Genomic DNA, 144179 nt, shown 5'->3' with positions numbered 1-144179 from the left:
ATTGTTTCATCAGGAGTTCAATGATAATAGTAATATATTCAACTTTCTATAAATTCAGTGGTTCAAGGACTACTATTTAATAGTAGTTCAAGTGTGACGTTTTGAATACATTTTTGGCCAAGGAGACTTAAAACTTAAAACAAATAAAGAGACTAATGACTTTAATGGTGTTTCTTCAGAAGTTCTAACATGACTTTTGAACTACTTTTTCTGACCCTGGAATCTATGAACATGCATTTTTATGCATACCAATAGACTCCTAATGTTTCATCAGTAGTTCAAGGATAATAATAATATATTCAACTTTCTATACATAGGAATAGATTAATCAGTAGTTCAAGAGTGAAATTTATAAACAGACTTATGACTTTATGGTGTTTCTTCAGAAGTTCAAACATAACTTTTGAAACTATTATTTCTGACCGTGGAATATATGAACTTGAACTTTATATGCATACCAATTGACTCCTAACAATCAGTAGATCAAGGATGACTTTTTTTGAAAAATACAATTTCTGACCCTGGATCCTATGAACTTGAACTTTCTATAAATAGGGATAGAATCATCAGTAGTTTTTTTTTATTTTTTTTTATTTTTTTTTTTATCATCAGTAGTTCAAGTGTGAAATTTTGGATACATTTTTTTGGCCAAGGAGTCTTCAAACTTAAAAGGTATAAACAGACTTTTGACATTATGGTGTTTCTTCAGAAGTTCAAAATTACTTTTGAACTATTTTTTCTGACCCTGGAATTAATGAATTTTGTCTTTCTATGCATACCAATAGACTCCTAATGTTTCATCTGTAGTTCAAGGATAATAATAATATATTCAACTTTCTATACATAGGAATAGATTCATCAGTAGTTCAAGAGTGAAATTTTGAATATATTGTTGGCAAAAGAGTCTTCAAACTTAAAATGTATAAACAGACTTATGACTTTATGGTGTTTCTTCAGAAGTTCAAACATGACCTTTTTTAACTATTTTTTTCTGACCCTGGAATATATGAACTTGAACTTTAGATGCATACCAATCGACTCCTAATGTTTCATCAGTAGTTAAAGGATGACTTTTTTTGGAAAATAAAATGTCTGACCCTGGATCCTATGAACTTGAACTTTCTATACATAGTAATAGATTAATCAGTAGTTCAATTGTGACATTTTGAATACATTTTTTGGCCAAGGAGTATTCAAACTTAAAATGTAAAACAGACTTATAACTTTATGCTATTTCTTCAGAAGTTCAAACATGACTTTTTGAACAATTTTTTCTGACCCTGGAATCTATGAACTTGGACTCTCTATGCATACCAATAGACTCCTAATGTTTCATCAGTATTTCAATGATAATAGTGATATATTCAACTTTCTATAATTTCAGTGCTTCCAGGACTACTATTCATCAGTAGTTCAAGTGTGACATTTTGAATAAACTTGACTTTATCGTGTTTCTTCAAAATTTCAAACATGACCTTTTTGAACTATTTTTTTCTGACCCTGAAATATATGAACTTGAATTTTAGATGCATACCAATTGACACCTAATGTTTCATCAGTTGTTCAAGGATAATAGTAATATATTTAACTTTCTATACATAGGAATATATTCATCAGTAGTTCAAGTGTGACATTTTGAATACATTTTTTGGCCAAGGATTCTTCGAACTTAAAATAAATAGACAGATTAATGACTTTATGGTGTTTCTTCAGAAGTTAAAACATGACTTTTGAACTATTTTTTCTGACCCTGGATCCTATGAACTTGAACGTTCCATATATATATATACGAATCTGTTAATTCATCAGTAGTTCAAGAATGACTTTTTTGAAAAATAAAAAGCCTGACCCTTTATCCTATGAACTTGAACTTTCTATACATAGGAATAGATTCATCAGTAGTTCAAGAGTGAAATTTTGAAGTTTTTTTTTCAAAGTGTCTATGAACTTGATCTTCTATACATAGTAATAGATTCATCAGTACTTCAAGGATGAACTTTTGAACTTATTTTTTGCCAAGGAGTCTTCAGACTTATGACTTTATGGTGTTTCTTCTTAAGTTCAAACATGACCTTTTTAGAACAGTCAAGTTATGAACTTGAACTTTAGATGCATACCAATCGACTCCTAATGTTTCATCAGTAGTTAAAGGATGACTTTTTTTTGGAAAATAAAATGTCTGACCCTGGATCCTATGAACTTGAATTTTCTATACATAGTAGTAGATTAATCAGTAGTTCAATTGTGACATTTTGAATACATTTTTTGGCCAAGGAGTATTCAAACTTAAAATGTATAAACAGACTTATAACTTTATGCGATTTCTTCAGAAGTTCAAACATGACTTTTTGAACTATTTTTTTTTCTGACCCTGGAATATATGAACTTGAACTTTTAATTTATACTAATTGACTCCTAATGTTTCATCAGTAGTTCAAGAATGACTTTTTTTGGAAAATAAAATTTCTGACCCTGGATCCTATGAACTTGAACGTTCTATATATACAAATCTGTTAATTAATCAGTAGTTCAAGGATGACTTTTTTTGAAAAATAAAAAGCCTGACCCTGGATCCTATGAAGTTGAACTTTTTATATGAAAGTTCATCTTAATAGACTCCTTAATAGATTCATCACTAGTTCAAATGTGAAATTTTGAATACATTTTTGGCCAAGTAGTCTTCAAACTTAAAATGTATAAATACACTTATGATTTTTATGGTGTTTCGTCAGAAGTTCAAACATGACTTTTTGAAGTATTTTTTCTGACCCTGGAATCTATGAACTTGAACTCTCTATGCATACGAATAGACTCCTAATGTTTCATCCGTAGTTCAATGATAATAGTAATATATTCAACTTTCTATGAATTCAGTGGTTCAAGGACTACTATTCAAAAGTAGTTCAAGTGTGACGTTTTGAATACATTTTTGGCCAAGGAGACTTAAAACTTAAAACAAATAAACAGACTAATGACGTTAATGGTGTTTCTTCAGAAGTTCAAACATGACTTCTGAACTATTTTTTCTGACCCTGGAATCTATGAACATGAATTTCTATGTATACCAATAGACTCCTAATGTTTCATCAGTAGTTCAAGGATAATAATAATATATTCAGCTTTCTATACATAGGAATAGATTCATCAGTAGTTCAAGAGTGAAATTTGGAATACATTGTTGGCAAAGTAGTCTTCAAACTTAAAATGTATAAACAGACTTATGACTTTATGGTGTTTCTTCAGAAGTTCAAACATGACCTTTTTGAACTATTTTTTTCTGACCCTGGAATATATGAACTTGAACTTTAGATGCATACCAATCTAATGTTTCATCAGTAGTTAAAGGATGACTTTTTTTGGAAAATAAAATGTCTGACCCTGGATCCTATGAACTTGAACTTTCTTTCCCTTTCAGTCGGTCACATTCGACGTACGTCAGAACTGAACCGACGAATGGGATCTTACTTTAGAGACCAATCCTACTTCGAGTGTTTAAAAACGAGCCAATGAAATTTGGCATGCGATCCACGCATTCCACGCTCCTTCCCGCAGCGCGGGTATAAAACGGGAAGTGGAATGGTAGATCAGTGCTTTCTACTTCGGAGCCGAACAGTTATTGCTGTTTCTACGAAGAGTGTTGACTACGAGTCTTCTAATAGTGATCTGAGAACTGCCAGTGCGGGTGATACGGCGCTTCAGCGAGAGACCGAGCAAAAGTGAAACTAAAAGAGCTTGTTGGTTCGGTGGGCAGTTTCCATTCACAAAAGAGCAACACGGTTTGACCCTGCGTCTTTTTCAAGATGTCATTCAAACCGTGTATTCCTGGTATGCAACGGTTTCCTGTCCTCTTTGACGGCCACGAGCGCATGTGAGATTGCGATCGTGGGTGATTCATGTTCTCGAAAAAGAACATGGTCACGTCGGCGCGTTGTTCGTCTCCCCCTTCTCATAAAGGGCTTGAGTGTTCAGCGCGCCGTGTGCCGTCGAGCGGCCGGCTGACAGCGGTGGTTGTCACAACAACCGGCGCGCGTCAGTCGGCGCTCTAGATGCGCGGTCGAGACTATGAAACCTCAGATGGGGTCGAGTGCCTTCGCCTATCCCCCGATCTAGTTCATTTCTAGTGTTACTGGAAAAGGGCTACTTTGGCTGATAAGCGCTGGTGGCCTAAGGATTACAGTGGGGATTCCCCGCCGGGTAAATCCCCTCGGGCCCCCACTCCTCTATCGCATCAAAAGCATGCTGAGACTCTGTTCGTGGGTGGTACGGATTCTCTCATGAGAACACGACCACGTCAGGGCATTGTTCGCCTTGCCTTCTTCATAGAGGCTTGAGCGTTCAGTGCGCTGTGTGCCGTTCTGACGGCCACGTTCACTGTCTCGCATGCCTGCTGGTCGTTGAAGATGGAATCGCTGGTCCTAAGAGAAAAGGTCTTAACGTTTCATTTTTGGCTCTGGCAGAGGACAGATGTCAATTGCTGCATCGGAGAGAGGGGAATATGGAGCGCCATAAGGGCCAAAAAAAAAAAAAAAATTGAATTGAATTGAATTTTGTTTTCCCTCTCTCACTGCCCTCTGTCCTGCACGCACGGGGGTAGTCCCAGCCCAGGGGTTGTGCAATAACTGCGTGCGGTGTTGGACCTCGCCCTATGGGCGACGAAAATCACTGCACGCTCCCTGGGTCAGGCGATGTCCACACTAGTGGTCCAGGAACAGGGGGCTAACCTGGCAGATATGCGCAAGAAAAGCCTGTCTGTCAGGCTGGCCTCCTCGGCGACGCCATCGAGAACTTTGCCCAGCAGTTCTTGGTGGCCCAGAAGCAGACGGAGGCGTTGCACCAGGGTGCCGACGACCAGCTGCTCAGTTGTCGGTCGCGGCGCCTCTGTCGGCTTGTCGCCAAGGGCATCCCCTCCTGCGTCCTCCACCCTGCTAGAGCCGAGCAGCAGCCTCCACTGGAGGAGCAGGGTTCCGGACGCGTGCGAGGCGCCCAACCCGTCCAGGGCCCGCTAACCGGCAGGCAAGCGCAAGGGGACGCGGTCCTGAGACGGGCCGGCTAGGGAGAACAGGAGCTGCTCGGGGGAGACGATGTTCGCATCCCTCCCCCACCCCCCCGGAGGAGGACCGGGGGGCCCTGACTGGTTACGGTTCTGCCACTGGCTCTCCGGAGTCCAGCGGTACCCACATTTTTAAGAGCAGTTTCCTCTCTCTCTGGGCCCCAAGAGGGTCAGGTTGGCAGTGTGCGATGCCCACGGGCCTTGTCACTCCTTTCCTACCCTCCCATCGCCAGGGGGCAGTTGTGTGGACCTCGAGGACGCCCCCGGGCCTTCTCACCCACACGCTGCCTCTCTCGTGAGCACTCAGTCAACACTCCGGGCCGCCCACGGGCCTCCCGGGTCGGGGCTGGGTGCTTCACTTCCCTGCCTCCGGGCAGTGGGCAGCAGAGTGGGCTCCGAGGACGCCTCCGGGCCTTCTCACCCACTCTCTGTCCAAACCAGGAGTGCTCAGGCAACACTTCGGCCGCCTCCGGGCCTCCCGAGTCGGGCCAGAGTACTCTGCTTCGCTGCCCCACCCCGGGCACGTCTGTGGTGCCGTTGGTCCCGCTTGCACGGTCTCTGGGGGCCTGGCTAGGTCATCCGTACCATCAGACTCAGCTACGCGATTCAGTTCGCGCGCCGGCCGCCCAAGTACAGGGGCATCCTCTTCACCTCCGTGCGAAGCAGCGATGCTCATGTCTTGAGGTCGGAGATCGAGGTCCTACTAGCGAAGGACGCGATCGAGCCGGTTCCTCCAGCCGATATGAAGACGGGGTTCTACAGCCCCTACTTCATTGTGCCCAAGAAAGGGGGTGGGTTACGACCAATCCTGGACCTGCGAGTTCTGAATCGGGCCCTGCACAAGCTCCCGTTCAGAATGTTGACGCAGAAACGCATTTTTCAATGCATCCGTCCCCAGGATTGGTTTGCAGCGATCGACCTGAAGGACGCATACTCCATGTGTCTATTCTCCCTCGACACAGACCGTTCCTGTGCTTTGTGTTCGAGGGGAAAGCATATCAGTACAAGGTCCTGCCCTTCGGGCTGTCTCTGTCGCCCCGCGTCTTTGCGAAGGTCGCGGAGGCAGCCATTGTTCCACTCAGAGAACGCGGCGTTCGGATGCTCAACTACCTCGACGATTGGCTGATTCTAGCCCAGTCGAAGGACCAGTTGTGCGAACACAGGGACCTGGTGCTCAGTCACCTCAGCCAGTTGGGCCTTCGGGTCAACCGAGAGAAGAGCAAACTCTGTCCTACACAGAGGATCTCTTATCTCGGTATGGAGTTGGAATCGGTCAACCGGACTGCGCGCCTCATCGAGGAGCGAGTCCAGTCGGTGTTGAACTGCTTGAATATGTTCAAGAGCAGGACAGCGGTCCCACTGAAATTCTTTCAGAGGCTCCTGGGGCATATGGCATCTGCAGCCGCGGTCACGCCGCTCGGATTGCTTCATATGAGACCGCTTCAACGCTGGCTCAATGGCTGAGTCCCGAGGTGGGCATGGCAGAGCGGTCAGTACCGGGTCCCAGTGACTCCTTACAAGTGTCCAGGCATGCTGTGCTATTCACGGATGCCTCCGCTACCGGCTGGGGGGCCACGTACAACGGGCATGCAGTTGCTGGTCTTTGGACGGGGCCGCAATTGCATTGGCACATCAATTGCCTCGAGTTACTGGCAGTACACTTGGCACTCCGCCGCCTCAAGGGGCCGCTGCGTGGCAAGCATGCACTGGTCCGTACGGACAGCACCACGGCCGTTGTGTACATCAACCGTCAGGGTGGTCTACGCTCCCGTCGTCTGCTCCAACTCGCCTGCCACCTCCTTCTGTGGAGTCAGAAGCAGCTGAGGTCGCTTCGGGCCATTCATGTCCCTGGTGCGCTGAACCAGACAGCCGACGAGCTCTCTCGTCAGCCGACACCTCCAGGAGAGTGGCGACTCCACCCCCAGGCGGTCCAGCTGATATGGGACCAGTTCGGAGCCGCACAGGTAGACCTGTTTGCCTCTCCGGACTCGACCCATTGCCAGTGGTACTATTCCCTGACCGGGGGTACCCTCGGCACAGATGCACTGGCGCACAGCTTGCCCCGGGACCTACGCAAGTATGCGTTCCCCCAGTGAGCCTTCTTGCACAGACTCTGTGCAAGGTCAGGGAGGACGAGGAGCAGGTCTTGTTAGTTGAGCCGTATTGGCCCAACCGGACCTGGTTCCCAGAACTTACACTCCTCGCGACAGCCCCTCCTTGGCCGATTCCCCTGAGGAAGGACCTTCTTTCTCAGGGACGGGGCACCCTATGGCACCCGCGTCCAGACCTCTGGAATCTTCATGTCTGGTCCCTGGACGGGACGCGGAGGTTCTAGATGGACTACCACAAGCTGTCGTAGAAAAAGTACCATCGCTTCAGCTAGAGCCCCCTCTACGAGGCGCCTCTATGCTCTGAAGTGGAACCTGTTCGTTGAGTGGTGCGCTTCCCGCCAGGAAGACCCCCGAAGGTGTTCGATTAGTGTCGTGCTTTCCTTCCTGCAAGACGGGTTGGAGCGAAAGCTGTCTCCCTCCACCCTCAAGCTATATGCTGTGGCGATAGCAGCGTACCATGATGTAGTAGAAGGTAAGTCCGTGGGGAAGCACGACCTAATCCTCAGGTTCCTCAGAGGTGCGAGGAGACTAAATCCTCCTCGTCCTACCCTGATACCCTCTTGGGACTTGACTCTAGTGCTCAGAGAAAACACTTCAGAGCCCCCCGTTCGAGCCTTTGGCGTCCTGTGAGCTTAAAATCTTGTCAATGAAGACAGTGCTCCTGACGGCATTGGCCTCGATCAAGAGGGTAGGGGACCTGCATGCACTTTCGGTCAACGAATCGTGCCTAGAGTTCGGGCCCGGTAACTCTCACGTTGTCCTGAGACCCCGGCCCGGATATGTGCCCAAGGTTCCTACCACTCCCTTCCGGGATCAGGTAGTGAACCTGCAAGCGCTGCCTTCGGAGGAGGCAGACCCAGCCATGGCTCTGTTGTGTCCGGTCCGCGCTCTTCGCGCTTACGTTTACCGGACCCAGAGCCTTCGGACCTCAGAGCAACTCTTCGTCTGTTACAGAGGCCAGCAGAAGGGAAAGGCTGTCTCCAAGCAGAGGTTAGCCCACTGGATAGTGGATGCTATAGTCTTGGCTTACCAGTCCCAAGACGTGCCTTGCCCGTTCGGTGTAATAGCACACTCCACTAGGAGTGTTGCTTCTTCCTGGGCGCTGGCTCAAGGCGCCTCGCTGACAGACATATGTAGAGCTGCGGGCTGGGCGACACCTAACACGTTTGCTAGATTCTATAGCTTACGGTATCTTCCCGCATCCTCGCCCCCAGTGGCCAGGAGCGTTAAGTGCCCGTTCTAAGTGTCGGCTTGCAAAACGCCACTCCCGCCCTCTGGGCCGGATACGTGCGTCTATTGTCTCCAGTTGTGTTCCCCGGGAAACCGGCTAACCCTGTCGAGCTCCTCCGTCACCCCTCGGTTGCGGACCGTCTGACGCCAGGCCTGCACCCGTATACTTGTGAAACGTGGCTGTAGGCTGGATTCCATATGTAGCGGTTCCCTCACGGCAACCCCATATGTGTATTCTTCCACGGTACCAGCTACCCTTCGGGCTAGCCCCGTGTCTTTCCCTCGACAGAGCCCGCTCTGTCGTCTCTGGGCGTGTTCTTTCCCCCCTTCAATCAGGCTGGAACCACCCCAGAGACTGCCATATGTTGCACTACCCTGCCAGGTTAGTCCTTATGTGTACTCTGCCACCTCTCCTTCCCTGAAGGACGTGGCCCCGCAGCATACCCCCTCTCGGAGGTAGGCACGCTTTCCCAGCGTTATAAGCAATAGTCATTCTGAGTGGGTCTTGCAGAAACAGCAGTGACTGTACTCCCTGCTTGGAGCCCTGACTTCCGTACCATACTAGACGGGACAGTGTGCTCAAGCAGGACGCTGGAAGGGCCAGCATCCTGGCGTTTTCCATAGGGATCCCATTCATCGGTTCAGTTCTGACGTACGTCGAACGTGACCGACTGAAAGGGAACGTCTCGGTTACGTATGTAACCCTCGTTCCCTGATGGAGGGAACGGAGACGTACGTCCCGTCGCCAGGTGCTGTGCTTCCGCTGGGAGTCTGGTCACCAGTCGGCTCCTCAGCAGGAAAAGCGCTGATCTACCATTCCACTTCCCGTTTTATACCCGCGCTGCGGGGCGGAGCGTGGAATGCGTGGATCGCATGCCAAATTTCATTGGCTCGTTTTTAAACACTTGAAGTAGGATTGGTCTCTAAAGTAAGATCCCATTCGCCGGTTCAGTTCTGACGTACGTCTCCGTTCCCTCCATCAGGGAACGAGGGTTACATACGGAACCGAGACGATACATAGTGATAGATTAATCAGTAGTTCAATTGTGACATTTTGAATACATTTTTTGGCCAAGGAGTATTCAAACTTAAAATGTATAAACAGACTTATAACTTTATGGTATTTCTTCAGAAGTTCAAACATGACTTTTGGAACTATTTTTTCTGACCCTGGAATCTATGAACTTGGACTCTCTATGCATACCAATAGACTCCTAATGTTTCATCAGTAGTTCAATGATAATAGTAATATATTCAACTTTCAATAAATTCAGTGGTTCCAGGACTACTATTCATCAGTAGTTCAAGTGTGACATTTTGAATACATTTTTGGCCAAGGAGACTTAAAACTTAAAACAAATAAACAGACGAATGACTTTATGGTGTTTCTTCAGAAGTTCAAACATGACCTTTTTGAACTCTTTTTTTCTGACCCTGGAATATATGAACTTGAACTTTAGATGCATACCAATTGACTCCTAATGTTTCATCAGTAGTTCAAGAATGACTTTTTTTGGAAAATAAAATTTCTGACCCTGGATCCTATGCACTTGAACGTTCTATATATACGAATCTGTTAATTTATCAGTAGTTCAAGGATGACTTTTTTTGAAAAATAAAAAGCCTGACCCTGGATCCTATGAAGTTGAACTTTTTATATGAAAGTTCATCTTAATAGACTCCTTAATAGATTCATCACTAGTTCAAATGTGAAATGTTGAATACATTTTTGGCCAAGTAGTCTTCAAACTTAAAATGTATAAACAGACATGATTTTAATGGTGTTTCTTCAGAAGTTCAAACATGACTTTTTGAACTATTTTTTCTGACCCTGGAATCTATGAACTTGGACTCTCTATGCATACCAATAGACTCCTAATGTTTCATCAGTAGTTCAATGATAATAGTAATATATTCAACTTTCTATAAATTCAGTGGTTCAAGGACTACTATTCAAAAGTTGCTCAAGTGTGACGTTTTGAATACATTTTTGGCCAAGGAGACTTTAAACTTAAAACAAATAAACAGACTAATGACGTTAATGGTGTTTCTTCAGAAGTTCAAACATGGCTTTTGAACTATTTTTTCTGACCATGGAATCTATGAACATGAATTTCTATGCATACCAATAAACTCCTAATGTTTCATCAGTAGTTCAAGGTTAATAATAATATATTCAACTTTCTATACATAGGAATAGATTCATCAGTAGTTCAAGAGTGAAATTTTGAATACATTGTTGGCAAAAGAGTCTTCAAACTTAAAATGTATAAACAGACTTATGACTTTATGGTGTTTCTTCAGAAGTTCAAACATGCATCCCCTCCTGCGTCCCCCACCCTGCTAGAGCCGAGCAGCAGCCTCCACTGGAGGAGCAGGGTTCCGGACGCGTGCGAGGCGCCCAACCCGTCCAGGGCCCGCTAACCGGCAGGCAAGCGCAAGGGGACGCGGTCCTGAGACGGGCCGGCTAGGGAGAACAGGAGCTGCTCGGGGGAGACGATGTTCGCATCCCTCCCCCACCCCCCCGGAGGAGGACCGGGGGGCCCTGACTGGTTACGGTTCTGCCACTGGCTCTCCGGAGTCCAGCGGTACCCACATTTTTAAGAGCAGTTTCCTCTCTCTCTGGGCCCCAAGAGGGTCAGGTTGGCAGTGTGCGATGCCCACGGGCCTTGTCACTCCTTTCCTACCCTCCCATCGCCAGGGGGCAGTTGTGTGGACCTCGAGGACGCCCCCGGGCCTTCTCACCCACACGCTGCCTCTCTCGTGAGCACTCAGTCAACACTCCGGGCCGCCCACGGGCCTCCCGGGTCGGGGCTGGGTGCTTCACTTCCCTGCCTCCGGGCAGTGGGCAGCAGAGTGGGCTCCGAGGACGCCTCCGGGCCTTCTCACCCACTCTCTGTCCAAACCAGGAGTGCTCAGGCAACACTTCGGCCGCCTCCGGGCCTCCCGAGTCGGGCCAGAGTACTCTGCTTCGCTGCCCCACCCCGGGCACGTCTGTGGTGCCGTTGGTCCCGCTTGCACGGTCTCTGGGGGCCTGGCTAGGTCATCCGTACCATCAGACTCAGCTACGCGATTCAGTTCGCGCGCCGGCCGCCCAAGTACAGGGGCATCCTCTTCACCTCCGTGCGAAGCAGCGATGCTCATGTCTTGAGGTCGGAGATCGAGGTCCTACTAGCGAAGGACGCGATCGAGCCGGTTCCTCCAGCCGATATGAAGACGGGGTTCTACAGCCCCTACTTCATTGTGCCCAAGAAAGGGGGTGGGTTACGACCAATCCTGGACCTGCGAGTTCTGAATCGGGCCCTGCACAAGCTCCCGTTCAGAATGTTGACGCAGAAACGCATTTTTCAATGCATCCGTCCCCAGGATTGGTTTGCAGCGATCGACCTGAAGGACGCATACTCCATGTGTCTATTCTCCCTCGACACAGACCGTTCCTGTGCTTTGTGTTCGAGGGGAAAGCATATCAGTACAAGGTCCTGCCCTTCGGGCTGTCTCTGTCGCCCCGCGTCTTTGCGAAGGTCGCGGAGGCAGCCATTGTTCCACTCAGAGAACGCGGCGTTCGGATGCTCAACTACCTCGACGATTGGCTGATTCTAGCCCAGTCGAAGGACCAGTTGTGCGAACACAGGGACCTGGTGCTCAGTCACCTCAGCCAGTTGGGCCTTCGGGTCAACCGAGAGAAGAGCAAACTCTGTCCTACACAGAGGATCTCTTATCTCGGTATGGAGTTGGAATCGGTCAACCGGACTGCGCGCCTCATCGAGGAGCGAGTCCAGTCGGTGTTGAACTGCTTGAATATGTTCAAGAGCAGGACAGCGGTCCCACTGAAATTCTTTCAGAGGCTCCTGGGGCATATGGCATCTGCAGCCGCGGTCACGCCGCTCGGATTGCTTCATATGAGACCGCTTCAACGCTGGCTCAATGGCTGAGTCCCGAGGTGGGCATGGCAGAGCGGTCAGTACCGGGTCCCAGTGACTCCTTACAAGTGTCCAGGCATGCTGTGCTATTCACGGATGCCTCCGCTACCGGCTGGGGGGCCACGTACAACGGGCATGCAGTTGCTGGTCTTTGGACGGGGCCGCAATTGCATTGGCACATCAATTGCCTCGAGTTACTGGCAGTACACTTGGCACTCCGCCGCCTCAAGGGGCCGCTGCGTGGCAAGCATGCACTGGTCCGTACGGACAGCACCACGGCCGTTGTGTACATCAACCGTCAGGGTGGTCTACGCTCCCGTCGTCTGCTCCAACTCGCCTGCCACCTCCTTCTGTGGAGTCAGAAGCAGCTGAGGTCGCTTCGGGCCATTCATGTCCCTGGTGCGCTGAACCAGACAGCCGACGAGCTCTCTCGTCAGCCGACACCTCCAGGAGAGTGGCGACTCCACCCCCAGGCGGTCCAGCTGATATGGGACCAGTTCGGAGCCGCACAGGTAGACCTGTTTGCCTCTCCGGACTCGACCCATTGCCAGTGGTACTATTCCCTGACCGGGGGTACCCTCGGCACAGATGCACTGGCGCACAGCTTGCCCCGGGACCTACGCAAGTATGCGTTCCCCCAGTGAGCCTTCTTGCACAGACTCTGTGCAAGGTCAGGGAGGACGAGGAGCAGGTCTTGTTAGTTGAGCCGTATTGGCCCAACCGGACCTGGTTCCCAGAACTTACACTCCTCGCGACAGCCCCTCCTTGGCCGATTCCCCTGAGGAAGGACCTTCTTTCTCAGGGACGGGGCACCCTATGGCACCCGCGTCCAGACCTCTGGAATCTTCATGTCTGGTCCCTGGACGGGACGCGGAGGTTCTAGATGGACTACCACAAGCTGTCGTAGAAAAAGTACCATCGCTTCAGCTAGAGCCCCCTCTACGAGGCGCCTCTATGCTCTGAAGTGGAACCTGTTCGTTGAGTGGTGCGCTTCCCGCCAGGAAGACCCCCGAAGGTGTTCGATTAGTGTCGTGCTTTCCTTCCTGCAAGACGGGTTGGAGCGAAAGCTGTCTCCCTCCACCCTCAAGCTATATGCTGTGGCGATAGCAGCGTACCATGATGTAGTAGAAGGTAAGTCCGTGGGGAAGCACGACCTAATCCTCAAGGTTCCTCAGAGGTGCGAGGAGACTAAATCCTCCTCATCCTACCCTGATACCCTCTTGGGACTTGACTCTAGTGCTCAGAGAAAACACTTCAGAGCCCCCCGTTCGAGCCTTTGGCGTCCTGTGAGCTTAAAATCTTGTCAATGAAGACAGTGCTCCTGACGGCATTGGCCTCGATCAAGAGGGTAGGGGACCTGCATGCACTTTCGGTCAACGAATCGTGCCTAGAGTTCGGGCCCGGTAACTCTCACGTTGTCCTGAGACCCCGGCCCGGATATGTGCCCAAGGTTCCTACCACTCCCTTCCGGGATCAGGTAGTGAACCTGCAAGCGCTGCCTTCGGAGGAGGCAGACCCAGCCATGGCTCTGTTGTGTCCGGTCCGCGCTCTTTGCGCTTACGTTTACCGGACCCAGAGCCTTCGGACCTCAGAGCAACTCTTCGTCTGTTACAGAGGCCAGCAGAAGGGAAAGGCTGTCTCCAAGCAGAGGTTAGCCCACTGGATAGTGGATGCTATAGTCTTGGCTTACCAGTCCCAAGACGTGCCTTGCCCGTTCGGTGTAATAGCACACTCCACTAGGAGTGTTGCTTCTTCCTGGGCGCTGGCTCAAGGCGCCTCGCTGACAGACATATGTAGAGCTGCGGGCTGGGCGACACCTAACACGTTTGCTAGATTCTATAGCTTACGGTATCTTCCCGCATCCTCGCCCCCAGTGGCCAGGAGCGTTAAGTGCCCGTTCTAAGTGTCGGCTTGCAAAACGCCACTCCCGCCCTCTGGGCCGGATACGTGCGTCTATTGTCTCCAGTTGTGTTCCCCGGGAAACCGGCTAACCCTGTCGAGCTCCTCCGTCACCCCTCGGTTGCGGACCGTCTGACGCCAGGCCTGCACCCGTATACTTGTGAAACGTGGCTGTAGGCTGGATTCCATATGTAGCGGTTCCCTCACGGCAACCCCATATGTGTATTCTTCCACGGTACCAGCTACCCTTCGGGCTAGCCCCGTGTCTTTCCCTCGACAGAGCCCGCTCTGTCGTCTCTGGGCGTGTTCTTTCCCCCCTTCAATCAGGCTGGAACCACCCCAGAGACTGCCATATGTTGCACTACCCTGCCAGGTTAGTCCTTATGTGTACTCTGCCACCTCTCCTTCCCTGAAGGACGTGGCCCCGCAGCGTACCCCCTCTCGGAGGTAGGCACGCTTTCCCAGCGTTATAAGCAATAGTCATTCTGAGTGGGTCTTGCAGAAACAGCAGTGACTGTACTCCCTGCTTGGAGCCCTGACTTCCGTACCATACTAGACGGTACAGTGTGCTCAAGCAGGACGCTGGAAGGGCCAGCATCCTGGCGTTTTCCATAGGGATCCCATTCATCGGTTCAGTTCTGACGTACGTCGAACGTGACCGACTGAAAGGGAACGTCTCGGTTACGTATGTAACCCTCGTTCCCTGATGGAGGGAACGGAGACGTACATCCCGTCGCCAGGTGCTGTGCTTCCGCTGGGAGTCTGGTCACCAGTCGGCTCCTCAGCAGGAAAAGCGCTGATCTACCATTCCACTTCCCGTTTTATACCCGCGCTGCGGGGCGGAGCGTGGAATGCGTGGATCGCATGCCAAATTTCATTGGCTCGTTTTTAAACACTTGAAGTAGGATTGGTCTCTAAAGTAAGATCCCATTCGCCGGTTCAGTTCTGACGTACGTCTCCGTTCCCTCCATCAGGGAACGAGGGTTACATACGGAACCGAGACGATACATAGTGATAGATTAATCAGTAGTTCAATTGTGACATTTTGAATACATTTTTTGGCCAAGGAGTATTCAAACTTAAAATGTATAAACAGACTTATAACTTTATGGTATTTCTTCAGAAGTTCAAACATGACTTTTGGAACTATTTTTTCTGACCCTGGAATCTATGAACTTGGACTCTCTATGCATACCAATAGACTCCTAATGTTTCATCAGTAGTTCAATGATAATAGTAATATATTCAACTTTCAATAAATTCAGTGGTTCCAGGACTACTATTCATCAGTAGTTCAAGTGTGACATTTTGAATACATTTTTGGCCAAGGAGACTTAAAACTTAAAACAAATAAACAGACGAATGACTTTATGGTGTTTCTTCAGAAGTTCAAACATGACCTTTTTGAACTCTTTTTTTCTGACCCTGGAATATATGAACTTGAACTTTAGATGCATACCAATTGACTCCTAATGTTTCATCAGTAGTTCAAGAATGACTTTTTTTGGAAAATAAAATTTCTGACCCTGGATCCTATGCACTTGAACGTTCTATATACACGAATCTGTTAATTTATCAGTAGTTCAAGGATGACTTTTTTTGAAAAATAAAAAGCCTGACCCTGGATCCTATGAAGTTGAACTTTTTATATGAAAGTTCATCTTAATAGACTCCTTAATAGATTCATCACTAGTTCAAATGTGAAATGTTGAATACATTTTTGGCCAAGTAGTCTTCAAACTTAAAATGTATAAACAGACTTATGATTTTAATGGTGTCTCTTTAGAAGTTCAAACATGACTTTTTGAACTATTTTTTCTGACCCTGGAATCTATGAACTTGGACTCTCTATGCATACCAATAGACTCCTAATGTTTCATCAGTAGTTCAATGATAATAGTAATATATTCAACTTTCTATAAATTCAGTGGTTCAAGGACTACTATTCAAAAGTTGCTCAAGCGTGACGTTTTGAATACATTTTTGGCCAAGGAGACTTTAAACTTAAAACAAATAAACAGACTAATGACGTTAATGGTGTTTCTTCAGAAGTTCAAACATGGCTTTTGAACTATTTTTTCTGACCATGGAATCTATGAACATGAATTTCTATGCATACCAATAAACTCCTAATGTTTCATCAGTAGTTCAAGGTTAATAATAATATATTCAACTTTCTATACATAGGAATAGATTCATCAGTAGTTCAAGAGTGAAATTTTGAATACATTGTTGGCAAAAGAGTCTTCAAACTTAAAATGTATAAACAGACTTATGACTTTATGGTGTTTCTTCAGAAGTTCAAACATGACCTTTTTGAACTATTTTTTTCTGACCCTGGAATATATGAACTTGAACTTTAGATGCATACCAATCGACTCCTAATGTTTCATCAGTAGTTAAAGGATGACTTTTTTTGGAAAATAAAATGTCTGACCCTGGATCCTATGAACTTGAAATTTCTATACATAGTAATAGATTAATCAGTAGTTCAATTGTGACATTTTGAATACATTATTTGGCGAACTTTATGCTATTTCTTCAGAAGTTCAAACATGACTTTTTGAAGTATTTTTTCTGACCCCTGGAATCTATGAACTTGGACTTTCTATTCATACCAATTGACTCCTAATGTTTCATCAGTAGTTCAAGGATAATAATAATAATATATTCAACTTTCTATACATAGGAATAGATTCATCAGTAGTTCAAGAGTGAAATTTTGTTTAAATTTGATGTAGACCCTTGTGTCGCGTCAGTCGGCGCTCTAGATGCGCGGTCGAGACTATGAAACCTCAGATGGGGTCGAGTGCCTTCGCCTATCCCCCGATCTAGTTCATTTCTAGTGTTACTGGAAAAGGGCTACTTTGGCTGATAAGCGCTGGTGGCCTAAGGATTACAGTGGGGATTCCCCGCCGGTTAAATCCCCTCGGGCCCCCACTCCTCTATCGCATCAAAAGCATGCTGAGACTCTGTTCGTGGGTGGTACGGATTCTCTCATGAGAACACGACCACGTCAGGGCATTGTTCGCCTTGCCTTCTTCATAGAGGCTTGAGCGTTCAGTGCGCTGTGTGCCGTTCTGACGGCCACGTTCACTGTCTCGCATGCCTGCTGGTCGTTGAAGATGGAATCGCTGGTCCTAAGAGAAAAGGTCTTAACGTTTCATTTTTGGCTCTGGCAGAGGACAGATGTCAATTGCTGCATCGGAGAGAGGGGAATATGGAGCGCCATAAGGGCCAAAAAAAAAAAAAAAAAAATTGAATTGAATTGAATTTTGTTTTCCCTCTCTCACTGCCCTCTGTCCTGCACGCACGGGGGTAGTCCCAGCCCAGGGGTTGTGCAATAACTGCGTGCGGTGTTGGACCTCGCCCTATGGGCGACGAAAATCACTGCACGCTCCCTGGGTCAGGCGATGTCCACACTAGTGGTCCAGGAACAGGGGGCTAACCTGGCAGATATGCGCAAGAAAAGCCTGTCTGTCAGGCTGGCCTCCTCGGCGACGCCATCGAGAACTTTGCCCAGCAGTTCTTGGTGGCCCAGAAGCAGACGGAGGCGTTGCACCAGGGTGCCGACGACCAGCTGCTCAGTTGTCGGTCGCGGCGCCTCTGTCGGCTTGTCGCCAAGGGCATCCCCTCCTGCGTCCTCCACCCTGCTAGAGCCGAGCAGCAGCCTCCACTGGAGGAGCAGGGTTCCGGAAGCGTGCGAGGCGCCCAACCCGTCCAGGGCCCGCTAACCGGCAGGCAAGCGCAAGGGGACGCGGTCCTGAGACGGGCCGGCTAGGGAGAACAGGAGCTGCTCGGGGGAGACGATGTTCGCATCCCTCCCCCACCCCCCCGGAGGAGGACCGGGGGGCCCTGACTGGTTACGGTTCTGCCACTGGCTCTCCGGAGTCCAGCGGTACCCACATTTTTAAGAGCAGTTTCCTCTCTCTCTGGGCCCCAAGAGGGTCAGGTTGGCAGTGTGCGATGCCCACGGGCCTTGTCACTCCTTTCCTACCCTCCCATCGCCAGGGGGCAGTTGTGTGGACCTCGAGGACGCCCCCGGGCCTTCTCACCCACACGCTGCCTCTCTCGTGAGCACTCAGTCAACACTCCGGGCCGCCCACGGGCCTCCCGGGTCGGGGCTGGGTGCTTCACTTCCCTGCCTCCGGGCAGTGGGCAGCAGAGTGGGCTCCGAGGACGCCTCCGGGCCTTCTCACCCACTCTCTGTCCAAACCAGGAGTGCTCAGGCAACACTTCGGCCGCCTCCGGGCCTCCCGAGTCGGGCCAGAGTACTCTGCTTCGCTGCCCCACCCCGGGCACGTCTGTGGTGCCGTTGGTCCCGCTTGCACGGTCTCTGGGGGCCTGGCTAGGTCATTCGTACCATCAGACTCAGCTACGCGATTCAGTTCGCGCGCCGGCCGCCCAAGTACAGGGGCATCCTCTTCACCTCCGTGCGAAGCAGCGATGCTCATGTCTTGAGGTCGGAGATCGAGGTCCTACTAGCGAAGGACGCGATCGAGCCGGTTCCTCCAGCCGATATGAAGACGGGGTTCTACAGCCCCTACTTCATTGTGCCCAAGAAAGGGGGTGGGTTACGACCAATCCTGGACCTGCGAGTTCTGAATCGGGCCCTGCACAAGCTCCCGTTCAGAATGTTGACGCAGAAACGCATTTTTCAATGCATCCGTCCCCAGGATTGGTTTGCAGCGATCGACCTGAAGGACGCATACTCCATGTGTCTATTCTCCCTCGACACAGACCGTTCCTGTGCTTTGTGTTCGAGGGGAAAGCATATCAGTACAAGGTCCTGCCCTTCGGGCTGTCTCTGTCGCCCCGCGTCTTTGCGAAGGTCGCGGAGGCAGCCATTGTTCCACTCAGAGAACGCGGCGTTCGGATGCTCAACTACCTCGACGATTGGCTGATTCTAGCCCAGTCGAAGGACCAGTTGTGCGAACACAGGGACCTGGTGCTCAGTCACCTCAGCCAGTTGGGCCTTCGGGTCAACCGAGAGAAGAGCAAACTCTGTCCTACACAGAGGATCTCTTATCTCGGTATGGAGTTGGAATCGGTCAACCGGACTGCGCGCCTCATCGAGGAGCGAGTCCAGTCGGTGTTGAACTGCTTGAATATGTTCAAGAGCAGGACAGCGGTCCCACTGAAATTCTTTCAGAGGCTCCTGGGGCATATGGCATCTGCAGCCGCGGTCACGCCGCTCGGATTGCTTCATATGAGACCGCTTCAACGCTGGCTCAATGGCTGAGTCCCGAGGTGGGCATGGCAGAGCGGTCAGTACCGGGTCCCAGTGACTCCTTACAAGTGTCCAGGCATGCTGTGCTATTCACGGATGCCTCCGCTACCGGCTGGGGGGCCACGTACAACGGGCATGCAGTTGCTGGTCTTTGGACGGGGCCGCAATTGCATTGGCACATCAATTGCCTCGAGTTACTGGCAGTACACTTGGCACTCCGCCGCCTCAAGGGGCCGCTGCGTGGCAAGCATGCACTGGTCCGTACGGACAGCACCACGGCCTTTGTGTACATCAACCGTCAGGGTGGTCTACGCTCCCGTCGTCTGCTCCAACTCGCCTGCCACCTCCTTCTGTGGAGTCAGAAGCAGCTGAGGTCGCTTCGGGCCATTCATGTCCCTGGTGCGCTGAACCAGACAGCCGACGAGCTCTCTCGTCAGCCGACACCTCCAGGAGAGTGGCGACTCCACCCCCAGGCGGTCCAGCTGATATGGGACCAGTTCGGAGCCGCACAGGTAGACCTGTTTGCCTCTCCGGACTCGACCCATTGCCAGTGGTACTATTCCCTGACCGGGGGTACCCTCGGCACAGATGCACTGGCGCACAGCTTGCCCCGGGACCTACGCAAGTATGCGTTCCCCCAGTGAGCCTTCTTGCACAGACTCTGTGCAAGGTCAGGGAGGACGAGGAGCAGGTCTTGTTAGTTGAGCCGTATTGGCCCAACCGGACCTGGTTCCCAGAACTTACACTCCTCGCGACAGCCCCTCCTTGGCCGATTCCCCTGAGGAAGGACCTTCTTTCTCAGGGACGGGGCACCCTATGGCACCCGCGTCCAGACCTCTGGAATCTTCATGTCTGGTCCCTGGACGGGACGCGGAGGTTCTAGATGGACTACCACAAGCTGTCGTAGAAAAAGTACCATCGCTTCAGCTAGAGCCCCCTCTACGAGGCGCCTCTATGCTCTGAAGTGGAACCTGTTCGTTGAGTGGTGCGCTTCCCGCCAGGAAGACCCCAGAAGGTGTTCGATTAGTGTCGTGCTTTCCTTCCTGCAAGACGGGTTGGAGCGAAAGCTGTCTCCCTCCACCCTCAAGCTATATGCTGTGGCGATAGCAGCGTACCATGATGTAGTAGAAGGTAAGTCCGTGGGGAAGCACGACCTAATCCTCAGGTTCCTCAGAGGTGCGAGGAGACTAAATCCTCCTCGTCCTACCCTGATACCCTCTTGGGACTTGACTCTAGTGCTCAGAGAAAACACTTCAGAGCCCCCCGTTCGAGCCTTTGGCGTCCTGTGAGCTTAAAATCTTGTCAATGAAGACAGTGCTCCTGACGGCATTGGCCTCGATCAAGAGGGTAGGGGACCTGCATGCACTTTCGGTCAACGAATCGTGCCTAGAGTTCGGGCCCGGTAACTCTCACGTTGTCCTGAGACCCCGGCCCGGATATGTGCCCAAGGTTCCTACCACTCCCTTCCGGGATCAGGTCCGCGCTCTTCGCGCTTACGTTTACCGGACCCAGAGCCTTCGGACCTCAGAGCAACTCTTCGTCTGTTACAGAGGCCAGCAGAAGGGAAAGGCTGTCTCCAAGCAGAGGTTAGCCCACTGGATAGTGGATGCTATAGTCTTGGCTTACCAGTCCCAAGACGTGCCTTGCCCGTTCGGTGTAATAGCACACTCCACTAGGAGTGTTGCTTCTTCCTGGGCGCTGGCTCAAGGCGCCTCGCTGACAGACATATGTAGAGCTGCGGGCTGGGCGACACCTAACACGTTTGCTAGATTCTATAGCTTACGGTATCTTCCCGCATCCTCGCCCCCAGTGGCCAGGAGCGTTAAGTGCCCGTTCTAAGTGTCGGCTTGCAAAACGCCACTCCCGCCCTCTGGGCCGGATACGTGCGTCTATTGTCTCCAGTTGTGTTCCCCGGGAAACCGGCTAACCCTGTCGAGCTCCTCCGTCACCCCTCGGTTGCGGACCGTCTGACGCCAGGCCTGCACCCGTATACTTGTGAAACGTGGCTGTAGGCTGGATTCCATATGTAGCGGTTCCCTCACGGCAACCCCATATGTGTATTCTTCCACGGTACCAGCTACCCTTCGGGCTAGCCCCGTGTCTTTCCCTCGACAGAGCCCGCTCTGTCGTCTCTGGGCGTGTTCTTTCCCCCCTTCAATCAGGCTGGAACCACCCCAGAGACTGCCATATGTTGCACTACCCTGCCAGGTTAGTCCTTATGTGTACTCTGCCACCTCTCCTTCCCTGAAGGACGTGGCCCCGCAGCGTACCCCCTCTCGGAGGTAGGCACGCTTTCCCAGCGTTATAAGCAATAGTCATTCTGAGTGGGTCTTGCAGAAACAGCAGTGACTGTACTCCCTGCTTGGAGCCCTGACTTCCGTACCATACTAGACGGTACAGTGTGCTCAAGCAGGACGCTGGAAGGGCCAGCATCCTGGCGTTTTCCATAGGGATCCCATTCATCGGTTCAGTTCTGACGTACGTCGAACGTGACCGACTGAAAGGGAACGTCTCGGTTACGTATGTAACCCTCGTTCCCTGATGGAGGGAACGGAGACGTACGTCCCGTCGCCAGGTGCTGTGCTTCCGCTGGGAGTCTGGTCACCAGTCGGCTCCTCAGCAGGAAAAGCGCTGATCTACCATTCCACTTCCCGTTTTATACCCGCGCTGCGGGGCGGAGCGTGGAATGCGTGGATCGCATGCCAAATTTCATTGGCTCGTTTTTAAACACTTGAAGTAGGATTGGTCTCTAAAGTAAGATCCCATTCGCCGGTTCAGTTCTGACGTACGTCTCCGTTCCCTCCATCAGGGAACGAGGGTTACATACGGAACCGAGACGATACATAGTGATAGATTAATCAGTAGTTCAATTGTGACATTTTGAATACATTTTTTGGCCAAGGAGTATTCAAACTTAAAATGTATAAACAGACTTATAACTTTATGGTATTTCTTCAGAAGTTCAAACATGACTTTTGGAACTATTTTTTCTGACCCTGGAATCTATGAACTTGGACTCTCTATGCATACCAATAGACTCCTAATGTTTCATCAGTAGTTCAATGATAATAGTAATATATTCAACTTTCAATAAATTCAGTGGTTCCAGGACTACTATTCATCAGTAGTTCAAGTGTGACATTTTGAATACATTTTTGGCCAAGGAGACTTAAAACTTAAAACAAATAAACAGACGAATGACTTTATGGTGTTTCTTCAGAAGTTCAAACATGACCTTTTTGAACTCTTTTTTTCTGACCCTGGAATATATGAACTTGAACTTTAGATGCATACCAATTGACTCCTAATGTTTCATCAGTAGTTCAAGAATGACTTTTTTTGGAAAATAAAATTTCTGACCCTGGATCCTATGCACTTGAACGTTCTATATATACGAATCTGTTAATTTATCAGTAGTTCAAGGATGACTTTTTTTGAAAAATAAAAAGCCTGACCCTGGATCCTATGAAGTTGAACTTTTTATATGAAAGTTCATCTTAATAGACTCCTTAATAGATTCATCACTAGTTCAAATGTGAAATGTTGAATACATTTTTGGCCAAGTAGTCTTCAAACTTAAAATGTATAAACAGACTTATGATTTTAATGGTGTTTCTTCAGAAGTTCAAACATGACTTTTTGAACTATTTTTTCTGACCCTGGAATCTATGAACTTGGACTCTCTATGCATACCAATAGACTCCTAATGTTTCATCAGTAGTTCAATGATAATAGTAATATATTCAACTTTCTATAAATTCAGTGGTTCAAGGACTACTATTCAAAAGTTGCTCAAGTGTGACGTTTTGAATACATTTTTGGCCAAGGAGACTTTAAACTTAAAACAAATAAACAGACTAATGACGTTAATGGTGTTTCTTCAGAAGTTCAAACATGACTTTTGAACTATTTTTTCTGACCATGGAATCTATGAACATGAATTTCTATGCATACCAATAAACTCCTAATGTTTCATCAGTAGTTCAAGGTTAATAATAATATATTCAACTTTCTATACATAGGAATAGATTCATCAGTAGTTCAAGAGTGAAATTTTGAATACATTGTTGGCAAAAGAGTCTTCAAACTTAAAATGTATAAACAGACTTATGACTTTATGGTGTTTCTTCAGAAGTTCAAACATGACCTTTTTGAACTATTTTTTTCTGACCCTGGAATATATGAACTTGAACTTTAGATGCATACCAATCGACTCCTAATGTTTCATCAGTAGTTAAAGGATGACTTTTTTTGGAAAATAAAATGTCTGACCCTGGATCCTATGAACTTGAAATTTCTATACATAGTAATAGATTAATCAGTAGTTCAATTGTGACATTTTGAATACATTATTTGGCGAACTTTATGCTATTTCTTCAGAAGTTCAAACATGACTTTTTGAAGTATTTTTTCTGACCCCTGGAATCTATGAACTTGGACTTTCTATTCATACCAATTGACTCCTAATGTTTCATCAGTAGTTCAAGGATAATAATAATAATATATTCAACTTTCTATACATAGGAATAGATTCATCAGTAGTTCAAGAGTGAAATTTTGTTTAAATTTGATGTAGACCCTTGTGTCGCGTCAGTCGGCGCTCTAGATGCGCGGTCGAGACTATGAAACCTCAGATGGGGTCGAGTGCCTTCGCCTATCCCCCGATCTAGTTCATTTCTAGTGTTACTGGAAAAGGGCTACTTTGGCTGATAAGCGCTGGTGGCCTAAGGATTACAGTGGGGATTCCCCGCCGGGTAAATCCCCTCGGGCCCCCACTCCTCTATCGCATCAAAAGCATGCTGAGACTCTGTTCGTGGGTGGTACGGATTCTCTCATGAGAACACGACCACGTCAGGGCATTGTTCGCCTTGCCTTCTTCATAGAGGCTTGAGCGTTCAGTGCGCTGTGTGCCGTTCTGACGGCCACGTTCACTGTCTCGCATGCCTGCTGGTCGTTGAAGATGGAATCGCTGGTCCTAAGAGAAAAGGTCTTAACGTTTCATTTTTGGCTCTGGCAGAGGACAGATGTCAATTGCTGCATCGGAGAGAGGGGAATATGGAGCGCCATAAGGGCCAAAAAAAAAAAAAAAATTGAATTGAATTGAATTTTGTTTTCCCTCTCTCACTGCCCTCTGTCCTGCACGCACGGGGGTAGTCCCAGCCCAGGGGTTGTGCAATAACTGCGTGCGGTGTTGGACCTCGTCCTATGGGCGACGAAAATCACTGCACGCTCCCTGGGTCAGGCGATATCCACACTAGTGGTCCAGGAACAGGGGGCTAACCTGGCAGATATGCGCAAGAAAAGCCTGTCTGTCAGGCTGGCCTCCTCGGCGACGCCATCGAGAACTTTGCCCAGCAGTTCTTGGTGGCCCAGAAGCAGACGGAGGCGTTGCACCAGGGTGCCGACGACCAGCTGCTCAGTTGTCGGTCGCGGCGCCTCTGTCGGCTTGTCGCCAAGGGCATCCCCTCCTGCGTCCTCCACCCTGCTAGAGCCGAGCAGCAGCCTCCACTGGAGGAGCAGGGTTCCGGACGCGTGCGAGGCGCCCAACCCGTCCAGGGCCCGCTAACCGGCAGGCAAGCGCAAGGGGACGCGGTCCTGAGACGGGCCGGCTAGGGAGAACAGGAGCTGCTCGGGGGAGACGATGTTCGCATCCCTCCCCCACCCCCCCGGAGGAGGACCGGGGGGCCCTGACTGGTTACGGTTCTGCCACTGGCTCTCCGGAGTCCAGCGGTACCCACATTTTTAAGAGCAGTTTCCTCTCTCTCTGGGCCCCAAGAGGGTCAGGTTGGCAGTGTGCGATGCCCACGGGCCTTGTCACTCCTTTCCTACCCTCCCATCGCCAGGGGGCAGTTGTGTGGACCTCGAGGACGCCCCCGGGCCTTCTCACCCACACGCTGCCTCTCTCGTGAGCACTCAGTCAACACTCCGGGCCGCCCACGGGCCTCCCGGGTCGGGGCTGGGTGCTTCACTTCCCTGCCTCCGGGCAGTGGGCAGCAGAGTGGGCTCCGTGGACGCCTCCGGGCCTTCTCACCCACTCTCTGTCCAAACCAGGAGTGCTCAGGCAACACTTCGGCCGCCTCCGGGCCTCCCGAGTCGGGCCAGAGTACTCTGCTTCGCTGCCCCACCCCGGGCACGTCTGTGGTGCCGTTGGTCCCGCTTGCACGGTCTCTGGGGGCCTGGCTAGGTCATCCGTACCATCAGACTCAGCTACGCGATTCAGTTCGCGCGCCGGCCGCCCAAGTACAGGGGCATCCTCTTCACCTCCGTGCGAAGCAGCGATGCTCATGTCTTGAGGTCGGAGATCGAGGTCCTACTAGCGAAGGACGCGATCGAGCCGGTTCCTCCAGCCGATATGAAGACGGGGTTCTACAGCCCCTACTTCATTGTGCCCAAGAAAGGGGGTGGGTTACGACCAATCCTGGACCTGCGAGTTCTGAATCGGGCCCTGCACAAGCTCCCGTTCAGAATGTTGACGCAGAAACGCATTTTTCAATGCATCCGTCCCCAGGATTGGTTTGCAGCGATCGACCTGAAGGACGCATACTCCATGTGTCTATTCTCCCTCGACACAGACCGTTCCTGTGCTTTGTGTTCGAGGGGAAAGCATATCAGTACAAGGTCCTGCCCTTCGGGCTGTCTCTGTCGCCCCGCGTCTTTGCGAAGGTCGCGGAGGCAGCCATTGTTCCACTCAGAGAACGCGGCGTTCGGATGCTCAACTACCTCGACGATTGGCTGATTCTAGCCCAGTCGAAGGACCAGTTGTGCGAACACAGGGACCTGGTGCTCAGTCACCTCAGCCAGTTGGGCCTTCGGGTCAACCGAGAGAAGAGCAAACTCTGTCCTACACAGAGGATCTCTTATCTCGGTATGGAGTTGGAATCGGTCAACCGGACTGCGCGCCTCATCGAGGAGCGAGTCCAGTCGGTGTTGAACTGCTTGAATATGTTCAAGAGCAGGACAGCGGTCCCACTGAAATTCTTTCAGAGGCTCCTGGGGCATATGGCATCTGCAGCCGCGGTCACGCCGCTCGGATTGCTTCATATGAGACCGCTTCAACGCTGGCTCAATGGCTGAGTCCCGAGGTGGGCATGGCAGAGCGGTCAGTACCGGGTCCCAGTGACTCCTTACAAGTGTCCAGGCATGCTGTGCTATTCACGGATGCCTCCGCTACCGGCTGGGGGGCCACGTACAACGGGCATGCAGTTGCTGGTCTTTGGACGGGGCCGCAATTGCATTGGCACATCAATTGCCTCGAGTTACTGGCAGTACACTTGGCACTCCGCCGCCTCAAGGGGCCGCTGCGTGGCAAGCATGCACTGGTCCGTACGGACAGCACCACGGCCGTTGTGTACATCAACCGTCAGGGTGGTCTACACTCCCGTCGTCTGCTCCAACTCGCCTGCCACCTCCTTCTGTGGAGTCAGAAGCAGCTGAGGTCGCTTCGGGCCATTCATGTCCCTGGTGCGCTGAACCAGACAGCCGACGAGCTCTCTCGTCAGCCGACACCTCCAGGAGAGTGGCGACTCCACCCCCAGGCGGTCCAGCTGATATGGGACCAGTTCGGAGCCGCACAGGTAGACCTGTTTGCCTCTCCGGACTCGACCCATTGCCAGTGGTACTATTCCCTGACCGGGGGTACCCTCGGCACAGATGCACTGGCGCACAGCTTGCCCCGGGACCTACGCAAGTATGCGTTCCCCCAGTGAGCCTTCTTGCACAGACTCTGTGCAAGGTCAGGGAGGACGAGGAGCAGGTCTTGTTAGTTGAGCCGTATTGGCCCAACCGGACCTGGTTCCCAGAACTTACACTCCTCGCGACAGCCCCTCCTTGGCCGATTCCCTTGAGGAAGGACCTTCTTTCTCAGGGACGGGGCACCCTATGGCACCCGCGTCCAGACCTCTGGAATCTTCATGTCTGGTCCCTGGACGGGACGCGGAGGTTCTAGATGGACTACCACAAGCTGTCGTAGAAAAAGTACCATCGCTTCAGCTAGAGCCCCCTCTACGAGGCGCCTCTATGCTCTGAAGTGGAACCTGTTCGTTGAGTGGTGCGCTTCCCGCCAGGAAGACCCCCGAAGGTGTTCGATTAGTGTCGTGCTTTCCTTCCTGCAAGACGGGTTGGAGCGAAAGCTGTCTCCCTCCACCCTCAAGCTATATGCTGTGGCGATAGCAGCGTACCATGATGTAGTAGAAGGTAAGTCCGTGGGGAAGCACGACCTAATCCTCAGGTTCCTCAGAGGTGCGAGGAGACTAAATCCTCCTCGTCCTACCCTGATACCCTCTTGGGACTTGACTCTAGTGCTCAGAGAAAACACTTCAGAGCCCCCCGTTCGAGCCTTTGGCGTCCTGTGAGCTTAAAATCTTGTCAATGAAGACAGTGCTCCTGACGGCATTGGCCTCGATCAAGAGGGTAGGGGACCTGCATGCACTTTCGGTCAACGAATCGTGCCTAGAGTTCGGGCCCGGTAACTCTCACGTTGTCCTGAGACCCCGGCCCGGATATGTGCCCAAGGTTCCTACCACTCCCTTCCGGGATCAGGTAGTGAACCTGCAAGCGCTGCCTTCGGAGGAGGCAGACCCAGCCATGGCTCTGTTGTGTCCGGTCCGCGCTCTTCGCGCTTACGTTTACCGGACCCAGAGCCTTCGGACCTCAGAGCAACTCTTCGTCTGTTACAGAGGCCAGCAGAAGGGAAAGGCTGTCTCCAAGCAGAGGTTAGCCCACTGGATAGTGGATGCTATAGTCTTGGCTTACCAGTCCCAAGACGTGCCTTGCCCGTTCGGTGTAATAGCACACTCCACTAGGAGTGTTGCTTCTTCCTGGGCGCTGGCTCAAGGCGCCTCGCTGACAGACATATGTAGAGCTGCGGGCTGGGCGACACCTAACACGTTTGCTAGATTCTATAGCTTACGGTATCTTCCCGCATCCTCGCCCCCAGTGGCCAGGAGCGTTAAGTGCCCGTTCTAAGTGTCGGCTTGCAAAACGCCACTCCCGCCCTCTGGGCCAGATACGTGCGTCTATTGTCTCCAGTTGTGTTCCCCGGGAAACCGGCTAACCCTGTCGAGCTCCTCCGTCACCCCTCGGTTGCGGACCGTCTGACGCCAGGCCTGCACCCGTATACTTGTGAAACGTGGCTGTAGGCTGGATTCCATATGTAGCGGTTCCCTCACGGCAACCCCATATGTGTATTCTTCCACGGTACCAGCTACCCTTCGGGCTAGCCCCGTGTCTTTCCCTCGACAGAGCCCGCTCTGTCGTCTCTGGGCGTGTTCTTTCCCCCCTTCAATCAGGCTGGAACCACCCCAGAGACTGCCATATGTTGCACTACCCTGCCAGGTTAGTCCTTATGTGTACTCTGCCACCTCTCCTTTCCTGAAGGACGTGGCCCCGCAGCGTACCCCCTCTCGGAGGTAGGCACGCTTTCCCAGCGTTATAAGCAATAGTCATTCTGAGTGGGTCTTGCAGAAACAGCAGTGACTGTACTCCCTGCTTGGAGCCCTGACTTCCGTACCATACTAGACGGTACAGTGTGCTCAAGCAGGACGCTGGAAGGGCCAGCATCCTGGCGTTTTCCATAGGGATCCCATTCATCGGTTCAGTTCTGACGTACGTCGAACGTGACCGACTGAAAGGGAACGTCTCGGTTACGTATGTAACCCTCGTTCCCTGATGGAGGGAACGGAGACGTACGTCCCGTCGCCAGGTGCTGTGCTTCCGCTGGGAGTCTGGTCACCAGTCGGCTCCTCAGCAGGAAAAGCGCTGATCTACCATTCCACTTCCCGTTTTATACCCGCGCTGCGGGGCGGAGCGTGGAATGCGTGGATCGCATGCCAAATTTCATTGGCTCGTTTTTAAACACTTGAAGTAGGATTGGTCTCTAAAGTAAGATCCCATTCGCCGGTTCAGTTCTGACGTACGTCTCCGTTCCCTCCATCAGGGAACGAGGGTTACATACGGAACCGAGACGATACATAGTGATAGATTAATCAGTAGTTCAATTGTGACATTTTGAATACATTTTTTGGCCAAGGAGTATTCAAACTTAAAATGTATAAACAGACTTATAACTTTATGGTATTTCTTCAGAAGTTCAAACATGACTTTTGGAACTATTTTTTCTGACCCTGGAATCTATGAACTTGGACTCTCTATGCATACCAATAGACTCCTAATGTTTCATCAGTAGTTCAATGATAATAGTAATATATTCAACTTTCAATAAATTCAGTGGTTCCAGGACTACTATTCATCAGTAGTTCAAGTGTGACATTTTGAATACATTTTTGGCCAAGGAGACTTCAAACTTAAAATGTATAAACAGACTTATGACTTTAATGGTGTTTCTTCAGAAGTTCAAACATGACTTTTTGAACAATTTTTTCTGACCCTGGAATATATGAACTTGAACTTAATATGCATACCAGTTGAATCCTAATGTTTCATCAGTAGATCAAGAATGGCTTTTTTTTGAAAAATACAACTTCTGATCCTTGATCCTATGAACTTGAACTTTCTATACATAGGGATAGAATCATCAGTAGTTCAAGTGTGAAATTTTGAATATATTTTTTTTTGCCAAGGAGTATTCAAACTTAAAAGGTATAAACAGACTTATGACTTTAATGGTGTTTCTTCAGAAGTTCAAACATGACTTCTGAACTATTTTTTCTGACCCTGGAATATAAGAACTTGAACTTTATATGCATACCAATTGACTCCTAATGTTTTAGCAGTAGTTAAAGGGTGACTTTTTTTTGGAAAATAAAACTCTGAACCTGGATCATATGAACTTGAATGTTCTATATATACGAATATATTCCTTCTGTTATTTCATCAGTAGTTCAAGGGTGACTTTTTTTGAAAAGTCTGACTCTGGATCCTATGAACTTGAACTTTCTATATGAAACTTCATCTTAATAGTCTGCTTAATAGATTCATCACTAGTTCAAGTGTGAAATGTTGAATACATTTATGGCCAAGGAGTCTTCAAACTTAAAATTTATAAACAGACTTATGACTTTAATGGTGTTTCTTCAGAAGTTCAAACATGACTTTTTGAACTATTTTTTCTGACCCTGGAATATATGAACCTGAACACTATATGCATACCAATTGACTCCTAGCGTTTCATAAGTAGATCAAGGATGACTTTTTTTGAAAAATACAATTTCTGACCCTGGATCCTATGAACTTGAACTTTCTATACCTATGAATAGATTCATCAGTATTTCAAGAGTGAAATTTTGAACGTTTTTTTTTTTTTGCCAAAGTGTCTATGAACTTGAACTTCTATACATAGTTATAGATTCATCAGTAGTTCAAGGATGAACTTTTGAACTTATTTTTTGCCAAGGAGTCTTCAAACTTAAAATGTATAAACAGACTAATGATTTTAATGGTGTTTCTTCAGAAGTTCAAACATTACTTTTTGAACTATTTTTTTCTGACCCTGGAATCTATGAACATGAATTTCTATGCATACCAATAGACTCCTAATGTTTCATCAGTAGTTCAAGGATAATAATAATATATTCAACTTCCTATAAATTCAGTGGTTCAAGGACTACTATTCAAAAGTAGTTCAAGTGTGACATTTTGAATACATTTTTGGCCAAGGAGACTTAAAACTTAAAACAAATAAACAGACGTATGACTTTATGGTGTTTCTTCAGAAGTTCAAACATGACCTTTTTGATAAATTTTTTTCTGACCCTGGAATATATGAACTTGTACTTTAGATGCATACCAATTGACTCCTAATGTTTCATCAGTAGTTAAAGGATGACTTTTTTTGGAAAATAAAATGTCTGACCCTGGATCCTATGAATTCAAACTTTCTATACATAGGAATAGATTCATCAGTAGTTCAAGAGTGAAATTTTGAATACATTGTTGGCTAAAAGTCTTCAAACTTAAAATGTATAAACAGACTTATAACTTATGCGATTTCTTCAGAAGTTCATACATGACTTTTTGAACTATTTTTTTTCTGACCCTGGAATATATGAACTTGAACTTTTAATTTATACTAATTGACTCCTAATGTTTCATCAGTAGTTAAAGGATGACTTTTTTTGAAAAATAAAATGTCTGACCCTGGATCCTATGAACTTGAACTTTCTATACATAGTAATAGATTAATCAGTAGTTCAATTGTGACATTTTGAATACATTTTTTAGCCAAGCAGTATTCAAACTTTAAATGTATAAACAGACTTATAACTTTATGCTATTTCTTCAGAAGTTCAAACATGACTTTTTGAACTATTTTTTCTGACCCTGGAATCTATGAACTTGGACTTTCTATGCATACCAATTGACTCCTAATGTTTCATCAGTAGCTCAAGGTTAATAATAATATATTCAACCTTCTATACATAGGAATAGATTCATCAGTAGTTCAAGAGTGAAATTTTGAATACATTGTTGGCAAAAGTCTTCAAACTTAAAATGTATAAACAGACTTATAATTTTATGCGATTTCTTCAGAAGTTCAAACATGACTTTTTGATCTATTTTTTTTCTGACCCTGGAATATATGAACTTGAACTTTTAATTTATACTAATTGACTCCTAATGTTTCATCAGTAGTTCAAGAATGACTTTTTTTGAAAAATAAAATTTCTGACCCTGGATCCTGTGAACTTGAACGTTCTTTATATACGAATCTGTTAATTCATCAGTAGTTCAAGGATGACTTTTTTTGAAAAATAAAAAGCCTGACCCTGGATCCTATGAAGTTGAACTTTTTATATGAAAGTTCATCTTAATAGACTCCTTAATAGATTCATCACTAGTTCAAATGTGGAATGTTGAATACATTTTTGGCCAAGTAGTCTTCAAACTTAAAATGTATAAACAGACTTATGACTTCATGGTGTTTCTTCAGAAGTTCAAACATGACTTTTGGAACTATTTTTTCTGACCCTGGAATCTATTAACTTGGACTCTATATGCATACCAATAGACTCCTAATATTTCATCAGTAGTTCAATGATAATAGTAATATATTCAACTTTCTATAAATTCAGTGGTTCAAGGACTACTATTCAATAGTAGTTCAAGTGTGACGTTTTGAATACATTTTTGGCCAAGGAGACTTCAAACTTAAAAAGTATAAACAGACTTATGACGTTAATGGTGTTTCTTCAGATGTTCAAACATGACTTTTGAACTATTTTTTCTGACCCTGGAATCTATGAACATGGATTTCTATGCATACCTATAGACTCCTAATGTTTCATCAGTAGTTCAAGGATAATAATAATATATTCAACTTTCTATACATAGGAATAGATTCATTAGTAGTTCAAGAGTGAATTTTTGAATACATTGTTGGCAAAAGAGTCTTCAAACTTAAAATGTATAAACAGACATATGACTTTTATGGTGTTTCTTCAGAAGTTCAAACATGACTTTTTGAACTATTTTTTTTCTGACCCTTGAATATATGAACTTGAACTTTAGATGCATACTAATTGACTCCTAATGTTTCATCAGTAGATCAACAATGACTTTTTTTGGAAAAAAAAATTTCTGACCCTGGATCCTATGATCTTGAACTTTCTATATATATACGAATCGTTTAATTCATCAGTAGTTTAAGGATGACTTTTTTGAAAAATAAAAAGCCTGACCCTGGATCCTATGAACTTGAACTTTTTATATGAAATTTCATCTTAATAGACTCCTTAATAGATTCATCACTAGTTCAAATGTGAAATGTTAAATACATTTTTGCCCAAGTAGTCTTCAAACTTAAAATTTATAAACAGACATGACTTTATGGTGTTTCTTCAGAAGTTCAAACAGGACTTTTGGAACAATTGTTTCTGACCCTGAAATCTATGAACTTGAATTTCTATGCATACCAATATACTCCTAATGTTTCATCAGTAGCTCAAGGATGAACTTTTTAACTTATTTTTTGCCAAAGAGTCTTCAAACTTAAAATGTATAAACAGACTTATGACTTAATGGTGTTTCTTTAGAAGTTCTAACTTGACTTTTTGAACTATTTTTTTCTGACCCTGACCCTGACTTAAAGACTTTCTGAAGTTTCATCAGTAAATCAAATATGATTTGTTGAATAAAATCTGACCCTAAATTCTATGACCTTGAGCTTTCTTTGCAATCCAATAGATTCCTAATGTTTCATTAGGAGTTCAAGGATGATTTTTTTGAAAAAGAAAAAAAAATTCTGACCCTGGATCCTATGAACTTGAACATTCTATATAGAGTAGTAGATTCATCAGTAGTTCAAGTGTGAAATGTTAAATATATTTTTGGCCAGTCTTTGAACTTAAAATGCATAAACAGACTTATGATTTTATGCTGTTTCTTCAGAAGTTCAAACATGACTTTTTGTAAAAACAAATACTGACCCTGGATTCTGTGAACTTGAACTTTCTATGCATACCAAGAATAAGCTTTTGAACTTTTTTTTGTCATATAGTCTTTGAACTTTATATTTATATATATAGGCTTATAGCACTTTCTGAAGTTTCAACAGTAAATCAAATATGAATTGTTGAAAAAAAATATGACCTTAGATTCTATGCACTTGAAATTTCTATGCATAAATTTAGATTCCTTATATTACATCAGTAGTTCAAGGATGAGCTTTTTTTTTTCCCTTGAGTCTATGAACTTGCGCTTTTCTATGCAAACCAATGAACTTCTAATTTTTCATTAGGAGTTCAAGGATGACTTTTTTTGAAAGAAAAAAATAATAATTATGAACCTTGATCCTATGAACTTGAATACCTTGAATAACTTGAAACCTAATGTTTCATCAGTAGTTGAAGGATGAACTTTTAAACGTATTTTTTGCCAAAGAGTCTATGAACTTGAACTTTCTATGCAATACCAAGCACTAATCTCCTCATTGCACAAGCTTTTTTGTATGCAATGCAATGCAAAAGCACTTACTCTCAGTGCACCGCGACTTAAATGCAATGCAATCCAAAAGCGCTAATTCTTCAATTCACAAAAGGTATGCAATGTAAGCAATATCTTCAATGCATGAGTCTTTTTCGTATGCAATGGGATGCAATGCAATTCAAAAGCACTAATCTCTTCGTTGCACAGAGAAATATGATATGCAATGGAAAAGCGCTTATTCTTAAATCCACAACGGTTTCTGTGCAATGCAAAGGTATAAGCAATGCAAAAGCACTTATGTCTTGATTGCACGACATCTATGCAATGCAAAGGCACTGTCTCTCCGCTGCAAGAAAGTTTTATTCGCAAAAGCACTAAACTCCTCAATGCACCAGTTTTTTTCGTATGCAATGCAATTTATCATTACACTGAAAAATATTATGTGCAATGCAAAAAAACTCACATTCAGTACACAGCGACTTAAATTTACAAAGCAATCCAAAAGCGCTAATTCTTCAATAAACAAAAGTTTTTTTGTATGCAATGCATGCAAAAGTCTTCAATGCACGAGTTTTTTCGCATGCAATGCAATGCAAAAGCACTAATCTCATTGCACGAGTTTTTCGTATTCAATGCGATGCAAAAACACTTACTCTCAGTGCACAGCGACTTAAATGCAAAGCAATCCAAAAGCAGTAATCTCTTCATTGCCAGCGAAATATTATATGCAATCCTAACGCTCTCTATGCAATGCAAAGGTCTCTTCGGTGCAATGCGAGTTTTTTATGCAATGCAATGCAAAAACACTTACTCAAGTGCACAGCGACTTAAATGCAATTGCAATGCAAAAACACTAATTTCTTCATTGCACAAAATGTTTTTGTATGCAATGCATGCAAAAGTCTTTAATGCACGAGTTTTTTTGTATGCAATGCAATGCAAAAGCACTAATCTCATTGCACAAGTTTTTTCATATTCAATGCAATGCAAAAACAATTACTCTAAAGTGCACATCGACTTAAATACAATGCAATGCAAAAAAAACAACAAAAAAACATTTCTTCATTGCACAAAAGGTTTTTGTATGCAATGCATGAAAAAGTTCTCAATGCAAGAGTTTTTTTCATATGCAATGCAATGCAATGCAAAAGCACTAATCTCTTCATTGCACAGCGAAATATTATATGCCATGGAAAAGCGCTCATTATTAAATTCACAACACTCTCTATGCAATGCAAAGGCACTGTGTCTTCGTTGCAATGCGAGTTTTTTATGCAATGCAATGCAAAAGCACTATTCTCATTGCACAAGTTTTTTGGTATGCAATGCAATGCAAAAAAACTAATTTCTTCATTGCACAAAAGGTTGTTGTATGCAATGCATGCAAAAGTCTTTAATGCACGAGTTTTTTTTATATGCAATGCAATGCAAAATCCTTAATCTCTTCATTGCAGAGCGAAATTTTATATGCAATGGAAAAGCGCTAATTCTTAAATCTACAACGTTCTCTATGCAATGCAAAGGCACTGTCTCCGGCGCAATGCGAGTTTTTTATGCTATGCAATGCAAAAGCACTAAACTCCTCATTGCACAAGTTTTTTTTGTATGCAATGCAATGCAAAAGCACTAATCTCATTGCACAAGATTTTCATATTCAATGCAATGCAAAAATAATTACTCTAAAGTGCACAGCGACTGAAATGCAATGCATGCAAAAGTCTTCAATGCACGAGTTTTTCATATGCAATGCAATGCAATGCAAAAGCCCTAATCTTTTCATTGCACAGCGAAATATTATATGCAATGGAAAAGCGCTAATTCTTAAATCCACAACGTTCTCTATGCAATTAAAAGGCAACTGTCTCTTTGGTGCAATGCGAGTTTTTTTATGCAATGCAATGCAAAAGCACTAATCTCCTCAATGCACAAGTTTTTTGAATGCAATGCAATGCAAAAGCTTTAATCTCATTGCACAAGTTTTATCATATTCAATGCAATGCAAAAACAATTACTCTAAAGTGCACAGCGACTTAAATACAATGCAATGCAAAAAAACAACAACAAAAAAACATTTCTTCATTGCACAAAAGGTTTTTGTATGCAATGCATGAAAAAGTTCTCAATGCAAGAGTTTTTTTCATATGCAATGCAATGCAATGCAAAAGCACTAATCTCTTCATTGCACAGCGAAATATTATATGCCATGGAAAAGCGCTCATTCTTAAATCCAAAACGCTCTCTATGCAATATAAAGGCACTTTGTCTTCGTTGCCATGCGAGTTTTTTTTATGCAATGCAATGCAAAAGCACTATTCTCATTGCACAAGTTTTTGGAATGCAATGCAATGCAAAAACACTTACTCAAGTGCGGAGCGACTTAAATGCAATGCAATGCAAAAAAACTATTTCTTCATTGCACAAAAGGTTTTTGTATGACATGCATGAAAAAGTTCTCAATGCAAGAGTTTTTTTCGTATGCAATGCAATGCAAAAGCACTAATCTCTTCATTGCACAGCGAAATAGTATATGCCATGGAAAAGCGCTCATTCTTATATCCACAAAGCTCTCTATGCAATGCAAAGTCACTGTGTCTTCGTTGCAATGCGAGTTTTTTATGCAATGCAATGCAAACGCGCTAGACTTATCACTTCATTGCACAGCGAAATATTATATGCAATGGAAAAGCGCTAATTCTTAAATCCACAACGTTCTCTATGCAATAAAAAGGCAACTGTCTCTTTTGGTGCAGTGCGAGTTTTTTTATGCAATGCAATGCAAAAGCACTAAACTCCTCAATGCACAAGTTTTTTGTATGCAATGCAATGCAAAAACACTTACTCATGTGCACAGCGACTTAAATGTAATGCAATGCAAAAAACTAATTTCTTCATTGCACAGAAGGTTTTTGTATGCAATGAATGCAAAAGTCCTCAATGCACGAGTTTTTTCATATGCAATGCAAAAGCACTAATCTCTTCATTGCACAGCGAAATATTATGTCATGGAAAAGCGCTCATTCTTAAATCCACAACGCTCTCTATGAAATGCAAAGGCACTGTCTCCTCGGTGCAAAGCGAATTTTTTATTTAATGCAATACAAAAGCACTAGACTCCTCAATGCACAAGTTTTTTTTGTATGCAATGCAATGCAAAAGCACTAATCTCATTGCAAAAGATTTTCATATTCAATGCAATGCAAAAAGAATTACTCTAAAGTGCACAGCGACTTAAATGCAATGCAATGCAAAAAAAAATAAAAAACATTTCTTCATTGCACAAAAGGTTTTTGTATGCAATGCATGAAAAAGTTCTCAATGCAAGAGTTTTTTTCATATGCAATGCAATGCAATGCAAAAGCACTAATCTCTTCATTGCACAGCGAAATATTATATGCCATGGAAAAGCGCTCATTCTTAAATCCAAAACGCTCTCTATGCAATATAAAGGCACTTTGTCTTCGTTGCCATGCGAGTTTTTTTTATGCAATGCAATGCAAAAGCACTATTCTCATTGCACAAGTTTTTGGAATGCAATGCAATGCAAAAACACTTACTCAAGTGCGGAGCGACTTAAATGCAATGCAATGCAAAAAAACAATTTCTTCATTGCACAAAAGGTTTTGTATGACATGCATGAAAAAGTTCTCAATGCAAGAGTTTTTTTCGTATGCAATGCAATGCAAAAGCACTAATCTCTTCATTGCACAGCGAAATAGTATATGCCATGGAAAAGCGCTCATTCTTATATCCACAAAGCTCTCTATGCAATGCAAAGTCACTGTGTCTTCGTTGCAATGCGAGTTTTTTATGCAATGCAATGCAAACGCGCTAGACTTATCACTTCATTGCACAGCGAAATATTATATGCAATGGAAAAGCGCTAATTCTTAAATCCACAACGTTCTCTATGCAATAAAAAGGCAACTGTCTCTTTTGGTGCAGTGCGAGTTTTTTTATGCAATGCAATGCAAAAGCACTAAACTCCTCAATGCACAAGTTTTTTGTATGCAATGCAATGCAAAAACACTTACTCATGTGCACAGCGACTTAAATGTAATGCAATGCAAAAAACTAATTTCTTCATTGCACAGAAGGTTTTTGTATGCAATGAATGCAAAAGTCCTCAATGCACGAGTTTTTTCATATGCAATGCAAAAGCACTAATCTCTTCATTGCACAGCGAAATATTATGTCATGGAAAAGCGCTCATTCTTAAATCCACAACGCTCTCTATGAAATGCAAAGGCACTGTCTCCTCGGTGCAAAGCGAATTTTTTATGTAATGCAATACAAAAGCACTAGACTCCTCAATGCACAAGTTTTTTTTGTATGCAATGCAATGCAAAAGCACTAATCTCATTGCAAAAGATTTTCATATTCAATGCAATGCAAAAAGAATTACTCTAAAGTGCACAGCGACTTAAATGCAATGCAATGCAAAAAAAAATAAAAAACATTTCTTCATTGCACAAAAGGTTTTTGTATGCAATGCATGCAAAAGTCTTCAATGCACGAGTTTTTCATATGCAATGCAATGCAAACGCGCAAATCCATTCATTGCACAGCGAAATATTATATGCAATGGAATAGCGCTAATTCTTAAATCCACAACGTTCTCTATGCAATAAAAAGGCAACTGTCTCTTCGGTGCAATGCGAGTTTTTTTATGCAATGCAATGCAAAAGCACTAAACTCCTCAATGCACAAGTTTTTTGTATGCAATCCAATGCAAAAGCTCTAATCTCATTGCACAAGTTTTATCATATTCAATGCAATGCAAAAACAATTACTCTAAAGTGCACAGCGACTTAAATGCAATGCAATGCAATGCAATGCAAAAAAAAAAAAAAAAAAATTTCCTCATTGCACAAACGGTTTTTGTATGCAATGCATGAAAAAGTTTTCAATGCAAGTTTTTTTCATATGCAATGCAATGCCATGCAAAGCACTAATCTCTTCATTGCACAGCGAAATATTATATACCATGGAAAAGCGCTCATTCTTAAATTCACAACGCTCTCTATGCAATGCAAAGGCACTGTGTCTTCGTTGCAATGCGAGTTTTTTATGCAATGCAATGCAAAAGCACTATTCTCATTCCACAAGTTTTTTGGAATGCGATGCAATGCAAAAACACTTACTCAAGTGCGGAGCGACTTAAATGCAATGCAATGCAAAAAACGAATTTCTTCATTACACAGAAGGTTTTTGTATGCAATGAATGCAAAAGTCCTCAATGCACGAGTTTTTTCATATGCAATGCAATGCAAAAGCACTAAACTCCTCAATGCACAAGTTTTTTGTATGCAATCCAATGCAAAAGCTCTAATCTCATTGCACAAGTTTTATCATATTCAATGCAATGCAAAAACAATTACTCTAAAGTGCACAGCGACTTAAATGCAATGCAATGCAATGCAAAAAAAACCCCAAAAAATATTTCCTCATTGCACAAACGGTTTTTGTATGCAATGCATGAAAAAGTTCTCAATGCAAGAGTTTTTTTCGTATGCAATGCAATGCAAAAGCACTAATCTCTTCATTGCACGGCGAAATATTATATGCCATGGAAAAGCGCTCATTCTTAAATCCACAACGCTCTCTATGCAATGCAAAGTCACTGCGTCTTCTTTGCAATGCGAGTTTTTTTATGCAATGCAATTCAAAAGCACTATTCTCATTGCACAATTTTTTTGGTATGCAATGCAATGCAAAAACACTTACTCATGTGCACAGCGACTTAAATGTAATGCAATGCAAAAAACGAATTTCTTCATTACACAGAAGGTTTTTGTATGCAATGAATGCAAAAGTCCTCAATGCACGAGTTTTTTCATATGCAATGCAATGCAAAAGCACTAATCTCTTCATTGCACAGCGAAATATTATGTCATTGAACAGCGAAATATTATGCTCATTCTTAAATCCACAACGCTCTCTGTGAAATGCAAAGGCACTGTCTCCTCGGTGCAAAGCGAATTTTTTATGTAATGCAATACATAAGCACTAAACTCCTCAATGCACAAGTTTTTTGTATGCAATGCAATGCAAAAGCTCTATTCTCATTGCACAAGTTTTTTTCATATTCAATGCAATGCAAAAACACACTCAAGTGCACAGATACTTAAATGCAATGCAATGCAAAAACAAATTTCTTCATTGCACAAAAGGGTTTTTAACAACGTCCTCTATTCAATGCAAAGGCACTGTGTCTTCGTTGCAATGAGAGTTTTTTATGCATGCAATGCAAAAGCACTATGCAATGCAAAAACACCTACTCAAGTGCACAGCGACTTAAATGCAATGCAATGCAAAAGCACTAATCTCTTCATTGCACAGCGAAATATTATATGTCATGGAAAAGCGCTCAATCTTAAATCCTCAACGTTCTCTAAGCTTTGCAAATGAACTGTCTCTTCTTATATTTTTTATGCGATGCAATGCAAAAGTACTTCTCTCCTCATTACACAAGTTTTTTTCTTATGTAAAGCAAAAGCTCTAATTTTCATTGCACAAGATCTATGCATTGCAAAGGCACCCTTTCTTCGGTGCAAAGCCAGTTTTTATGCAATGCAAAACACTAACCTCCTCATTGCACAAGTTTTTTTTGTATACAATGCATTGCAATGCAAAAAAACTAATCTCTCAATATACAACGAGTATATTGTATATGTATTATGTATTGTATATGTATGTAGTATATGCATTGCCCTCGAAAGAAATCGATATTTGACCTAGAGGATATATTTCTGTAATATCTGATTGTTTCAATGCTTAGAATGTTAGAGTTGAGACTCACAGACTTCTTCAATGTTTCATCGCAGTTCAGGATTGAAATTTTGCATATCACTAGCCAGAGTTTAAATTTGTTAACAGAATTTATATACATTTATATACTTTGGATGTTTCATCATTAAAATTATGACTTTATTATGAAAAGTCCAAATGTGACTTTTTGAAAAAAAAATCTGACCCTTGATTCTATGAACTTGAACTTTCTGTTCATACAAATTAACAGAACTTTCTGTTGTTTCATAAGTAATTCAAGGATGAACATTTGAACTTATTTTTTGCCTAAGGGTATTTGAACTTGAACTTTCTATACGAAACTTCATCTTAACAGTCTGATTAATACATTCATCACAAGTTCAAGTGTGAAAGGTTGAACACATTTTTGGCCAAGGAGTCTTCAAACTTAAAATGAATAAACAGACTTATGACTTTAATGGTGGTGTTTCTTCAGATGACTTTTTGAACTATTTTTTCTGACCCTGGAATATATGAACTTGAACACTAGATGCATACCAATTGACTCCTAATGTTTCATCAGTAGACCAAGGATGACTTTGTTTGAAAAATTGGACATTGGATCCTATGAACTTGAACTTTCTATACATAGTAATAGATTCATGAGTAGTTCAAGTGTGAAATTTTGAATACATTTTTGGCCAAAGAGTCTTTAACCTTAAAATGTATAAACAGACTTATGACTTCATGGTGTTTCTTTAGAAGTTCAAACATTACTTTTTGAACTATTTTTTCTGACCCTGGAATCTATGAACATGAATTTCTATGCATACCAATAGACTCCTAATGTTTCATCAGTAGTTCAATGATAATAGTAATATATTCAACTTTCTATAAATTCAGTGGTTCAAGGACTACTATTCATCAGTAGTTCAAGTGTGACATTTTGAATACATTTTTGGCCAAGGAGACTTAAAACTTAAAACAAATGAAGTCATAAGTCTGTTACTTATGACTTCATGGTGTTTCTTCAGAAGTTCAAACATGACCTTTTTGAACTATTTTTTCTGACCCTGGAATATATGAACTTGAACCTTAGATGCATACCAATCGACTCCTAATGTTTCATCAGTAGTTAAAGGATGACTTTTTTTGGAAAAAAAATGTCTGACCCTGGATCCTATGAACTTGAACTTTCTATACAAAGTCAGTATTTAAATTGTGACTATTTAAATTGTGACTATTTAAATTGTGAGTAGTTAAATCAGTAGTTCAAGGATAATAATGATATATTCAACTTTCTATACATAGGAATAGATTCATCAGTAGTTGAATTGTGACATTTTGAATACATTTTTTGGCCAAGGAGTATTCAAACTTAGAATGTATAAACAGCTATAACTTTATGCTATTTCTTCAGAAGTTCAAACATGACCTTTTGAACTATTTTTTCTGACCCTGGAATATATGAACTTGAACTTTAGATGCATACCAATTGACTCCTAATGTTTCATCAGTAGTTAAAGGATGACTTTTTTTGGAAAATAAAATGTCTGACCCTGGATCCTATGAACTTGAACTTTCTATACATAGTAATAGATTAATCAGTAGTTCAATTGTGACATTTTGAATACATTTTTTGGCCAAGGAGTATTCGAACGTAAAATGTATAAACAGACTTATAACTTTATGCTATTTCTTCAGAAGTTCAAACATGACATTTTGAAGTATTTTTTCTGACCCTGGAATCTATGAACTTGAACTCTCTATGCATACCAATAGACTCCTAATGTTTCATCAGTAGTTCAATGATAATAGTAATATATTCAACTTTCTATAAATTCAGTGGTTTAAGGACTACTATTCATCAGTAGTTCAAGTGTGACATTTTGAATACATTTTTGGCCAAGGAGACTTAAAACTTAAAACAAATAAACAGACATATGACTTTATGGTGTTTCTTCAGAAGTTCAAACATGACCTTTTTGAACTATTTTTTTCTGACTCTGGAATATATGAACTTGACCTTTAGATGCATACCAATTGACTCATAATGTTTCATCAGTAGTTAAAGGATGACTTTTTTTGGAAAATAAAATGTCTGACCCTGGATCCTATGAACTTGAACTTTCTATATATAGTTAATAGATTAATCAGTAGTTCAATTGTGACATTTTGAATACATTTTTTGGCCAAGGAGTATTCAAACTTAGAATGTATAAACAGACTTATAACTTTATGCTATTTCTTCAGAAGTTCAAACATGACCTTTTGAACTATTTTTTCTGACCCTGGAATATATGAACTTGAACTTTAGATGCATACCAATTGACTCCTAATGTTTCATCAGTAGTTAAAGGATGACTTTTTTTGGAAAATAAAATGTCTGACCCTGGATCCTATAAACTTGAACTTTCTATATATAGTAATAGATTAATCAGTAGTTCAATTGTGACATTTTGAATACATTTTTTGGCCAAGGAGTATTCAAACGTAAAATGTATAAACAGACTTATAACTTTATGCTATTTCTTCAGAAGTTCAAACATGACTTTTTGAACTATTTTTTCTGACCCTGGAATCTACGATCTTGGACTTTCTATGCATAGCAATTGACTCCTAATGTTTCATAAGTAGTTCAAGGATAATAATAATATATTCAACTTTCAATACATAGGAATAGATTCATCAGTAGTTCAAGAGTGAAATTTTGAATACATTGTTGGCAAAAGTCTTCAATCTTAAAATGTATAAACAGACTTATAACTTTATGCTATTTCTTCAGAAGTTCAAACATGATTTTTTTGAACTATTTTTTCTGACCCTGGAATCTATGAACATGAATTTCTATGCATACAAATAGACTCCTAATGTTTCATCAGTAGTTCAATGATAATAGTAATATATTCAACTTTCTATAAATTCAGTGGTTCAAGGACTACTATTCATCAGTAGTTCAAGTGTGACATTTTGAATACATTTTTGGCCAAGGAGACTTAAAACTTAAAACAAATAAACAGACTTATGACTTCATGGTGTTTCTTCAGAAGTTCAAACATGACCTTTTTGAACTATTTTTTCTGACCCTGGAATATATGAACTTGAACCTTAGATGCATACCAATCGACTCCTAATGTTTCATCAGTAGTTAAAGGATGACTTTTTTTGGAAAAAAAATGTCTGACCCTGGATCCTATGAACTTGAACTTTCTACACAAAGTCAGTATTTAAATTGTGACTATTTAAATTGTGACTATTTAAATTGTGAGTAGTTAAATCAGTAGTTCAAGGATAATAATGATATATTCAACTTTCTATACATAGGAATAGATTCATCAGTAGTTGAATTGTGACATTTTGAATACATTTTTTGGCCAAGGAGTATTCAAACTTAGAATGTATAAACAGCTATAACTTTATGCTATTTCTTCAGAAGTTCAAACATGACCTTTTGAACTATTTTTTCTGACCCTGGAATATATGAACTTGAACCTTAGATGCATACCAATTGACTCCTAATGTTTCATCAGTAGTTAAAGGATGACTTTTTTTGGAAAATAAAATGTCTGACCCTGGATCCTATGAACTTGAACTTTCTATACATAGTAATAGATTAATCAGTAGTTCAATTGTGACATTTTGAATACATTTTTTGGCCAAGGAGTATTCGAACGTAAAATGTATAAACAGACTTATAACTTTATGCTATTTCTTCAGAAGTTCAAACATGACATTTTGAAGTATTTTTTCTGACCCTGGAATCTATGAACTTGAACTCTCTATGCATACCAATAGACTCCTAATGTTTCATCAGTAGTTCAATGATAATAGTAATATATTCAACTTTCTATAAATTCAGTGGTTTAAGGACTACTATTCATCAGTAGTTCAAGTGTGACATTTTGAATACATTTTTGGCCAAGGAGACTTAAAACTTAAAACAAATAAACAGACATATGACTTTATGGTGTTTCTTCAGAAGTTCAAACATGACCTTTTTGAACTATTTTTTTCTGACTCTGGAATATATGAACTTGAACTTTAGATGCATACCAATTGACTCATAATGTTTCATCAGTAGTTAAAGGATGACTTTTTTTGGAAAATAAAATGTCTGACCCTGGATCCTATGAACTTGAACTTTCTATATATAGTTAATAGATTAATCAGTAGTTCAATTGTGACATTTTGAATACATTTTTTGGCCAAGGAGTATTCAAACTTAGAATGTATAAACAGACTTATAACTTTATGCTATTTCTTCAGAAGTTCAAACATGACCTTTTGAACTATTTTTTCTGACCCTGGAATATATGAACTTGAACTTTAGATGCATACCAATTGACTCCTAATGTTTCATCAGTAGTTAAAGGATGACTTTTTTTGGAAAATAAAATGTCTGACCCTGGATCCTATAAACTTGAACTTTCTATACATAGTAATAGATTAATCAGTAGTTCAATTGTGACATTTTGAATACATTTTTTGGCCAAGGAGTATTCAAACGTAAAATGTATAAACAGACTTATAACTTTATGCTATTTCTTCAGAAGTTCAAACATGACTTTTTGAACTATTTTTTCTGACCCTGGAATCTACGATCTTGGACTTTCTATGCATAGCAATTGACTCCTAATGTTTCATAAGTAGTTAAAGGATGACTTTTTTTGGAAAATAAAATGTCTGACCCTGGATCCTATGAACTTGAACTTTCTATACATAGGAATAGATTCATCAGTAGTTCAAGAGTGAAATTTTGAACTTTTTTTGGCCAAAGTGTCTATGAACTTGAACTTCTATACATAGAAATAGATTCATCAGCAGTTCAAGGATGAACTTTTGAACTTATTTTTTGCCAAGGAGTCTTCAAACTTAAAATGTATAAAATATACTTATGACTTTATGGTGTTACTTCAAAAGTTCAAACAAGACTTATTGAACTATTTTTTCTGTCCCTGGAATTGATTAACTTGAAATTTCAATGCATACCAATATACTCCTAATGTTTCATCAGTAGTTCAAGGATAAACTTTTCAACTTATTTTTTGCCAAGGAGTCTTCAAACTTAAAATGTATAAACAGACTTATGACTTTAATGCTGTTTCTTCAGAAGTTCAAACATGACTTTTTGAACTATTTTTTCTGACCCTGGAATATATGAACCTGAACACTATATGCATACCAATTGACTCCTAGCGTTTCATTATTAGATCAAGGATGACTTTTTTTGAAAAATACAATTTCTGACCCTGGATCCTATGAACTTGAACTTTCTATACATAGGAATAGATTCATCAGTAGTTCAAGAGTGAAATTTTGAACTTTTTTTTTTTTTTGCCAAAGTGTCTATGAACTTGATCTTCTATACATAGTAATAGATTAATCAGTAGTTCAATTGTGACATTTTGAATACATTTTTTGGCCAAGGAGTATTCAAACTTAAATTGTATAAACAGACTTATTTATGCTATTTCTTCAGAAGTTCAAACATGACTTTTTGAACTGTTTTTTCTGACCCTGGAATCTATGAACTTGGACTTTCTATGCATACCAATTGACTCCTAATGTTTCATCAGTAGTTAAAGGATGACTTTTTTTGGAAAATAAAATGTCTGACCCTGGATCCTATGAACTTGAACTTTCTATACATAGGAATAGATTCATCAGTAGTTCAAGAGTGAAATTTTGAACTTTTTTTGGCCAAAGTGTCTATGAACTTGAACTTCTATACATAGAAATAGATTCATCAGCAGTTCAAGGATGAACTTTTGAACTTATTTTTTGCCAAGGAGTCTTCAAACTTAAAATGTATAAAATATACTTATGACTTTATGGTGTTACTTCAAAAGTTCAAACAAGACTTATTGAACTATTTTTTCTGTCCCTGGAATTGATTAACTTGAAATTTCAATGCATACCAATATACTCCTAATGTTTCATCAGTAGTTCAAGGATAAACTTTTCAACTTATTTTTTGCCAAGGAGTCTTCAAACTTAAAATGTATAAACAGACTTATGACTTTAATGCTGTTTCTTCAGAAGTTCAAACATGACTTTTTGAACTATTTTTTCTTACCCTGGAATATATGAACTTGAACTGTATATGCATACCAGTTGAATCCTAACGTTTCATCAGAAGATCAAGGATGACTTTATTTGACAAATACAATTTCTGATCCTGGATCCTATGAACTTCAACTTTCTATACATAGGGATAGAATCATCAGTAGTTCAAGTGAGACATTTTGAATACATTTTTTTGCCAAGGAGTCTTCAAACTTAAAAGGTATAAACCGACTTATGACTTTATGCTGTTTCTTCAGAAGTTCAAACATGACTTCTGGACAATTTTTTATGACACTGGAATATAAGAACTTGAACTTTATATGCATACCAATTGACTCCTAAAGTTTTAGCAGTAGTTAAAGGGGGACTTTTTTTGGAAAATAAAATTCTGAACCTGGATCATATGAACTTGGACGTTCTATATATACGAATATATTCCTTCTGTTATTTCATCAGTAGTTCAAGGGTGACTTTTTTTGAAAAATAAAAAGTCTGACTCTGGATCCTATGAACTTGAACGGTCTATATGAAACTTCATCTTAATAGTCTGCTCAATAGATTCATCAGTAGTTCAAGTGTGAAATGTTGAATACATTTTTGGCCAAGGAGACTTCAAACTTAAAATGTATAAACAGACTTATGGCTTTAATGGTGTTTCTTCAGAAGTTCAAACATGACTTTTTGAACTTTTTTTCTGACCCTGGAATATATGAACCTGAACACTATATGCATACCAATTGACTCCTAGCGTTTCATTATTAGATCAAGGATGACTTTTTTTGAAAAATACAATTTCTGACCCTGGATCCTATGAACTTGAACTTTCTATACATAGGAATAGATTCATCAGTAGTTCAAGAGTGAAATTTTGAAAAAAAAAATTTTTTTGCCAAAGTGTCTATGAACTTGATCTTCTATACATAGTAATAGATTAATCAGTAGTTCAATTGTGACATTTTGAATACATTTTTTGGCCAAGGAGTATTCAAACTTAAATTGTATAAACAGACTTATTTATGCTATTTCTTCAGAAGTTCAAACATGACTTTTTGAACTGTTTTTTCTGACCCTGGAATCTATGAACTTGGACTCTCTATGCATACCAATAGACTCCTAATGTTTCATCAGTAGTTCAATGATAATAGTAATATATTCAACTTTCTATAAATTCAGTGGTTCAAGGACTACTATTCATCAGTAGTTCAAGTGTGACATTTTGAATACATTTTTTGGCCAAGGAGTATTCAAACGTAAAATGTATAAACAGACTTATAACTTTATGCTATTTCTTCAGAAGTTCAAACATGACTTTTTGAACAATTTTTTCTGACCCTGGAATCTACGATCTTGGACTTTCTATGCATAGCAATTGACTCCTAATGTTTCATAAGTAGTTCAAGGATAATAATAATATATTCAACTTTCAATACATAGGAATAGATTCATCAGTAGTTCAAGAGTGAAATTTTGAATACATTGTTGGCAAAAGTCTTCAATCTTAAAATGTATAAACAGACTTATAACTTTATGCTATTTCTTCAGAAGTTCAAACATGATTTTTTTGAACAATTTTTTCTGACCCTGGAATCTATGAACTTGGACTTTCTATGCATACCAATTGACTCCTAATGTTTCATCAGTAGTTAAAGGATGACTTTTTTTGGAAAATAAAATGTCTGACCCTGGATCCTATGAACTTGAACTTTCTATACATAGGAATAGATTCATCAGTAGTTCAAGAGTGAAATTTTGAACTTTTTTTGGCCAAAGTGTCTATGAACTTGAACTTCTATACATAGAAATAGATTCATCAGTAGTTCAAGGATGAACTTTTGAACTTATTTTTTGCCAAGGAGTCTTCAAACCTAAAATGTATAAACAGACTTATGACTTTATGGTGTTTCTTCAGAAGTTCAAACATGACCTTTTTGATCTATTTTTTTCTGACGATGGAATATATGAACTTGAACTTTTAATTTATAGTAATTGACTCCTACTGTTTCATCAGTAGTTCAAGAATGACTTTTTTTGGAAAATAACATTTCTGACCCTGGATCCTATGAACTTGAACGTTCTATATATACGAATCTGTTAATTCATCAGTAGTTCAAGGATGACTTTTTTTGAAAAATAAAAAGCCTGACCCTGGATCCTATGAAGATGAACTTTTCATATGAAAGTTCATCTTAATAGACTCCTTTATAGATTCATCACTATTTCAAATGTGAAATGTTGAATACATTTTTGGCCTAGTCTTCAATCTTAAAATGTATAAACAGACTTATAACTTTATGCTATTTCTTCAGAAGTTCAAACATGATTTTTTTGAACAATTTTTTCTGACCCTGGAATCTATGAACTTGGACTTTCTATGCATACCAATTGACTCCTAATGTTTCATCAGTAGTTAAAGGATGACTTTTTTTGGAAAATAAAATGTCTGACCCTGGATCCTATGAACTTGAACTTTCTATACATAGGAATAGATTCATCAGTAGTTCAAGAGTGAAATTTTGAACTTTTTTTGGCCAAAGTGTCTATGAACTTGAACTTCTATACATAGAAATAGATTCATCAGTAGTTCAAGGATGAACTTTTGAACTTATTTTTTGCCAAGGAGTCTTCAAACCTAAAATGTATAAACAGACTTATGACTTTATGGTGTTTCTTCAGAAGTTCAAACATGACCTTTTTGATCTATTTTTTTCTGACGATGGAATATATGAACTTGAACTTTTAATTTATACTAATTGACTCCTAATGTTTCATCAGTAGTTAAAGGATGACTTTTTTTGAAAAATAAAATGTCTGACCCTGGATCCTATGAACTTGAACTTTCTATACATAGTAATAGATTAATCAGTAGTTCAATTGTGACATTTTGAATACATTTTTTAGCCAAGCAGTATTCAAACTTTAAATGTATAAACAGACTTATAACTTTATGCTATTTCTTCAGAAGTTCAAACATGACTTTTTGAACTATTTTTTCTGACCCTGGAATCTATGAACTTGGACTTTCTATGCATACCAATTGACTCCTAATGTTTCATCAGTAGCTCAAGGTTAATAATAATATATTCAACTTTCTATACATAGGAATAGATTCATCAGTAGTTCAAGAGTGAAATTTTGAATACATTGTTGGCAAAAGTCTTCAAACTTAAAATGTATAAACAGACTTATAATTTTATGCGATTTCTTCAGAACTTCAAACATGACTTTTTGATCTATTTTTTTTCTGACCCTGGAATATATGAACTTGAACTTTTAATTGATACATATTGACACCTAATGTTTCATCAGTAGTTCAAGAATGACTTTTTTTGGAAAATAAAATGTCTGACCCTGGATCCAGTGAACTTGAACGTTCTTTATATACGAATCTGTTAATTCATCAGTAGTTCAATAATTACTTTTTTTGAAAAATAAAAAGCCTGACCCTGGATCCTATGAAGTTGAACTTTTTATATGAAAGTTCATCTTAATAGTCTCCTTAATAGATTCATCACTAGTTCAAATGTGGAATGTTGAATACATTTTTGGCCAAGTAGTCTTCAAACTTAAAATGTATTAACAGACTTATGACTTCATGGTGTTTCTTCAGAAGTTCAAACATGACTTTTGGAACTATTTTTTCTGACCCTGGAATCTATTAACTTGGACTCTATATGCATACCAATAGACTCCTAATATTTCATCAGTAGTTCAATGATAATAGTAATATATTCAACTTTCTATAAATTCAGTGGTTCAAGGACTACTATTCAATAGTAGTTCAAGTGTGACGTTTTGAATACATTTTTGGCCAAGGAGACTTCAAACTTAAAAAGTATAAACAGACTTATGACGTTAATGGTGTTTCTTCAGATGTTCAAACATGACTTTTGAACTATTTTTTCTGACCCTGGAATCTATGAACATGAATTTCTATGCATACCAATAGACTCCTAATGTTTCATCAGTAGTTCAAGGATAATAATAATATATTCAACTTTCTATACATAGGAATAGATTCATCAGTAGTTCAAGAGTGAAATTTTGAATACATTGTTGGCAAAAGAGTCTTCAAACTTAAAATGTATAAACAGACTTATGACTTTATGGTGTTTCTTCAGAAGTTCAAACATGACCTTTTTGAAATCTTTTTTTCTGACCCTGGAATATATGAACTTGAACTTTAGATGCATACCAATTGACTCCTAATGTTTCATCAGTAGTTAAAGGATGACTTTTTTTGGAAAATAAAATGTCTGACCCTGGATCCTATGAACTTGAACTTTCTATACATAGTAATAGATTAATCAGTAGATCAATTGTGACATTTTGAATACATTATTTTGGCCAAGCAGTATTCAAACTTTAAATGTATAAACAGACTTATAACTTTATGCTATTTCTTCAGAAGTTCAAACATGACTTTTTGAACTATTTTTTCTGACCCTGGAATCTATGGACTTGGACTTTCTATGCATACCAATTGACTCCTAATGTTTCATCAGTAGCTCAAGGATAATAATAATATATTCAACTTTCTATACATAGGAATAGATTCATCAGTAGTTCAAGAGTGAAATTTTGAATACATTGTTGGCAAAAGAGTCTTCAAACTTAAAATGTATAAACAGACTTATGACTTTTATGGTGTTTCTTCAGAAGTTCAAACATGACTTTTTGAACTATTTTTTTTCTGACCCTGGAATATATGAACTTGAACTTTTAATTTATACTAATTGACTCCTAATGTTTCATCAGTAGTTCAAGAATGACTTTTTTTGGAAAATAAAATTTCTGACCCTGGATCCTATGAACTTGAACGTTCTATATATACGAATCTGTTAATTCATCAGTAGTTCAAGGATGACTTTTTTTGAAAAATAAACAGCCTGACCCTGGATCTTATGAAGTTGAACTTTTTATATGAAAGTTCACCTTAATAGATTCATCACTAGTTCAAATGTGGAATGCTGAATACATTTTTGGCCAAGTAGTCTTCAAACTTAAAATGTATAAACAGACTTATGACTTCATGGTGTTTCTTCAGAAGTTCAAACATGACTTTTGGAACTATTTTTTCTCACCCTGGAATCTATGAACTTGGACTCTCTATGCATACCAATAGACTCCTAATATTTCATCAGTAGTTCAATGATAATAGCAATATATTCAACTTTCTATAAATTCAGTGGTTCAAGGACTACTATTCAATAGTAGTTCAAGTGTGACGTTTTGAATACATTTTTGGCCAAGGAGACTTAAAACTTAAAACAAATAAACAGACTTATGACTTTAATGGTGTTTCTTCAGAATTTCAAACATGACTTTTGGAACTATTTTTTCTGAACCTGGAATATATGAACCTGAACACTATATGCATACCAAATTGACTCCTAGCGTTTCATTAGTAGATCAAGGATGACTTTTTTTGAAAAATACAATTTCTGACCCTGGATCCTATGAACTTGGACTTTCTATACATAGGAATAGATTCATCAGTATTTCAAGAGTGAAATTTTGAACTTTTTTTTTTGCCAAAGTGTCTATGAACTTGAACTTCTATACATAGTAATAGATTCATCAGTAGTTCAAGGATGAACTTTTGAACTTATTTTTTGCCAAGGAGTCTTCAAACTTAAAATGTATAAACAGACTAATGATTTTAATGGTGTTTCTTCAGAAGTTCAAACATTACTTTTTGAACTATTTTTTCTGACCCTGGAATCTATGAAAATGAATTTCTATGCATACCAATAGACTCCTAATGTTTCATCAGTAGTTCAAGGATAATAATAATATATTCAACTTTCTATACATAGTAATAGATTAATCAGTGGTTCAATTGTGACATTTTGAATACATTTTTTTGGCCAAGGAGTATTCAAACTTAAAATGTATGAACAGACTTATAACTTTATGCTATTTCTTCAGAAGTTCAAACATGACTTTTTGAACTATTTTTTCTGACCCTGGAATCTATGAACTTGAACTCTCTATGCATACCAATAGACTCCTAATGTTTCATCAGTAGTTCAATGATAATAGTAATATATTCAACTTCCTATAAATTCAGTGGTTCAAGGACTACTATTATTCAGTAGTTCAAGTGTGACATTTTGAATACATTTTTGGCCAAGGAGACTTAAAACTTAAAACAAATAAACAGACGTATGACTTTATGGTGTTTCTTCAGAAGTTCAAACATGACCTTTTTGATCAATTTTTTTCTGACCCTGGAATATATGAACTTGTACTTTAGATGCATACCAATAGACTCCTAATATTTCATCAGTAGTTCAATGATAATAGTAATATATTCAACTTTCTATAAATTCAGTGGTTCAAGGACTACTATTCAATAGTAGTTCAAGTGTGACGTTTTGAATACATTTTTGGCCAAGGAGACTTCAAACTTAAAAAGTATAAACAGACTTATGACGTTAATGGTGTTTCTTCAGATGTTCAAACATGACTTTTGAACTATTTTTTCTGACCCTGGAATCTATGAACATGAATTTCTATGCATACCAATAGACTCCTAATGTTTCATCAGTAGTTCAAGGATAATAATAATATATTCAACTTTCTATACATAGGAATAGATTCATCAGTAGTTCAAGAGTGAAATTTTGAATACATTGTTGGCAAAAGAGTCTTCAAACTTAAAATGTATAAACAGACTTATGACTTTTATGGTGTTTCTTCAGAAGTTCAAACATGACTTTTTGAACTATTTTTTTTCTGACCCTGGAATATATGAACTTGAACTTTAGATGCATACCAATTGACTCCTAATGTTTCATCAGTAGTTAAAGGATGACTTTTTTTGGAAAATAAAATGTCTGACCCTGGATCCTATGAACTTGAACTTTCTATACATAGTAATAGATTAATCAGTAGATCAATTGTGACATTTTGAATACATTATTTTGGCCAAGCAGTATTCAAACTTTAAATGTATAAACAGACTTATAACTTTATGCTATTTCTTCAGAAGTTCAAACATGACTTTTTGAACTATTTTTTCTGACCCTGGAATCTATGGACTTGGACTTTCTATGCATACCAATTGACTCCTAATGTTTCATCAGTAGCTCAAGGATAATAATAATATATTCAACTTTCTATACATAGGAATAGATTCATCAGTAGTTCAAGAGTGAAATTTTGAATACATTGTTGGCAAAAGAGTCTTCAAACTTAAAATGTATAAACAGACTTATGACTTTTATGGTGTTTCTTCAGAAGTTCAAACATGACTTTTTGAACTATTTTTTTTCTGACCCTGGAATATATGAACTTGAACTTTTAATTTATACTAATTGACTCCTAATGTTTCATCAGTAGTTCAAGAATGACTTTTTTTGGAAAATAAAATTTCTGACCCTGGATCCTATGAACTTGAACGTTCTATATATACGAATCTGTTAATTCATCAGTAGTTCAAGGATGACTTTTTTTGAAAAATAAACAGCCTGACCCTGGATCTTATGAAGTTGAACTTTTTATATGAAAGTTCACCTTAATAGATTCATCACTAGTTCAAATGTGGAATGCTGAATACATTTTTGGCCAAGTAGTCTTCAAACTTAAAATGTATAAACAGACTTATGACTTCATGGTGTTTCTTCAGAAGTTCAAACATGACTTTTGGAACTATTTTTTCTCACCCTGGAATCTATGAACTTGGACTCTCTATGCATACCAATAGACTCCTAATATTTCATCAGTAGTTCAATGATAATAGCAATATATTCAACTTTCTATAAATTCAGTGGTTCAAGGACTACTATTCAATAGTAGTTCAAGTGTGACGTTTTGAATACATTTTTGGCCAAGGAGACTTAAAACTTAAAACAAATAAACAGACTTATGACTTTAATGGTGTTTCTTCAGAATTTCAAACATGACTTTTGGAACTATTTTTTCTGAACCTGGAATATATGAACCTGAACACTATATGCATACCAAATTGACTCCTAGCGTTTCATTAGTAGATCAAGGATGACTTTTTTTGAAAAATACAATTTCTGACCCTGGATCCTATGAACTTGGACTTTCTATACATAGGAATAGATTCATCAGTATTTCAAGAGTGAAATTTTGAACTTTTTTTTTTGCCAAAGTGTCTATGAACTTGAACTTCTATACATAGTAATAGATTCATCAGTAGTTCAAGGATGAACTTTTGAACTTATTTTTTGCCAAGGAGTCTTCAAACTTAAAATGTATAAACAGACTAATGATTTTAATGGTGTTTCTTCAGAAGTTCAAACATTACTTTTTGAACTATTTTTTCTGACCCTGGAATCTATGAAAATGAATTTCTATGCATACCAATAGACTCCTAATGTTTCATCAGTAGTTCAAGGATAATAATAATATATTCAACTTTCTATACATAGTAATAGATTAATCAGTGGTTCAATTGTGACATTTTAAATACATTTTTTTGGCCAAGGAGTATTCAAACTTAAAATGTATGAACAGACTTATAACTTTATGCTATTTCTTCAGAAGTTCAAACATGACTTTTTGAACTATTTTTTCTGACCCTGGAATCTATGAACTTGAACTCTCTATGCATACCAATAGACTCCTAATGTTTCATCAGTAGTTCAATGATAATAGTAATATATTCAACTTCCTATAAATTCAGTGGTTCAAGGACTACTATTATTCAGTAGTTCAAGTGTGACATTTTGAATACATTTTTGGCCAAGGAGACTTAAAACTTAAAACAAATAAACAGACGTATGACTTTATGGTGTTTCTTCAGAAGTTCAAACATGACCTTTTTGATCAATTTTTTTCTGACCCTGGAATATATGAACTTGTACTTTAGATGCATACCAATTGACTCCTAATGTTTCATCAGTAGTTAAAGGATGACTTTTTTGGGAAAATAAAATGTCTGACCCTGGATCCTATGAACTTGAACTTTCTATACATAGTAATAGATTAATCAGTAGTTCAATTGTGACATTTTGAATACATTTTTTGGCCAAGGAGTATTCAAACTTAAAATGTATAAACAGACTTATAACTTTATGCTATTTCTTCAGAAGTTCAGACATGACTTTTTGAACTATTTTTTCTGACCCTGGAATCTATGAACTTGGACTTTTTTATGCATACCAATTGACTCCTAATGTTTCATCAGTAGTGAAAGGATGACTTTTTTTGGAAAATAAAATGTCTGACCCTGGATCTTATGAACTTGAACCTTCTATACATAGGAATAGATTCATCAGTAGTTCAAGAGTGAAATTTTGAATACATTGTTGGCAAGTCTTCAAACTTAAAATGTATAAACAGACTTATAACTTTATGCGATTTCTTCAGAAGTTCAAACATGACATTTTGAAATATTTTTTTTCTGACCCTGGAATATATGAACTTGAACTTTTAATTGATACTAATTGACTCCTAATGTTTCATCAGTAGTTCAAGAATGACTTTTTTTGGAAAATAAAATTTCTGACCCTGGATCCTATGAACTTGAACGTTCTATATATACGAATCTGTTAATTCATCAGTAGTTCAAGGATGACTTTTTTTGAAAAATAAAAAGCCTGAACCTGGATCCTATGAAGTTGAACTTTTTATATGAAAGTTCATCTTAATAGACTCCTTAAAAGATTCATCACTAGTTCAAATGTGAAATGTTGGATACATTTTTGGCCAAGTAGTCTTCAAACTTAAAATGAATAAACAGACTTATGACTTCATGGTGTTTCTTCAGAAGTTCAAACATGTCTTTTGGAACTATTTTTTCTGACCCTGGAATCTATGAACTTGGAATTTACGATTTTATGGTGTTTCTTCAGAAGTTCAAACATGACTTTTTGAACTATTTTTTCTGACCCTGGAATTTATGAACTTCAACTTTAGATGCATACCAATTGACTCTGAATGTTTCATCAATAGTTGAAGGATGACTTTTTTTGGAAAATAAAATTTCAGACCCTGGATCCTATGAACTTGAACTTTCTATACATAGTAATAGATTCATTAGTAGTTCAAGTGTGACATCTTGAATACATTTCTTGGCCAATGAGTCTTCAAATTTAAAATGTATAGACAGATTTATGACTTTATGTTGTTTTTTCAGAAGTTCAAACATGACTTTTTGAACTATTTTTTCTGACCCTGGATTTTATGAACTTGAAATTTCTATGCATACCAATATACTCCTAATGTTTCAATAGGAGATCAAGGATGAACTTTTGAACTTATTTTTTGCCAAGGAGTCTTCAAACTTAAAATGTATAAAATATACTTATGACTTTATGGTGTTACTTCAAAAGTTCAAACAAGACTTATTGAACTATTTTTTCTGTCCCTGGAATTGATTAACTTGAAATTTCTATGCATAACAATATACTCCGAATGTTTCATCAGTAGTTCAAGGATAAACTTTTGAACTTATTTTTTGCCAAGGAGTCTTCAAACTTAAAATGTATAAACAGACTTATGACTTTAATGGTGTTTCTTCAGAAGTTCAAACATGACTTTTTGAACAATTTTTTCTGACCCTGGAATATATGAACTTGAACTTTATATGCATACCAGTTGAATCCTAATGTTTCATCAGTAGATCAAGGATGGCTTTTTTTGAAAAATACAACTTCTGATCCTTGATCCTATGAACTTGAACTTTCTATACATAGGGATAGAATCATCAGTAGTTCAAGTGTGAAATTTTGAATATATTTTTTTTGCCAAGGAGTATTCAAACTTAAAAGGTATAAACAGACTTATGACTTTAATGGTGTTTCTTCAGAAGTTCAAACATGACTTCTGAACTATTTTTTCTGACCCTGGAATATAAGAACTTGAACTTTATATGCATACCAATTGACTCCTAATGTTTTAGCTGTAGTTAAAGGGTGACTTTTTTTTGGAAAATAAAATTCTGAACCTGGATCATATGAACTTGAATGTTCTATATATACGAATATATTCCTTCTGTTATTTCATCAGTAGTTCAAGGGAGACTTTTTTTTGAAAAGTCTGACTCTGGATCCTATGAACTTGAACTTTCTATATGAAACTTCATCTTAATAGTCTGCTTAATAGATTCATCACTAGTTCAAGTGTGAAATGTTGAATACATTTATGGCCAAGGAGTCTTCAAACTTAAAATGTATAAACAGACTTATGACTTTAATGATGTTTCTTCAGAAGTTCAAACATGACTTTTTGAACTATTTTTTCTGACCCTGGAATATATGAACCTGAACACTATATGCATACCAATTGACTCCTAGCGTTTCATAGATCAAGGATGACTTTTTTTGAAAAATACAATTTCTGACCCTGGATCCTATGAACTTGGACTTTCTATACATAGGAATAGATTCATCAGTATTTCAAGAGTGAAATTTTGAACTTTTTTTTTTGCCAAAGTGTCTATGAACTTGAACTTCTATACATAGTAATAGATTCATCAGTAGTTCAAGGATGAACTTTTGAACTTATTTTTTGCCAAGGAGTCTTCAAACTTAAAATGTATAAACAGACTAATGATTTTAATGGTGTTTCTTCAGAAGTTCAAACATTACTTTTTGAACTATTTTTTCTGACCCTGGAATCTATGAAAATGAATTTCTATGCATACCAATAGACTCCTAATGTTTCATCAGTAGTTCAAGGATAATAATAATATATTCAACTTTCTATACATAGTAATAGATTAATCAGTGGTTCAATTGTGACATTTTGAATACATTTTTTTGGCCAAGGAGTATTCAAACTTAAAATGTATGAACAGACTTATAACTTTATGCTATTTCTTCAGAAGTTCAAACATGACTTTTTGAACTATTTTTTCTGACCCTGGAATCTATGAACTTGAACTCTCTATGCATACCAATAGACTCCTAATGTTTCATCAGTAGTTCAATGATAATAGTAATATATTCAACTTCCTATAAATTCAGTGGTTCAAGGACTACTATTATTCAGTAGTTCAAGTGTGACATTTTGAATACATTTTTGGCCAAGGAGACTTAAAACTTAAAACAAATAAACAGACGTATGACTTTATGGTGTTTCTTCAGAAGTTCAAACATGACCTTTTTGATCAATTTTTTTCTGACCCTGGAATATATGAACTTGTACTTTAGATGCATACCAATTGACTCCTAATGTTTCATCAGTAGTTAAAGGATGACTTTTTTGGGAAAATAAAATGTCTGACCCTGGATCCTATGAACTTTAACTTTCTATACATAGTAATAGATTAATCAGTAGTTCAATTGTGACATTTTGAATACATTTTTTGGCCAAGGAGTATTCAAACTTAAAATGTATAAACAGACATAACTTTATGCTATTTCTTCAGAAGTTCAGACATGACTTTTTGAACTATTTTTTCTGACCCTGGAATCTATGAACTTGGACTTTTGTATGCATACCAATTGACTCCTAATGTTTCATCAGGAGTGAAGGAGACTTTTTTTGGAAAATAAAATGTCTGACCCTGGATCTTATGAACTTGAACCTTCTATACATAGGAATAGATTCATCAGTAGTTCAAGAGTGAAATTTTGAATACATTGTTGGCAAGTCTTCAAACTTAAAATGTATAAACAGACTTATAACTTTATGCGATTTCTTCAGAAGTTCAAACATGACTTTTTGAAAAAAAAAATTTCTGACCCTGGAATATATGAACTTGAACTTTTAATTGATACTAATTGACTCCTAATGTATCATCAGTAGTTCAAGAATGACTTTTTTTGGAAAATAAAATTTCTGACCCTGGATCCTATGAACTTGAACGTTCTATATATACGAATCTGTTAATTCATCAGTAGTTCAAGGATGACTTTTTTTGAAAAATAAAAAGCCTGAACCTGGATCCTATGAAGTTGAACTTTTTATATGAAAGTTCATCTTAATAGACTCCTTAATAGATTCATCACTAGTTCAAATGTGAAATGTTGGATACATTTTTGGCCAAGTAGTCTTCAAACTTAAAATGAATAAACAGACTTATGACTTCATGGTGTTTCTTCAGAAGTTCAAACATGACTTTTGGAACTATTTTTTCTGACCCTGGAATCTATGAACTTGGAATTTACGATTTTATGGTGTTTCTTCAGAAGTTCAAACATGACTTTTTGAACTATTTTTTCTGACCCTGGAATTTATGAACTTCAACTTTAGATGCATACCAATTGACTCTGAATGTTTCATCAATAGTTGAAGGATGACTTTTTTTGGAAAATAAAATTTCAGACCCTGGATCCTATGAACTTGAACTTTCTATACATAGTAATAGATTCATTAGTAGTTCAAGTGTGACATCTTGAATACATTTCTTGGCCAATGAGTCTTCAAATTTAAAATGTATAGACAGATTTATGACTTTATGTTGTTTTTTCAGAAGTTCAAACATGACTTTTTGAACTATTTTTTCTGACCCTGGATTTTATGAACTTGAAATTTCTATGCATACCAATATACTCCTAATGTTTCAATAGGAGATCAAGGATGAACTTTTGAACTTATTTTTTGCCAAGGAGTCTTCAAACTTAAAATGTATAAAATATACTTATGACTTTATGGTGTTACTTCAAAAGTTCAAACAAGACTTATTGAACTATTTTTTCTGTCCCTGGAATTGATTAACTTGAAATTTCTATGCATAACAATATACTCCGAATGTTTCATCAGTAGTTCAAGGATAAACTTTTGAACTTATTTTTTGCCAAGGAGTCTTCAAACTTAAAATGTATAAACAGACTTATGACTTTAATGGTGTTTCTTCAGAAGTTCAAACATGACTTTTTGAACAATTTTTTCTGACCCTGGAATATATGAACTTGAACTTTATATGCATACCAGTTGAATCCTAATGTTTCATCAGTAGATCAAGGATGGCTTTTTTTGAAAAATACAACTTCTGATCCTTGATCCTATGAACTTGAACTTTCTATACATAGGGATAGAATCATCAGTAGTTCAAGTGTGAAATTTTGAATATATTTTTTTTGCCAAGGAGTATTCAAACTTAAAAGGTATAAACAGACTTATGACTTTAATGGTGTTTCTTCAGAAGTTCAAACATGACTTCTGAACTATTTTTTCTGACCCTGGAATATAAGAACTTGAACTTTATATGCATACCAATTGACTCCTAATGTTTTAGCTGTAGTTAAAGGGTGACTTTTTTTTGGAAAATAAAATTCTGAACCTGGATCATATGAACTTGAATGTTCTATATATACGAATATATTCCTTCTGTTATTTCATCAGTAGTTCAAGGGAGACTTTTTTTGAAAAGTCTGACTCTGGATCCTATGAACTTGAACTTTCTATATGAAACTTCATCTTAATAGTCTGCTTAATAGATTCATCACTAGTTCAAGTGTGAAATGTTGAATACATTTATGGCCAAGGAGTCTTCAAACTTAAAATGTATAAACAGACTTATGACTTTAATGGTGTTTCTTCAGAAGTTCAAACATGACTTTTTGAACTATTTTTTCTGACCCTGGAATATATGAACCTGAACACTATATGCATACCAATTGACTCCTAGCGTTTCATAGATCAAGGATGACTTTTTTTGAAAAATACAATTTCTGACCCTGGATCCTATGAACTTGAACTTTCTATACCTATGAAAAGATTCATCAGTATTTCAAGATTTAAATTTCGAACTTTTTTTTTTTTTGCCAAAGTGTCTATGAACTTGAACTTCTATACATAGTTATAGATTCATCAGTAGTTCAAGGATGAACTTTTGAACTTATTTTTTGCCAAGGAGTCTTCAAACTTAAAATGTATAAACAGACTAATGATTTTAATGGTGTTTCTTCAGAAGTTCAAACATTACTTTTTGAACTATTTTTTCTGACCCTGGAATCTATGAACATGAATTTCTATGCATACCAATAGACTCCTAATGTTTCATCAGTAGTTCAAGGATAATAATAATATATTCAACTTCCTATAAATTCAGTGGTTCAAGGACTACTATTCAAAAGTAGTTCAAGTGTGACATTTTGAATACATTTTTGGCCAAGGAGACTTAACACTTAAAACAAATAAACAGACGTATGACTTTAGGGTGTTTCTTCAGAAGTTCAAACATGACCTTTTTGATCAATTTTTTTCTGACGCTCGAATATATGAACTTGTACTTTAGATGCATACCAATTGACTCCTAATGTTTCATCAGTAGTTAAAGGATGACTTTTTTTGGAAAATAAAATGTCTGACCCTGGATCCTATGAATTCAAACTTTCTATACATAGGAATAGATTCATCAGTAGTTCAAGAGTGAAATTTTGAATACATTGTTGGCTAAAAGTCTTCAAACTTAAAATGTATAAACATACTTATAACTTTATGCGATTTCTTTTTGAACTATGTTTTTTTTTTACCCTGGAATATATGAACTTGAACTTTTAATTAATACTAATTGATTCCTAATGTTTCATCAGTAGTTCAAGAATGACTTTTTTTGGAAAATAAAATGTCTGACCCTGGATCCTATGAACTTGAACGTTCTATATATACTAATCTGTTAATTCATCAGTAGTTCAAGGATGACTTTTTTTGAAAAATAAAAAGCCTGACCCTGGATCCTATGAAGTTGAACTTTTTATATGAAAGTTCATCTTAATAGACTCCTTAATAGATTCATCACTAGTTTAAATGTGAAATGTTGAATACATTTTTTGCCAAGTAGTCTTCAAACTTAAAATGTATAAACAGACTTATGATTTTAATGGTGTTTCTTCAGAAGTTGCACAATCTCCTCATTGCACAAGCTTTTTTGTATGCAATGCAATGCAAAAGCACTTACTCTCAGTGCACCGCGACTTAAATGCATTGAAGATATTGCTTACATTGCATACCTTTTGTGAATTGAAGAATTAGCGCTTTTGGATTTCATTGCATTTAAGTCGCGGTGCACTGAGAGTAAGTGCTTTTGCATTGCATTGCATACAAAAAAGCTTGTGCAATGAGGAGATTAGTGCTTGGTATTGCATAGAAAGTTCAAGTTCATAGACTCTTTGGCAAAAAAATAAGTTTAAAAGTTCATCCTTCAACTACTGATGAAACATTAGGTTTCAAGTTATTCAAGGTATTCAAGTTCATAGGATCAAGGGTCATAATTATTATTTTTTTCTTTCAAAAAAAGTCTTCCTTGAACTCCTAATGAAAAATTAGAAGTTCATTGGTTTGCATAGAAGGCGCAAGTTCATAGACTCAAGGGAAAAAAATAAGTTCAAAGCTCATCCTTGAACTACTGATGTAATATAAGGAATCTATTGTTATGCATAGAAATTTCAAGTGCATAGAATCTAAGGTCAGATTTTTTTTCAACAATTCATATTTGATTTACTGTTGAAACTTCAGAAAGTGATATAAGCCTATATATATAAATATAAAGTTCAAAGACTATATGACAAAAAAAAAGTTCAAAAGCTTATTCTTGGTATGCATAGAAAGTTCAAGTTCACAGAATCCAGGGTCAGTATTTGTTTTTACAAAAAGTCATGTTTGAACTTCTGAAGAAACAGCATAAAATCATAAGTCTGTTTATGCATTTTAAGTTCAAAGACTGGCCAAAAATATATTTAACATTTCACACTTGAACTACTGATGAATCTACTACTATATATAGAATGTTCAAGTTCATAGGATCCAGGGTCAGAATTTTTTTTTTTTATAAAAAAATCATCCTTGAACTCCTAATGAAACATTAGGAATCTATTGGATTGCATAGAAAGCTCAAGGTCATAGAATCTAGGGTCAGATTTTATTCAACAAATCATATTTGATTTACTGATGAAACTTCAGAAAGTCTTTAAGTCAGGGTCAGGGTCAGAAAAAAATAGTTCAAAAAGTCAAGTTTGAACTTCTAAAGAAACACCATTAAGTCATAAGTCTGTTTATACATTTTAAGTTTGAAGACTCTTTGGCAAAAAATAAGTTAAAAAGTTCATCCTTGAGCTACTGATGAAACATTAGGAGTATATTGGTATGCATAGAAATTCAAGTTCATAGATTTCAGGGTTAGAAACAATTGTTCCAAAAGTCCTGTTTGAACTTCTGAAGAAACACCATAAAGTCATGTCTGTTTATAAATTTTAAGTTTGAAGACTACTTGGGCAAAAATGTATTCAACATTTCACATTTGAACTAGTGATGAATCTATTAAGGAGTCTATTAAGATGAACTTTCATATAAAAAGTTCAAGTTCATAGGATCCAGGGTCAGGCTTTTTATTTTTCAAAAAAAGTCATCCTTAAACTACTGATGAATTAAAAGATTCGTATATATATAGAAAGTTCAAGATCATAGGATCCAGGGTCAGAAAATTTATTTTCCAAAAAAAGTCATTGTTGATCTACTGATGAAACATTAGGAGTCAATTAGTATGCATCTAAAGTTCAAGTTCATATATTCAAGGGTCAGAAAAAAAATAGTTCAAAAAGTCATGTTTGAACTTCTGAAGAAACACCATAAAAGTCATAAGTCTGTTTATACATTTTAAGTTTGAAGACTCTTTTGCCAACAATGTATTCAAAAATTCACTCTTGAACTACTAATGAATCTATTCCTATGTATAGAAAGTTGAATATATTATTATTATCCTTGAACTACTGATGAAACATTAGGAGTCTATAGGTATGCATAGAAATTCATGTTCATAGATTCCAGGGTCAGAAAAAATAGTTCAAAAGTCATGTTTGAACTTCCGAAGAAACACCATTAACGTCATTACTCTGTTTATTTGTTTTAAGTTTTAAGTCTCCTTGGCCAAAAATGTATTCAAAACATCACACTTGAACTACTATTGAATAGTAGTCCTTGAACCACTGAATTTATAGAAAGTTGAATAAATTACTATTATCATTGAACTCCTGATGAAACATTAGGAGTCTATTGGTATGCATAGAGAGTTCAAGTTCATAGATTACAGGGTCAGAAAAAATAGTTCAAAAAGTCATGTGTGAACTTCTGAAGAAACACCATTAAAATCATAAGTCTGTTTATACATTTTAAGTTTGAAGACTACTTGGCAAAAAATGTATTCAACATTTCACATTTAAACTAGTGATGAATCTATTAAGGAGTCTATTAAGATGAACTTTCATATAAAAAGTTCAACTTCATAGGATCCAGGGTCAGGCTTTTTATTTTTAAAAAAAAGTCATCCTTGAACTACTGATGAATTAACAGATTAGTATATATAGAACGTTCAAGTTCATAGGATCCAGGGTCAGAAATTTTATTTGCAATGCAATTCAAAAGCACTAATCTCTTCATTGCACAGAGAAATATGAAATGCAATGGAAAAGCGCTTATTCTTAAATCCACAACGGTTTCTGTGCAATGCAAAGGTATAAGCAATGCAAAAGCACTTATGTCTTGATTGCACGACATCTATGCAATGCAAAGGCACTGTCTCTCCGCTGCAAGAAAGTTTTATTCGCAAAAGCACTAAACTCCTCAATGCACCAGTTTTTTTCGTATGCAATGCAATTTATCATTACACTGAAAAATATTATATGCAATGCAAAAACACTCACATTCAGTACACAGCGACTTAAATTTACAAAGCAATCCAAAAGCGCTAATTCTTCAATAAACAAAAGTTTTTTTGTATGCAATGCATGCAAAAGTCTTCAATGCACGAGTTTTTTTCGCATGCAATGCAATGCAAAAGCACTAATCTCATTGCACGAGTTTTTCGTATTCAATGCGATGCAAAAACACTTACTCTCAGTGCACAGCGACTTAAATGCAAAGCAATCCAAAAGCAGTAATCTCTTCATTGCCAGCGAAATATTATATGCAATCCTAACGCTCTCTATGCAATGCAAAGGTCTCTTCGGTGCAATGCGAGTTTTTTATGCAATGCAATGCAAAAACACTTACTCAAGTGCACAGCGACTTAAATGCAATTGCAATGCAAAAACACTAATTTCTTCATTGCACAAAATGTTTTTGTATGCAATGCATGCAAAAGTCTTTAATGCACGAGTTTTTTTGTATGCAATGCAATGCAAAAGCACTAATCTCATTGCACAAGCTTTTTCATATTCAATGCAATGCAAAAACAATTACTCTAAAGTGCACATCGACTTAAATACAATGCAATGCAAAAAAACAACAAAAAACATTTCTTCATTGCACAAAAGGTTTTTGTATGCAATGCATGAAAAAGTTCTCAATGCAAGAGTTTTTTTCATATGCAATGCAATGCAATGCAAAAGCACTAATCTCTTCATTGCACAGCGAAATATTATATGCCATGGAAAAGCGCTCATTATTAAATTCACAACGCTCTCTATGCAATGCAAAGGCACTGTGTCTTCGTTGCAATGCGAGTTTTTTATGCAATGCAATGCAAAAGCACTATTCTCATTGCACAAGTTTTTTGGTATGCAATGCAATACAAAAACACTTACTCAAGTGCACAGCGACTTAAATGCAATGCAATGCAAAAAAACTTATTTCTTCATTGCACAAAAGGTTGTTGTATGCAATGCATGCAAAAGTCTTTAATGCACGAGTTTTTTTATATACAATGCAATGCAAAATCCTTAATCTCTTCATTGCAGAGCGAAATTTTATATGCAATGGAAAAGCGCTAATTCTTAAATCTACAACGTTCTCTATGCAATGCAAAGGCACTGTCTCCGGCGCAATGCGAGTTTTTTATGCTATGCAATGCAAAAGCACTAAACTCCTCATTGCACAAGTTTTTTTTGTATGCAATGCAATGCAAAAGCACTAATCTCATTGCACAAGATTTTCATATTCAATGCAATGCAAAAATAATTACTCTAAAGTGCACAGCGACTGAAATGCAATGCATGCAAAAGTCTTCAATGCACGAGTTTTTCAAATGCAATGCAATGCAATGCAAAAGCCCTAATCTTTTCATTGCACAGCGAAATATTATATGCAATGGAAAAGCGCTAATTCTTAAATCCACAACGTTCTCTATGCAATTAAAAGGCAACTGTCTCTTTGGTGCAATGCGAGTTTTTTATGCAATGCAATGCAAAAGCACTAAACTCCTCAATGCACAAGTTTTTTGAATGCAATGCAATGCAAAAGCTTTAATCTCATTACACAAGTTTTATCATATTCAATGCAATGCAAAAACAATTACTCTAAAATGCACAGCGACATAAATACAATGCAATGCAAAAAAACAACAACAAAAAATTATTTCTTCATTGCACAAAAGGTTTTTGTATGCAATGCATGAAAAAGTTCTCAATGCAAGAGTTTTTTTCATATGCAATGCAATGCAATGCAAAAGCACTAATCTCTTCATTGCACAGCGAAATATTATATGCCATGGAAAAGCGCTCATTCTTAAATCCAAAACGCTCTCTATGCAATATAAAGGCACTTTGTCTTCGTTGCCATGCGAGTTTTTTTTATGCAATGCAATGCAAAAGCACTATTCTCATTGCACAAGTTTTTGGAATGCAATGCAATGCAAAAACACTTACTCAAGTGCGGAGCGACTTAAATGCAATGCAATGCAAAAAAACAATTTCTTCATTGCACAAAAGGTTTTTGTATGACATGCATGAAAAAGTTCTCAATGCAAGAGTTTTTTTCGTATGCAATGCAATGCAAAAGCACTAATCTCTTCATTGCACAGCGAAATAGAATATGCCATGGAAAAGCGCTCATTCTTATATCCACAAAGCTCTCTATGCAATGCAAAGTCACTGTGTCTTCGTTGCAATGCGAGTTTTTTATGCAATGCAATGCAAACGCGCTAGACTTATCACTTCATTGCACAGCGAAATATTATATGCAATGGAAAAGCGCTAATTCTTAAATCCACAACGTTCTCTATGCAATAAAAAGGCAACTGTCTCTTTTGGTGCAGTGCGAGTTTTTTTATGCAATGCAATGCAAAAGCACTAAACTCCTCAATGCACAAGTTTTTTGTATGCAATGCAATGCAAAAACACTTACTCATGTGCACAGCGACTTAAATGTAATGCAATGCAAAAAACTAATTTCTTCATTGCACAGAAGGTTTTTGTATGCAATGAATGCAAAAGTCCTCAATGCACGAGTTTTTTCATATGCAATGCAAAAGCACTAATCTCTTCATTGCACAGCGAAATATTATGTCATGGAAAAGCGCTCATTCTTAAATCCACAACGCTCTCTATGAAATGCAAAGGCACTGTCTCCTCGGTGCAAAGCGAATTTTTTATGTAATGCAATACAAAAGCACTAGACTCCTCAATGCACAAGTTTTTTTTGTATGCAATGCAATGCAAAAGCACTAATCTCATTGCAAAAGATTTTCATATTCAATGCAATGCAAAAATAATTACTCTAAAGTGCACAGCGACTTAAATGCAATGCAATGCAAAAAAAAATAAAAAACATTTCTTCATTGCACAAAAGGTTTTTGTATGCAATGCATGCAAAAGTCTTCAATGCACGAGTTTTTCATATGCAATGCAATGCAAACGCGCAAATCCATTCATTGCACAGCGAAATATTATATGCAATGGAATAGCGCTAATTCTTAAATCCACAACGTTCTCTATGCAATAAAAAGGCAACTGTCTCTTCGGTGCAATGCGAGTTTTTTTATGCAATGCAATGCAAAAGCACTAAACTCCTCAATGCACAAGTTTTTTGTATGCAATCCAATGCAAAAGCTCTAATCTCATTGCACAAGTTTTATCATATTCAATGCAATGCAAAAACAATTACTCTAAAGTGCACAGCGACTTAAATGCAATGCAATGCAATGCAAAAAAAAAAAAAAAAAAACATTTCCTCATTGCACAAACGGTTTTTGTATGCAATGCATGAAAAAGTTTTCAATGCAAGTTTTTTTCATATGCAATGCAATGCCATGCAAAGCACTAATCTCTTCATTGCACAGCGAAATATTATATACCATGGAAAAGCGCTCATTCTTAAATTCACAACGCTCTCTATGCAATGCAAAGGCACTGTGTCTTCGTTGCAATGCGAGTTTTTTATGCAATGCAATGCAAAAGCACTATTCTCATTGCACAAGTTTTTTGGAATGCGATGCAATGCAAAAACACTTACTCAAGTGCGGAGCGACTTAAATGCAATGCAATGCAAAAAACGAATTTCTTCATTACACAGAAGGTTTTTGTATGCAATGAATGCAAAAGTCCTCAATGCACGAGTTTTTTCATATGCAATGCAATGCAAAAGCACTAAACTCCTCAATGCACAAGTTTTTTGTATGCAATCCAATGCAAAAGCTCTAATCTCATTGCACAAGTTTTATCATATTCAATGCAATGCAAAAACAATTACTCTAAAGTGCACAGCGACTTAAATGCAATGCAATGCAATGCAAAAAAAACCCCAAAAAATATTTCCTCATTGCACAAACGGTTTTTGTATGCAATGCATGAAAAAGTTCTCAATGCAAGAGTTTTTTTCGTATGCAATGCAATGCAAAAGCACTAATCTCTTCATTGCACGGCGAAATATTATATGCCATGGAAAAGCGCTCATTCTTAAATCCACAACGCTCTCTATGCAATGCAAAGTCACTGCGTCTTCTTTGCAATGCGAGTTTTTTTATGCAATGCAATTCAAAAGCACTATTCTCATTGCACAATTTTTTTGGTATGCAATGCAATGCAAAAACACTTACTCATGTGCACAGCGACTTAAATGTAATGCAATGCAAAAAACGAATTTCTTCATTACACAGAAGGTTTTTGTATGCAATGAATGCAAAAGTCCTCAATGCACGAGTTTTTTCATATGCAATGCAATGCAAAAGCACTAATCTCTTCATTGCACAGCGAAATATTATGTCATTGCACAGCGAAATATTATGCTCATTCTTAAATCCACAACGCTCTCTATGAAATGCAAAGGCACTGTCTCCTCGGTGCAAAGCGAATTTTTTATGTAATGCAATACATAAGCACTAAACTCCTCAATGCACAAGTTTTTTGTATGCAATGCAATGCAATGCAAAAGCTCTATTCTCATTGCACAAGTTTTTTTCATATTCAATGCAATGCAAAAACACACTCAAGTGCACAGATACTTAAATGCAATGCAATGCAAAAACACATTTCTTCATTGCACAAAAGGGTTTTGAACAACGTCCTCTATTCAATGCAAAGGCACTGTGTCTTCGTTGCAATGAGAGTTTTTTATGCATGCAATGCAAAAGCACTATGCAATGCAAAAACACCTACTCAAGTGCACAGCGACTTAAATGCAATGCAATGCAAAAGCACTAATCTCTTCATTGCACAGCGAAATATTATATGTCATGGAAAAGCGCTCAATCTTAAATCCTCAACGTTCTCTAAGCTTTGCAAATGAACTGTCTCTTCTTATATTTTTTATGCGATGCAATGCAAAAGTACTTCTCTCCTCATTACACAAGTTTTTTTCTTATGTAAAGCAAAAGCTCTAATTTTCATTGCACAAGATCTATGCATTGCAAAGGCACCCTTTCTTCGGTGCAAAGCCAGTTTTTATGCAATGCAAAACACTAACCTCCTCATTGCACAAGTTTTTTTTGTATACAATGCATTGCAATGCAAAAAAACTAATCTCTCAATATACAACGAGTATATTGTATATGTATTATGTATTGTATATGTATGTAGTATATGCATTGCCCTCGAAAGAAATCGATATTTGACCTAGAGGATATATTTCTGTAATATCTGATTGTTTCAATGCTTAGAATGTTAGAGTTGAGACTCACAGACTTCTTCAATGTTTCATCGCAGTTCAGGATTGAAATTTTGCATATCACTAGCCAGAGTTTAAATTTGTTAACAGAATTTATATACATTTATATACTTTGGATGTTTCATCATTAAAATTATGACTTTATTATGAAAAGTCCAAATGTGACTTTTTGAAAAAAAAATCTGACCCTTGATTCTATGAACTTGAACTTTCTGTTCATACAAATTAACAGAACTTTCTGTTGTTTCATAAGTAATTCAAGGATGAACATTTGAACTTATTTTTTGCCTAAGGGTATTTGAACTTGAACTTTCTATACGAAACTTCATCTTAACAGTCTGATTAATACATTCATCACAAGTTCAAGTGTGAAAGGTTGAACACATTTTTGGCCAAGGAGTCTTCAAACTTAAAATGAATAAACAGACTTATGACTTTAATGGTGGTGTTTCTTCAGATGACTTTTTGAACTATTTTTTCTGACCCTGGAATATATGAACTTGAACACTAGATGCATACCAATTGACTCCTAATGTTTCATCAGTAGACCAAGGATGACTTTGTTTGAAAAATTGGACATTGGATCCTATGAACTTGAACTTTCTATACATAGTAATAGATTCATGAGTAGTTCAAGTGTGAAATTTTGAATACATTTTTGGCCAAAGAGTCTTTAACCTTAAAATGTATAAACAGACTTATGACTTCATGGTGTTTCTTTAGAAGTTCAAACATTACTTTTTGAACTATTTTTTCTGACCCTGGAATCTATGAACATGAATTTCTATGCATACAAATAGACTCCTAATGTTTCATCAGTAGTTCAATGATAATAGTAATATATTCAACTTTCTATAAATTCAGTGGTTCAAGGACTACTATTCATCAGTAGTTCAAGTGTGACATTTTGAATACATTTTTGGCCAAGGAGACTTAAAACTTAAAACAAATAAACAGACTTATGACTTCATGGTGTTTCTTCAGAAGTTCAAACATGACCTTTTTGAACTATTTTTTCTGACCCTGGAATATATGAACTTGAACCTTAGATGCATACCAATCGACTCCTAATGTTTCATCAGTAGTTAAAGGATGACTTTTTTTGGAAAAAAAATGTCTGACCCTGGATCCTATGAACTTGAACTTTCTATACAAAGTCAGTATTTAAATTGTGACTATTTAAATTGTGACTATTTAAATTGTGAGTAGTTAAATCAGTAGTTCAAGGATAATAATGATATATTCAACTTTCTATACATAGGAATAGATTCATCAGTAGTTGAATTGTGACATTTTGAATACATTTTTTGGCCAAGGAGTATTCAAACTTAGAATGTATAAACAGCTATAACTTTATGCTATTTCTTCAGAAGTTCAAACATGACCTTTTGAACTATTTTTTCTGACCCTGGAATATATGAACTTGAACTTTAGATGCATACCAATTGACTCCTAATGTTTCATCAGTAGTTAAAGGATGACTTTTTTTGGAAAATAAAATGTCTGACCCTGGATCCTATGAACTTGAACTTTCTATACATAGTAATAGATTAATCAGTAGTTCAATTGTGACATTTTGAATACATTTTTTGGCCAAGGAGTATTCGAACGTAAAATGTATAAACAGACTTATAACTTTATGCTATTTCTTCAGAAGTTCAAACATGACATTTTGAAGTATTTTTTCTGACCCTGGAATCTATGAACTTGAACTCTCTATGCATACCAATAGACTCCTAATGTTTCATCAGTAGTTCAATGATAATAGTAATATATTCAACTTTCTATAAATTCAGTGGTTTAAGGACTACTATTCATCAGTAGTTCAAGTGTGACATTTTGAATACATTTTTGGCCAAGGAGACTTAAAACTTAAAACAAATAAACAGACATATGACTTTATGGTGTTTCTTCAGAAGTTCAAACATGACCTTTTTGAACTATTTTTTTCTGACTCTGGAATATATGAACTTGACCTTTAGATGCATACCAATTGACTCATAATGTTTCATCAGTAGTTAAAGGATGACTTTTTTTGGAAAATAAAATGTCTGACCCTGGATCCTATGAACTTGAACTTTCTATATATAGTTAATAGATTAATCAGTAGTTCAATTGTGACATTTTGAATACATTTTTTGGCCAAGGAGTATTCAAACTTAGAATGTATAAACAGACTTATAACTTTATGCTATTTCTTCAGAAGTTCAAACATGACCTTTTGAACTATTTTTTCTGACCCTGGAATATATGAACTTGAACTTTAGATGCATACCAATTGACTCCTAATGTTTCATCAGTAGTTAAAGGATGACTTTTTTTGGAAAATAAAATGTCTGACCCTGGATCCTATAAACTTGAACTTTCTATATATAGTAATAGATTAATCAGTAGTTCAATTGTGACATTTTGAATACATTTTTTGGCCAAGGAGTATTCAAACGTAAAATGTATAAACAGACTTATAACTTTATGCTATTTCTTCAGAAGTTCAAACATGACTTTTTGAACTATTTTTTCTGACCCTGGAATCTACGATCTTGGACTTTCTATGCATAGCAATTGACTCCTAATGTTTCATAAGTAGTTCAAGGATAATAATAATATATTCAACTTTCAATACATAGGAATAGATTCATCAGTAGTTCAAGAGTGAAATTTTGAATACATTGTTGGCAAAAGTCTTCAATCTTAAAATGTATAAACAGACTTATAACTTTATGCTATTTCTTCAGAAGTTCAAACATGATTTTTTTGAACTATTTTTTCTGACCCTGGAATCTATGAACATGAATTTCTATGCATACAAATAGACTCCTAATGTTTCATCAGTAGTTCAATGATAATAGTAATATATTCAACTTTCTATAAATTCAGTGGTTCAAGGACTACTATTCATCAGTAGTTCAAGTGTGACATTTTGAATACATTTTTGGCCAAGGAGACTTAAAACTTAAAACAAATAAACAGACTTATGACTTCATGGTGTTTCTTCAGAAGTTCAAACATGACCTTTTTGAACTATTTTTTCTGACCCTGGAATATATGAACTTGAACCTTAGATGCATACCAATCGACTCCTAATGTTTCATCAGTAGTTAAAGGATGACTTTTTTTGGAAAAAAAATGTCTGACCCTGGATCCTATGAACTTGAACTTTCTACACAAAGTCAGTATTTAAATTGTGACTATTTAAATTGTGACTATTTAAATTGTGAGTAGTTAAATCAGTAGTTCAAGGATAATAATGATATATTCAACTTTCTATACATAGGAATAGATTCATCAGTAGTTGAATTGTGACATTTTGAATACATTTTTTGGCCAAGGAGTATTCAAACTTAGAATGTATAAACAGCTATAACTTTATGCTATTTCTTCAGAAGTTCAAACATGACCTTTTGAACTATTTTTTCTGACCCTGGAATATATGAACTTGAACCTTAGATGCATACCAATTGACTCCTAATGTTTCATCAGTAGTTAAAGGATGACTTTTTTTGGAAAATAAAATGTCTGACCCTGGATCCTATGAACTTGAACTTTCTATACATAGTAATAGATTAATCAGTAGTTCAATTGTGACATTTTGAATACATTTTTTGGCCAAGGAGTATTCGAACGTAAAATGTATAAACAGACTTATAACTTTATGCTATTTCTTCAGAAGTTCAAACATGACATTTTGAAGTATTTTTTCTGACCCTGGAATCTATGAACTTGAACTCTCTATGCATACCAATAGACTCCTAATGTTTCATCAGTAGTTCAATGATAATAGTAATATATTCAACTTTCTATAAATTCAGTGGTTTAAGGACTACTATTCATCAGTAGTTCAAGTGTGACATTTTGAATACATTTTTGGCCAAGGAGACTTAAAACTTAAAACAAATAAACAGACATATGACTTTATGGTGTTTCTTCAGAAGTTCAAACATGACCTTTTTGAACTATTTTTTTCTGACTCTGGAATATATGAACTTGAACTTTAGATGCATACCAATTGACTCATAATGTTTCATCAGTAGTTAAAGGATGACTTTTTTTGGAAAATAAAATGTCTGACCCTGGATCCTATGAACTTGAACTTTCTATATATAGTTAATAGATTAATCAGTAGTTCAATTGTGACATTTTGAATACATTTTTTGGCCAAGGAGTATTCAAACTTAGAATGTATAAACAGACTTATAACTTTATGCTATTTCTTCAGAAGTTCAAACATGACCTTTTGAACTATTTTTTCTGACCCTGGAATATATGAACTTGAACTTTAGATGCATACCAATTGACTCCTAATGTTTCATCAGTAGTTAAAGGATGACTTTTTTTGGAAAATAAAATGTCTGACCCTGGATCCTATAAACTTGAACTTTCTATACATAGTAATAGATTAATCAGTAGTTCAATTGTGACATTTTGAATACATTTTTTGGCCAAGGAGTATTCAAACGTAAAATGTATAAACAGACTTATAACTTTATGCTATTTCTTCAGAAGTTCAAACATGACTTTTTGAACTATTTTTTCTGACCCTGGAATCTACGATCTTGGACTTTCTATGCATAGCAATTGACTCCTAATGTTTCATAAGTAGTTAAAGGATGACTTTTTTTGGAAAATAAAATGTCTGACCCTGGATCCTATGAACTTGAACTTTCTATACATAGGAATAGATTCATCAGTAGTTCAAGAGTGAAATTTTGAACTTTTTTTGGCCAAAGTGTCTATGAACTTGAACTTCTATACATAGAAATAGATTCATCAGCAGTTCAAGGATGAACTTTTGAACTTATTTTTTGCCAAGGAGTCTTCAAACTTAAAATGTATAAAATATACTTATGACTTTATGGTGTTACTTCAAAAGTTCAAACAAGACTTATTGAACTATTTTTTCTGTCCCTGGAATTGATTAACTTGAAATTTCAATGCATACCAATATACTCCTAATGTTTCATCAGTAGTTCAAGGATAAACTTTTCAACTTATTTTTTGCCAAGGAGTCTTCAAACTTAAAATGTATAAACAGACTTATGACTTTAATGCTGTTTCTTCAGAAGTTCAAACATGACTTTTTGAACTATTTTTTCTGACCCTGGAATATATGAACCTGAACACTATATGCATACCAATTGACTCCTAGCGTTTCATTATTAGATCAAGGATGACTTTTTTTGAAAAATACAATTTCTGACCCTGGATCCTATGAACTTGAACTTTCTATACATAGGAATAGATTCATCAGTAGTTCAAGAGTGAAATTTTGAACTTTTTTTTTTTTTTGCCAAAGTGTCTATGAACTTGATCTTCTATACATAGTAATAGATTAATCAGTAGTTCAATTGTGACATTTTGAATACATTTTTTGGCCAAGGAGTATTCAAACTTAAATTGTATAAACAGACTTATTTATGCTATTTCTTCAGAAGTTCAAACATGACTTTTTGAACTGTTTTTTCTGACCCTGGAATCTATGAACTTGGACTTTCTATGCATACCAATTGACTCCTAATGTTTCATCAGTAGTTAAAGGATGACTTTTTTTGGAAAATAAAATGTCTGACCCTGGATCCTATGAACTTGAACTTTCTATACATAGGAATAGATTCATCAGTAGTTCAAGAGTGAAATTTTGAACTTTTTTTGGCCAAAGTGTCTATGAACTTGAACTTCTATACATAGAAATAGATTCATCAGCAGTTCAAGGATGAACTTTTGAACTTATTTTTTGCCAAGGAGTCTTCAAACTTAAAATGTATAAAATATACTTATGACTTTATGGTGTTACTTCAAAAGTTCAAACAAGACTTATTGAACTATTTTTTCTGTCCCTGGAATTGATTAACTTGAAATTTCAATGCATACCAATATACTCCTAATGTTTCATCAGTAGTTCAAGGATAAACTTTTCAACTTATTTTTTGCCAAGGAGTCTTCAAACTTAAAATGTATAAACAGACTTATGACTTTAATGCTGTTTCTTCAGAAGTTCAAACATGACTTTTTGAACTATTTTTTCTGACCCTGGAATATATGAACTTGAACTGTATATGCATACCAGTTGAATCCTAACGTTTCATCAGAAGATCAAGGATGACTTTATTTGACAAATACAATTTCTGATCCTGGATCCTATGAACTTCAACTTTCTATACATAGGGATAGAATCATCAGTAGTTCAAGTGAGACATTTTGAATACATTTTTTTGCCAAGGAGTCTTCAAACTTAAAAGGTATAAACCGACTTATGACTTTATGCTGTTTCTTCAGAAGTTCAAACATGACTTCTGGACAATTTTTTATGACACTGGAATATAAGAACTTGAACTTTATATGCATACCAATTGACTCCTAAAGTTTTAGCAGTAGTTAAAGGGGGACTTTTTTTGGAAAATAAAATTCTGAACCTGGATCATATGAACTTGGACGTTCTATATATACGAATATATTCCTTCTGTTATTTCATCAGTAGTTCAAGGGTGACTTTTTTTGAAAAATAAAAAGTCTGACTCTGGATCCTATGAACTTGAACGGTCTATATGAAACTTCATCTTAATAGTCTGCTCAATAGATTCATCAGTAGTTCAAGTGTGAAATGTTGAATACATTTTTGGCCAAGGAGACTTCAAACTTAAAATGTATAAACAGACTTATGGCTTTAATGGTGTTTCTTCAGAAGTTCAAACATGACTTTTTGAACTTTTTTTCTGACCCTGGAATATATGAACCTGAACACTATATGCATACCAATTGACTCCTAGCGTTTCATTATTAGATCAAGGATGACTTTTTTTGAAAAATACAATTTCTGACCCTGGATCCTATGAACTTGAACTTTCTATACATAGGAATAGATTCATCAGTAGTTCAAGAGTGAAATTTTGAAAAAAAAATTTTTTTTGCCAAAGTGTCTATGAACTTGATCTTCTATACATAGTAATAGATTAATCAGTAGTTCAATTGTGACATTTTGAATACATTTTTTGGCCAAGGAGTATTCAAACTTAAATTGTATAAACAGACTTATTTATGCTATTTCTTCAGAAGTTCAAACATGACTTTTTGAACTGTTTTTTCTGACCCTGGAATCTATGAACTTGGACTCTCTATGCATACCAATAGACTCCTAATGTTTCATCAGTAGTTCAATGATAATAGTAATATATTCAACTTTCTATAAATTCAGTGGTTCAAGGACTACTATTCATCAGTAGTTCAAGTGTGACATTTTGAATACATTTTTTGGCCAAGGAGTATTCAAACGTAAAATGTATAAACAGACTTATAACTTTATGCTATTTCTTCAGAAGTTCAAACATGACTTTTTGAACAATTTTTTCTGACCCTGGAATCTACGATCTTGGACTTTCTATGCATAGCAATTGACTCCTAATGTTTCATAAGTAGTTCAAGGATAATAATAATATATTCAACTTTCAATACATAGGAATAGATTCATCAGTAGTTCAAGAGTGAAATTTTGAATACATTGTTGGCAAAAGTCTTCAATCTTAAAATGTATAAACAGACTTATAACTTTATGCTATTTCTTCAGAAGTTCAAACATGATTTTTTTGAACAATTTTTTCTGACCCTGGAATCTATGAACTTGGACTTTCTATGCATACCAATTGACTCCTAATGTTTCATCAGTAGTTAAAGGATGACTTTTTTTGGAAAATAAAATGTCTGACCCTGGATCCTATGAACTTGAACTTTCTATACATAGGAATAGATTCATCAGTAGTTCAAGAGTGAAATTTTGAACTTTTTTTGGCCAAAGTGTCTATGAACTTGAACTTCTATACATAGAAATAGATTCATCAGTAGTTCAAGGATGAACTTTTGAACTTATTTTTTGCCAAGGAGTCTTCAAACCTAAAATGTATAAACAGACTTATGACTTTATGGTGTTTCTTCAGAAGTTCAAACATGACCTTTTTGATCTATTTTTTTCTGACGATGGAATATATGAACTTGAACTTTTAATTTATAGTAATTGACTCCTACTGTTTCATCAGTAGTTCAAGAATGACTTTTTTTGGAAAATAACATTTCTGACCCTGGATTCTATGAACTTGAACGTTCTATATATACGAATCTGTTAATTCATCAGTAGTTCAAGGATGACTTTTTTTGAAAAATAAAAAGCCTGACCCTGGATCCTATGAAGATGAACTTTTCATATGAAAGTTCATCTTAATAGACTCCTTTATAGATTCATCACTATTTCAAATGTGAAATGTTGAATACATTTTTGGCCTAGTCTTCAATCTTAAAATGTATAAACAGACTTATAACTTTATGCTATTTCTTCAGAAGTTCAAACATGATTTTTTTGAACAATTTTTTCTGACCCTGGAATCTATGAACTTGGACTTTCTATGCATACCAATTGACTCCTAATGTTTCATCAGTAGTTAAAGGATGACTTTTTTTGGAAAATAAAATGTCTGACCCTGGATCCTATGAACTTGAACTTTCTATACATAGGAATAGATTCATCAGTAGTTCAAGAGTGAAATTTTGAACTTTTTTTGGCCAAAGTGTCTATGAACTTGAACTTCTATACATAGAAATAGATTCATCAGTAGTTCAAGGATGAACTTTTGAACTTATTTTTTGCCAAGGAGTCTTCAAACCTAAAATGTATAAACAGACTTATGACTTTATGGTGTTTCTTCAGAAGTTCAAACATGACCTTTTTGATCTATTTTTTTCTGACGATGGAATATATGAACTTGAACTTTTAATTTATAGTAATTGACTCCTACTGTTTCATCAGTAGTTCAAGAATGACTTTTTTTGGAAAATAACATTTCTGACCCTGGATCCTATGAACTTGAACGTTCTATATATACGAATCTGTTAATTCATCAGTAGTTCAAGGATGACTTTTTTTGAAAAATAAAAAGCCTGACCCTGGATCCTATGAAGATGAACTTTTCATATGAAAGTTCATCTTAATAGACTCCTTTATAGATTCATCACTATTTCAAATGTGAAATGTTGAATACATTTTTGGCCTAGTCTTCAAACTTAAAATGAATAAACAGACTTATGACTTTATGGTGTTTCTTCAGAAGTTCAAACATGACATTTTGAACTATTTTTTCTGACCCTGGAATCTATGAACTTGAACTCTCTATGCATACCAATAGACTCCTAATATTTCATCAGTAGTTCAATGATAATAGTAATATATTCAACTTTCTATAAATTCAGTGGTTCAAGGACTACTATTTAATAGTAGTTCAAGTGTGACGTTTTGAATACATTTTTGGCCAAGGAGACTTAAAACTTAAAACAAATAAACAGACTAATGACGTTAATGGTGTTTCTTCAGAAGTTCAAACATGACTTTGAACTATTTTTTCTGACCCTGGAATCTATGAACATGAATTTCTATGCATACCAATAGACTCCTAATGTTTCATCAGTAGTTAAAGGATGACTTTTTTTGGAAAATAAAATGTATGACCCTGGATCCTATGAACTTGAACTTTCTATACATAGGAATAGATTCATCAGTAGTTCAAGAGTGAAATTTTGAATACATTGTTGGCAAAAGAGTCTTCAAACTTAAAATGTATAAACAGACTTATGACTTTATGGTGTTTCTTCAGAAGTTCAAACATGACCTTTTTGAACTATTTTTTTCTGACCCTGGAATATATGAACTTGAACTTTAGATGCATACCAATCTACTCCTAATGTTTCATCAGTAGTTAAAGGATGACTTTTTTTGTAAAATAAAATATATGAACCTGGATCCTATGAACTTGAACGTTCTATACATAGTAAAATATTAATCAGTAGTTCAATTGTGACATTTTGAATACATTTTTTGGCCAAGGAGTATTCAAACTTAAAATGTATAAACAGACTTATAACTTTATGCTATTTCTTCAGAAGTTCAGACATGACTTTTTGAACTATTTTTTCTGACCCTGGAATCTATGAACTTGGACTTTTTTATGCATACCAATTGACTCCTAATGTTTCATCAGTAGTGAAAGGATGACTTTTTTTGGAAAATAAAATGTCTGACCCTGGATCCTATGAACTTGAACTTTCTATACATAGGATTAGATTCATCAGTAGTTCAAAAGTGAAATTTTGAATACATTGTTGGCAAAAGTCTTCAAACTTAAAATGTATAAACAGACTTATAACTTATGCGATTTCTTCAGAAGTTCATACATGACTTTTTGAACTATTTTTTTTCTGACCCTGGAATATATGAACTTGAACTTTTAATTTATACTAATTGACTCCTAATGTTTCATCAGTAGTTAAAGGATGACTTTTTTTGAAAAATAAAATGTCTGACCCTGGATCCTATGAACTTGAACTTTCTATACATAGTAATAGATTAATCAGTAGTTCAATTGTGACATTTTGAATACATTTTTTAGCCAAGCAGTATTCAAACTTTAAATGTATAAACAGACTTATAACTTTATGCTATTTCTTCAGAAGTTCAAACATGACTTTTTGAACTATTTTTTCTGACCCTGGAATCTATGAACTTGGACTTTCTATGCATACCAATTGACTCCTAATGTTTCATCAGTAGCTCAAGGTTAATAATAATATATTCAACTTTCTATACATAGGAATAGATTCATCAGTAGTTCAAGAGTGAAATTTTGAATACATTGTTGGCAAAAGTCTTCAAACTTAAAATGTATAAACAGACTTATAATTTTATGCGATTTCTTCAGAAGTTCAAACATGACTTTTTGATCTATTTTTTTTCTGACCCTGGAATATATGAACTTGAACTTTTAATTGATACATATTGACACCTAATGTTTCATCAGTAGTTCAAGAATGACTTTTTTTGGAAAATAAAATTTCTGACCCTGGATCCTGTGAACTTGAACGTTCTTTATATACGAATCTGTTAATTCATCAGTAGTTCAAGGATTACTTTTTTTGAAAAATAAAAAGCCTGACCCTGGATCCTATGAAGTTGAACTTTTTATATGAAAGTTCATCTTAATAGTCTCCTTAATAGATTCATCACTAGTTCAAATGTGGAATGTTGAATACATTTTTGGCCAAGGAGACTTCAAACTTAAAAAGTATAAACAGACTTATGACGTTAATGGTGTTTCTTCAGATGTTCAAACATGACTTTTGAACTATTTTTTCTGACCCTGGAATCTATGAACATGAATTTCTATGCATACCAATAGACTCCTAATGTTTCATCAGTAGTTCAAGGATAATAATAATATATTCAACTTTCTATACATAGGAATAGATTCATCAGTAGTTCAAGAGTGAAATTTTGAATACATTGTTGGCAAAAGAGTCTTCAAACTTAAAATGTATAAACAGACTTATGACTTTATGGTGTTTCTTCAGAAGTTCAAACATGACCTTTTTGAAATCTTTTTTTCTGACCCTGGAATATATGAACTTGAACTTTAGATGCATACCAATTGACTCCTAATGTTTCATCAGTAGTTAAAGGATGACTTTTTTTGGAAAATAAAATGTCTGACCCTGGATCCTATGAACTTGAACTTTCTATACATAGTAATAGATTAATCAGTAGATCAATTGTGACATTTTGAATACATTATTTTGGCCAAGCAGTATTCAAACTTTAAATGTATAAACAGACTTATAACTTTATGCTATTTCTTCAGAAGTTCAAACATGACTTTTTGAACTATTTTTTCTGACCCTGGAATCTATGGACTTGGACTTTCTATGCATACCAATTGACTCCTAATGTTTCATCAGTAGCTCAAGGATAATAATAATATATTCAACTTTCTATACATAGGAATAGATTCATCAGTAGTTCAAGAGTGAAATTTTGAATACATTGTTGGCAAAAGAGTCTTCAAACTTAAAATGTATAAACAGACTTATGACTTTTATGGTGTTTTTTCAGAAGTTCAAACATGACTTTTTGAACTATTTTTTTTCTGACCCTGGAATATATGAACTTGAACTTTTAATTTATACTAATTGACTCCTAATGTTTCATCAGTAGTTCAAGAATGACTTTTTTTGGAAAATAAAATTTCTGACCCTGGATCCTATGAACTTGAACGTTCTATATATACGAATCTGTTAATTCATCAGTAGTTCAAGGATGACTTTTTTTGAAAAATAAACAGCCTGACCCTGGATCTTATGAAGTTGAACTTTTTATATGAAAGTTCACCTTAATAGATTCATCACTAGTTCAAATGTGGAATGCTGAATACATTTTTGGCCAAGTAGTCTTCAAACTTAAAATGTATAAACAGACTTATGACTTCATGGTGTTTCTTCAGAAGTTCAAACATGACTTTTGGAACTATTTTTTCTCACCCTGGAATCTATGAACTTGGACTCTCTATGCATACCAATAGACTCCTAATATTTCATCAGTAGTTCAATGATAATAGCAATATATTCAACTTTCTATAAATTCAGTGGTTCAAGGACTACTATTCAATAGTAGTTCAAGTGTGACGTTTTGAATACATTTTTGGCCAAGGAGACTTAAAACTTAAAACAAATAAACAGACTTATGACTTTAATGGTGTTTCTTCAGAATTTCAAACATGACTTTTGGAACTATTTTTTCTGAACCTGGAATATATGAACCTGAACACTATATGCATACCAAATTGACTCCTAGCGTTTCATTAGTAGATCAAGGATGACTTTTTTTGAAAAATACAATTTCTGACCCTGGATCCTATGAACTTGGACTTTCTATACATAGGAATAGATTCATCAGTATTTCAAGAGTGAAATTTTGAACTTTTTTTTTTGCCAAAGTGTCTATGAACTTGAACTTCTATACATAGTAATAGATTCATCAGTAGTTCAAGGATGAACTTTTGAACTTATTTTTTGCCAAGGAGTCTTCAAACTTAAAATGTATAAACAGACTAATGATTTTAATGGTGTTTCTTCAGAAGTTCAAACATTACTTTTTGAACTATTTTTTCTGACCCTGGAATCTATGAAAATGAATTTCTATGCATACCAATAGACTCCTAATGTTTCATCAGTAGTTCAAGGATAATAATAATATATTCAACTTTCTATACATAGTAATAGATTAATCAGTGGTTCAATTGTGACATTTTGAATACATTTTTTTGGCCAAGGAGTATTCAAACTTAAAATGTATGAACAGACTTATAACTTTATGCTATTTCTTCAGAAGTTCAAACATGACTTTTTGAACTATTTTTTCTGACCCTGGAATCTATGAACTTGAACTCTCTATGCATACCAATAGACTCCTAATGTTTCATCAGTAGTTCAATGATAATAGTAATATATTCAACTTCCTATAAATTCAGTGGTTCAAGGACTACTATTATTCAGTAGTTCAAGTGTGACATTTTGAATACATTTTTGGCCAAGGAGACTTAAAACTTAAAACAAATAAACAGACGTATGACTTTATGGTGTTTCTTCAGAAGTTCAAACATGACCTTTTTGATCAATTTTTTTCTGACCCTGGAATATATGAACTTGTACTTTAGATGCATACCAATAGACTCCTAATATTTCATCAGTAGTTCAATGATAATAGTAATATATTCAACTTTCTATAAATTCAGTGGTTCAAGGACTACTATTCAATAGTAGTTCAAGTGTGACGTTTTGAATACATTTTTGGCCAAGGAGACTTCAAACTTAAAAAGTATAAACAGACTTATGACGTTAATGGTGTTTCTTCAGATGTTCAAACATGACTTTTGAACTATTTTTTCTGACCCTGGAATCTATGAACATGAATTTCTATGCATACCAATAGACTCCTAATGTTTCATCAGTAGTTCAAGGATAATAATAATATATTCAACTTTCTATACATAGGAATAGATTCATCAGTAGTTCAAGAGTGAAATTTTGAATACATTGTTGGCAAAAGAGTCTTCAAACTTAAAATGTATAAACAGACTTATGACTTTTATGGTGTTTCTTCAGAAGTTCAAACAAGACTTTTTGAACTATTTTTTTTCTGACCCTGGAATATATGAACTTGAACTTTAGATGCATACCAATTGACTCCTAATGTTTCATCAGTAGTTAAAGGATGACTTTTTTTGGAAAATAAAATGTCTGACCCTGGATCCTATGAACTTGAACTTTCTATACATAGTAATAGATTAATCAGTAGATCAATTGTGACATTTTGAATACATTATTTTGGCCAAGCAGTATTCAAACTTTAAATGTATAAACAGACTTATAACTTTATGCTATTTCTTCAGAAGTTCAAACATGACTTTTTGAACTATTTTTTCTGACCCTGGAATCTATGGACTTGGACTTTCTATGCATACCAATTGACTCCTAATGTTTCATCAGTAGCTCAAGGATAATAATAATATATTCAACTTTCTATACATAGGAATAGATTCATCAGTAGTTCAAGAGTGAAATTTTGAATACATTGTTGGCAAAAGAGTCTTCAAACTTAAAATGTATAAACAGACTTATGACTTTTATGGTGTTTCTTCAGAAGTTCAAACATGACTTTTTGAACTATTTTTTTTCTGACCCTGGAATATATGAACTTGAACTTTTAATTTATACTAATTGACTCCTAATGTTTCATCAGTAGTTCAAGAATGACTTTTTTTGGAAAATAAAATTTCTGACCCTGGATCCTATGAACTTGAACGTTCTATATATACGAATCTGTTAATTCATCAGTAGTTCAAGGATGACTTTTTTTGAAAAATAAACAGCCTGACCCTGGATCTTATGAAGTTGAACTTTTTATATGAAAGTTCACCTTAATAGATTCATCACTAGTTCAAATGTGGAATGCTGAATACATTTTTGGCCAAGTAGTCTTCAAACTTAAAATGTATAAACAGACTTATGACTTCATGGTGTTTCTTCAGAAGTTCAAACATGACTTTTGGAACTATTTTTTCTCACCCTGGAATCTATGAACTTGGACTCTCTATGCATACCAATAGACTCCTAATATTTCATCAGAAGTTCAATGATAATAGCAATATATTCAACTTTCTATAAATTCAGTGGTTCAAGGACTACTATTCAATAGTAGTTCAAGTGTGACGTTTTGAATACATTTTTGGCCAAGGAGACTTAAAACTTAAAACAAATAAACAGACTTATGACTTTAATGGTGTTTCTTCAGAATTTCAAACATGACTTTTGGAACTATTTTTTCTGAACCTGGAATATATGAACCTGAACACTATATGCATACCAAATTGACTCCTAGCGTTTCATTAGTAGATCAAGGATGACTTTTTTTGAAAAATACAATTTCTGACCCTGGATCCTATGAACTTGGACTTTCTATACATAGGAATAGATTCATCAGTATTTCAAGAGTGAAATTTTGAACTTTTTTTTTTGCCAAAGTGTCTATGAACTTGAACTTCTATACATAGTAATAGATTCATCAGTAGTTCAAGGATGAACTTTTGAACTTATTTTTTGCCAAGGAGTCTTCAAACTTAAAATGTATAAACAGACTAATGATTTTAATGGTGTTTCTTCAGAAGTTCAAACATTACTTTTTGAACTATTTTTTCTGACCCTGGAATCTATGAAAATGAATTTCTATGCATACCAATAGACTCCTAATGTTTCATCAGTAGTTCAAGGATAATAATAATATATTCAACTTTCTATACATAGTAATAGATTAATCAGTGGTTCAATTGTGACATTTTAAATACATTTTTTTGTCCAAGGAGTATTCAAACTTAAAATGTATGAACAGACTTATAACTTTATGCTATTTCTTCAGAAGTTCAAACATGACTTTTTGAACTATTTTTTCTGACCCTGGAATCTATGAACTTGAACTCTCTATGCATACCAATAGACTCCTAATGTTTCATCAGTAGTTCAATGATAATAGTAATATATTCAACTTCCTATAAATTCAGTGGTTCAAGGACTACTATTATTCAGTAGTTCAAGTGTGACATTTTGAATACATTTTTGGCCAAGGAGACTTAAAACTTAAAACAAATAAACAGACGTATGACTTTATGGTGTTTCTTCAGAAGTTCAAACATGACCTTTTTGATCAATTTTTTTCTGACCCTGGAATATATGAACTTGTACTTTAGATGCATACCAATTGACTCCTAATGTTTCATCAGTAGTTAAAGGATGACTTTTTTGGGAAAATAAAATGTCTGACCCTGGATCCTATGAACTTGAACTTTCTATACATAGTAATAGATTAATCAGTAGTTCAATTGTGACATTTTGAATACATTTTTTGGCCAAGGAGTATTCAAACTTAAAATGTATAAACAGACTTATAACTTTATGCTATTTCTTCAGAAGTTCAGACATGACTTTTTGAACTATTTTTTCTGACCCTGGAATCTATGAACTTGGACTTTTTTATGCATACCAATTGACTCCTAATGTTTCATCAGTAGTGAAAGGATGACTTTTTTTGGAAAATAAAATGTCTGACCCTGGATCTTATGAACTTGAACCTTCTATACATAGGAATAGATTCATCAGTAGTTCAAGAGTGAAATTTTGAATACATTGTTGGCAAGTCTTCAAACTTAAAATGTATAAACAGACTTATAACTTTATGCGATTTCTTCAGAAGTTCAAACATGACATTTTGAAATATTTTTTTTCTGACCCTGGAATATATGAACTTGAACTTTTAATTGATACTAATTGACTCCTAATGTTTCATCAGTAGTTCAAGAATGACTTTTTTTGGAAAATAAAATTTCTGACCCTGGATCCTATGAACTTGAACGTTCTATATATACGAATCTGTTAATTCATCAGTAGTTCAAGGATGACTTTTTTTGAAAAATAAAAAGCCTGAACCTGGATCCTATGAAGTTGAACTTTTTATATGAAAGTTCATCTTAACAGACTCCTTAAAAGATTCATCACTAGTTCAAATGTGAAATGTTGGATACATTTTTGGCCAAGTAGTCTTCAAACTTAAAATGAATAAACAGACTTATGACTTCATGGTGTTTCTTCAGAAGTTCAAACATGTCTTTTGGAACTATTTTTTCTGACCCTGGAATCTATGAACTTGGAATTTACGATTTTATGGTGTTTCTTCAGAAGTTCAAACATGACTTTTTGAACTATTTTTTCTGACCCGGGAATTTATGAACTTCAACTTTAGATGCATACCAATTGACTCTGAATGTTTCATCAATAGTTGAAGGATGACTTTTTTTGGAAAATAAAATTTCAGACCCTGGATCCTATGAACTTGAACTTTCTATACATAGTAATAGATTCATTAGTAGTTCAAGTGTGACATCTTGAATACATTTCTTGGCCAATGAGTCTTCAAATTTAAAATGTATAGACAGATTTATGACTTTATGTTGTTTTTTCAGAAGTTCAAACATGACTTTTTGAACTATTTTTTCTGACCCTGGATTTTATGAACTTGAAATTTCTATGCATACCAATATACTCCTAATGTTTCAATAGGAGATCAAGGATGAACTTTTGAACTTATTTTTTGCCAAGGAGTCTTCAAACTTAAAATGTATAAAATATACTTATGACTTTATGGTGTTACTTCAAAAGTTCAAACAAGACTTATTGAACTATTTTTTCTGTCCCTGGAATTGATTAACTTGAAATTTCTATGCATAACAATATACTCCGAATGTTTCATCAGTAGTTCAAGGATAAACTTTTGAACTTATTTTTTGCCAAGGAGTCTTCAAACTTAAAATGTATAAACAGACTTATGACTTTAATGGTGTTTCTTCAGAAGTTCAAACATGACTTTTTGAACAATTTTTTCTGACCCTGGAATATATGAACTTGAACTTTATATGCATACCAGTTGAATCCTAATGTTTCATCAGTAGATCAAGGATGGCTTTTTTTGAAAAATACAACTTCTGATCCTTGATCCTATGAACTTGAACTTTCTATACATAGGGATAGAATCATCAGTAGTTCAAGTGTGAAATTTTGAATATATTTTTTTTGCCAAGGAGTATTCAAACTTAAAAGGTATAAACAGACTTATGACTTTAATGGTGTTTCTTCAGAAGTTCAAACATGACTTCTGAACTATTTTTTCTGACCCTGGAATATAAGAACTTGAACTTTATATGCATACCAATTGACTCCTAATGTTTTAGCTGTAGTTAAAGGGAGACTTTTTTTTGGAAAATAAAATTCTGAACCTGGATCATATGAACTTGAATGTTCTATATATACGAATATATTCCTTCTGTTATTTCATCAGTAGTTCAAGGGAGACTTTTTTTTGAAAAGTCTGACTCTGGATCCTATGAACTTGAACTTTCTATATGAAACTTCATCTTAATAGTCTGCTTAATAGATTCATCACTAGTTCAAGTGTGAAATGTTGAATACATTTATGGCCAAGGAGTCTTCAAACTTAAAATGTATAAACAGACTTATGACTTTAATGGTGTTTCTTCAGAAGTTCAAACATGACTTTTTGAACTACTTTTTCTGACCCTGGAATATATGAACCTGAACACTATATGCATACCAATTGACTCCTAGCGTTTCTTAGATCAAGGATGACTTTTTTTGAAAAATACAATTTCTGACCCTGGATCCTATGAACTTGGACTTTCTATACATAGGAATAGATTCATCAGTATTTCAAGAGTGAAATTTTGAACTTTTTTTTTTGCCAAAGTGTCTATGAACTTGAACTTCTATACATAGTAATAGATTCATCAGTAGTTCAAGGATGAACTTTTGAACTTATTTTTTGCCAAGGAGTCTTCAAACTTAAAATGTATAAACAGACTAATGATTTTAATGGTGTTTCTTCAGAAGTTCAAACATTACTTTTTGAACTATTTTTTCTGACCCTGGAATCTATGAAAATGAATTTCTATGCATACCAATAGACTCCTAATGTTTCATCAGTAGTTCAAGGATAATAATAATATATTCAACTTTCTATACATAGTAATAGATTAATCAGTGGTTCAATTGTGACATTTTGAATACATTTTTTTGGCCAAGGAGTATTCAAACTTAAAATGTATGAACAGACTTATAACTTTATGCTATTTCTTCAGAAGTTCAAACATGACTTTTTGAACTATTTTTTCTGACCCTGGAATCTATGAACTTGAACTCTCTATGCATACCAATAGACTCCTAATGTTTCATCAGTAGTTCAATGATAATAGTAATATATTCAACTTCCTATAAATTCAGTGGTTCAAGGACTACTATTATTCAGTAGTTCAAGTGTGACATTTTGAATACATTTTTGGCCAAGGAGACTTAAAACTTAAAACAAATAAACAGACGTATGACTTTATGGTGTTTCTTCAGAAGTTCAAACATGACCTTTTTGATCAATTTTTTTCTGACCCTGGAATATATGAACTTGTACTTTAGATGCATACCAATTGACTCCTAATGTTTCATCAGTAGTTAAAGGATGACTTTTTTGGGAAAATAAAATGTCTGACCCTGGATCCTATGAACTTTAACTTTCTATACATAGTAATAGATTAATCAGTAGTTCAATTGTGACATTTTGAATACATTTTTTGGCCAAGGAGTATTCAAACTTAAAATGTATAAACAGACATAACTTTATGCTATTTCTTCAGAAGTTCAGACATGACTTTTTGAACTATTTTTTCTGACCCTGGAATCTATGAACTTGGACTTTTGTATGCATACCAATTGACTCCTAATGTTTCATCAGGAGTGAAGGAGACTTTTTTTGGAAAATAAAATGTCTGACCCTGGATCTTATGAACTTGAACCTTCTATACATAGGAATAGATTCATCAGTAGTTCAAGAGTGAAATTTTGAATACATTGTTGGCAAGTCTTCAAACTTAAAATGTATAAACAGACTTATAACTTTATGCGATTTCTTCAGAAGTTCAAACATGACTTTTTGAAAAAAAAATTTCTGACCCTGGAATATATGAACTTGAACTTTTAATTGATACTAATTGACTCCTAATGTATCATCAGTAGTTCAAGAATGACTTTTTTTGGAAAATAAAATTTCTGACCCTGGATCCTATGAACTTGAACGTTCTATATATACGAATCTGTTAATTCATCAGTAGTTCAAGGATGACTTTTTTTGAAAAATAAAAAGCCTGAACCTGGATCCTATGAAGTTGAACTTTTTATATGAAAGTTCATCTTAATAGACTCCTTAATAGATTCATCACTAGTTCAAATGTGAAATGTTGGATACATTTTTGGCCAAGTAGTCTTCAAACTTAAAATGAATAAACAGACTTATGACTTCATGGTGTTTCTTCAGAAGTTCAAACATGACTTTTGGAACTATTTTTTCTGACCCTGGAATCTATGAACTTGGAATTTACGATTTTATGGTGTTTCTTCAGAAGTTCAAACATGACTTTTTGAACTATTTTTTCTGACCCTGGAATTTATGAACTTCAACTTTAGATGCATACCAATTGACTCTGAATGTTTCATCAATAGTTGAAGGATGACTTTTTTTGGAAAATAAAATTTCAGACCCTGGATCCTATGAACTTGAACTTTCTATACATAGTAATAGATTCATTAGTAGTTCAAGTGTGACATCTTGAATACATTTCTTGGCCAATGAGTCTTCAAATTTAAAATGTATAGACAGATTTATGACTTTATGTTGTTTTTTCAGAAGTTCAAACATGACTTTTTGAACTATTTTTTCTGACCCTGGATTTTATGAACTTGAAATTTCTATGCATACCAATATACTCCTAATGTTTCAATAGGAGATCAAGGATGAACTTTTGAACTTATTTTTTGCCAAGGAGTCTTCAAACTTAAAATGTATAAAATATACTTATGACTTTATGGTGTTACTTCAAAAGTTCAAACAAGACTTATTGAACTATTTTTTCTGTCCCTGGAATTGATTAACTTGAAATTTCTATGCATAACAATATACTCCGAATGTTTCATCAGTAGTTCAAGGATAAACTTTTGAACTTATTTTTTGCCAAGGAGTCTTCAAACTTAAAATGTATAAACAGACTTATGACTTTAATGGTGTTTCTTCAGAAGTTCAAACATGACTTTTTGAACAATTTTTTCTGACCCTGGAATATATGAACTTGAACTTTATATGCATACCAGTTGAATCCTAATGTTTCATCAGTAGATCAAGGATGGCTTTTTTTGAAAAATACAACTTCTGATCCTTGATCCTATGAACTTGAACTTTCTATACATAGGGATAGAATCATCAGTAGTTCAAGTGTGAAATTTTGAATATATTTTTTTTGCCAAGGAGTATTCAAACTTAAAAGGTATAAACAGACTTATGACTTTAATGGTGTTTCTTCAGAAGTTCAAACATGACTTCTGAACTATTTTTTCTGACCCTGGAATATAAGAACTTGAACTTTATATGCATACCAATTGACTCCTAATGTTTTAGCTGTAGTTAAAGGGTGACTTTTTTTTGGAAAATAAAATTCTGAACCTGGATCATATGAACTTGAATGTTCTATATATACGAATATATTCCTTCTGTTATTTCATCAGTAGTTCAAGGGAGACTTTTTTTGAAAAGTCTGACTCTGGATCCTATGAACTTGAACTTTCTATATGAAACTTCATCTTAATAGTCTGCTTAATAGATTCATCACTAGTTCAAGTGTGAAATGTTGAATACATTTATGGCCAAGGAGTCTTCAAACTTAAAATGTATAAACAGACTTATGACTTTAATGGTGTTTCTTCAGAAGTTCAAACATGACTTTTTGAACTATTTTTTCTGACCCTGGAATATATGAACCTGAACACTATATGCATACCAATTGACTCCTAGCGTTTCATAGATCAAGGATGACTTTTTTTGAAAAATACAATTTCTGACCCTGGATCCTATGAACTTGAACTTTCTATACCTATGAAAAGATTCATCAGTATTTCAAGATTTAAATTTTGAACTTTTTTTTTTTTTGCCAAAGTGTCTATGAACTTGAACTTCTATACATAGTTATAGATTCATCAGTAGTTCAAGGATGAACTTTTGAACTTATTTTTTGCCAAGGAGTCTTCAAACTTAAAATGTATAAACAGACTAATGATTTTAATGGTGTTTCTTCAGAAGTTCAAACATTACTTTTTGAACTATTTTTTCTGACCCTGGAATCTATGAACATGAATTTCTATGCATACCAATAGACTCCTAATGTTTCATCAGTAGTTCAAGGATAATAATAATATATTCAACTTCCTATAAATTCAGTGGTTCAAGGACTACTATTCAAAAGTAGTTCAAGTGTGACATTTTGAATACATTTTTGGCCAAGGAGACTTAAAACTTAAAACAAATAAACAGACGTATGACTTTAGGGTGTTTCTTCAGAAGTTCAAACATGACCTTTTTGATCAATTTTTTTCTGACGCTCGAATATATGAACTTGTACTTTAGATGCATACCAATTGACTCCTAATGTTTCATCAGTAGTTAAAGGATGACTTTTTTTGGAAAATAAAATGTCTGACCCTGGATCCTATGAATTCAAACTTTCTATACATAGGAATAGATTCATCAGTAGTTCAAGAGTGAAATTTTGAATACATTGTTGGCTAAAAGTCTTCAAACTTAAAATGTATAAACATACTTATAACTTTATGCGATTTCTTTTTGAACTATGTTTTTTTTTTACCCTGGAATATATGAACTTGAACTTTTAATTAATACTAATTGATTCCTAATGTTTCATCAGTAGTTCAAGAATGACTTTTTTTGGAAAATAAAATGTCTGACCCTGGATCCTATGAACTTGAACGTTCTATATATACTAATCTGTTAATTCATCAGTAGTTCAAGGATGACTTTTTTTGAAAAATAAAAAGCCTGACCCTGGATCCTATGAAGTTGAACTTTTTATATGAAAGTTCATCTTAATAGACTCCTTAATAGATCCATCACTAGTTTAAATGTGAAATGTTGAATACATTTTTTGCCAAGTAGTCTTCAAACTTAAAATGTATAAACAGACTTATGATTTTAATGGTGTTTCTTCAGAAGTTGCACAATCTCCTCATTGCACAAGCTTTTTTGTATGCAATGCAATGCAAAAGCACTTACTCTCAGTGCACCGCGACTTAAATGCATTGAAGATATTGCTTACATTGCATACCTTTTGTGAATTGAAGAATTAGCGCTTTTGGATTTCATTGCATTTAAGTCGCGGTGCACTGAGAGTAAGTGCTTTTGCATTGCATTGCATACAAAAAAGCTTGTGCAATGAGGAGATTAGTGCTTGGTATTGCATAGAAAGTTCAAGTTCATAGACTCTTTGGCAAAAAAATAAGTTTAAAAGTTCATCCTTCAACTACTGATGAAACATTAGGTTTCAAGTTATTCAAGGTATTCAAGTTCATAGGATCAAGGGTCATAATTATTATTTTTTTCTTTCAAAAAAAGTCTTCCTTGAACTCCTAATGAAAAATTAGAAGTTCATTGGTTTGCATAGAAGGCGCAAGTTCATAGACTCAAGGGAAAAAAATAAGTTCAAAGCTCATCCTTGAACTACTGATGTAATATAAGGAATCTATTGTTATGCATAGAAATTTCAAGTGCATAGAATCTAAGGTCAGATTTTTTTTCAACAATTCATATTTGATTTACTGTTGAAACTTCAGAAAGTGATATAAGCCTATATATATAAATATAAAGTTCAAAGACTATATGACAAAAAAAAAGTTCAAAAGCTTATTCTTGGTATGCATAGAAAGTTCAAGTTCACAGAATCCAGGGTCAGTATTTGTTTTTACAAAAAGTCATGTTTGAACTTCTGAAGAAACAGCATAAAATCATAAGTCTGTTTATGCATTTTAAGTTCAAAGACTGGCCAAAAATATATTTAACATTTCACACTTGAACTACTGATGAATCTACTACTATATATAGAATGTTCAAGTTCATAGGATCCAGGGTCAGAATTTTTTTTTTTTTATAAAAAAATCATCCTTGAACTCCTAATGAAACATTAGGAATCTATTGGATTGCATAGAAAGCTCAAGGTCATAGAATCTAGGGTCAGATTTTATTCAACAAATCATATTTGATTTACTGATGAAACTTCAGAAAGTCTTTAAGTCAGGGTCAGGGTCAGAAAAAAATAGTTCAAAAAGTCAAGTTTGAACTTCTAAAGAAACACCATTAAGTCATAAGTCTGTTTATACATTTTAAGTTTGAAGACTCTTTGGCAAAAAATAAGTTAAAAAGTTCATCCTTGAGCTACTGATGAAACATTAGGAGTATATTGGTATGCATAGAAATTCAAGTTCATAGATTTCAGGGTCAGAAACAATTGTTCCAAAAGTCCTGTTTGAACTTCTGAAGAAACACCATAAAGTCATGTCTGTTTATAAATTTTAAGTTTGAAGACTACTTGGGCAAAAATGTATTCAACATTTCACATTTGAACTAGTGATGAATCTATTAAGGAGTCTATTAAGATGAACTTTCATATAAAAAGTTCAAGTTCATAGGATCCAGGGTCAGGCTTTTTATTTTTCAAAAAAAGTCATCCTTAAACTACTGATGAATTAAAAGATTCGTATATATATAGAAAGTTCAAGATCATAGGATCCAGGGTCAGAAAATTTATTTTCCAAAAAAAGTCATTGTTGATCTACTGATGAAACATTAGGAGTCAATTAGTATGCATCTAAAGTTCAAGTTCATATATTCAAGGGTCAGAAAAAAAATAGTTCAAAAAGTCATGTTTGAACTTCTGAAGAAACACCATAAAAGTCATAAGTCTGTTTATACATTTTAAGTTTGAAGACTCTTTTGCCAACAATGTATTCAAAAATTCACTCTTGAACTACTAATGAATCTATTCCTATGTATAGAAAGTTGAATATATTATTATTATCCTTGAACTACTGATGAAACATTAGGAGTCTATAGGTATGCATAGAAATTCATGTTCATAGATACCAGGGTCAGAAAAAATAGTTCAAAAGTCATGTTTGAACTTCCGAAGAAACACCATTAACGTCATTACTCTGTTTATTTGTTTTAAGTTTTAAGTCTCCTTGGCCAAAAATGTATTCAAAACATCACACTTGAACTACTATTGAATAGTAGTCCTTGAACCACTGAATTTATAGAAAGTTGAATAAATTACTATTATCATTGAACTCCTGATGAAACATTAGGAGTCTATTGGTATGCATAGAGAGTTCAAGTTCATAGATTACAGGGTCAGAAAAAATAGTTCAAAAAGTCATGTGTGAACTTCTGAAGAAACACCATTAAAATCATAAGTCTGTTTATACATTTTAAGTTTGAAGACTACTTGGCAAAAAATGTATTCAACATTTCACATTTAAACTAGTGATGAATCTATTAAGGAGTCTATTAAGATGAACTTTCATATAAAAAGTTCAACTTCATAGGATCCAGGGTCAGGCTTTTTATTTTTCAAAAAAAGTCATCCTTGAACTACTGATGAATTAACAGATTAGTATATATAGAACGTTCAAGTTCATAGGATCCAGGGTCAGAAATTTTATTTGCAATGCAATTCAAAAGCACTAATCTCTTCATTGCACAGAGAAATATGATATGCAATGGAAAAGCGCTTATTCTTAAATCCACAACGGTTTCTGTGCAATGCAAAGGTATAAGCAATGCAAAAGCACTTATGTCTTGATTGCACGACATCTATGCAATGCAAAGGCACTGTCTCTCCGCTGCAAGAAAGTTTTATTCGCAAAAGCACTAAACTCCTCAATGCACCAGTTTTTTTCGTATGCAATGCAATTTATCATTACACTGAAAAATATTATATGCAATGCAAAAACACTCACATTCAGTACACAGCGACTTAAATTTACAAAGCAATCCAAAAGCGCTAATTCTTCAATAAACAAAAGTTTTTTTGTATGCAATGCATGCAAAAGTCTTCAATGCACGAGTTTTTTCGCATGCAATGCAATGCAAAAGCACTAATCTCATTGCACGAGTTTTTCGTATTCAATGCGATGCAAAAACACTTACTCTCAGTGCACAGCGACTTAAATGCAAAGCAATCCAAAAGCAGTAATCTCTTCATTGCCAGCGAAATATTATATGCAATCCTAACGCTCTCTATGCAATGCAAAGGTCTCTTCGGTGCAATGCGAGTTTTTTATGCAATGCAATGCAAAAACACTTACTCAAGTGCACAGCGACTTAAATGCAATTGCAATGCAAAAACACTAATTTCTTCATTGCACAAAATGTTTTTGTATGCAATGCATGCAAAAGTCTTTAATGCACGAGTTTTTTTGTATGCAATGCAATGCAAAAGCACTAATCTCATTGCACAAGCTTTTTCATATTCAATGCAATGCAAAAACAATTACTCTAAAGTGCACATCGACTTAAATACAATGCAATGCAAAAAAACAACAAAAAACATTTCTTCATTGCACAAAAGGTTTTTGTATGCAATGCATGAAAAAGTTCTCAATGCAAGAGTTTTTTTCATATGCAATGCAATGCAATGCAAAAGCACTAATCTCTTCATTGCACAGCGAAATATTATATGCCATGGAAAAGCGCTCATTATTAAATTCACAACGCTCTCTATGCAATGCAAAGGCACTGTGTCTTCGTTGCAATGCGAGTTTTTTATGCAATGCAATGCAAAAGCACTATTCTCATTGCACAAGTTTTTTGGTATGCAATGCAATACAAAAACACTTACTCAAGTGCACAGCGACTTAAATGCAATGCAATGCAAAAAAACTTATTTCTTCATTGCACAAAAGGTTGTTGTATGCAATGCATGCAAAAGTCTTTAATGCACGAGTTTTTTTATATACAATGCAATGCAAAATCCTTAATCTCTTCATTGCAGAGCGAAATTTTATATGCAATGGAAAAGCGCTAATTCTTAAATCTACAACGTTCTCTATGCAATGCAAAGGCACTGTCTCCGGCGCAATGCGAGTTTTTTATGCTATGCAATGCAAAAGCACTAAACTCCTCATTGCACAAGTTTTTTTTGTATGCAATGCAATGCAAAAGCACTAATCTCATTGCACAAGATTTTCATATTCAATGCAATGCAAAAATAATTACTCTAAAGTGCACAGCGACTGAAATGCAATGCATGCAAAAGTCTTCAATGCACGAGTTTTTCAAATGCAATGCAATGCAATGCAAAAGCCCTAATCTTTTCATTGCACAGCGAAATATTATATGCAATGGAAAAGCGCTAATTCTTAAATCCACAACGTTCTCTATGCAATTAAAAGGCAACTGTCTCTTTGGTGCAATGCGAGTTTTTTTATGCAATGCAATGCAAAAGCACTAAACTCCTCAATGCACAAGTTTTTTGAATGCAATGCAATGCAAAAGCTTTAATCTCATTGCACAAGTTTTATCATATTCAATGCAATGCAAAAACAATTACTCTAAAATGCACAGCGACTTAAATACAATGCAATGCAAAAAAACAACAACAAAAAATTATTTCTTCATTGCACAAAAGGTTTTTGTATGCAATGCATGAAAAAGTTCTCAATGCAAGAGTTTTTTTCATATGCAATGCAATGCAATGCAAAAGCACTAATCTCTTCATTGCACAGCGAAATATTATATGCCATGGAAAAGCGCTCATTCTTAAATCCAAAACGCTCTCTATGCAATATAAAGGCACTTTGTCTTCGTTGCCATGCGAGTTTTTTTTATGCAATGCAATGCAAAAGCACTATTCTCATTGCACAAGTTTTTGGAATGCAATGCAATGCAAAAACACTTACTCAAGTGCGGAGCGACTTAAATGCAATGCAATGCAAAAAAACAATTTCTTCATTGCACAAAAGGTTTTTGTATGACATGCATGAAAAAGTTCTCAATGCAAGAGTTTTTTTCGTATGCAATGCAATGCAAAAGCACTAATCTCTTCATTGCACAGCGAAATAGTATATGCCATGGAAAAGCGCTCATTCTTATATCCACAAAGCTCTCTATGCAATGCAAAGTCACTGTGTCTTCGTTGCAATGCGAGTTTTTTATGCAATGCAATGCAAACGCGCTAGACTTATCACTTCATTGCACAGCGAAATATTATATGCAATGGAAAAGCGCTAATTCTTAAATCCACAACGTTCTCTATGCAATAAAAAGGCAACTGTCTCTTTTGGTGCAGTGCGAGTTTTTTTATGCAATGCAATGCAAAAGCACTAAACTCCTCAATGCACAAGTTTTTTGTATGCAATGCAATGCAAAAACACTTACTCATGTGCACAGCGACTTAAATGTAATGCAATGCAAAAAACTAATTTCTTCATTGCACAGAAGGTTTTTGTATGCAATGAATGCAAAAGTCCTCAATGCACGAGTTTTTTCATATGCAATGCAAAAGCACTAATCTCTTCATTGCACAGCGAAATATTATGTCATGGAAAAGCGCTCATTCTTAAATCCACAACGCTCTCTATGAAATGCAAAGGCACTGTCTCCTCGGTGCAAAGCGAATTTTTTATGTAATGCAATACAAAAGCACTAGACTCCTCAATGCACAAGTTTTTTTTGTATGCAATGCAATGCAAAAGCACTAATCTCATTGCAAAAGATTTTCATATTCAATGCAATGCAAAAATAATTACTCTAAAGTGCACAGCGACTTAAATGCAATGCAATGCAAAAAAAAATAAAAAACATTTCTTCATTGCACAAAAGGTTTTTGTATGCAATGCATGCAAAAGTCTTCAATGCACGAGTTTTTCATATGCAATGCAATGCAAACGCGCAAATCCATTCATTGCACAGCGAAATATTATATGCAATGGAATAGCGCTAATTCTTAAATCCACAACGTTCTCTATGCAATAAAAAGGCAACTGTCTCTTCGGTGCAATGCGAGTTTTTTTATGCAATGCAATGCAAAAGCACTAAACTCCTCAATGCACAAGTTTTTTGTATGCAATCCAATGCAAAAGCTCTAATCTCATTGCACAAGTTTTATCATATTCAATGCAATGCAAAAACAATTACTCTAAAGTGCACAGCGACTTAAATGCAATGCAATGCAAAAAAAAAAAAAAAAAAAAAAACATTTCCTCATTGCACAAACGGTTTTTGTATGCAATGCATGAAAAAGTTTTCAATGCAAGTTTTTTTCATATGCAATGCAATGCCATGCAAAGCACTAATCTCTTCATTGCACAGCGAAATATTATATACCATGGAAAAGCGCTCATTCTTAAATTCACAACGCTCTCTATGCAATGCAAAGGCACTGTGTCTTCGTTGCAATGCGAGTTTTTTATGCAATGCAATGCAAAAGCACTATTCTCATTGCACAAGTTTTTTGGAATGCGATGCAATGCAAAAACACTTACTCAAGTGCGGAGCGACTTAAATGCAATGCAATGCAAAAAACGAATTTCTTCATTACACAGAAGGTTTTTGTATGCAATGAATGCAAAAGTCCTCAATGCACGAGTTTTTTCATATGCAATGCAATGCAAAAGCACTAAACTCCTCAATGCACAAGTTTTTTGTATGCAATCCAATGCAAAAGCTCTAATCTCATTGCACAAGTTTTATCATATTCAATGCAATGCAAAAACAATTACTCTAAAGTGCACAGCGACTTAAATGCAATGCAATGCAATGCAAAAAAAACCCCAAAAAATATTTCCTCATTGCACAAACGGTTTTTGTATGCAATGCATGAAAAAGTTCTCAATGCAAGAGTTTTTTTCGTATGCAATGCAATGCAAAAGCACTAATCTCTTCATTGCACGGCGAAATATTATATGCCATGGAAAAGCGCTCATTCTTAAATCCACAACGCTCTCTATGCAATGCAAAGTCACTGCGTCTTCTTTGCAATGCGAGTTTTTTTATGCAATGCAATTCAAAAGCACTATTCTCATTGCACAATTTTTTTGGTATGCAATGCAATGCAAAAACACTTACTCATGTGCACAGCGACTTAAATGTAATGCAATGCAAAAAACGAATTTCTTCATTACACAGAAGGTTTTTGTATGCAATGAATGCAAAAGTCCTCAATGCACGAGTTTTTTCATATGCAATGCAATGCAAAAGCACTAATCTCTTCATTGCACAGCGAAATATTATGTCATTGCACAGCGAAATATTATGCTCATTCTTAAATCCACAACGCTCTCTATGAAATGCAAAGGCACTGTCTCCTCGGTGCAAAGCGAATTTTTTATGTAATGCAATACATAAGCACTAAACTCCTCAATGCACAAGTTTTTTGTATGCAATGCAATGCAATGCAAAAGCTCTATTCTCATTGCACAAGTTTTTTCATATTCAATGCAATGCAAAAATAAACTCAAGTGCACAGATACTTAAATGCAATGCAATGCAAAAACACATTTCTTCATTGCACAAAAGGGTTTTGAACAACGTCCTCTATTCAATGCAAAGGCACTGTGTCTTCGTTGCAATGAGAGTTTTTTATGCATGCAATGCAAAAGCACTATGCAATGCAAAAACACCTACTCAAGTGCACAGCGACTTAAATCCAATGCAATGCAAAAGCACTAATCTCTTCATTGCACAGCGAAATATTATATGTCATGGAAAAGCGCTCAATCTTAAATCCTCAACGTTTTCTAAGCTTTGCAAATGAACTGTCTCTTCTTATATTTTTTATGCGATGCAATGCAAAAGTACTTCTCTCCTCATTACACAAGTTTTTTTCTTATGTAAAGCAAAAGCTCTAATTTTCATTGCACAAGATCTATGCATTGCAAAGGCACCCTTTCTTCCGTGCAAAGCCAGTTTTTATGCAATGCAAAACACTAACCTCCTCATTGCACAAGTTTTTTTTGTATACAATGCATTGCATTGCAATGCAAAAAAAACTAATCTCTCAATATACAACGAGTATATTGTATATGTATTATGTATTGTATATGTATGTAGTATATGCATTGCCCTCGAAAGAAATCGATATTTGACCTAGAGGATATATTTCTGTAATATCTGATTGTTTCAATGCTTAGAATGTTAGAGTTGAGACTCACAGACTTCTTAATGTAGTTCAGGATTGAAATTTTGCATATCACTAGCCAGAGTTTAAATTTGTTAACAGAATTTATATACATTTATATACTTTGGATGTTTCATCATTAAAATTATGACTTTATTATGAAAAGTCCAAATGTGACTTTTTGAAAAAAAAATCTGACCCTTGATTCTATGAACTTGAACTTTCTGTTCATACAAATTAACAGAACTTTCTGTTGTTTCATAAGTAATTCAAGGATGAACATTTGAACTTATTTTTTGCCTAAGGGTATTTGAACTTGAACTTTCTATACGAAACTTCATCTTAACAGTCTGATTAATACATTCATCACAAGTTCAAGTGTGAAATGTTGAACACATTTTTGGCCAAGGAGTCTTCAAACTTAAAATGAATAAACAGACTTATGACTTTAATGGTGGTGTTTCTTCAGAAGTTCAAACATGACTTTTTGAACTATTTTTTCTGACCCTGGAATATATGAACTTGAACACTAGATGCATACCAATTGACTCCTAATGTTTCATCAGTAGACCAAGGATGACTTTGTTTGAAAAATTGGACATTGGATCCTATGAACTTGAACTTTCTATACATAGTAATAGATTCATGAGTAGTTCAAGTGTGAAATTTTGAATACATTTTTGGCCAAAGAGTCTTTAACCTTAAAATGTATAAACAGACTTATGACTTCATGGTGTTTCTTTAGAAGTTCAAACATTACTTTTTGAACTATTTTTTCTGACCCTGGAATCTATGAACATGAATTTCTATGCATACAAATAGACTCCTAATGTTTCATCAGTAGTTCAATGATAATAGTAATATATTCAACTTTCTATAAATTCAGTGGTTCAAGGACTACTATTCATCAGTAGTTCAAGTGTGACATTTTGAATACATTTTTGGCCAAGGAGACTTAAAACTTAAAACAAATAAACAGACTTATGACTTCATGGTGTTTCTTCAGAAGTTCAAACATGACCTTTTTGAACTATTTTTTCTGACCCTGGAATATATGAACTTGAACCTTAGATGCATACCAATCGACTCCTAATGTTTCATCAGTAGTTAAAGGATGACTTTTTTTGGAAAAAAAATGTCTGACCCTGGATCCTATGAACTTGAACTTTCTATACATAGTAATAGATTAATCAGTAGTTCAATTGGGACATTTTGAATACATTTTTTGGCCAAGGAGTATTCGAACGTAAAATGTATAAACAGACTTATAACTTTATGCTATTTCTTCAGAAGTTCAAACATGACATTTTGAAGTATTTTTTCTGACCCTGGAATCTATGAACTTGAACTCTCTATGCATACCAATAGACTCCTAATGTTTCATCAGTAGTTCAATGATAATAGTAATATATTCAACTTTCTATAAATTCAGTGGTTTAAGGACTACTATTCATCAGTAGTTCAAGTGTGACATTTTGAATACATTTTTGGCCAAGGAGACTTAAAACTTAAAACAAATAAACAGACATATGACTTTATGGTGTTTCTTCAGAAGTTCAAACATGACCTTTTTGAACTATTTTTTTCTGACTCTGGAATATATGAACTTGAACTTTAGATGCATACCAATTGACTCATAATGTTTCATCAGTAGTTAAAGGATGACTTTTTTTGGAAAATAAAATGTCTGACCCTGGATCCTATGAACTTGAACTTTCTATATATAGTTAATAGATTAATCAGCAGTTCAATTGTGACATTTTGAATACATTTTTTGGCCAAGGAGTATTCAAACTTAGAATGTATAAACAGACTTATAACTTTATGCTATTTCTTCAGAAGTTCAAACATGACCTTTTGAACTATTTTTTCTGACCCTGGAATATATGAACTTGAACTTTAGATGCATACCAATTGACTCCTAATGTTTCATCAGTAATTAAAGGATGACTTTTTTTGGAAAATAAAATGTCTGACCCTGGATCCTATAAACTTGAACTTTCTATACATAGTAATAGATTAATCAGTAGTTCAATTGTGACATTTTGAATACATTTTTTGGCCAAGGAGTATTCAAACGCAAAATGTATAAACAGACTTATAACTTTATGCTATTTCTTCAGAAGTTCAAACATGACTTTTTGAACTATTTTTTCTGACCCTGGAATCTACGATCTTGGACTTTCTATGCATAGCAATTGACTCCTAATGTTTCATAAGTAGTTCAAGGATAATAATAATATATTCAACTTTCAATACATAGGAATAGATTCATCAGTAGTTCAAGAGTGAAATTTTGAATACATTGTTGGCAAAAGTCTTCAATCTTAAAATGTATAAACAGACTTATAACTTTATGCTATTTCTTCAGAAGTTCAAACATGATTTTTTTGAACTATTTTTTCTGACCCTGGAATCTATGAACATGAATTTCTATGCATACAAATAGACTCCTAATGTTTCATCAGTAGTTCAATGATAATAGTAATATATTCAACTTTCTATAAATTCAGTGGTTCAAGGACTACTATTCATCAGTAGTTCAAGTGTGACATTTTGAATACATTTTTGGCCAAGGAGACTTAAAACTTAAAACAAATAAACAGACTTATGACTTCATGGTGTTTCTTCAGAAGTTCAAACATGACCTTTTTGAACTATTTTTTCTGACCCTGGAATATATGAACTTGAACCTTAGATGCATACCAATCGACTCCTAATGTTTCATCAGTAGTTAAAGGATGACTTTTTTTGGAAAAAAAATGCCTGACCCTGGATCCTATGAACTTGAACTTTCTATACAAAGTCAGTATTTAAATTGTGACTATTTAAATTGTGACTATTTAAATTGTGAGTAGTTAAATCAGTAGTTCAAGGATAATAATGATATATTCAACTTTCTATACATAGGAATAGATTCATCAGTAGTTGAATTGTGACATTTTGAATACATTTTTTGGCCAAGGAGTATTCAAACTTAGAATGTATAAACAGCTATAACTTTATGCTATTTCTTCAGAAGTTCAAACATGACCTTTTGAACTATTTTTTCTGACCCTGGAATATATGAACTTGAACTTTAGATGCATACCAATTGACTCCTAATGTTTCATCAGTAGTTAAAGGATGACTTTTTTTGGAAAATAAAATGTCTGACCCTGGATCCTATGAACTTGAACTTTCTATACATAGTAATAGATTAATCAGTAGTTCAATTGTGACATTTTGAATACATTTTTTGGCCAAGGAGTATTCGAACGTAAAATGTATAAACAGACTTATAACTTTATGCTATTTCTTCAGAAGTTCAAACATGACATTTTGAAGTATTTTTTCTGACCCTGGAATCTATGAACTTGAACTCTCTATGCATACCAATAGACTCCTAATGTTTCATCAGTAGTTCAATGATAATAGTAATATATTCAACTTTCTATAAATTCAGTGGTTTAAGGACTACTATTCATCAGTAGTTCAAGTGTGACATTTTGAATACATTTTTGGCCAAGGAGACTTAAAACTTAAAACAAATAAACAGACATATGACTTTATGGTGTTTCTTCAGAAGTTCAAACATGACCTTTTTGAACTATTTTTTTCTGACTCTGGAATATATGAACTTGAACTTTAGATGCATACCAATTGACTCATAATGTTTCATCAGTAGTTAAAGGATGACTTTTTTTGGAAAATAAAATGTCTGACCCTGGATCCTATGAACTTGAACTTTCTATATATAGTTAATAGATTAATCAGTAGTTCAATTGTGACATTTTGAATACATTTTTTGGCCAAGGAGTATTCAAACTTAGAATGTATAAACAGACTTATAACTTTATGCTATTTCTTCAGAAGTTCAAACATGACCTTTTGAACTATTTTTTCTGACCCTGGAATATATGAACTTGAACTTTAGATGCATACCAATTGACTCCTAATGTTTCATCAGTAGTTAAAGGATGACTTTTTTTGGAAAATAAAATGTCTGACCCTGGATCCTATAAACTTGAACTTTCTATACATAGTAATAGATTAATCAGTAGTTCAATTGTGACATTTTGAATACATTTTTTGGCCAAGGAGTATTCAAACGTAAAATGTATAAACAGACTTATAACTTTATGCTATTTCTTCAGAAGTTCAAACATGACTTTTTGAACTATTTTTTCTGACCCTGGAATCTACGATCTTGGACTTTCTATGCATAGCAATTGACTCCTAATGTTTCATAAGTAGTTCAAGGATAATAATAATATATTCAACTTTCAATACATAGGAATAGATTCATCAGTAGTTCAAGAGTGAAATTTTGAATACATTGTTGGCAAAAGTCTTCAATCTTAAAATGTATAAACAGACTTATAACTTTATGCTATTTCTTCAGAAGTTCAAACATGATTTTTTTGAACAATTTTTTCTGACCCTGGAATCTATGAACTTGGACTTTCTATGCATACCAATTGACTCCTAATGTTTCATCAGTAGTTAAAGGATGACTTTTTTTGGATAATAAAATGTCTGACCCTGGATCCTATGAACTTGAACTTTCTATACATAGGAATAGATTCATCAGTAGTTCAAGAGTGAAATTTTGAACTTTTTTTGGCCAAAGTGTCTATGAACTTGAACTTCTATACATAGAAATAGATTCATCAGCAGTTCAAGGATGAACTTTTGAACTTATTTTTTGCCAAGGAGTCTTCAAACTTAAAATGTATAAAATATACTTGTGACTTTATGGTGTTACTTCAAAAGTTCAAACAAGACTTATTGAACTATTTTTTCTGTCCCTGGAATTGATTAACTTGAAATTTCAATGCATACCAATATACTCCTAATGTTTCATCAGTAGTTCAAGGATAAACTTTTCAACTTATTTTTTGCCAAGGAGTCTTCAAACTTAAAATGTATAAACAGACTTATGACTTTAATGCTGTTTCTTCAGAAGTTCAAACATGACTTTTTGAACTATTTTTTCTGACCCTGGAATATATGAACTTGAACTGTATATGCATACCAGTTGAATCCTAACGTTTCATCAGAAGATCAAGGATGACTTTATTTGACAAATACAATTTCTGATCCTGGATCCTATGAACTTCAACTTTCTATACATAGGGATAGAATCATCAGTAGTTCAAGTGAGACCATTTGAATACATTTTTTTGCCAAGGAGTCTTCAAACTTAAAAGGTATAAACCGACTTATGACTTTATGCTGTTTCTTCAGAAGTTCAAACATGACTTCTGGACAATTTTTTATGACACTGGAATATAATAACTTGAACTTTATATGCATACCAATTGACTCCTAAAGTTTTAGCAGTAGTTAAAGGGGGACTTTTTTTGGAAAATAAAATTCTGAACCTGGATCATATGAACTTGGACGTTCTATATATACGAATATATTCCTTCTGTTATTTCATCAGTAGTTTAAGGGTGACTTTTTTTGAAAAATAAAAAGTCTGACTCTGGATCCTATGAACTTGAACGGTCTATACGAAACTTCATCTTAATAGTCTGCTCAATAGATTCATCAGTAGTTCAAGTGTGAAATGTTGAATACATTTTTGGCCAAGGAGACTTCAAACTTAAAATGTATAAACAGACTTATGGCTTTAATGGTGTTTCTTCAGAAGTTCAAACATGACTTTTTGAACTATTTTTTCTGACCCTGGAATATATGAACCTGAACACTATATGCATACCAATTGACTCCTAGCGTTTCATTATTAGATCAAGGATGACTTTTTTTGAAAAATACAATTTCTGACCCTGGATCCTATGAACTTGAACTTTCTATACATAGGAATAGATTCATCAGTAGTTCAAGAGTGAAATTTTGAACTTTTTTTTTTTTTTTGCCAAAGTGTCTATGAACTTGATCTTCTATACATAGTAATAGATTAATCAGTAGTTCAATTGTGACATTTTGAATACATTTTTTGGCCAAGGAGTATTCAAACTTAAATTGTATAAACAGACTTATTTATGCTATTTCTTCAGAAGTTCAAACATGACTTTTTGAACTGTTTTTTCTGACCCTGGAATCTATGAACTTGGACTTTCTATGCATACCAATTGACTCCTAATGTTTCATCAGTAGTTAAAGGATGACTTTTTTTGGAAAATAAAATGTCTGACCCTGGATCCTATGAACTTGAACTTTCTATACATAGGAATAGATTCATCAGTAGTTCAAGAGTGAAATTTTGAACTTTTTTTGGCCAAAGTGTCTATGAACTTGAACTTCTATACATAGAAATAGATTCATCAGCAGTTCAAGGATGAACTTTTGAACTTATTTTTTGCCAAGGAGTCTTCAAACTTAAAATGTATAAAATATACTTATGACTTTATGGTGTTACTTCAAAAGTTCAAACAAGACTTATTGAACTATTTTTTCTGTCCCTGGAATTGATTAACTTGAAATTTCAATGCATACCAATATACTCCTAATGTTTCATCAGTAGTTCAAGGATAAACTTTTCAACTTATTTTTTGCCAAGGAGTCTTCAAACTTAAAATGTATTAACAGACTTATGACTTTAATGCTGTTTCTTCAGAAGTTCAAACATGACTTTTTGAACTATTTTTTCTGACCCTGGAATATATGAACTTGAACTGTATATGCATACCAGTTGAATCCTAACGTTTCATCAGAAGATCAAGGATGACTTTATTTGACAAATACAATTTCTGATCCTGGATCCTATGAACTTCAACTTTCTATACATAGGGATAGAATCATCAGTAGTTCAAGTGAGACATTTTGAATACATTTTTTTGCCAAGGAGTCTTCAAACTTAAAAGGTATAAACCGACTTATGACTTTATGCTGTTTCTTCAGAAGTTCAAACATGACTTCTGGACAATTTTTTATGACACTGGAATATAATAACTTGAACTTTATATGCATACCAATTGACTCCTAAAGTTTTAGCAGTAGTTAAAGGGGGACTTTTTTTGGAAAATAAAATTCTGAACCTGGATCATATGAACTTGGACGTTCTATATATACGAATATATTCCTTCTGTTATTTCATCAGTAGTTCAAGGGTGACTTTTTTTGAAAAATAAAAAGTCTGACTCTGGATCCTATGAACTTGAACGGTCTATACGAAACTTCATCTTAATAGTCTGCTCAATAGATTCATCAGTAGTTCAAGTGTGAAATGTTGAATACATTTTTGGCCAAGGAGACTTCAAACTTAAAATGTATAAACAGACTTATGGCTTTAATGGTGTTTCTTCAGAAGTTCAAACATGACTTTTTGAACTATTTTTTCTGACCCTGGAATATATGAACCTGAACACTATATGCATACCAATTGACTCCTAGCGTTTCATTATTAGATCAAGGATGACTTTTTTTGAAAAATACAATTTCTGACCCTGGATCCTATGAACTTGAACTTTCTATACATAGGAATAGATTCATCAGTAGTTCAAGAGTGAAATTTTGAACTTTTTTTTTTTTTTTGCCAAAGTGTCTATGAACTTGATCTTCTATACATAGTAATAGATTAATCAGTAGTTCAATTGTGACATTTTGAATACATTTTTTGGCCAAGGAGTATTCAAACTTAAATTGTATAAACAGACTTATTTATGCTATTTCTTCAGAAGTTCAAACATGACTTTTTGAACTGTTTTTTCTGACCCTGGAATCTATGAACTTGGACTTTCTATGCATACCAATTGACTCCTAATGTTTCATCAGTAGTTAAAGGATGACTTTTTTTGGAAAATAAAATGTCTGACCCTGGATCCTATGAACTTGAACTTTCTATACATAGGAATAGATTCATCAGTAGTTCAAGAGTGAAATTTTGAACTTTTTTTGGCCAAAGTGTCTATGAACTTGAACTTCTATACATAGAAATAGATTCATCAGCAGTTCAAGGATGAACTTTTGAACTTATTTTTTGCCAAGGAGTCTTCAAACTTAAAATGTATAAAATATACTTATGACTTTATGGTGTTACTTCAAAAGTTCAAACAAGACTTATTGAACTATTTTTTCTGTCCCTGGAATTGATTAACTTGAAATTTCAATGCATACCAATATACTCCTAATGTTTCATCAGTAGTTCAAGGATAAACTTTTCAACTTATTTTTTGCCAAGGAGTCTTCAAACTTAAAATGTATTAACAGACTTATGACTTTAATGCTGTTTCTTCAGAAGTTCAAACATGACTTTTTGAACTATTTTTTCTGACCCTGGAATATATGAACTTGAACTGTATATGCATACCAGTTGAATCCTAACGTTTCATCAGAAGATCAAGGATGACTTTATTTGACAAATACAATTTCTGATCCTGGATCCTATGAACTTCAACTTTCTATACATAGGGATAGAATCATCAGTAGTTCAAGTGAGACATTTTGAATACATTTTTTTGCCAAGGAGTCTTCAAACTTAAAAGGTATAAACCGACTTATGACTTTATGCTGTTTCTTCAGAAGTTCAAACATGACTTCTGGACAATTTTTTATGACACTGGAATATAATAACTTGAACTTTATATGCATACCAATTGACTCCTAAAGTTTTAGCAGTAGTTAAAGGGGGACTTTTTTTGGAAAATAAAATTCTGAACCTGGATCATATGAACTTGGACGTTCTATATATACGAATATATTCCTTCTGTTATTTCATCAGTAGTTCAAGGGTGACTTTTTTTGAAAAATAAAAAGTCTGACTCTGGATCCTATGAACTTGAACGGTCTATATGAAACTTCATCTTAATAGTCTGCTCAATAGATTCATCAGTAGTTCAAGTGTGAAATGTTGAATACATTTTTGGCCAAGGAGACTTCAAACTTAAAATGTATAAACAGACTTATGGCTTTAATGGTGTTTCTTCAGAAGTTCAAACATGACTTTTTGAACTTTTTTTCTGACCCTGGAATATATGAACCTGAACACTATATGCATACCAATTGACTCCTAGCGTTTCATTATTAGATCAAGGATGACTTTTTTTGAAAAATACAATTTCTGACCCTGGATCCTATGAACTTGAACTTTCTATACATAGGAATAGATTCATCAGTAGTTCAAGAGTGAAATTTTGAAAAAAAAAATTTTTTTGCCAAAGTGTCTATGAACTTGATCTTCTATACATAGTAATAGATTAATCAGTAGTTCAATTGTGACATTTTGAATACATTTTTTGGCCAAGGAGTATTCAAACTTAAATTGTATAAACAGACTTATTTATGCTATTTCTTCAGAAGTTCAAACATGACTTTTTGAACTGTTTTTTCTAAACCTGGAATCTATGAACTTGGACTCTCTATGCATACCAATAGACTCGTAATGTTTCATCAGTAGTTCAATGATAATAGTAATATATTCAACTTTCTATAAATTCAGTGGTTCAAGGACTACTATTCATCAGTAGTTCAAGTGTGACATTTTGAATACATTTTTTGGCCAAGGAGTATTCAAACGTAAAATGTATAAACAGACTTATAACTTTATGCTATTTCTTCAGAAGTTCAAACATGACTTTTTGAACAATTTTTTCTGACCCTGGAATCTACGATCTTGGACTTTCTATGCATAGCAATTGACTCCTAATGTTTCATAAGTAGTTCAAGGATAATAATAATATATTCAACTTTCAATACATAGGAATAGATTCATCAGTAGTTCAAGAGTGAAATTTTGAATACATTGTTGGCAAAAGTCTTCAATCTTAAAATGTATAAACAGACTTATAACTTTATGCTATTTCTTCAGAAGTTCAAACATGATTTTTTTGAACAATTTTTTCTGACCCTGGAATCTATGAACTTGGACTTTCTATGCATACCAATTGACTCCTAATGTTTTATCAGTAGTTAAAGGATGACTTTTTTTGGAAAATAAAATGTCTGACCCTGGATCCTATGAACTTGAACTTTCTATACATAGGAATAGATTCATCAGTAGTTGAAGAGTGAAATTTTGAACTTTTTTTGGCCAAAGTGTCTATGAACTTGAACTTCTATACATAGAAATAGATTCATCAGTAGTTCAAGGATGAACTTTTGAACTTATTTTGCCAAGGAGTCTTCAAACCTAAAATGTATAAACAGACTTATGACTTTATGGTGTTTCTTCAGAAGTTCAAACATGACCTTTTTGATCTATTTTTTTCTGACGATGGAATATATGAACTTGAACTTTTAATTTATAGTAATTGACTCCTACTGTTTCATCAGTAGTTCAAGAATGACTTTTTTTGGAAAATAACATTTCTGACCCTGGATCCTATGAACTTGAACGTTCTATATATACGAATCTGTTAATTCATCAGTAGTTCAAGGATGACTTTTTTTGAAAAATTAAAAGCCTGACCCTGGATCCTATGAAGATGAACTTTTCATATGAAAGTTCATCTTAATAGACTCCTTTATAGATTCATCACTATTTCAAATGTGAAATGTTGAATACATTTTTGGCCTAGTCTTCAAACTTAAAATGAATAAACAGACTTATGACTTTATGGTGTTTCTTCAGAAGTTCAAACATGACATTTTGAACTATTTTTTCTGACCCTGGAATCTATGAACTTGAACTCTCTATGCATACCAATAGACTCCTAATGTTTCATCAGTAGTTCAATGATAATAGTAATATATTCAACTTTCTATAAATTCAGTGGTTTAAGGACTACTATTCATCAGTAGTTCAAGTGTGACATTTTGAATACATTTTTGGCCAAGGAGACTTAAAACTTAAAACAAATAAACAGACGAATGACTTCATGGTGTTTCTTCAGAAGTTCAAACATGACCTTTTTGAACTATTTTTTTCTGACTCTGGAATATATGAACTTGAACTTTAGTTGCATACCAATTGACTCCTAATGTTTCATCAGTAGTTAAAGGATGACTTTTTTTGGAAAATAAAATGTCTGACCCTGGATCCTATGAACTTGAACTTTCTATATATAGTTAATAGATTAATCAGTAGTTCAATTGTGACATTTTGAATACATTTTTTGGCCAAGGAGTATTCAAACTTAGAATGTATAAACAGACTTATAACTTTATGCTATTTCTTCAGAAGTTCAAACATGACCTTTTGAACTATTTTTTCTGACCCTGGAATCTATGAACATGAATTTCTATGCATACCAATAGACTCCTAATGTTTCATCAGTAGTTCAAGGATAATAATAATATATTCAACTTTCTATACATAGGAATAGATTCATCAGTAGTTCAAGAGTGAAATTTTGAATACATTGTTGGCAAAAGAGTCTTCAACCTTAAAATGTATAAACAGACTTATGACTTTATGGTGTTTCTTCAGAAGTTCAAACATGACCTTTTTGAACTATTTTTTTCTGACCATGGAATATATGAACTTGAACTTTTAATTTATACTAATTGACTCCTAATGTTTCATCAGTAGTTAAAGGATGACTTTTTTTGGAAAATAAAATGTCTGACCCTGGATCCTATGAACTTGAACTTTCTATACATAGTAATAGATTAATCAGTAGTTCAATTGTGACATTTTGAATACATTTTTTGGCCAAGCAGTATTCAAACTTTAAATGTATAAACAGACTTATAACTTCATCAGTAGTGAAAGGATGACTTTTTTTGGAAAATAAAATATCTGACCCTGGATCCTATGAACTTGAACTTTCTATACATAGGAATAGATTCATCAGTAGTTCAAGAGTGAAATTTTGAATACATTGTTGGCAAAAGTCTTCAAACTTAAAATGTATAAACAGACTTATAACTTATGCGATTTCTTCAGAAGTTCAAACATGACTTTTTGAACAATTTTTTTTCTGACCCTGGAAAATATGAACTTGAACTTTTAATTTATACTAATTAACTTCTAATGTTTCATCAGTTGTTAAAGGATGACTTTTTTTGGAAAATAAAATGTCTGACCCTGGATCCTATGAACTTGAACTTGCTATACATAGTAATAGATTAATCAGTAGTTCAATTGTGACATTTTGAATACATTTTTTGGCCAAGCAGTATTCAAACTTTAAATGTATAAACAGACTTAGAACTTTATGCTATTTCTTCAGAAGTTCAAACATGACTTTTTGAACTATTTTTTCTGACCCTGGAATATATGAACTTGAACTTTTAATTTATACTAATTGACTCCTAATGTTTCATCAGTAGTTCAAGAATGACTTTTTTTGGAAAATAAAATTTCTGACCCTGGATCCTATGAACTTGAACGTTCTATATATACGAATCTGTTAATTCATCAGTAGTTCAAGGATGACTTTTTTTGAAAAATAAAAAGCCTGACCCTGGATCCTATGAAGTTGAACTTTTTATATGAAAGTTCATCTTAATAGACTCCTTAATAGATTCATCACTAGTTCAAATGTGGAATGTTGAATACATTTTTGGCCAAGTAGTCTTCAAACTTAAAATGTATAAACAGACTTATGACTTCATGGTGTTTCTTCAGAAGTTCAAACATGACTTTTGGAACTATTTTTTCTGACCCTGGAATCTATGAACTTGGACTCTCTATGCATACCAATAGACTCCTAATATTTCATCAGTAGTTCAATGATAATAGTAATATATTCAACTTTCTATAAATTCAGTGGTTCAAGGACTACTATTCAATAGTAGTTCAAGTGTGACGTTTTGAATACATTTTTGGCCAAGGAGACTTAAAACTTAAAACAAATAAACAGACTAATGACGTTAATGGTGTTTCTTCAGAAGTTCAAACATGACTTTGAACTATTTTTTCTGACCCTGGAATCTATGAACATGAATTTCTATGCATACCAATAGACTCCTAATGTTTCATCAGTAGTTAAAGGATGACTTTTTTTGGAAAATAAAATGTATGACCCTGGATCCTATGAACTTGAACTTTCTATACATAGGAATAGATTCATCAGTAGTTCAAGAGTGAAATTTTGAATACATTGTTGGCAAAAGAGTCTTCAAACTTAAAATGTATAAACAGACTTATGACTTTATGGTGTTTCTTCAGAAGTTCAAACATGACCTTTTTGAACTTTTTTTTCTGACCCTGGAATATATGAACTTGAACTTTAGATGCATACCAATCTACTCCTAATGTTTCATCAGTAGTTAAAGGATGACTTTTTTTGTAAAATAAAATATATGAACCTGGATCCTATGAACTTGAACTTTCTATACATAGTAAAATATTAATCAGTAGTTCAATTGTGACATTTTGAATACATTTTTTGGCCAAGGAGTATTCAAACTTAAAATGTATAAACAGACTTATAACTTTATGCTATTTCTTCAGAAGTTCAGACATGACTTTTTGAACTATTTTTTCTGACCCTGGAATCTATGAACTTGGACTTTTTTATGCATACCAATTGACTCCTAATGTTTCATCAGTAGTGAAAGGATGACTTTTTTTGGAAAATAAAATGTCTGACCCTGGATCCTATGAACTTGAACTTTCTATACATAGGATTAGATTCATCAGTAGTTCAAAAGTGAAATTTTGAATACATTGTTGGCAAAAGTCTTCAAACTTAAAATGTATAAACAGACTTATAACTTATGCGATTTCTTCAGAAGTTCATACATGACTTTTTGAACTATTTTTTTTCTGACCCTGGAATATATGAACTTGAACTTTTAATTTATACTAATTGACTCCTAATGTTTCATCAGTAGTTAAAGGATGACTTTTTTTGAAAAATAAAATGTCTGACCCTGGATCCTATGAACTTGAACTTTCTATACATAGTAATAGATTAATCAGTAGTTCAATTGTGACATTTTGAATACATTTTTTAGCCAAGCAGTATTCAAACTTTAAATGTATAAACAGACTTATAACTTTATGCTATTTCTTCAGAAGTTCAAACATGACTTTTTGAACTATTTTTTCTGACCCTGGAATCTATGAACTTGGACTTTCTATGCATACCAATTGACTCCTAATGTTTCATCAGTAGCTCAAGGTTAATAATAATATATTCAACTTTCTATACATAGGAATAGATTCATCAGTAGTTCAAGAGTGAAATTTTGAATACATTGTTGGCAAAAGTCTTCAAACTTAAAATGTATAAACAGAATTATAATTTTATGCGATTTCTTCAGAAGTTCAAACATGACTTTTTGATCTATTTTTTTTCTGACCCTGGAATATATGAACTTGAACTTTTAATTGATACATATTGACACCTAATGTTTCATCAGTAGTTCAAGAATGACTTTTTTTGGAAAATAAAATTTCTGACCCTGGATCCTGTGAACTTGAACGTTCTTTATGTACGAATCTGTTAATTCATCAGTAGTTCAAGGATTACTTTTTTTGAAAAATAAAAAGCCTGACCCTGGATCCTATGAAGTTGAACTTTTTATATGAAAGTTCATCTTAATAGTCTCCTTAATAGATTCATCACTAGTTCAAATGTGGAATGTTGAATACATTTTTGGCCAAGTAGTCTTCAAACTTAAAATGTATTAACAGACTTATGACTTCATGGTGTTTCTTCAGAAGTTCAAACATGACTTTTGGAACTATTTTTTCTGACCCTGGAATCTATTAACTTGGACTCTATATGCATACCAATAGACTCCTAATATTTCATCAGTAGTTCAATGATAATAGTAATATATTCAACTTTCTATAAATTCAGTGGTTCAAGGACTACTATTCAATAGTAGTTCAAGTGTGACGTTTTGAATACATTTTTGGCCAAGGAGACTTCAAACTTAAAAAGTATAAACAGACTTATGACGTTAATGGTGTTTCTTCAGATGTTCAAACATGACTTTTGAACTATTTTTTCTGACCCTGGAATCTATGAACATGAATTTCTATGCATACCAATAGACTCCTAATGTTTCATCAGTAGTTCAAGGATAATAATAATATATTCAACTTTCTATACATAGGAATAGATTCATCAGTAGTTCAAGAGTGAAATTTTGAATACATTGTTGGCAAAAGAGTCTTCAAACTTAAAATGTATAAACAGACTTATGACTTTATGGTGTTTCTTCAGAAGTTCAAACATGACCTTTTTGAACTATTTTTTTCTGACCCTGGAATATATGAACTTGAACTTTAGATGCATACCAATTGACTCCTAATGTTTCATCAGTAGTTAAAGGATGACTTTTTTTGGAAAATAAAATGTCTGACCCTGGATCCTATGAACTTGAACTTTCTATACATAGTAATAGATTAATCAGTAGATCAATTGTGACATTTTGAATACATTATTTTGGCCAAAGCAGTATTCAAACTTTAAATGTATAAACAGACTTATAACTTTATGCTATTTCTTCAGAAGTTCAAACATGACTTTTTGAACTATTTTTTCTGACCCTGGAATCTATGGACTTGGACTTTCTATGCATACCAATTGACTCCTAATGTTTCATCAGTAGCTCAAGGATAATAATAATATATTCAACTTTCTATACATAGGAATAGATTCATCAGTAGTTCAAGAGTGAAATTTTGAATACATTGTTGGCAAAAGAGTCTTCAAACTTAAAATGTATAAACAGACTTATGACTTTTATGGTGTTTCTTCAGAAGTTCAAACATGACTTTTTGAACTATTTTTTTTCTGACCCTGGAATATATGAACTTGAACTTTTAATTTATACTAATTGACTCCTAATGTTTCATCAGTAGTTCAAGAATGACTTTTTTTGGAAAATAAAATTTCTGACCCTGGATCCTATGAACTTGAACGTTCTATATATACGAATCTGTTAATTCATCAGTAGTTCAAGGATGACTTTTTTTGAAAAATAAACAGCCTGACCCTGGATCTTATGAAGTTGAACTTTTTATATGAAAGTTCACCTTAATAGATTCATCACTAGTTCAAATGTGGAATGCTGAATACATTTTTGGCCAAGTAGTCTTCAAACTTAAAATGTATAAACAGACTTATGACTTCATGGTGTTTCTTCAGAAGTTCAAACATGACTTTTGGAACTATTTTTTCTCACCCTGGAATCTATGAACTTGGACTCTCTATGCATACCAATAGACTCCTAATATTTCATCAGTAGTTCAATGATAATAGCAATATATTCAACTTTCTATACATAGTAATAGATTAATCAGTGGTTCAATTGTGACATTTTGAATACATTTTTTTGGCCAAGGAGTATTCAAACTTAAAATGTATGAACAGACTTATAACTTTATGCTATTTCTTCAGAAGTTCAAACATGACTTTTTGAACTATTTTTTCTGACCCTGGAATCTATGAACTTGAACTCTCTATGCATACCAATAGACTCCTAATGTTTCATCAGTAGTTCAATGATAATAGTAATATATTCAACTTCCTATAAATTCAGTGGTTCAAGGACTACTATTATTCAGTAGTTCAAGTGTGACATTTTGAATACATTTTTGGCCAAGGAGACTTAAAACTTAAAACAAATAAACAGACGTATGACTTTATGGTGTTTCTTCAGAAGTTCAAACATGACCTTTTTGATCAATTTTTTTCTGACCCTGGAATATATGAACTTGTACTTTAGATGCATACCAATTGACTCCTAATGTTTCATCAGTAGTTAAAGGATGACTTTTTTGGGAAAATAAAATGTCTGACCCTGGATCCTATGAACTTGAACTTTCTATACATAGTAATAGATTAATCAGTAGTTCAATTGTGACATTTTGAATACATTTTTTGGCCAAGGAGTATTCAAACTTAAAATGTATAAACAGACTTATAACTTTATGCTATTTCTTCAGAAGTTCAGACATGACTTTTTGAACTATTTTTTCTGACCCTGGAATCTATGAACTTGGACTTTTTTATGCATACCAATTGACTCCTAATGTTTCATCAGTAGTGAAAGGATGACTTTTTTTGGAAAATAAAATGTCTGACCCTGGATCTTATGAACTTGAACCTTCTATACATAGGAATAGATTCATCAGTAGTTCAAGAGTGAAATTTTGAATACATTGTTGGCAAGTCTTCAAACTTAAAATGTATAAACAGACTTATAACTTTATGCGATTTCTTCAGAAGTTCAAACATGACATTTTGAAATATTTTTTTTCTGACCCTGGAATATATGAACTTGAACTTTTAATTGATACTAATTGACTCCTAATGTTTCATCAGTAGTTCAAGAATGACTTTTTTTGGAAAATAAAATTTCTGACACTGGATCCTATGAACTTGAACGTTCTATATATACGAATCTGTTAATTCATCAGTAGTTCAAGGATGACTTTTTTTGAAAAATAAAAAGCCTGAACCTGGATCCTATGAAGTTGAACTTTTTATATGAAAGTTCATCTTAATAGACTCCTTAAAAGATTCATCACTAGTTCAAATGTGAAATGTTGGATACATTTTTGGCCAAGTAGTCTTCAAACTTAAAATGAATAAACAGACTTATGACTTCATGGTGTTTCTTCAGAAGTTCAAACATGTCTTTTGGAACTATTTTTTCTGACCCTGGAATCTATGAACTTGGAATTTACGATTTTATGGTGTTTCTTCAGAAGTTCAAACATGACTTTTTGAACTATTTTTTCTGACCCTGGAATTTATGAACTTCAACTTTAGATGCATACCAATTGACTCTGAATGTTTCATCAATAGTTGAAGGATGACTTTTTTTGGAAAATAAAATTTCAGACCCTGGATCCTATGAACTTGAACTTTCTATACATAGTAATAGATTCATTAGTAGTTCAAGTGTGACATCTTGAATACATTTCTTGGCCAATGAGTCTTCAAATTTAAAATGTATAGACAGATTTATGACTTTATGCTGTTTTTTCAGAAGTTCAAACATGACTTTTTGAACTATTTTTTCTGACCCTGGATTGTATGAACTTGGACTCTCTATGCATACCAATAGACTCCTAATATTTCATCAGTAGTTCAATGATAATAGTAATATATTCAACTTTCTATAAATTCAGTGGTTCAAGGACTACTATTCAATAGTAGTTCAAGTGTGACGTTTTGAATACATTTTTGGCCAAGGAGACTTAAAACTTAAAACAAATAAACAGACTAATGACGTTAATGGTGTTTCTTCAGAAGTTCAAACATGACTTTGAACTATTTTTTCTGACCCTGGAATCTATGAACATGAATTTCTATGCATACCAATAGACTCCTAATGTTTCATCAGTAGTTAAAGGATGACTTTTTTTGGAAAATAAAATGTATGACCCTGGATCCTATGAACTTGAACTTTCTATACATAGGAATAGATTCATCAGTAGTTCAAGAGTGAAATTTTGAATACATTGTTGGCAAAGGAGTCTTCAAACTTAAAATGTATAAACAGACTTATGACTTTATGGTGTTTCTTCAGAAGTTCAAACATGACCTTTTTGAACTATTTTTTTCTGACCCTGGAATATATGAACTTGAACTTTAGATGCATACCAATCTACTCCTAATGTTTCATCAGTAGTTAAAGGATGACTTTTTTTGTAAAATAAAATGTATGAACCTGGATCCTATGAACTTGAACTTTCTATACATAGTAAAATATTAATCAGTAGTTCAATTGTGACATTTTGAATACATTTTTTGGCCAAGGAGTATTCAAACTTAAAATGTATAAACAGACTTATAACTTTATGCTATTTCTTCAGAAGTTCAGACATGACTTTTTGAACTATTTTTTCTGACCCTGGAATCTATGAACTTGGACTTTTTTATGCTTACCAATTGACTCCTAATGTTTCATCAGTAGTGAAAGGATGACTTTTTTTGGAAAATAAAATGTCTGACCCTGGATCCTATGAACTTGAACTTTCTATACGTAGGATTAGATTCATCAGTAGTTCAAGAGTGAAATTTTGAATACATTGTTGGCAAAAGTCTTCAAACTTAAAATGTATAAACAGACTTATAACTTATGCGATTTCTTCAGAAGTTCATACATGACTTTTTGAACTATTTTTTTTCTGACCCTGGAATATATGAACTTGAACTTTTAATTTATACTAATTGACTCCTAATGTTTCATCAGTAGTTAAAGGATGACTTTTTTTGAAAAATAAAATGTCTGACCCTGGATCCTATGAACTTGAACTTTCTATACATAGTAATAGATTAATCAGTAGTTCAATTGTGACATTTTGAATACATTTTTTAGCCAAGCAGTATTCAAACTTTAAATGTATAAACAGACTTATAACTTTATGCTATTTCTTCAGAAGTTCAAACATGACTTTTTGAACTATTTTTTCTGACCCTGGAATCTATGAACTTGGACTTTCTATGCATACCAATTGACTCCTAATGTTTCATCAGTAGCTCAAGGTTAATAATAATATATTCAACTTTCTATACATAGGAATAGATTCATCAGTAGTTCAAGAGTGAAATTTTGAATACATTGTTGGCAAAAGTCTTCAAACTTAAAATGTATAAACAGACTTATAATTTTATGCGATTTCTTCAGAAGTTCAAACATGACTTTTTGATCTATTTTTTTTCTGACCCTGGAATATATGAACTTGAACTTTTAATTTATACTAATTGACTCCTACTGTTTCATCAGTAGTTCAAGAATGACTTTTTTTGAAAAATAAAATTTCTGACCCTGGATCCTGTGAACTTGAACGTTCTTTATATACGAATCTGTTAATTCATCAGTAGTTCAAGGATGACTTTTTTTGAAAAATAAAAAGCCTGACTCTGGATCCTATGAAGTTGAACTTTTTATATGAAAGTTCATCTTAATAGACTCCTTAATAGATTCATCACTAGTTCAAATGTGGAATGTTGAATACATTTTTGGCCAAGTAGTCTTCAAACTTAAAATGTATAAACAGACTTATGACTTCATGGTGTTTCTTCAGAAGTTCAAACATGACTTTTGGAACTATTTTTTCTCACCCTGGAATCTATGAACTTGGACTCTCTATGCATACCAATAGACTCCTAATATTTCATCAGTAGTTCAATGATAATAGTAATATATTCAACTTTCTATAAATTCAGTGGTTCAAGGACTACTATTCAATAGTAGTTCAAGTGTGACGTTTTGAATACATTTTTGGCCAAGGAGACTTCAAACTTAAAAAGTATAAACAGACTTATGACGTTAATGGTGTTTCTTCAGATGTTCAAACATGACTTTTGAACTATTTTTTCTGACCCTGGAATCTATGAACATGGATTTCTATGCATACCTATAGACTCCTAATGTTTCATCAGTAGTTCAAGGATAATAATAATATATTCAACTTTCTATACATAGGAATAGATTCATTAGTAGTTCAAGAGTGAATTTTTGAATACATTGTTGGCAAAAGAGTCTTCAAACTTAAAATGTATAAACAGACATATGACTTTTATGGTGTTTCTTCAGAAGTTCAAACATGACTTTTTGAACTATTTTTTTTCTGACCCTTGAATATATGAACTTGAACTTTAGATGCATACTAATTGACTCCTAATGTTTCATCAGTAGATCAACAATGACTTTTTTTGGAAAAAAAAATTTCTGACCCTGGATCCTATGATCTTGAACTTTCTATATATATACGAATCGTTTAATTCATCAGTAGTTTAAGGATGACTTTTTTTTAAAAATAAAAAGCCTGACCCTGGATCCTATGAACTTGAACTTTTTATATGAAAGTTCATCTTAATAGACTCCTTAATAGATTCATCACTAGTTCAAATGTGAAATGTTAAATACATTTTTGCCCAAGTAGTCTTTAAACTTAAAATTTATAAACAGACATGACTTTATGGTGTTTCTTCAGAAGTTCAAACAGGACTTTTTGAACAATTGTTTCTGACCCTGAAATCTATGAACTTGAATTTCTATGCATACCAATATACTCCTAATGTTTCATCAGTAGCTCAAGGATGAACTTTTTAACTTATTTTTTGCCAAAGAGTCTTCAAACTTAAAATGTATAAACAGACTTATGACTTAATGGTGTTTCTTTAGAAGTTCTAACTTGACTTTTTGAACTATTTTTTTCTGACCCTGACCCTGACTTAAAGACTTTCTGAAGTTTCATCAGTAAATCAAATATGATTTGTTGAATAAAATCTGACCCTAGATTCTATGACCTTGAGCTTTCTTTGCAATCCAATAGATTCCTAATGTTTCATTAGGAGTTCAAGGATGATTTTTTTGAAAAAGAAAAAAAAATTCTGACCCTGGATCCTATGAACTTGAACATTCTATATAGAGTAGTAGATTCATCAGTAGTTCAAGTGTGAAATGTTAAATATATTTTTGGCCAGTCTTTGAACTTAAAATGCAAAACAGACTTATGATTTTATGCTGTTTCTTCAGAAGTTCAAACATGACTTTTTGTAAAAACAAATACTGACCCTGGATTCTGTGAACTTGAACTTTCTATGCATACCAAGAATAAGCTTTTGAACTTTTTTTTTGTCATATTGAATTTTGAATTTTGTTTTTGAACTTTATATTTATATATATAGGCTTATAGCACTTTCTGAAGTTTCAACAGTAAATCAAATATGAATTGTTGAAAAAAAATATGACCTTAGATTCTATGCACTTGAAATTTCTATGCATAAATTTAGATTCCTTATATTACATCAGTAGTTCAAGGATGAGCTTTTTTTTCCCCTTGAGTCTATGAACTTGCGCTTTCTATGCAAACCAATGAACTTCTAATTTTTCATTAGGAGTTCAAGGATGACTTTTTTTGAAAGAAAAAAATAATAATTATGACCCTTGATACTATGAACTTGAATACCTTGAATAACTTGAAACCTAATGTTTCATCAGTAGTTGAAGGATGAACTTTTAAACTTATTTTTTGCCAAAGAGTCTATGAACTTGAACTTTCTATGCAATACCAAGCACTAATCTCCTCATTGCACAAGCTTTTTTGTATGCAATGCAATGCAAAAGCACTTACTCTCAGTGCACCGCGACTTAAATGCAATGCAATCCAAAAGCGCTAATTCTTCAATTCACAAAAGGTATGCAATGTAAGCAATATCTTCAATGCATGAGTCTTTTTCGTATGCAATGGGATGCAATGCAATTCAAAAGCACTAATCTCTTCGTTGCAGAGAGAAATATGATATGCAATGGAAAAGCGCTTATTCTTAAATCCACAACGGTTTCTGTGCAATGCAAAGGTATAAGCAATGCAAAAGCACTTATGTCTTGATTGCACGACATCTATGCAATGCAAAGGCACTGTCTCTCCGCTGCAAGAAAGTTTTATTCGCAAAAGCACTAAACTCCTCAATGCACCAGTTTTTTTCGTATGCAATGCAATTTATCATTACACTGAAAAATATTATATGCAATGCAAAAAAACTCACATTCAGTACACAGCGACTTAAATTTACAAAGCAATCCAAAAGCGCTAATTCTTCAATAAACAAAAGTTTTTTTGTATGCAATGCATGCAAAAGTCTTCAATGCACGAGTTTTTTCGCATGCAATGCAATGCAAAAGCACTAATCTCATTGCACGAGTTTTTCGTATTCAATGCGATGCAAAAACACTTACTCTCAGTGCACAGCGACTTAAATGCAAAGCAATCCAAAAGCAGTAATCTCTTCATTGCCAGCGAAATATTATATGCAATCCTAACGCTCTCTATGCAATGCAAAGGTCTCTTCGGTGCAATGCGAGTTTTTTATGCAATGCAATGCAAAAACACTTACTCAAGTGCACAGCGACTTAAATGCAATTGCAATGCAAAAACACTAATTTCTTCATTGCACAAAATGTTTTTGTATGCAATGCATGCAAAAGTCTTTAATGCACGAGTTTTTTTGTATGCAATGCAATGCAAAAGCACTAATCTCATTGCACAAGTTTTTTCATATTCAATGCAATGCAAAAACAATTACTCTAAAGTGCACATCGACTTAAATACAATGCAATGCAAAAAAAACAACAAAAAAACATTTCTTCATTGCACAAAAGGTTTTTGTATGCAATGCATGAAAAAGTTCTCAATGCAAGAGTTTTTTTCATATGCAATGCAATGCAATGCAAAAGCACTAATCTCTTCATTGCACAGCGAAATATTATATGCCATGGAAAAGCGCTCATTATTAAATTCACAACACTCTCTATGCAATGCAAAGGCACTGTGTCTTCGTTGCAATGCGAGTTTTTTATGCAATGCAATGCAAAAGCACTATTCTCATTGCACAAGTTTTTTGGTATGCAATGCAATGCAAAAAAACTAATTTCTTCATTGCACAAAAGGTTGTTGTATGCAATGCATGCAAAAGTCTTTAATGCACGAGTTTTTTTTTATATGCAATGCAATGCAAAATCCTTAATCTCTTCATTGCAGAGCGAAATTTTATATGCAATGGAAAAACGCTAATTCTTAAATCTACAACGTTCTCTATGTAATGCAAAGGCACTGTCTCCGGCACAATGCGAGTTTTTTATGCTATGCAATGCAAAAGCACTAAACTCCTCATTGCACAAGTTTTTTTTGTATGCAATGCAATGCAAAAGCACTAATCTCATTGCACAAGATTTTCATATTCAATGCAATGCAAAAATAATTACTCTAAAGTGCACAGCGACTGAAATGCAATGCATGCAAAAGTCTTCAATGCACGAGTTTTTCATATGCAATGCAATGCAATGCAAAAGCCCTAATCTTTTCATTGCACAGCGAAATATTATATGCAATGGAAAAGCGCTAATTCTTAAATCCACAACGTTCTCTATGCAATTAAAAGGCAACTGTCTCTTTGGTGCAATGCGAGTTTTTTTATGCAATGCAATGCAAAAGCACTAAACTCCTCAATGCACAAGTTTTTTGAATGCAATGCAATGCAAAAGCTTTAATCTCATTGCACAAGTTTTATCATATTCAATGCAATGCAAAAACAATTACTCTAAAGTGCACAGCGACTTAAATACAATACAATGCAAAAAAACAACAACAAAAAAACATTTCTTCATTGCACAAAAGGTTTTTGTATGACATGCATGAAAAAGTTCTCAATGCAAGAGTTTTTTTCGTATGCAATGCAATGCAAAAGCACTAATCTCTTCATTGCACAGCGAAATAGTATATGCCATGGAAAAGCGCTCATTCTTATATCCACAAAGCTCTCTATGCAATGCAAAGTCACTGTGTCTTCGTTGCAATGCGAGTTTTTTATGCAATGCAATGCAAACGCGCTAGACTTATCACTTCATTGCACAGCGAAATATTATATGCAATGGAAAAGCGCTAATTCTTAAATCCACAACGTTCTCTATGCAATAAAAAGGCAACTGTCTCTTTTGGTGCAGTGCGAGTTTTTTTATGCAATGCAATGCAAAAGCACTAAACTCCTCAATGCACAAGTTTTTTGTATGCAATGCAATGCAAAAACACTTACTCATGTGCACAGCGACTTAAATGTAATGCAATGCAAAAAACTAATTTCTTCATTGCACAGAAGGTTTTTGTATGCAATGAATGCAAAAGTCCTCAATGCACGAGTTTTTTCATATGCAATGCAAAAGCACTAATCTCTTCATTGCACAGCGAAATATTATGTCATGGAAAAGCGCTCATTCTTAAATCCACAACGCTCTCTATGAAATGCAAAGGCACTGTCTCCTCGGTGCAAAGCGAATTTTTTATGTAATGCAATACAAAAGCACTAGACTCCTCAATGCACAAGTTTTTTTTGTATGCAATGCAATGCAAAAGCACTAATCTCATTGCAAAAGATTTTCATATTCAATGCAATGCAAAAATAATTACTCTAAAGTGCACAGCGACTTAAATGCAATGCAATGCAAAAAAAAATAAAAAACATTTCTTCATTGCACAAAAGGTTTTTGTATGCAATGCATGCAAAAGTCTTCAATGCACGAGTTTTTCATATGCAATGCAATGCAAACGCGCAAATCCATTCATTGCACAGCGAAATATTATATGCAATGGAATAGCGCTAATTCTTAAATCCACAACGTTCTCTATGCAATAAAAAGGCAACTGTCTCTTCGGTGCAATGCGAGTTTTTTTATGCAATGCAATTCAAAAGCACTAAACTCCTCAATGCACAAGTTTTTTGTATGCAATCCAATGCAAAAGCTCTAATCTCATTGCACAAGTTTTATCATATTCAATGCAATGCAAAAACAATTACTCTAAAGTGCACAGCGACTTAAATGCAATGCAATGCAATGCAAAAAAAAAAAAAAAAAACATTTCCTCATTGCACAAACGGTTTTTGTATGCAATGCATGAAAAAGTTTTCAATGCAAGTTTTTTTCATATGCAATGCAATGCCATGCAAAGCACTAATCTCTTCATTGCACAGCGAAATATTATATACCATGGAAAAGCGCTCATTCTTAAATTCACAACGCTCTCTATGCAATGCAAAGGCACTGTGTCTTCGTTGCAATGCGAGTTTTTTATGCAATGCAATGCAATGCAAAAGCACTATTCTCATTGCACAAGTTTTTTGGAATGCGATGCAATGCAAAAACACTTACTCAAGTGCGGAGCGTCTTAAATGCAATGCAATGCAAAAAACGAATTTCTTCATTACACAGAAGGTTTTTGTATGCAATGAATGCAAAAGTCCTCAATGCACGAGTTTTTTCATATGCAATGCAATGCAAAAGCACTAAACTCCTCAATGCACAAGTTTTTTGTATGCAATCCAATGCAAAAGCTCTAATCTCATTGCACAAGTTTTATCATATTCAATGCAATGCAAAAACAATTACTCTAAAGTGCACAGCGACTTAAATGCAATGCAATGCAATGCAAAAAAAACCCCAAAAAATATTTCCTCATTGCACAAACGGTTTTTGTATGCAATGCATGAAAAAGTTCTCAATGCAAGAGTTTTTTTCGTATGCAATGCAATGCAAAAGCACTAATCTCTTCATTGCACGGCGAAATATTATATGCCATGGAAAAGCGCTCATTCTTAAATCCACAACGCTCTCTATGCAATGCAAAGTCACTGCGTCTTCTTTGCAATGCGAGTTTTTTTATGCAATGCAATTCAAAAGCACTATTCTCATTGCACAATTTTTTTGGTATGCAATGCAATGCAAAAACACTTACTCATGTGCACAGCGACTTAAATGTAATGCAATGCAAAAAACGAATTTCTTCATTACACAGAAGGTTTTTGTATGCAATGAATGCAAAAGTCCTCAATGCACGAGTTTTTTCATATGCAATGCAATGCAAAAGCACTAATCTCTTCATTGCACAGCGAAATATTATGTCATTGCACAGCGAAATATTATGCTCATTCTTAAATCCACAACGCTCTCTATGAAATGCAAAGGCACTGTCTCCTCGGTGCAAAGCGAATTTTTTATGTAATGCAATACATAAGCACTAAACTCCTCAATGCACAAGTTTTTTGTATGCAATGCAATGCAATGCAAAAGCTCTATTCTCATTGCACAAGTTTTTTTCATATTCAATGCAATGCAAAAACACACTCAAGTGCACAGATACTTAAATGCAATGCAATGCAAAAACACATTTCTTCATTGCACAAAAGGGTTTTGAACAACGTCCTCTATTCAATGCAAAGGCACTGTGTCTTCGTTGCAATGAGAGTTTTTTATGCATGCAATGCAAAAGCACTATGCAATGCAAAAACACCTACTCAAGTGCACAGCGACTTAAATGCAATGCAATGCAAAAGCACTAATCTCTTCATTGCACAGCGAAATATTATATGTCATGGAAAAGCGCTCAATCTTAAATCCTCAACGTTCTCTAAGCTTTGCAAATGAACTGTCTCTTCTTATATTTTTTATGCGATGCAATGCAAAAGTACTTCTCTCCTCATTACACAAGTTTTTTTCTTATGTAAAGCAAAAGCTCTAATTTTCATTGCACAAGATCTATGCATTGCAAAGGCACCCTTTCTTCGGTGCAAAGCCAGTTTTTATGCAATGCAAAACACTAACCTCCTCATTGCACAAGTTTTTTTTGTATACAATGCATTGCAATGCAAAAAAACTAATCTCTCAATATACAACGAGTATATTGTATATGTATTATGTATTGTATATGTATGTAGTATATGCATTGCCCTCGAAAGAAATCGATATTTGACCTAGAGGATATATTTCTGTAATATCTGATTGTTTCAATGCTTAGAATGTTAGAGTTGAGACTCACAGACTTCTTCAATGTTTCATCGGAGTTCAGGATTGAAATTTTGCATATCACTAGCCAGAGTTTAAATTTGTTAACAGAATTTATATACATTTATATACTTTGGATGTTTCATCATTAAAATTATGACTTTATTATGAAAAGTCCAAATGTGACTTTTTGAAAAAAAAATCTGACCCTTGATTCTATGAACTTGAACTTTCTGTTCATACAAATTAACAGAACTTTCTGTTGTTTCATAAGTAATTCAAGGATGAACATTTGAACTTATTTTTTGACTAAGGGTATTTGAACTTGAACTTTCTATACGAAACTTCATCTTAACAGTCTGATTAATACATTCATCACAAGTTCAAGTGTGAAATGTTGAACACATTTTTGGCCAAGGAGTCTTCAAACTTAAAATGAATAAACAGACTTATGACTTTAATGGTGGTGTTTCTTCAGAAGTTCAAACATGACTTTTTGAACTATTTTTTCTGACCCTGGAATATATGAACTTGAACACTAGATGCATACCAATTGACTCCTAATGTTTCATCAGTAGACCAAGGATGACTTTGTTTGAAAAATTGGACATTGGATCCTATGAACTTGAACTTTCTATACATAGTAATAGATTCATGAGTAGTTCAAGTGTGAAATTTTGAATACATTTTTGGCCAAAGAGTCTTTAACCTTAAAATGTATAAACAGACTTATGACTTCATGGTGTTTCTTTAGAAGTTCAAACATTACTTTTTGAACTATTTTTTCTGACCCTGGAATCTATGAACATGAATTTCTATGCATACAAATAGACTCCTAATGTTTCATCAGTAGTTCAATGATAATAGTAATATATTCAACTTTCTATAAATTCAGTGGTTCAAGGACTACTATTCATCAGTAGTTCAAGTGTGACATTTTGAATACATTTTTGGCCAAGGAGACTTAAAACTTAAAACAAATAAACAGACTTATGACTTCATGGTGTTTCTTCAGAAGTTCAAACATGACCTTTTTGAACTATTTTTTCTGACCCTGGAATATATGAACTTGAACCTTAGATGCATACCAATCGAGTCCTAATGTTTCATCAGTTGTTAAAGGATGACTTTTTTTGGAAAAAAAATGTCTGACCCTGGATCCTATGAACTTGAACTTTCTATACAAAGTCAGTATTTAAATTGTGACTATTTAAATTGTGACTATTTAAATTGTGAGTAGTTAAATCAGTAGTTCAAGGATAATAATGATATATTCAACTTTCTATACATAGGAATAGATTCATCAGTAGTTGAATTGTGACATTTTGAATACATTTTTTGGCCAAGGAGTATTCAAACTTAGAATGTATAAACAGCTATAACTTTATGCTATTTCTTCAGAAGTTCAAACATGACCTTTTTAAGTATTTTTTCTGACCCTGGAATCTATGAACTTGAACTCTCTATGCATACCAATAGACTCCTAATGTTTCATCAGTAGTTAAAGGATGACTTTTTTTGGAAAATAAAATGTATGACCCTGGATCCTATGAACTTGAACTTTCTATACATAGGAATAGATTCATCAGTAGTTCAAGAGTGAAATTTTGAATACATTGTTGGCAAAGGAGTCTTCAAACTTAAAATGTATAAACAGACTTATGACTTTATGGTGTTTCTTCAGAAGTTCAAACATGACCTTTTTGAACTATTTTTTTCTGACCCTGGAATATATGAACTTGAACTTTAGATGCATACCAATCTACTCCTAATGTTTCATCAGTAGTTAAAGGATGACTTTTTTTGTAAAATAAAATGTATGAACCTGGATCCTATGAACTTGAACTTTCTATACATAGTAAAATATTAATCAGTAGTTCAATTGTGACATTTTGAATACATTTTTTGGCCAAGGAGTATTCAAACTTAAAATGTATAAACAGACTTATAACTTTATGCTATTTCTTCAGAAGTTCAGACATGACTTTTTGAACTATTTTTTCTGACCCTGGAATCTATGAACTTGGACTTTTTTATGCTTACCAATTGACTCCTAATGTTTCATCAGTAGTGAAAGGATGACTTTTTTTGGAAAATAAAATGTCTGACCCTGGATCCTATGAACTTGAACTTTCTATACGTAGGATTAGATTCATCAGTAGTTCAAGAGTGAAATTTTGAATACATTGTTGGCAAAAGTCTTCAAACTTAAAATGTATAAACAGACTTATAACTTATGCGATTTCTTCAGAAGTTCATACATGACTTTTTGAACTATTTTTTTTCTGACCCTGGAATATATGAACTTGAACTTTTAATTTATACTAATTGACTCCTAATGTTTCATCAGTAGTTAAAGGATGACTTTTTTTGAAAAATAAAATGTCTGACCCTGGATCCTATGAACTTGAACTTTCTATACATAGTAATAGATTAATCAGTAGTTCAATTGTGACATTTTGAATACATTTTTTAGCCAAGCAGTATTCAAACTTTAAATGTATAAACAGACTTATAACTTTATGCTATTTCTTCAGAAGTTCAAACATGACTTTTTGAACTATTTTTTCTGACCCTGGAATCTATGAACTTGGACTTTCTATGCATACCAATTGACTCCTAATGTTTCATCAGTAGCTCAAGGTTAATAATAATATATTCAACTTTCTATACATAGGAATAGATTCATCAGTAGTTCAAGAGTGAAATTTTGAATACATTGTTGGCAAAAGTCTTCAAACTTAAAATGTATAAACAGACTTATAATTTTATGCGATTTCTTCAGAAGTTCAAACATGACTTTTTGATCTATTTTTTTTCTGACCCTGGAATATATGAACTTGAACTTTTAATTTATACTAATTGACTCCTACTGTTTCATCAGTAGTTCAAGAATGACTTTTTTTGAAAAATAAAATTTCTGACCCTGGATCCTGTGAACTTGAACGTTCTTTATATACGAATCTGTTAATTCATCAGTAGTTCAAGGATGACTTTTTTTGAAAAATAAAAAGCCTGACTCTGGATCCTATGAAGTTGAACTTTTTATATGAAAGTTCATCTTAATAGACTCCTTAATAGATTCATCACTAGTTCAAATGTGGAATGTTGAATACATTTTTGGCCAAGTAGTCTTCAAACTTAAAATGTATAAACAGACTTATGACTTCATGGTGTTTCTTCAGAAGTTCAAACATGACTTTTGGAACTATTTTTTCTCACCCTGGAATCTATGAACTTGGACTCTCTATGCATACCAATAGACTCCTAATATTTCATCAGTAGTTCAATGATAATAGTAATATATTCAACTTTCTATAAATTCAGTGGTTCAAGGACTACTATTCAATAGTAGTTCAAGTGTGACGTTTTGAATACATTTTTGGCCAAGGAGACTTCAAACTTAAAAAGTATAAACAGACTTATGACGTTAATGGTGTTTCTTCAGATGTTCAAACATGACTTTTGAACTATTTTTTCTGACCCTGGAATCTATGAACATGGATTTCTATGCATACCTATAGACTCCTAATGTTTCATCAGTAGTTCAAGGATAATAATAATATATTCAACTTTCTATACATAGGAATAGATTCATTAGTAGTTCAAGAGTGAATTTTTGAATACATTGTTGGCAAAAGAGTCTTCAAACTTAAAATGTATAAACAGACATATGACTTTTATGGTGTTTCTTCAGAAGTTCAAACATGACTTTTTGAACTATTTTTTTTCTGACCCTTGAATATATGAACTTGAACTTTAGATGCATACTAATTGACTCCTAATGTTTCATCAGTAGATCAACAATGACTTTTTTTGGAAAAAAAAATTTCTGACCCTGGATCCTATGATCTTGAACTTTCTATATATATACGAATCGTTTAATTCATCAGTAGTTTAAGGATGACTTTTTTTTAAAAATAAAAAGCCTGACCCTGGATCCTATGAACTTGAACTTTTTATATGAAAGTTCATCTTAATAGACTCCTTAATAGATTCATCACTAGTTCAAATGTGAAATGTTAAATACATTTTTGCCCAAGTAGTCTTTAAACTTAAAATTTATAAACAGACATGACTTTATGGTGTTTCTTCAGAAGTTCAAACAGGACTTTTTGAACAATTGTTTCTGACCCTGAAATCTATGAACTTGAATTTCTATGCATACCAATATACTCCTAATGTTTCATCAGTAGCTCAAGGATGAACTTTTTAACTTATTTTTTGCCAAAGAGTCTTCAAACTTAAAATGTATAAACAGACTTATGACTTAATGGTGTTTCTTTAGAAGTTCTAACTTGACTTTTTGAACTATTTTTTTCTGACCCTGACCCTGACTTAAAGACTTTCTGAAGTTTCATCAGTAAATCAAATATGATTTGTTGAATAAAATCTGACCCTAGATTCTATGACCTTGAGCTTTCTTTGCAATCCAATAGATTCCTAATGTTTCATTAGGAGTTCAAGGATGATTTTTTTGAAAAAGAAAAAAAAATTCTGACCCTGGATCCTATGAACTTGAACATTCTATATAGAGTAGTAGATTCATCAGTAGTTCAAGTGTGAAATGTTAAATATATTTTTGGCCAGTCTTTGAACTTAAAATGCAAAACAGACTTATGATTTTATGCTGTTTCTTCAGAAGTTCAAACATGACTTTTTGTAAAAACAAATACTGACCCTGGATTCTGTGAACTTGAACTTTCTATGCATACCAAGAATAAGCTTTTGAACTTTTTTTTTGTCATATTGAATTTTGAATTTTGTTTTTGAACTTTATATTTATATATATAGGCTTATAGCACTTTCTGAAGTTTCAACAGTAAATCAAATATGAATTGTTGAAAAAAAATATGACCTTAGATTCTATGCACTTGAAATTTCTATGCATAAATTTAGATTCCTTATATTACATCAGTAGTTCAAGGATGAGCTTTTTTTTCCCCTTGAGTCTATGAACTTGCGCTTTCTATGCAAACCAATGAACTTCTAATTTTTCATTAGGAGTTCAAGGATGACTTTTTTTGAAAGAAAAAAATAATAATTATGACCCTTGATACTATGAACTTGAATACCTTGAATAACTTGAAACCTAATGTTTCATCAGTAGTTGAAGGATGAACTTTTAAACTTATTTTTTGCCAAAGAGTCTATGAACTTGAACTTTCTATGCAATACCAAGCACTAATCTCCTCATTGCACAAGCTTTTTTGTATGCAATGCAATGCAAAAGCACTTACTCTCAGTGCACCGCGACTTAAATGCAATGCAATCCAAAAGCGCTAATTCTTCAATTCACAAAAGGTATGCAATGTAAGCAATATCTTCAATGCATGAGTCTTTTTCGTATGCAATGGGATGCAATGCAATTCAAAAGCACTAATCTCTTCGTTGCAGAGAGAAATATGATATGCAATGGAAAAGCGCTTATTCTTAAATCCACAACGGTTTCTGTGCAATGCAAAGGTATAAGCAATGCAAAAGCACTTATGTCTTGATTGCACGACATCTATGCAATGCAAAGGCACTGTCTCTCCGCTGCAAGAAAGTTTTATTCGCAAAAGCACTAAACTCCTCAATGCACCAGTTTTTTTCGTATGCAATGCAATTTATCATTACACTGAAAAATATTATATGCAATGCAAAAAAACTCACATTCAGTACACAGCGACTTAAATTTACAAAGCAATCCAAAAGCGCTAATTCTTCAATAAACAAAAGTTTTTTTGTATGCAATGCATGCAAAAGTCTTCAATGCACGAGTTTTTTCGCATGCAATGCAATGCAAAAGCACTAATCTCATTGCACGAGTTTTTCGTATTCAATGCGATGCAAAAACACTTACTCTCAGTGCACAGCGACTTAAATGCAAAGCAATCCAAAAGCAGTAATCTCTTCATTGCCAGCGAAATATTATATGCAATCCTAACGCTCTCTATGCAATGCAAAGGTCTCTTCGGTGCAATGCGAGTTTTTTATGCAATGCAATGCAAAAACACTTACTCAAGTGCACAGCGACTTAAATGCAATTGCAATGCAAAAACACTAATTTCTTCATTGCACAAAATGTTTTTGTATGCAATGCATGCAAAAGTCTTTAATGCACGAGTTTTTTTGTATGCAATGCAATGCAAAAGCACTAATCTCATTGCACAAGTTTTTTCATATTCAATGCAATGCAAAAACAATTACTCTAAAGTGCACATCGACTTAAATACAATGCAATGCAAAAAAAACAACAAAAAAACATTTCTTCATTGCACAAAAGGTTTTTGTATGCAATGCATGAAAAAGTTCTCAATGCAAGAGTTTTTTTCATATGCAATGCAATGCAATGCAAAAGCACTAATCTCTTCATTGCACAGCGAAATATTATATGCCATGGAAAAGCGCTCATTATTAAATTCACAACACTCTCTATGCAATGCAAAGGCACTGTGTCTTCGTTGCAATGCGAGTTTTTTATGCAATGCAATGCAAAAGCACTATTCTCATTGCACAAGTTTTTTGGTATGCAATGCAATGCAAAAAAACTAATTTCTTCATTGCACAAAAGGTTGTTGTATGCAATGCATGCAAAAGTCTTTAATGCACGAGTTTTTTTTTATATGCAATGCAATGCAAAATCCTTAATCTCTTCATTGCAGAGCGAAATTTTATATGCAATGGAAAAACGCTAATTCTTAAATCTACAACGTTCTCTATGTAATGCAAAGGCACTGTCTCCGGCACAATGCGAGTTTTTTATGCTATGCAATGCAAAAGCACTAAACTCCTCATTGCACAAGTTTTTTTTGTATGCAATGCAATGCAAAAGCACTAATCTCATTGCACAAGATTTTCATATTCAATGCAATGCAAAAATAATTACTCTAAAGTGCACAGCGACTGAAATGCAATGCATGCAAAAGTCTTCAATGCACGAGTTTTTCATATGCAATGCAATGCAATGCAAAAGCCCTAATCTTTTCATTGCACAGCGAAATATTATATGCAATGGAAAAGCGCTAATTCTTAAATCCACAACGTTCTCTATGCAATTAAAAGGCAACTGTCTCTTTGGTGCAATGCGAGTTTTTTTATGCAATGCAATGCAAAAGCACTAAACTCCTCAATGCACAAGTTTTTTGAATGCAATGCAATGCAAAAGCTTTAATCTCATTGCACAAGTTTTATCATATTCAATGCAATGCAAAAACAATTACTCTAAAGTGCACAGCGACTTAAATACAATACAATGCAAAAAAACAACAACAAAAAAACATTTCTTCATTGCACAAAAGGTTTTTGTATGACATGCATGAAAAAGTTCTCAATGCAAGAGTTTTTTTCGTATGCAATGCAATGCAAAAGCACTAATCTCTTCATTGCACAGCGAAATAGTATATGCCATGGAAAAGCGCTCATTCTTATATCCACAAAGCTCTCTATGCAATGCAAAGTCACTGTGTCTTCGTTGCAATGCGAGTTTTTTATGCAATGCAATGCAAACGCGCTAGACTTATCACTTCATTGCACAGCGAAATATTATATGCAATGGAAAAGCGCTAATTCTTAAATCCACAACGTTCTCTATGCAATAAAAAGGCAACTGTCTCTTTTGGTGCAGTGCGAGTTTTTTTATGCAATGCAATGCAAAAGCACTAAACTCCTCAATGCACAAGTTTTTTGTATGCAATGCAATGCAAAAACACTTACTCATGTGCACAGCGACTTAAATGTAATGCAATGCAAAAAACTAATTTCTTCATTGCACAGAAGGTTTTTGTATGCAATGAATGCAAAAGTCCTCAATGCACGAGTTTTTTCATATGCAATGCAAAAGCACTAATCTCTTCATTGCACAGCGAAATATTATGTCATGGAAAAGCGCTCATTCTTAAATCCACAACGCTCTCTATGAAATGCAAAGGCACTGTCTCCTCGGTGCAAAGCGAATTTTTTATGTAATGCAATACAAAAGCACTAGACTCCTCAATGCACAAGTTTTTTTTGTATGCAATGCAATGCAAAAGCACTAATCTCATTGCAAAAGATTTTCATATTCAATGCAATGCAAAAATAATTACTCTAAAGTGCACAGCGACTTAAATGCAATGCAATGCAAAAAAAAATAAAAAACATTTCTTCATTGCACAAAAGGTTTTTGTATGCAATGCATGCAAAAGTCTTCAATGCACGAGTTTTTCATATGCAATGCAATGCAAACGCGCAAATCCATTCATTGCACAGCGAAATATTATATGCAATGGAATAGCGCTAATTCTTAAATCCACAACGTTCTCTATGCAATAAAAAGGCAACTGTCTCTTCGGTGCAATGCGAGTTTTTTTATGCAATGCAATTCAAAAGCACTAAACTCCTCAATGCACAAGTTTTTTGTATGCAATCCAATGCAAAAGCTCTAATCTCATTGCACAAGTTTTATCATATTCAATGCAATGCAAAAACAATTACTCTAAAGTGCACAGCGACTTAAATGCAATGCAATGCAATGCAAAAAAAAAAAAAAAAAACATATCCTCATTGCACAAACGGTTTTTGTATGCAATGCATGAAAAAGTTTTCAATGCAAGTTTTTTTCATATGCAATGCAATGCCATGCAAAGCACTAATCTCTTCATTGCACAGCGAAATATTATATACCATGGAAAAGCGCTCATTCTTAAATTCACAACGCTCTCTATGCAATGCAAAGGCACTGTGTCTTCGTTGCAATGCGAGTTTTTTATGCAATGCAATGCAAAAGCACTATTCTCATTGCACAAGTTTTTTGGAATGCGATGCAATGCAAAAACACTTACTCAAGTGCGGAGCGTCTTAAATGCAATGCAATGCAAAAAACGAATTTCTTCATTACACAGAAGGTTTTTGTATGCAATGAATGCAAAAGTCCTCAATGCACGAGTTTTTTCATATGCAATGCAATGCAAAAGCACTAAACTCCTCAATGCACAAGTTTTTTGTATGCAATCCAATGCAAAAGCTCTAATCTCATTGCACAAGTTTTATCATATTCAATGCAATGCAAAAACAATTACTCTAAAGTGCACAGCGACTTAAATGCAATGCAATGCAATGCAAAAAAAACCCCAAAAAATATTTCCTCATTGCACAAACGGTTTTTGTATGCAATGCATGAAAAAGTTCTCAATGCAAGAGTTTTTTTCGTATGCAATGCAATGCAAAAGCACTAATCTCTTCATTGCACGGCGAAATATTATATGCCATGGAAAAGCGCTCATTCTTAAATCCACAACGCTCTCTATGCAATGCAAAGTCACTGCGTCTTCTTTGCAATGCGAGTTTTTTTATGCAATGCAATTCAAAAGCACTATTCTCATTGCACAATTTTTTTGGTATGCAATGCAATGCAAAAACACTTACTCATGTGCACAGCGACTTAAATGTAATGCAATGCAAAAAACGAATTTCTTCATTACACAGAAGGTTTTTGTATGCAATGAATGCAAAAGTCCTCAATGCACGAGTTTTTTCATATGCAATGCAATGCAAAAGCACTAATCTCTTCATTGCACAGCGAAATATTATGTCATTGCACAGCGAAATATTATGCTCATTCTTAAATCCACAACGCTCTCTATGAAATGCAAAGGCACTGTCTCCTCGGTGCAAAGCGAATTTTTTATGTAATGCAATACATAAGCACTAAACTCCTCAATGCACAAGTTTTTTGTATGCAATGCAATGCAATGCAAAAGCTCTATTCTCATTGCACAAGTTTTTTTCATATTCAATGCAATGCAAAAACACACTCAAGTGCACAGATACTTAAATGCAATGCAATGCAAAAACACATTTCTTCATTGCACAAAAGGGTTTTGAACAACGTCCTCTATTCAATGCAAAGGCACTGTGTCTTCGTTGCAATGAGAGTTTTTTATGCATGCAATGCAAAAGCACTATGCAATGCAAAAACACCTACTCAAGTGCACAGCGACTTAAATGCAATGCAATGCAAAAGCACTAATCTCTTCATTGCACAGCGAAATATTATATGTCATGGAAAAGCGCTCAATCTTAAATCCTCAACGTTCTCTAAGCTTTGCAAATGAACTGTCTCTTCTTATATTTTTTATGCGATGCAATGCAAAAGTACTTCTCTCCTCATTACACAAGTTTTTTTCTTATGTAAAGCAAAAGCTCTAATTTTCATTGCACAAGATCTATGCATTGCAAAGGCACCCTTTCTTCGGTGCAAAGCCAGTTTTTATGCAATGCAAAACACTAACCTCCTCATTGCACAAGTTTTTTTTGTATACAATGCATTGCAATGCAAAAAAACTAATCTCTCAATATACAACGAGTATATTGTATATGTATTATGTATTGTATATGTATGTAGTATATGCATTGCCCTCGAAAGAAATCGATATTTGACCTAGAGGATATATTTCTGTAATATCTGATTGTTTCAATGCTTAGAATGTTAGAGTTGAGACTCACAGACTTCTTCAATGTTTCATCGGAGTTCAGGATTGAAATTTTGCATATCACTAGCCAGAGTTTAAATTTGTTAACAGAATTTATATACATTTATATACTTTGGATGTTTCATCATTAAAATTATGACTTTATTATGAAAAGTCCAAATGTGACTTTTTGAAAAAAAAATCTGACCCTTGATTCTATGAACTTGAACTTTCTGTTCATACAAATTAACAGAACTTTCTGTTGTTTCATAAGTAATTCAAGGATGAACATTTGAACTTATTTTTTGACTAAGGGTATTTGAACTTGAACTTTCTATACGAAACTTCATCTTAACAGTCTGATTAATACATTCATCACAAGTTCAAGTGTGAAATGTTGAACACATTTTTGGCCAAGGAGTCTTCAAACTTAAAATGAATAAACAGACTTATGACTTTAATGGTGGTGTTTCTTCAGAAGTTCAAACATGACTTTTTGAACTATTTTTTCTGACCCTGGAATATATGAACTTGAACACTAGATGCATACCAATTGACTCCTAATGTTTCATCAGTAGACCAAGGATGACTTTGTTTGAAAAATTGGACATTGGATCCTATGAACTTGAACTTTCTATACATAGTAATAGATTCATGAGTAGTTCAAGTGTGAAATTTTGAATACATTTTTGGCCAAAGAGTCTTTAACCTTAAAATGTATAAACAGACTTATGACTTCATGGTGTTTCTTTAGAAGTTCAAACATTACTTTTTGAACTATTTTTTCTGACCCTGGAATCTATGAACATGAATTTCTATGCATACAAATAGACTCCTAATGTTTCATCAGTAGTTCAATGATAATAGTAATATATTCAACTTTCTATAAATTCAGTGGTTCAAGGACTACTATTCATCAGTAGTTCAAGTGTGACATTTTGAATACATTTTTGGCCAAGGAGACTTAAAACTTAAAACAAATAAACAGACTTATGACTTCATGGTGTTTCTTCAGAAGTTCAAACATGACCTTTTTGAACTATTTTTTCTGACCCTGGAATATATGAACTTGAACCTTAGATGCATACCAATCGAGTCCTAATGTTTCATCAGTTGTTAAAGGATGACTTTTTTTGGAAAAAAAATGTCTGACCCTGGATCCTATGAACTTGAACTTTCTATACAAAGTCAGTATTTAAATTGTGACTATTTAAATTGTGACTATTTAAATTGTGAGTAGTTAAATCAGTAGTTCAAGGATAATAATGATATATTCAACTTTCTATACATAGGAATAGATTCATCAGTAGTTGAATTGTGACATTTTGAATACATTTTTTGGCCAAGGAGTATTCAAACTTAGAATGTATAAACAGCTATAACTTTATGCTATTTCTTCAGAAGTTCAAACATGACCTTTTGAACTATTTTTTCTGACCCTGGAATATATGAACTTGAACTTTAGATGCATACCAATTGACTCCTAATGTTTCATCAGTAGTTAAAGGATGACTTTTTTTGGAAAATAAAATGTCTGACCCTGGATCCTATGAACTTGAACTTTGTATACATAGTAATAGATTAATCAGTAGTTCAATTGTGACATTTTGAATACATTTTTTGGCCAAGGAGTATTCGAACGTAAAATGTATAAACAGACTTATAACTTTATGCTATTTCTTCAGAAGTTCAAACATGACATTTTGAAGTATTTTTTCTGACCCTGGAATCTATGAACTTGAACTCTCTATGCATACCAATAGACTCCTAATGTTTCATCAGTAGTTCAATGATAATAGTAATATATTCAACTTTCTATAAATTCAGTGGTTTAAGGACTACTATTCATCAGTAGTTCAAGTGTGACATTTTGAATACATTTTTGGCCAAGGAGACTTAAAACTTAAAACAAATAAACAGACATATGACTTTATGGTGTTTCTTCAGAAGTTCAAACATGACCTTTTTGAACTATTTTTTTCTGACTCTGGAATATATGAACTTGAACTTTAGATGCATACCAATTGACTCATAATGTTTCATCAGTAGTTAAAGGATGACTTTTTTTGGAAAATAAAATGTCTGACCCTGGATCCTATGAACTTGAACTTTCTATATATAGTTAATAGATTAATCAGTAGTTCAATTGTGACATTTTGAATACATTTTTTGGCCAAGGAGTATTCAAACTTAGAATGTATAAACAGACTTATAACTTTATGCTATTTCTTCAGAAGTTCAAACATGACCTTTTGAACTATTTTTTCTGACCCTGGAATATATGAACTTGAACTTTAGATGCATACCAATTGACTCCTAATGTTTCATCAGTAGTTAAAGGATGACTTTTTTTGGAAAATAAAATGTCTGACCCTGGATCCTATAAACTTGAACTTTCTATACATAGTAATAGATTAATCAGTAGTTCAATTGTGACATTTTGAATACATTTTTTGGCCAAGGAGTATTCAAACGTAAAATGTATAAACAGACTTATAACTTTATGCTATTTCTTCAGAAGTTCAAACATGACTTTTTGAACTATTTTTTCTGACCCTGGAATCTACGATCTTGGACTTTCTATGCATAGCAATTGACTCCTAATGTTTCATAAGTAGTTAAAGGATGACTTTTTTTGGAAAATAAAATGTCTGACCCTGGATCCTATAAACTTGAACTTTCTATACATAGTAATAGATTAATCAGTAGTTCAATTGTGACATTTTGAATACATTTTTTGGCCAAGGAGTATTCAAACGTAAAATGTATAAACAGACTTATAACTTTATGCTATTTCTTCAGAAGTTCAAACATGACTTTTTGAACTATTTTTTCTGACCCTGGAATCTACGATCTTGGACTTTCTATGCATAGCAATTGACTCCTAATGTTTCATAAGTAGTTCAAGGATAATAATAATATATTCAACTTTCAATACATAGGAATAGATTCATCAGTAGTTCAAGAGTGAAATTTTGAATACATTGTTGGCAAAAGTCTTCAATCTTAAAATGTATAAACAGACTTATAACTTTATGCTATTTCTTCAGAAGTTCAAACATGATTTTTTTGAACTATTTTTTCTGACCCTGGAATCTATGAACATGAATTTCTATGCATACAAATTGACTCCTAATGTTTCATCAGTAGTTAAAGGATGACTTTTTTTGGAAAATAAAATGTCTGACCCTGGATCCTATGAACTTGAACTTTCTATACATAGGAATAGATTCATCAGTAGTTCAAGAGTGAAATTTTGAACTTTTTTTGGCCAAAGTGTCTATGAACTTGAACTTCTATACATAGAAATAGATTCATCAGCAGTTCAAGGATGAACTTTTGAACTTATTTTTTGCCAAGGAGTCTTCAAACTTAAAATGTATAAAATATACTTATGACTTTATGGTGTTACTTCAAAAGTTCAAACAAGACTTATTGAACTATTTTTTCTGTCCCTGGAATTGATTAACTTGAAATTTCAATGCATACCAATATACTCCTAATGTTTCATCAGTAGTTCAAGGATAAACTTTTCAACTTATTTTTTGCCAAGGAGTCTTCAAACTTAAAATGTATAAACAGACTTATGACTTTAATGCTGTTTCTTCAGAAGTTCAAACATGACTTTTTGAACAATTTTTTCTGACCCTGGAATATATGAACTTGAACTGTATATGCATACCAGTTGAATCCTAACGTTTCATCAGAAGATCAAGGATGACTTTATTTGACAAATACAATTTCTGATCCTGGATCCTATGAACTTCAACTTTCTATACATAGGGATAGAATCATCAGTAGTTCAAGTGAGACATTTTGAATACATTTTTTTGCCAAGGAGTCTTCAAACTTAAAAGGTATAAACCGACTTATGACTTTATGCTGTTTCTTCAGAAGTTCAAACATGACTTCTGGACAATTTTTTATGACACTGGAATATAATAACTTGAACTTTATATGCATACCAATTGACTCCTAAAGTTTTAGCAGTAGTTAAAGGGGGACTTTTTTTGGAAAATAAAATTCTGAACCTGGATCATATGAACTTGGACGTTCTATATATACAAATATATTCCTTCTGTTATTTCATCAGTAGTTTAAGAGTGACTTTTTTTGAAAAATAAAAAGTCTGACTCTGGATCCTATGAACTTGAACGGTCTATACGAAACTTCATCTTAATAGTCTGCTCAATAGATTCATCAGTAGTTCAAGTGTGAAATGTTGAATACATTTTTGGCCAAGGAGACTTCAAACTTAAAATGTATAAACAGACTTATGGCTTTAATGGTGTTTCTTCAGAAGTTCAAACATGACTTTTTGAACTATTTTTTCTGACCCTGGAATATATGAACCTGAACACTATATGCATACCAATTGACTCCTAGCGTTTCATTATTAGATCAAGGATGACTTTTTTTGAAAAATACAATTTCTGACCCTGGATCCTATGAACTTGAACTTTCTATACATAGGAATAGATTCATCAGTAGTTCAAGAGTGAAATTTTGAACTTTTTTTTTTTTTTTGCCAAAGTGTCTATGAACTTGATCTTCTATACATAGTAATAGATTAATCAGTAGTTCAATTGTGACATTTTGAATACATTTTTTGGCCAAGGAGTATTCAAACTTAAATTGTATAAACAGACTTATTTATGCTATTTCTTCAGAAGTTCAAACATGACTTTTTGAACTGTTTTTTCTGACCCTGGAATCTATGAACTTGGACTTTCTATGCATACCAATTGACTCCTAATGTTTCATCAGTAGTTAAAGGATGACTTTTTTTGGAAAATAAAATGTCTGACCCTGG

This window comes from Pseudorasbora parva, chromosome 5 (genome assembly GCF_024679245.1).
Source record: "Pseudorasbora parva isolate DD20220531a chromosome 5, ASM2467924v1, whole genome shotgun sequence".
Taxonomy (NCBI): Eukaryota; Metazoa; Chordata; class Actinopteri; order Cypriniformes; family Gobionidae; genus Pseudorasbora; species Pseudorasbora parva.
This window is presented reverse-complemented; position numbering follows the sequence as displayed.